The sequence below is a fragment of the Phytophthora ramorum genome (assembly GCF_020800215.1).
Source record: "Phytophthora ramorum isolate Pr-102 chromosome Unknown Phyram_PR-102_s0004, whole genome shotgun sequence".
In the NCBI taxonomy this organism is placed as follows: Eukaryota; Oomycota; class Peronosporomycetes; order Peronosporales; family Peronosporaceae; genus Phytophthora; species Phytophthora ramorum.
Genome location: NW_027150650.1, coordinates 2,718,681 through 2,840,576, shown reverse-complemented (window position 1 = coordinate 2,840,576; position 121,896 = coordinate 2,718,681). Strand labels below are relative to the sequence as shown.

Here is a 121,896-nt window from a genome sequence, read left to right as displayed (position 1 = left end):
GGGCAAGTGAGAGTCCGCGCATACCAACGCTGACGACGAGCACATCTGCAAACTGTGAATCTCGTCGTAATACAATGATGGATGCCATTTTGTAGCACGAGGAGACCACGACTTTGTTGTCGGCGCTTGAAGAACGCATGGAGACGAAAGAAGTGGGTGATTTACGGTAAAGATGGCGTCTTTTTATTCTTTTGCGTACAAATGGTAAAGAGTCTTCCTATGGCGCTCTTATAAATGGTATAGCGACAGTCGAACAACTCGGTAGGTTGCGGAGGTTCTCTTATGCCAGCAGAATAGTCTGCAGGAACTCGATGTCGTCGTCGCTCCATGTCTCCTTGTCGCCCGAACATGACACAATGGGCATGTAGCCAAAGTTGTCACCCATGCTGCTGTTCTCCTCAATCTCGTCATCCTTCAGCGCAGGCATGCTGTGGGCGCCCAGCGCAATCGGGATATTCAGGAAGGAGTCGGGCGTAAAGTCATCGATGCCCGTCGGGGTGGACTCGTCCTTGACGCCCGCAGTGGCGGTCGACGTCTTGGTGGCGACCTCAGTGCGAACGCTCTGGGGCTGGAACGACAGCACCAGAGGCGATGCAATGCCGTTCTGGCCGTCCATCATGTGTTGCGGGACCTGAATGGGCGGCGCGAGACCGACGATACGAGATGCACCCGAAGTCGGGGACTCGCCACCGTTGGCGTTGGTAGTGAGCAGGTGCAGCGGGTGGTGCTGCGGCAGCGGGATGCCGAGCGTCTTCTGCTGCTGGTGTTCGTAGAAAAGCTGCTGGGCCACCGCCATTGAGACCTGCTTCTTGAGCACCGCGCGACGCTGCGAGCGCTCACGACGACGGATAGCGTGCACCGTCTGATACTTACGGTCACTGCGACGCTGGATCAAGTTTTGCTTGATACGGTGCTCCTCGCACAGAGAGTGTGCGTCGCCATTGCGCTTGAGGGTGCGTTCATTGAAGCACTTGCCGGTCTTGTATTGGCACTTGCCGTAGTACGGGCGCTTGCCCGAAGGTTCACCGTTGGTGGACACGGGCTCAGCCTCGCGCTTCAAGCCGCTCATGCTTCGCGGTAGCTGGTTGTGCTGAGCCGAGGAAGTCGAGTTGGTGTTTGTCATCATTTTCGGAAGTGAGTCGAAGGGAGAGGAAGTAGAACTGAGCTCTGTTGAACGGGGCGAGGTGAAGGTACAGGCCTGCAGGCGGGTGGACTGAGGTGTGGTGTGGGTGAGTCTGCTGCCGTCGGCTTTTCGCTCGGCAGATGGTCGACGGGGAGAATTGCAAACTGACGTTCAGCTGTTTGCATGATTGCCGCACGCAATTGCAGCAAGGGGTGAACCACCTGGCGTTGGCAGAGACCAGCAGCGCCACGCGAGACTCTCGATAGAGAAGCAGCGAGCTATTGTGGTCCTGTATAATAATACCAGCGAGCCTCTCTGCGGTACATTTGAGAAGCATTAACGGTGAATACAAAAATATCGATGGAATGTCGGGGCTGTGAGCGCAGCGGCCCCGCCTCCACTTTACCAGTGCGCTGCACCACAGCGCCCATTTTCAAGTTGGAGATCGCGTAAATATCAGGGTTACCTGGAACTCTTCAAAAATAAGCTGTGAATACGACTTAAGATAGGGCAGTGCGAGCATGGACCCAGCCCTCGCTGGCAATATACGCGTTAATACGTTGGGGCAGCGCAACGTTTTTCAAAAAGACGCTGCAGAATGTTCCCGCGCATCCAACTGCAATTTGGTTTGAATGGTACCATTTGGCAGTGGAATGAAGTTATTATGGGCACTCGTCCTCAAGTTGGATCGAGGACGGGAACACCTGGTATAAACTCTACACACACACCTGTCTGCGGCAATTGCGGGGCCCACGAAGCAACGGATTGAACCGCTTAAGAGCATACAGCTTTCGGCGGCGGCCCCTTTCTGTGGTGTTTGGAGTCTAATAATATGTGGGTGCTAGTGAAATAGCGCCCGATCTTCCCCCTTGCGTGCCATTAAGCTGGATAGAGCAGACCCCGAGGATGAGAGCGCATCTCAGGACCATCATCTCGATGGGGATCTCGGAGCCACCTGACTCACTACTGTAGTTGAAGCGGATTACCGTGTTGATACCGTACATGTTCGACTAGAGTCGGTCAGATTGCGGCCAAAAGCTCGCGTGGGGTGCCTACCCAAATCGGTGCGTGCCGATCCGGCAGTCGTCTATCCATTGACGCCTCGTCGATCCTTTACGAGTTGCGCACCGCATTCTCGTCGACACGTGGCGCCGGGGCTCGTCTCGTTTCCAGTTGTTGGCCAGCTGCCATCGAGTGGATCCTTTGGCTCCACAAAGTCGCGTTACGTTGGGGCCTGCTGTGATCGCACCAAGCAACGACCGCCGCGCACTCCTTCAGACGAGATGCGCGTCTCCGGCTGCGCTAGGGAGCAGCTAGTAACGAATAAAATCCGGGAGGAATTTCGACAGTCACGCAACGACTTACCTCCTGGGGTCTAAGCAATCGCCTGTGTCGTGAGAGACTGTCTATTGTGGCCCTCAAATACCAACGCGTTAGTGCGGCGCTCTCTAGTGTAGTGTCGGTGTCGACAACTTGTAGCACATCCTTCATCTCGGTGTGCGCCAATGCTAGAGGGGATGCAACAAAGGAGACAATAGTATCACACCTCTGCAGTATCAGGACCCCTGCATCTCGAAAAGCCGGCAACTCGGAAACTCGCTCCCAGCTGGAGACTTTTTACGATCGGCGAGGTTTAAAGCCTGACGATATTCATCGCTTCCTGTCATCGAAATTGGTTTACCAGGCGAGGTGGAAAGTCGTGACTATCAAGTACAAGTCCCGGCCTTGGGCCCTGGCGTCACTTGGCCTCGGTTACCGCAACGACCGTCAATCAGTTGCGTCCGCTGACTAGAGAGACGTCGCGTCGTTCCATTCCTGCCGGCCGCACAGGCCTCTGACGCGAGTGGAAAAGCATTGGAAAGGCAACCTGACTCGGTATCACTTCAACAAAAAACTCGTAAAATAATCACACAAAAACAAATGGCTATAGTTCAGGATGCCATTCAGCTATTAAGTACAGTAGACGTCAAACAATACAGGGCACATAATAAATATAGTTTATATATAAGATTACAAAATATAGAGATGGATAACACTTGCAATTTGTAAGCCCTTTTATTACGTCGATATTAGTTATTGGAGGATATTATATACTGTCGCCTACAAAATGTAGACTGTTATTCGGTAGTAGACCCCTTGGGCGTTCTCCATGGCGTCCTCGGGGCTGCTGCGTCCGCAAGAGGTCTTCCTGGCGCCTCGCTTCGCCATATGGCTACTGGGCTCTCCTTCTCTCAGCTCCAGCCACAAAGTCTGCGATCTGCTGGCCGAGGATCGTCGGCTGTCGTGTCAACTTGGTGCTGCGTTACGACCAGCAGGACGCCTCCTGTTGCCACTTGCGGCTGCGCCCAGCCCTGACCAACTCGACACGTTGCGTCTCTGGGTCGATGACAGTGCTCACGTCGACGTTGAAGAGAGTTGGTCGAGTGTCCTGGGGCAGCAACAGCTTGGCGGCTTTGTGGCCCTCACGGTCTTCAAGCAGCCGCACGCGCCAACCCCGCGTGTGAGCAATGTTCCCGGGCGTGTTGGCTCGCGCCTGCTGCTCTCGAACCAGCACGTAAAGCTCTGGGACTTCCGTGTGCCGCCACGTGCGAGCTGTGAGTTGCACGAGCATTTGCACCCGTACGTATTCTTCAACCGCACGGCGTGTGAGACGCGAGGGCTGGATGCAACGTTGCAACCATCAGGACCCGTTACCTCCTTCGCGTCGTGCGAGTTTCGGTGCGTTGAAGTGACCGACGACGAGCGTCAAATTCACGCCTTTCAGAACCCGGGTGAGGTGGACGTGCAGCAGTATATCATCGAGTTTCTCGCGTGAATAGGAAGATGGAGCTGTGCAGATTCAGCACATGAAGTAAATGAAAACGAACAACTAAATAAAAGGGTGGACCTTGGCTGTTGAATTCATCAGCGTCGGTGGACGTTTGGTGGTGGCGTTTTGAGGTGTTGGTGACGTACCTTTGGTGCGGGCTCCGGCATCACGTCTTGCAGTTGATTTAGCATGTCCAGCTCGCCACGGAGTTGCCGCGTTCTTGCCTCCACATTTTTGTGTGGGCTGTGGAGTTGATCGTCGCGTTGGGGATTGATGCCACTTCGAATCCCTTCTTCTTCCCAAACTTCGCGTGCACGCGACCAAAAGAGGCTTTCGAGTCGCTGCAAGTCCTCACGCAGTAGAGCTTTCTGTCGTGCACAGTTTGCCAGGACGGTCTCAGGTGATACTTGCTGCTGATCGCCGGCTTTCTTGGATAAAGCATCCTCGTTTTGTTGGTGTGAGGCCGGAAAGGTCGGGCTTGAGCTGGTTGGGGGACCATTTGATGCGAAACAACTGCGTTGTCGATCAGAGGCTGGTAGCGCTAGCGGAAATGCTGATATTGCTGAGGCGGAGGTGTCGAATGCCGCGCCATAGATGAAATCCTGAAAGGCGTTGGACGCCAGGCTTGGCACTGAACAACCCAGTGACACGGGGATGATGCTGTCCTTCGAGAAGTCCACTGAGAGTGGGGCAGGTGGAGTAACAACGCGGAATTGAATAATGAACTCGGGCACAACAGCATCCGGGTATCGCACCAAATATTCTTCCTGTTCGTGAGCGCGTCAAAGAGTGAGCTCAGCTGAAGCAATGTAATAGTATGCGAGGCAACCACCATACCTCATCAGGATAAAGAAGCGTGCCGATACTCGGGTCTTCGGGAAACAACGCGCTGGTAGGATCCTTTGCTCGAAGAGTCTTGCCCATGGCGACTCGACACAGTCCAAGGTACTGGATCGGTGGTGACTCGTCTTCCAACAGAGTAGTGGGGGCTGTCATCGACGTAAACATTTCCTCCAGTGTGCTGTACCTGCTGAATCGTCTTGGAAAACGTAGTGGGGTAGCGTTCGTCGCTTTTGAACGCGCTCGAAATGCCATGTTCGTCCCGGGTGCATCTTCGTGACCCTGCAGCAGCCTGCGCATATTGTAAGTAAGACTGTCATACCTGAGTAAAACATCATGACGTACATGGAGCGATTGAAGATCTTCACTTCTCCACCGTGTAGGTCCGAGAAACGTGTCTCTCCACTCTCACCGTTTGGTACATGGTGCATCCCGTACACAACGCAGCGTTCGACGCTTTCGGCGGGGACGCTACAAAACAGGCCTTTGATTTTGATGTCTGCGGTGGTCTGAGCCAGCGAACTGGTAAATTTCTGGAAGTTATTCAATAGTACGCGGTTCTCAACCTTGTAGACTTCAAGAACCTCCAGAGAGCTCGATGGGGACGAGAAGAATCGCTTCTTGATGTTCTCCGTGGCCGCCTTGACGCAGCGCATGCGCTGTGCATCTGTGGGCGGAAGTCTCCACAGGCGCACTTGCCCTGAAGTCTCGCTCTCAAGCTGCAAAGCAAACGAACTGCCAACAAAGAACTCTTAAACCCACAAACCTCATCATTAGACGACAGTATCCGATACGTACTTGAATTGGTATAGCAATTTAGTGAGAGCACGCTGGTCTCGACACTTGGCTTCCTCGCGTTTGCCCCACGCCGTGATATAATGACTTTCCGCTTCAAGCAGCGCAGAGATATGCAGGATATTACTTGTCGCGTACTGCTTATAAGCCTGCTCCAGCCTCTGGATATGCTGCAAATATCGTTCTAGCGCCCGCGCAGCGGGGGGCGCCTCCGACGAGAAATGATTCGCCATCGCACCCAAACTCCCAGAGTCGTATACCTCCGCCGCCTGTCGTACAACATCCCAGCGCTTTTGTACTGAGCATCTTCGCTGCCGAAGCTGCCGTCGTAAGTTGCGACTGAAGGTTAGTTTGACTTCACTCGGCTGCACAAGTCGTTGTACAGCTGCAGCCTCGTCGTCCTGAAGATGCAGCAACTTCTGCAAAAAAGGTTTGGCCCCACGAAGAGTCCCTTGAGGCCCACAAAGCTCGGGCCCGTTGAGACGAACGAACAGCTCGCCACTCTGAATGCCTCGAACTCGCTCAGTCTTCCAATTATTTGCTTGCTGTTGCGTGTTAACGGCATCATCGCAGCTTACCTGCATTGCCACTGCCGGCCAATTGCCCACGAAGGGACACACTCGACCACCGAAAGATCGTTTTGGTAATCGGATTCAATGGTTAAAACGATGGTCGTCTACAGCTGCAATGTGATGTTTTGAGTGGAGCCTGCCTTCGAGGTTCCTGGCCTCGATGGCAGCAAAGGAGTCGACTGGCGAGAACGGCTCCGTTCTTCCTCTTCATGTGCGCGGTTGCGAGCTTGGTGTATCCATCGAAGCATGTTGGAACGGATGAAAAGCCCGCTCAGGTAGTGCTGCGTGAGTTTGGCGCGATGCAGCATCTTGACACAAGTGCGAACTTCGTGCCACACGCGATCCAGCTTCTCCTGCAAGGCGGCAGTGTGAGCTGAGCTTGTAGCTTGGCGCTTGGCGTACGGTTGCTGCACCTGGAGCTGTTGGTGCAGTGGAGGAGTATTGGCCACCAGCTTTTCAATCAACGCGCTCTGCTTCTTGAGGATAGACTTGGTGGTCTTCTTCTGGTGAGCGGCTCCCAGTTGATGCACCACGTCGGAACGCACACTACGCCAATAGCGCGCTAGGTCTTCTATCTCTCGCTGCGTGGACGCAACGCTCGCTCTTCCGACTGATAATCGCAGGTCTTGCAGGTCGCGCTCGTCCAGATTAACTTCAGGTAGATGCGTGTCAAAGGAGCGGAGCTGATACGCACGGGTCACCCGTAGCAACATCTCCAGGTTCATGAACTCCTGGCCAGCATCAGCAAACACCAGGCGGCACTCTCGCGACGAAATACGTCCTGCAGTGACCCCAGTCACAATCTTGGCGAACTCGTCCATTCCTATCCGGTCGCCACCCAAATCGTTCGCTGCAAAAGCCTGCCGATAGCGCTATGGACGACAATTGAGGAGGAAGGTTAGTAAGACGACTAAATCGAAGTCGTGCAACGAGTTTTGCTTCGCTCACCTCCTCAGTCTGGTGGGTCTTTAGTGTCCACTGCCTCAAAAAGATGCTCATGACGTCGTCAAGCTCAATGAAACGAGTGCTCTCGTCGTTGTCATTGATGAAGACGATGGTGTTTTCTCCGCTCGCTTCACCAGCAGTATCCGCGACGGGTGCCTCAGTCACTCCTACTGGGCTTGACGCTTTAATACGTGGCAAACCTTCAATCTCTGCTCGCAACGCTCGGATTGCAGATTCCGTCAGCGAAAAGGTAAACAGTGCGTCAGTGACCGCCACCGCGTGGAGGATATCGATGGGGCAACTTCCGCTCGGTGTTTCATCCAAGCGCTTGCCTGCCTGGAAGATCTTCATCTGCCCATAGAATAGGTGGGCGAGTGCATGTAGGTAGTACAGGAACACGTCGTAGCTCGGAGGGCCAGATTCATACGCGTCTGAAGTCTTCACGTCTCCCAACCCGCACACCGAGGCGAAGAAACCCACGCGCGAATCATCTTGAAACGTGACTAGCCCATTCAGTAGATTCTCAAGTCGAGCACCTACCGCTGCAGATGCGTTATAACGCGCAACCAAGTAGTCGCATACGAACGGTGCAACAGACCAGAGACTCGTAGTCTCCAACTGCAGGTGGTCTACCTTAAGGAACTCGAGCCAGATGTCTAAAATCAGTGCTTTCACTCGTGCCTTGGATAGAGCTGGCAGTGCTTCCTTAATCCCATCGGGGTCTTCTCTAGAAAGAAGAGTAGCGTGAGCGCGTAGATACATCTGCCACATCGTAGGCACTTCACCACCTCTGGCGAGCACAATCTTCTCGCTTGTGCTGCTATCTACGCCAGAAGTTGCTGCAACTTGATAGCCACCAGCGTCCCCGCTTCGAAGTTGGCGCTTCCTGCCTGTCGTTAGTGCAGATTTCTTCGCCGCCCGCGGACGCAGCAGTGTCCGACCTCCTTTATTGTCTTTGGCGACTCCGTCTTTAGCAGAACTAATAGCCACCATAGAACTGACGGTACTAGCCACAGCCAACGCTGTATTGCCCAACAAGAAACGCCGTGGATTGTACCCGACAACACCAATCTGTGGTGACACCACGGCCCGGAACACGGTGGAGCGACCTCGGAGGTAGATACATTGATGCTCTTTTCGGCGTGCACTGGCATCACGCTGTTTTGTCTGCTCCACGTCCGAGGCGCAAAGGGCTCTATCCAAAGCTGCAAGGTCCAGCACCGCAGTAGTGCCATCAATGACTGCTGTCAGCAGCCGTAACAGTGTGTCACCACCTTCAGCATGATTGGTCTGCGCACAAGAAAATAGTAAAACAATGGAAGCTGTCAGCTACCGACCACGTCACGAAGAGAGCTTGCCTACGTACCCGCTGCACGATACTTTGACGAAGTAGTGTGTCATTGGAAGCCACCATGTCCACGAAGAAAGGTGCCCACACGTCGATATTTCCCAAAAAGACTTCCTGCAGCACATTCGGGTCCATGGCACTTAGACATGCCACAAGATGTGGTGACGCCTGTAACTCGTGAAGTAAGTCACGGTTAGGATGAGGCTGAGTACTATCATCATTGTTCTCGTTGCGGTTCTCGCGATACTGGAAAATCTCACGGAGAACTGCCAAGACGGCAGCCTGGTCTTCTAGAGCGAGTCGCTCGAGAGTCGCCACGGATGCACGCGAAATGAAATTCTGCACGCCTGCAGTCTGCTGAAGGAGCAGCATTAATTGATAAAATGCGGATACGTCGCCACGCTGGTGCATCTTCGCAAATAACATTTGCAATGGCTTCGGGTATTCAAGCAAGAGATCAGTCAAATCGTTCAGGTGCGATGTAAACCACTCAAGCAGCAGCAAGGCTTCCCGGTCCATGGAATCTCCAGAGGGCAGTGCTAACGCCAACTCCTCTGCGGCTAGCGATAGCCGTCTCTGCTTTCCGATCGACAAAAAGCTATCGTGGGCACTAGTGCCGCCACCAGGAGGTCTCCACAGAAGCTGCACCCCCTTGTGTTTTTGTACGAGTGCATCCAAGTGATCACAAGCTTTAGGATCCAGCGAGAGGAACCGTTTCACAGGATCAGGAAACTTTGTGATGGAAAAGAGCAGCATTCCGGGATTCAGGGTGATTGCGCTCAGCAGCGTTTCAGGACTGCGGTTCACCGCATTTACGAGAAGTTCCGGGTTACGCCTCTGACCAGCGATAATGGCGCGCATCAATTCCGTGAGCTTTTGCTCGTCGTCTGAGCGACTACGTTCAAGTTCCAGCCGCCTCTCGCGTGCATCTTCACTCCGATTAAATCGCTCTTGGATCGGCTCGGATGGCTCCACATATGTACACAACAGATCTCGAAGTTTCGTGCGGGCTTGCATCAGTATACCTTCTTCAATCTCTTCGGAACGACTGCCGTGCTCACCATTATGGCGTTCAAGCTCAGCCACTTGCTGCTGCTCCACTTCACAGAGCAGATCAAAGACATCCTCGCATGTCCGCAGAACGTCACTGTGCGAAGCCAGCAACTGCTCTGGTAATATGCCGGAGCTCACCGGTCTCGAGCCTCCCTGATTCGGAGACAACTGGATCTGACGCCCATATCCTGGACTTGAAGAGACCAACGCACCGAGCAGAACCTGGGGAATGGATGTCTTGGGCTCCACGGGCGAGTCTTCAACATCACCGGTTAATAACAAGGTTCGCGATCGGCCGCGCGTGCCGTGCAACTTGCCTAACGCGCGTGGAGTAGTGGGTGCCAATGCAACGTGCTTTCCAGGAGCTGATGTCTTTCTTGAACCAGACTCGCTGATGATCCCGAGTTGCGATGCCAGATTCAGATTTCGTCGCGAAAGCTGGCGCTGGTGGTGTATCAGCTCGGAAACGTAGGTCTCCTCCAGCGCATGCAGGACACTCTTTAACGTTGCAGCCCCCTGGATGGCGGAGATGGAAGGATCAAGCGCCTTGTATGCTAGACGCTTTTCTTCTGTGCTCAGCCGTTGCCACACAAGAATCACGAGGCGGACTCGCTCTTGAAGTACAAGGCTTGCAAGAGCTGCTCCTCGCTTTCGCGTCTCGTCCCACGACATCATCCCCTGCGCCGGGTCATTCGCACTGCTGTCCGACGACTGAGCTCGCAGAAGCTGGTTGGCAGATGCTTGCGTCGTTGCAGTAGCGTTCCACATCACGAGTAGCAGCTCATCATCAAGCACAGGTGCCAACATCTCTGTCACAGCACTAACACGACGAGGCAGGTCCATTTGCTGAAGGAGTTGACCGACACCAGCCGCACTCAACTGATCGAACACGTGCTGCTCTGCAAGCTCGCGGAGTATTACCAGCTTCCTGATCTCTTCTTCTTGTGTAGCGATTTGCTTGCTCTGACGTCCAACGATGTCTGCATACTGTTGCTGTTTCTCAAACGCTTGATCGGGGTCATACTTGTTGTACACGGAATTTGCAAGACCGCCCACAAGGACATTCCGTAGCAGCGTCGATACACCACAAGTCTCTAGGATCCGGTCTGTGGCCTCGAGACAAAGAGCAGTGCAAATGGGATTCACGCTACCTGCTTCTGGGTTCCCAAAGCGGCCTTTTTCGGAGTGTCGGAGAAGGGCCTGCCAGACCCGGGCCATCTTGGTTTCCAAAGTCATCGACGGGTCCTCAAACTGTTCTGCCCGTCGCGAAACTATGGTGTAGAGCACTTCATCCAGGTCGGTTGTCGCTGGCTGTTGCACCGGGCGCTGTTCTGAAGCTCCGAGAGCTGGGAAATCTGTTACGGAGCGTGGGTCATCGCGACGATGTCGAGGAGGACGAACCTCGACGAAGTTGAAACTTGGTAGACTGACGCCGACGTTGGTGGCCCGGTCGAACGTGGGGTCTCTCCGCGGTAGAATTCGACGTGGCGGGGCCATCACTTCACGACCAGCATGTGAATTTGCAGGCACCCTGGGCGTGATGAAGGCCGGTAAATTTAGCGGAGCAACAAATGGGACCATGGCCTCCTGCTTCATCGACGATACATGAACGCAAATACAAGCATAATCGCGTGGGTGACGACAATACTTGTCGCGCGTCCGCAACGACAGGTTTCGTCGACAAACGCTTGAAATAAAAAGCAGGAGTAGACTCTTTAGGAGACAGTAGAAGCTACAGCAGCAGTTTGCACACTTGAAGCTGGATACAAAGCTTGGGTCGTCGCACTCGGGCCACATTAAAAAACACCAGCACTATAACATGGCTGCTTGCCGTGGCTTGATGCGTTTCTTGAGTTTTGCCAACTCGGACACCATGAGCTCCTGAGACCACGTCCGTAGCGCCTCGATCATCTTCTTCTTTAGGAACTCCTCGGCCATCACGCCCTCGTCTTCGCGTGGCATATCGTCATCCATGTCCGTATACGACGCTCCAGCGAGAACGGCGGCGGCATCTCGTGCACTGCCATTGCTGCTGCTGCTCGTGTTACCGCTCATGTCCGCGAACCTCCCCATGCCGCCTCCATCTCTCTCCAGATACACGGACAGGTCCTTGAAGAAGCCTGCCATGTCCTTGACGCCGTTCGGGAAGACGCCCCGCATGCGCTCGATGGCTTCGTCATCCTTCTTCCTCTGCTCTGCCTCGTGGTCCTCCATCGACACGCTGCTGCGTACCGTGTGCTCCTTTCGGTTGCGCAGACTGCGCACCCAGCCGTTGGATCCCCGGAAATCCTCAATGCCTAGCTCCTCTGCGTACTTCTTGCCCACATCTCGAATCAGCGTGTCTGTGACAGAGCCGTTTTTCTCTCGGTTCAAGTCGAACCAGTTCTCCACGAGGCGGTTGAGTCTGTCGAACTTGGACTTTTTGTTGATGTGCTTGGAGCAGCCCGAGATGTTGTCCTTGTAGTAGGCCTTCTTGAACTCCTCTTTGCGTTTTAGGATGCGGCTCACCGTGCTCTTGTTGAGGCCGAACTGCTCTGCCAGACGGATGCCATTGACGATCTCCTTGCCGTGTTGTCCAGCTACAGCTCCGCCGTCCGGTTTGCCGCGACTGGAGCTCTTTGGGTCGTACTGGTACTGCTCGGCCACTTCAATGATGCGGATCTTGGTCTGCAGGTCAATACTCACATTGGTGCCTTGTTTCCTCTTCTTGCCTTTCGTCGTACGCCGCGGGGGTGACGATGTAGCCATCTCGATCACCTGAGACGTGGCAGTTAGTCGCGTGGTACTCGTAGCGTTCTGTACGTTAAGGTTAATTGCGTCCGTTAAGCGTCGATATTCGTCGTTGGATTTCTGCATTTCGGCGTTAAAGTCCCCGGCACCACTGTTCTCGCTCTGGAAGTACTGCTGCACGTTCAGCTGCTGCTGGCGGTGGTGTGAGGATGGCGACGAGCTCAGCGGCAGCAGTGTGGGCGACGTGGGCATCGTCAGCGGCATCCCCAGCGGTCCGCTGGGCTCGGAGCTCTCGTGGGAGAAGGTCTCGAACGCCGCGGCGTCGGCTGCGCGCGGTTTAGGCGCTGGACGCCGCTCCTCGATGTCCGGCAGCGTCAGCGTCAACATCTCGTCGTCGTGGGCGGTGCGAGTAGCAGCGGCGGCGGTCTCCATAATTGCGGCGACTTGGCGGATGCGATTGTGTTAGTAACGTCAATTTGTTAAGATACATCGCCGTTACGAAATGCAATGTTATAACCGACAACTATCGTTGACTTGCAGTCGTCGGGCCACCTCTGCCGGTGCACATTGCAGCAGTCCGAGGTACTGGGTCAACAGTTTCTGGAACGCGGCGTCACGCTCCTGTTGGGTCATGCCAACGATTTCTTCACCAACAACTCGCTCTTCGTCGCCCCCTTCGTCATCATCATCACTGAGCATTTCGAACGGGTCGGCGATGGCTTCTCGAGTCTTGATGCGCAGCAGACGTCGTCGGAACTTTGCGACGTCCAAGTCCTCGTCACTGGATCTGCGGGTCGCCACAGTCGTTGCTTCCACTTCGTTCAAGCCCGTAACCTCGCTTGTTTCGCCTCCTGTGGCCACCTGACTGCGCCGTCGCCACGATCGCTTGCGACTCTGAGGGCTGCCATCTTTTGACTGTCTGCGGATGCCGCTCACTACCGCGTCTTCTTTGCTTTGCAGGTGAGACAGCAAGGAGCGCCGACGAGTGAGTTCACGCTCGAGACTCGCCAGGTGCAGTCGACGGAACTCATCGTTCAGCTCGTCGCTCTTCATACTGTTGTGTCGTTGCAGACCATTGGCGTCGCTGCTGCTGTTTTGATGATCCACGTCCCCATCAACTTCGGGGTTGTCTTCGTCGTTGTGGGTTTCCTCAGGATTGTAGTCGACTTCGTCCTCGCTCGTTGCATCCTCTTCATCGTCGCTCGTTGGATCCTCTTCGTCCTCTTCACCCAGTTCCTCCTCGTCAACTGGGAAAATCGTCTCCGGTTGATGGTCGAACAGACTGGCGGCGACTGAATTGTTGTCTTCACTCTGGCCACCACCAAAAGGAGGAGCACGGCCAGCGATGATCGACATGCGCTTTTGCGTTGATGACCTCTGCTTGTAGCCTACGCGGTCACGGATCTGCGCCAGTGCCAACTCTGGGAGATCCCCGCCACGCTTCCACATCTGCTTGTTCGCATCTGGGGCAGGAGTGTCGAGATGATCCCCTTCGTCATCGTCTGGCAGGACGTCCAATCTTGCTGCCTCTCGGCGACGAGCTGCAGCACGCGATCGGCGCAGCAAAAGCGGGAGCTCATTGTTCTTTTCCACTCGTTTACGTGTTATGCTCGTCGGAGGCTCGACTGCCATCGTTTGATCCATGATCTCCGTGCTGATGGTTTTACGCTGTGGGCCCTTTAGGCGTCTCTTGTGGCGTGGATGGAAGCGGTCGGTGGGCGGATGTGGCGCTGCGAGTGCTTGCGGTATCGCCGCGATAGTCGATCGGTGCCAAGATTTCATCTCCTTGACTCCTAGCGCAGTCGAGTTTGGTGGCTCTTCTTCAGGTGGCCCTGTTAGCGGTGAATAGACCATCGTTTCTTTGCGCTGGACTACCTCTCGTCGAATGTTCACATCTGATCAAGTTCGCACATCGTCAAGCAACCGAAACTAGGCTGAGATACTCACTGAAGCGAGTCTTACCTTGGGCCCCATAGATAAAGTAACCGGTGCTCGTGTTGTTTCCAGCCCTAGCGGACGTGTCCTGCTGATCTTTGCTGTCTCGATTTTCAGAATCGATCAACTCACGTATCCTCGTATATTGTTCGTGCTCGCCCGTGATGCTCCGAAGTTTCGCTACAGTTGTGCGCCTCGAACTCGCGCGTGGAGTATCAACTGCCGATCCAGGAGCCACTGCAAAAATTTCACGTGTCTTCGGTCGTGGCAATTGTGCCTGCACCTGAGGCTCAGTTGCTCCTGTTAAAGCAGTAGCGATATGAACAATCGAGGCATCGTTCCTCTGGGCACTGGTGAAGTCCAACTCATACAGGTGCTTTCGCTGAGGAACGACTACCGGCTGGGTTTTCTTGGACCTGTCGGCGTCAATGAAAGGGGCCATCATACTCAACTGACCGGCTCCAGTGTAGGGGCCTGTATGGTTCTGCAGTGTGGCATCAAACGGAAGTGAAGACGGTGGGCGTATTGCCGAGCTGCTCGAAGTTGTTGGTGCCCGCGTTTGATGGCGCCTTGGCGTCGAAGGCTCTCTATGTGAAGCATGACGGGCAACAGGATCGGACAAATTGCTCTTGTTGGCAGATACCACAACCTTCATTTGAGGCGTTGGTGCAGTAGACACCAACGGAGTCCCTGGTTTGGCAGCGGTAGGCGAATCACCAGCGTCGTTCTCCTGTTTTTCTTTGTTCCCGAGATCAGTTTCGTCATCCGACCACGATTCCCAAGTGTCATCCATCGCTGGCAGAGTGGCTGGGGGCATGGGAGAGCTAGGAAATCTCTCTTCTGTAGCTGCATTCACTTCAGTCTCACCGGTAGCTTCTTGTACGGCCATGTCGGTCGCCACCGTGTCCATAAACGACCTCCAAGCTGCTTCGACGTCCGTAGTATCGTCGTCGCTGTCATTATTGTTTGATGCAGGAACTCGAGACGCTCTCTGTCTGCTCCGTGGTGTTGATGTCAGAGGCTTCGATCTATCATCGATGCTGAAGATGTCTCCACGGGTACGATTTGATACATCAATCGGTGGCACCGGACGGGAAAGTGGCTTTCGTTTCTCGTTGGTGTCTCCAGTTGCCTCGCGATTTTCAGGTGGAGACAGTTCCTTTAGTGGTTCTTTTAACCCCTCATCAGTTGTGGAAAGGAGACTGGGAAGCGCTGAAGCAATCACCGATGATCGAGTTGTGCTGGACCGCTTGAGCGCTTTGGTAACCTTGCGTTTTCCAGCCTCGGAGGCCTTCCGCTTTTTGGCCTGTTTGGCAGCCTCACGTTTTGCTTGGGCTTCTTGTTCCCGTTGTAAGTGCAGCTCTTCCATCGCCCGACGCAGGCGACGAGCTCGCACAGTCTCGCGGACTTGACGCCACACAGCTTGGATTTTCATCGCACAGCGTGCGTCAAAGAGATATCGTCGTCGAGTCACATCTTCGACAGTGCGCAATGCCTGATCCACGGGGAAAAGCGCCAAGTGCTTCGAGAACTGGAGCAAGTCTTTGAAAGCAATGGTACCGTTGTATCTTGACTTGGGGTCGCAGCGTCCAGTTGCTAGCGCGAAGATGTCGGTGCTTCCATTCCCACCGGCCCCAATTAGCCCAGCGGACGTCAGACTCAGCTCCTTCAGCAGCGCCTCGGTGGTTCGACCGAAGATTTCAATTTCCGCAACACGATCGCAGAATGAAGCTTTCGATCGCACCCAGGTGAGCACGTTGCGCTTGATAATGCTCGCAGCAGCACGCTGTCGAATACTCTGATATGCATACGACTTTTCGATGTGCCGGGTGTTGTCTTTGGCGGTGCTCAGAGTGAGAAACCCAATACTACCACCAAGAAAGGAGTCATTTCCATCATCGTACTCATCATCTTCACTGGACGATTCCGAGTCAAAGACCCCAGAACGATCCCAGCGCTCAAGTAAAGCTCGAGCGTCCATTGCCACCTCTGCGAGACACACATGACCGTCTTGCAGGAACTGAAGATACTCGAGCGTTCTTAACAGCGGGTCGTTCGCGTGGTTTTCGCTTGGTTCAAACTCAATCAGCAATTTTTCAACGTCGGCGGCCCAAGACATGAATCGGTCGCGCTCCAAGGGACTCGGTCCGTTGTTTCGCTGCGAAGACGACTTACTCCCCCCCTCTTCGCCGTAGTTGGCCAGTTCTCGCACTGTGTCGATGATGCCCACAAGTGCTGCTTTGTTGTCGGAACGCAGCAGAAATGCGTGCCGTCGAGCTTGTGCAAGTTTCTCCTTGAGTCGGGACTTGTGACCGGACACGTGAAATTGTGAAGGGAGCGACGGCCGCCGTTTTAGACTCGCTTGGTTCCGCCGCCGAGCGCATTCGAGCTGGATGAACTCTTCCTGGATTGTACAGTAAAGACAGTGAAGCGATGTGAGTCTCTTTCTCTCGGATGGAGCAAAGACGAAGTATATATCGCACCGCAGTCTCGGCGAGCATGGAAAACGCGCCTGCCATCTCGACAAAGTTGAAATGTCTTTTAGCGTTCGTGGTGTTTCCAAGTCGGGTATTTTTGGCCACATTCTAAATTGCCACTTTTCCCTTTGTAACGAGTTCGTCAAAATCCCACATACATTCCCCAAGTCACTCATTATCAATGGCCGACACCTCCACGCCCCCCAAGCACGCGCTCACCGCAGCGGAGAAGCGCGCGGCACGTCGCGCCCGCGTGCTGCAAAGCAGCGAAGACCGCCTGAAGCTGCTCAAGGGCCAAATCTCGTCGCTCAAGGAGCCGCCGATCGACCGGCAGCTGGATGAGGGCGTCGATGAACTGCTGACGGAGGCCTCAGGACCCCCCGAGGTCTCTGTGGCACCGACCACAGAGCTCAAGATCCCACCACGCGTGGACCCGGCCCAGAGACGCAGAGACGCGGCCACCAGACGCCGCAGGAAGGAAAAAATGGTGCAGGAAATGCTGGGCAATAAGACGGAGGATACGGAGGGCAAGACAGTGTATAAAGTCCATGGTGAGACTACCGTCTCTGCTGTTGCAACTACCAGTGGGCCTTCATTTAGTCGCCACTCAACGGCGTTGAAGCTGCACTTGATGGAGGAGAAGCTGGTGCTACTGCTGATTGTGGCGGCGGCGGTGTATGCTGCTTTTTGTATGGACTTGAGGTCCATTTCGGCGAGTTTGGCGGCGAACGACCAACTTTTTGTGAGTTATCAGGACCTGATTGCCAAGGGCGTTCCCATGGACTCCATCAGGCAGCAATTTGAACGCGAGCAGATGGAGCCCGAGATGAGGGAGAAACTGGAGCATTTACTGACGCAGCAGCTGAAGATGGAGTCGATGGCGCAGATGATCACGAGTGGCTCGGGCTGGTTTCCGGATGTGGCGGATCTAGGCTTCTTCTTCTCATCGCTGCTGGCACACCCGCCCATTGTGCTGTGTGTCTTTCTGGTGCGGCTGTTGGTATCGACGGGTGCCAAGGCGCTGCATAAGGCACTGGATCTGCCGGATGTGAAGAGCCCGCAGGAAGGAGATTTGGGCTTCTTGGCGAACCTCGCGTTGTCGAGTCGACCGGTACTGAAGGGTGAGTTTGATTTGGTTGGTGGGTTATTGTGGAAAATGGAGAAAACTGATGGTGATTTTTGTTGTTTGGCGCGCAGAGTTCTTATTGAAGGGACGCAAGTCGCTGGACGACGTTTTCATCTTTATCTTCGCACTCGTGGTGTTTGTCGCCATCCGCGCCATTTGGCTCAGCTAGAAGGTCAGATAGCTACATGTGTCTGCAGTTAAGCTCCTGTTAGGCGACAGTTTAGGTCAATCGAGTATCTTCTCGCTCCGAATGTGTTGTCCTCATTTCTGGCGTGCTTTGGTAATTCAGGGCGTCGCTTCGGTTCACGTTTAGGCTCGATGGAGTCGCCCAAGCAGTCTGTTCTGGCGAAGAGGCGAACGATGGCCAAGCCAGAGACGTTCACGGTGTTCGTTGCCACCTGCCAAGTCGTTCCGGAAGAAAGCAACAACAGCGTTGGGACCAGTAGTGGGGTGCCTATCAACGTGAGTACGCCAGTGTTCAAGCAAGAAAAGTTCCCTGCTATTGTTTCATCCTCCGCCAAGATGGAAGATCTTCAGCACTTCATCGCAAGCCAGTGGGCCATCTCAAAGAGTCCTTTTGCAAAAATTCCTCTCGACGAGCACTTCTACACCTTTAAGGGCCGCATCCTTCGTCTCGATGGGACGCTGGATGGGTATTGTGAGTTAGTCAATGGCAGGACGCTGAGACTTCCAGCGACTAACTCTTGTTTTGATGCTACCTGTAGACATCCTCAACAATGACACCATTTACCTGCGTTTTGCCTCACTGGGCAAGATTTGTGACCCATGGGCCATGTCGACGAGCGAACTACGTGTTGAGCTCAAGGCACGCAACGCTTACGAGATCAACTTGCAGCCAGAACAATTGGTGAGCTGGTCATCTTCACAACCCTGATTATGAAGCGAAAACTTATCTACTCTACTCGTTTAGATGCAACGATTACAGAACTTGGTGATGAAAGAGAGTCGCATGCGGCGGCTACAACAGGCTACAAGGAAGGAAGAAGTCGAACAAGTGCAGCTGATCACGAATGAGCTCGCAATGCTGCACCAGCAACGCACAAAGAAACGAGATTATTTGGCGCCGACCGAGCACCCAGTGGAGCGTCCGCCGTCGCTTGCTAAATGGCCATTTGCTCCGTGTCCGAACCGTACGGTGTTCTTGTCAATTACCGAGTTGGAGCGCACGTATCAGCTCGTACCTCGAGATGTCCTGAAGCCAGCGCTTTTCATCTTTGACACCGAGAGGAATTGGTGCGGGTCGCCCTCGTCTGAAACGCGTATAAATGCTAACGCACCCCGTTTGTGCATTTGAATACGGCGATAGGATATTCAACAAACACAACGCTCTGCAGAAACAACACTTCGACTACAGGTACATGTGCTTTGAACAAGACTTCCTTGAAATGTTGACGCTGAAAGAAGAGGCTGGTATGGTCTTCTGGTTCCGGGTGCGTGCTTTATTACTTGAGCTGCATCAATCTGTATATGTCTGAGCGTGTAGTTTGCGTGTTATCTTTTCAGCCTCAAAAAAGCTTCGAGAAGATGTCCACATTTCTGGCATCCATCGAAGACCCCGCTGCTGAAGGCAAAGTCTACCAACCACTGATGCTCAAAGAGTCCAAGTGGCTCACGCTGTGTGGTGAGAATGGTTGGGAAGGCAAAGTTCGTCGCGATGGACGGAGACGCGACATAGACCGAGTGCCGAAGTTCACAACGAGCGTCTCTCGCGTGGTGTCAAATCTTCAATCTGGCAGCTTTGACTATATTGCTGTGAAGGAGCTCCTCTTTCAGTCCAATCCCACACTGATCTTTGCACCCCTGTAAACTATCACCACCTTGATAAACACGTTTCCATTCGTTTATGTTTTGTTCTAGCGAAGCTACCATGACAACCTCTGTCAGTAGCCGCAACACAGCAGGTTTTCATACTGGTGCACTCAAGTTTACAGCCTACGCCGCCTGAACAGCGCTTATCGTCGTACCCGAGCGACGCTCTCAAATGGCGTCGGTCGCAGGCAAACTACTGCAATAGGCAGTGAAGAAGCCGTGAAGGGGGCGCAGAGTCGAAGCGCCAGACGAAAAGCCACCGTATTGCAGCCAGCGTCATGATTTACTCGTAGTCCGAGAGAGGCGGGCAGCTGCACACCAGGTGTCGGTCGCCATGCACATTGTCAACGCGACCCACTGACGGCCAGTACGTCTTGTTCTTGCCGCCCTGGTGCCACGGGGCAGGGAACGCTCCTTGCTCACGCGAGTACTTGCGGTCCCACGCAGCGGCCGTGACCTGGTCCACCGTGTGCGGCGCGTGCTTGAGCGGAGAGTCCGCCGCGTCGATCACGCCAGTAGCGACGTCCTCGATCTCGCGGCGGATAATTCCCAGAGCTTCGCAGAAGCGGTCCATTTCAGCCTTGCTCTCACTCTCCGTAGGCTCGATCATGAGCGTGCCAGGCACGGGCCACGACATGGTAGGGCTGTGGAAGCCGAAGTCCTGCAGACGCTTGGCCACATCCTCCTCCACGATGCCAAAATCCTTGAACGGACGCATGTCAATGATGAACTCGTGCGCACAAGTACCGTTGGCACTGCGGAAGACAACCTCGTAGTACTTCTCCAGCTTCTTCGCCATGTAGTTGGCGTTCAAAATGGCGGTGGACGTGGCCTGCTTGAGGCCGTCCTCGCCCAGCATGTTAATGTACATCCATGGAATCGGCAGAATACCGGCGCTGCCGAAGGGCGACCCGCTGACAGCTGACTCCGTCTTCTTCACTGTGTGCTCACCCTCGCCACCCGTAGGCATTACCGTGTGTCCCGGCAGGAATGGGGCCAGATGGGCAGCCACACCAATGGAACCCACGCCAGGGCCACCGCCACCGTGCGGGATGCAGAACGTCTTGTGCAGGTTCAAGTGGCACACGTCAGCACCAATGCCGCCAGGGTTGCACAGAGCCACCTGGGCATTCATGTTAGCGCCATCCATGTAGACCTGAGCGCCGTGCGAGTGAATGAGCTCCACCATGTCCTTGATACCCGGCTCGAACACACCGAAGGTCGACGGGTACGTGATCATGAAAGCACTCAGGTTGTCCGCGTGTTCCGCGGCCTTGGCAGCGAGGTCCTCGCGGTCCACGTTGCCATTCTCGTCCGACTTCACAACCACGACCTTCATGCCGGCCATCACGGCACTGGCGGGGTTCGTGCCGTGCGCTGACACCGGGATGAGGCACACGTTGCGGTGGCCCTGGCCGATAGAACGCTGGTAGTTGCGGATCGTCAGCAGACCAGCGTACTCGCCCTGCGCGCCACTCTGCGGCTGTGTGGACACGGCGCTGAACCCCGTAATGACCGCAAGCGAGTGGTTCAGTGACTCGATGAGCTCGCGGTAACCAGCACTTTGGTCTTCAGGCACAAACGGGTGCACGTTGGTGAACTCGGGCCACGAAATAGGGGCCAGCTCCGAGACTGCGTTAAGCTTCATGGTGCAGCTACCCAGCGAGATCATGGAGCGGTTGAGCGCCAGATCCTTGTCCTCCAACTGCTTCAGGTAACGAGTGAGCTCCGTCTCCGAGCGGTACTTGTGGAAGATGCTGTGGTCCATGTATGGTGTTGTACGACGGAGACCCTCCGGGATACTTTTCTGCTGAATCTCCTGTGCGCGAGCCTCAAGGGCGTCACCCAGGTCCTTGGGTAGATCGCCTTCAGTAGCTCCAAAAGCCAGCAACAGCTTCTGCAGGTCCTCCAGGTTGACGCTCTCGCCCATGGACACACCAACGCGTTTGTCGTCAATGACACGGACGTTCACGCCGCGCTTCGTGGCTGCGGTCGCCACATCCGCCGCCGACTTGCCCGCCTGCGACACATCAATCTCCAGCGTGTCGAAGAAGGCCTCGTTCACCAGCTTGCACTCAGGTGCAAACTTCTCGAGTCCAGCAGCCAGCGTCGCGGCATACAGGTTCGCACGCGTAGCAATGGCGTGCAGGCCCTCGGGGCCGTGGTAGATGGCGTAGGCGGCGGCCATGTTGGCCAGCAGCGCCTGGGCCGTGCAAATGTTGCTCGTAGCCTTGTCGCGTCGAATGTGCTGCTCGCGGGTCTGCATGGCCATCCGCACCGCCGGTTCTCCGCGCGAGTCGAGCGACACGCCAATGATGCGGCCGGGCATCTTACGGTGGAACTTCTTGGTGGTGGCCAGGAAGGCAGCGTGCGGGCCGCCGAACATCATAGGCACGCCAAAGCGCTGGGCCGAGCCTAGTGCAATGTCTGCGCCCCACTCGCCGGGCGGCGTGAGCTGCGTCAGACTCAGCGGGTCGGTGGCCACTGCCACCACGAGCTTGGCCTTGTGCGCCTCGTCCACGAACGCGCGGTAGTCGTTGACGGCGCCAAACGTGGTCGGGTACTGCAGCAGCACGCCGCTGTAGCTCTGGTCCTGCAGGTCCAAGTCCGTGCTGGGGTCGCCCACCACGAGCTCAATACCACCATTCTCGGCGCGCGTCTGCATCATGCCGACGGTCTGCGGGTGGGCGTCTTGGGCCACGAAGAACTTGGGACGCTTGCCATTGAAGGTGCCGTGGGCCAGCGCCATGGCCTCGGCGGCGGCCGTGGCCTCGTCCAGCAGCGACGCGTTGGCGAACTCGAGCCCAGTCAGGTCCAGGATCATGGTCTGGAAGTTGAGCAGCATCTCGAGGCGGCCCTGGGACACCTCGGCCTGGTACGGCGTGTACGACGTGTACCAGCCCGGGTTCTCGAGCAGGTTGCGCGTGATGGGCGCGGGGGTGAGCGTGTCACTGAAGCCCATGCCGATGAACGACTTGAGCGTCTGGTTCTTGCGCGCCACAGCCTGCAGCTTGGCCAGCGCCTCGCTCTCGCTGAGCGGCGGCGGCAGCGCCAGCGGCTGCGTCAGGCGGATCTCGGCCGGCACCGTGGCGGCCACGAGCGCCTCGACGCTGTCGAAGCCCACGACGGCCAGCATAGCCTCGCGGTCCTTGGCGGCCGAGACGCCCAGGTGGCGGTGCAGGAAGGCGTCAGCCGGTGCGTAGGCCGCGCTGGACATGGTGCGCGCCAGCGTCAGGCGACGTGCGAGCAGAGCGCGCGGGAGCAGCATCGTGGGAAGCTGGAGGACGGGTCGGGCGCAAATACGCGAGTGCATTTGAGCCAGCCAACGGACGAGCGGATCTTATTGGTGTGACGCACTTGGATGCAAATCTATTTGGCAGGGCTCCGTGGCGTCCAATCCGGACTGGCGCGGTAAACACAGGCGACTTCAAGAGATGGAACCGTGGAGAAGAGGAATTGCAGTGAAGGAGAAGCATGTAGAATGAGGAGTAGGAGGGGAAGAGACTTGAAATTTGTTTTGGAGATTATGTGGGTGGCATGTGATTGGAGAGGGTATTAGATGTGTTTGTTGTAAAAGTGGTGGTCAGCACAATGCTCGATAGGCTGCACGAGCGTCGACGACCTCCTTCCTGGGAGTTCCTGTTAGTTCGGACAGCTGGCAGCAATGTTTGCCGGTTTGCGCAGTGTTCGTGTGGAGGTCGTCGACTCAGAGCTAACGGACGTCGCAGCGGCGCAGTGCATCAAATTGTATTCGAGCATATCCAGGATAGTGTTTTGCACGGTGCACAACGCTATCTGAGAATTGGTAGCCTTTAGTCGCGCGCTGAGCCATCGCGATAATATCAAGGATTCCTTGCTTCCAATAATGACCTGCGCAAGACAGACGAACGCTTGCATGAGCGTTGAAAAAGAGGAACTCGCTGCTCATACAGTAGTTGGTTTGACGCTATCCGGAGTCAACGTGCAGTTCGACAAAGTAGACGACATATTAGAGGCAACTTAGATGATGTTTGTGCTAATGATACAGAAACAAATAGTATGGCAGACGACCACGATCTCAAACTGCCGCAAACCCGAGCTCTTGATCTTGAGTCAGTCATACCGAATCGGAGGCATCCACCGCGTCACGACCAGCATTAGGACGAAGAAGTCGCCGATGAACTGGATGGCGAGCACGAGCAGGCGGAGAAATGCAAGGGATACGGTCGCGTAGAGAATGCCCAGAAGGAGCTTCTGCTTGAGTGTCTTCTTCTCGCAGAACTCGTCCTGTGTTCCCTCCTCCAAGGCTTTGTTCTGAAGCTGCGTGCGGTGGTCGTTCGTGGGGAGGATGATCGCCGCCAATTGGTTCATCGGAACTGGAGTCACCTGGACCACCATGGCGCGGACGCTGGACGAATCGCTCATGGACTGTGCAGCAGCTGGAAAAATCGGAAGTGGCTGGAGGACCACATCGGCGGAAGGACTGTCGTTGATACCAACGTGCTTGAGGTGTATCAATCGCATACGAGGGCAGCTCCAAATCGGCTGGTAGAGGCGCAGCGAATCTTCATGAATCTGAACACGCGATGGGCCACCCATCCAGGGTAAGATGATAACATGCATCAATCGGTCGCTTTCACAGCGCCAGGAATCCCATTCTCACCGAATCGTTGTTAGTCAACTCGGCATCTCACGGCTAAGCCCTACCGTTAGTGTTAGTCTGGTCCGGGTTGAGGCTGCTACCGTATGCCCCGAGGCCCGTGCATCCTCCCGTACACTTCTGACACGAGTATACTCGCTAGTCGCTTTACCGTGTTTGTGCATCGAAATGATAGCAGCAAAGGCAAGTTGATGTGACCTTCACTCCTCATTCCGCACTAAAGAATCGTCTGCTACGTCTTCGTCATGGTGGCGAAGCTTGGCTCGAAGGAAGGAGAAGCCCAAGACGAATCATTGAAATTCTGCGAAGGACGAGAGCTACCGCCACGCTACATGAAGTACGTGACCATGGCGAAGGGCATGACGCTACTGGTCATCTCCATGTTGCTGACGGAAAGAGGATGAGGAAGTGGAGGAAGATGTGGACTCGGAGTTCTCGCATGTTGTGTGGACCCACGTGTCGAATCTGAGGCAGTTGCTGGTGGAGGTACGCTTCCAGGAGTGGTCAAGTGGCATCGCTGAGCTTCGAGAGTATGTAGCTGCCAATGGACTCGTGGGGTCGCTGGTGGCTGTGCTGGTGAAGATGATCAAGAGGCAGGAGCAGGATGCAGTGTGCATTGTTCAAGGTGGAGATGATAAGAAACAGTAGCCTCCTTGAGCTTATTGGGGTGTGACTGACGGTGCTGTTGGGTATTCCAGTGATCGAACACCTGTGCTTCGAGGCCGGAGGAGAGCCATCTCAAGTGTTTGATGAGGTACCAAACAGCAACTCGTGTTGGGGTTCTCCTGACCAATTTTCATGGTGTCTGTGGTTCAGTTGACAGAGTTGCTGCTTGGGTACTGCTGCGAGAACAAGGATGCCTGTGTGGCGACCTGGCTGCTGCGAGCACTTAACGGCATCACTCGCGGACTACGTCAATACGAGCAACGATACGGAATGGCAAGCAGAAACCAGCACAAGCTGTGGGGTCTGATGGGAGTGTCTAGCGAGCTCAGTTCGACTGACGAAGGACTAGTATGTTTCAAAGATGGGAGTACGGCTCAAACACTTTGTATTTCGTTCTCCCTTTTCTTCAATCATCTACGTTGACGGTCCAGCTTGGCGCGCTTGCTTCCTCAAGCAGATACATCGAGCACTTGGCGTCTTGACTTCCTTTCCCTGCAGATATGGCGTTGATCCCCGCGCTCCTTCTACAACCGTCAAAGCGACCTGGGGTTACTATACAGAAGCCACCGTCTAGCTGTTCTTCATGGCGTCCTCCACGAAGTTGAACGAGTCGTCCTTCTTCTTCATGAATCCAAATCCTGAATCAGACGCAAGTCCGTCTGTGGGCTCCTGAATCGTCTTGGCAATGTAACCCGTCGGGGTCATGGCAGCTCCAATTACTTGAGAGCCCGGGTTGCCTCCCATGCCCTGCATTTGCTGCATCTGTTGCATCTGTTGCATCTGCTGCATTTGCTGCATGTACTGCATGTACTGCATTTGCTGCATCTGCTGCATCTGGGCCATTTGCTGCGGGGTGTTGAAGTTCATCATGTTCATGTTCATGGGGGTACCATAGCCCTGGTTCATGGCCGACGCCGCCGGCAGTGGCTCCAGAAGCGGGTCCAACACCATGGACTTGTTCGCCGACGGCGTTGGGGCAGGAGCCGCAGGAGCAACAGGGGTAGCAGCTTGCTGAGGCAGTTCAGGCGTTGACGAGACGCTTGCTGAGCTGCTCTGAAGCTGCAATCCACCGAACATATCCGTCATATCATTCGCCGTCGAAGGCACCGACTGTGAAGACTCCTGCGTCGGTTGCTGAGGAGGCGCGTTCGTTTGTAGGCCAGAGAACAGTGAGCTACTGTCGCCCGCGGAAGGTTCGTCGTCAAAAGCCCCAAGAAGATCAGCCTCTGCTGCAGCAGGCTGCTTCCTATGACTAGAAGGCTTGTTTTTTTGCTTGGAAGATTCACGGCTGGCTGTAGATGCACTCAATCCAGCGGAAATTCCCAGGTGACCCAAAACTTTGATGGCACGGTCTCTGACTGCAGCCTTGTCTGACTTGGCACACGCCTCGATCTCACTTGAGTTCTCCGTAAAGTACTCTTCAAACTCTTCGCATCCATCCTGTTTTAGCAGAGCATCGATCGTTGCCAGTGCTTTCGACACAACCGTCCACTGGTCGTCCGAGAGGCAATCCTCGAGAATGGGACCAACAATTTCCGCGTCCAGGGTAGTCGCGCTCTTCAAGAAAGCGTCCATTTTGTCCTTGGGGGGAATAGCACGCATGCCTCCAGGAGCGCAAAGGGCCGAGACCAGGTTCCGTTCGTAAGAGCCATCGGACTGGGCACCAGACGTCTGGCCAGTAAGTACCGGGGGCTGAGGGAAAGGCTTAGGAGCCTGCGGCTCGCGGAGTTTGTTGTCGTCGTAATCGTAATCTGAGTTGCGTGAGTACGAACGGTTGTCACGAGTGCTGCCGCCGAAGCTTTGAGTCCGACTCTCGTGCCCACTATTCTGCATCATTCCAGACGAGCTGTCGGCAGATGGAGGCACATCTGCATCGCTCCACGCACCACCAACACGACCCTTCTTGCGGTCACCATCTGGTAATTGACAATCATCGAGGGAGACAATTGAGCTTTCAGGGTCGGAGCGACGAAGTATCGTGGGGAGGGGATTACGTACCATACGACTTCTCACGGAGTTGAGAGCTGGCGGATTCGCGGGGGTCCTGTCCGTACGAACCGGGACGGTAGCCTCCTCCACTGAATCCAGTCGGTCGGTACGGCTCCTCGGGGTTGTACGGCGCAGGCGTCGGTCCGTAGTTGCCACTGGTAGGTCCGCGGTTTGTAGCAAAACTCCAGCCGTCAGGAGGGTTCGCGGATCCGGGCGGGCCACCACCGAAAGTCGGCTTATCCGACTTTTGGTACTTGGACGCCACCTTCTCCTTCAGTCCCTTGAAAAATCCTTTTTCGTCGGCTAACCCACCAAACAATGCCAAAATTCATCAGCAAATCTCCAGAACATCTCATAGCACCAACTACAACCTAATCCTCACCTCGCGGGTCCTGGTACATTGGGTTGCCAATGCCCGAGAACTTCTGGTCGTTGAATGGAGGCGGGGCACCACCGTACTGGTTCTGGGGCGGCGCGCCTCCGTACGGCGGGTTGGCCGCGCCGGCAGGGCCTCCGTACGAGCCCTGCGGGTACTCCGGCTGGTACGGCTGCTGTTGCTGCTGCTGCTGGCCGTAGGGCTGCGGGCCGCCGTAGCTGCCCTGATTCGGGTCGGTGGGGTATCCGTACGGAGCTCCTGGAGGCGGTGCGCCGTTGTATCCACCCATAGGCGGGCCGGCCATCGGCGGCGGTGGTAGCGAGCTGTCGTTCGAGTTCTTGCCGCCCCAGATCTTGGAGCTCCAGCCAGAGCCGCCGGCATTGTTCTCGTTGGGGTTGGCCCCCACGCCCTGGATACGAGCCGACATGCCCATGCCGCCGAGTCCGGGCGCGTTGTCCGTATCGTAGATGGCGTCCAGCACCTCCTTAGCTGCCTCACGTACACGGCGGTAGTACTCGTCGCCCTTGAGCGGGTCGGGTACGCCGCGGAATTCTGCAGAAAATAAGATACGTAAGAATTAAATGCCAAAAGTAATAATTTCGGTTCCGCCACCAACGTACGGAGACACTCCTTGATGGTGGGGATGTGCTTCTGCATCTCGCGCTTAAAGTCCACGCGGCCTTCGCGACACACGTGTTTGATGACCTGGAGCGCCTTGTACTTGATCGTGTGGTGCTTGTTCTTGACGCGTGAGATGAGGAAGTCCTGCACCTTGGAGCACGTTTCGTAGCTGTGCTGCGTCATGCGCGCGATCTCTCCGTACAGGTAGCCGGGCGTGGGCGTGTCATCTTTGCTCGTGGCGCGGGTCAGCAGCGCCTTGTCCATCGTTTAGTTTCGGATCCTGTGGTTAATTTCGGGTCGGGGTTGGCGAGATCTACGCGGGGCTGCAGATAGAGCGGAGTGAGGGAGCTGTCAGCTTAGTTGACTGCGGGGGGGAGGGATGACGTACTGGCTGCGATACGCTTTCCGCACTCGATCCGCTGTTGCCCTCTCGGTCGCTTTCGCCTCTGCCCTGACAACTCGACGCTGGAATTTGCCCCGTCGCTGCCTCTCCCTCTCAAAGCTGCTGCCGCTTTTTTCGTAGTTGACGTGGCAGCCGGCCACGCATGCGGCTACATTTGCAATAGCAGTACAGTGTGTGGCGTGTAGGGAGAGCCAGCTCGTACAAAGGAATTTGAAGGGGGGGTTGTTTTGATAGGCAATCACTGCATATTTCTCTATCTATTCGAATAATTGATAAACACTTTATATGGCAGGAAATTAGTTGTTATGAGGTTGATACTAATATGCCACGCACTTTGATAGGGTGCACTCAGTACTACTGCACGACGCAAGACACGGCAACAAATAGTAAGCTGCTTCATGCTAGACGGCGAACCACAGCACATATCTACAATTCAACCGACCGATGCAAGTGTAAGTACAACTCGAAGCGCATGCTGCTGCATAACTTGCTAAGTATGGCGCCTTTGAAATCGTTGCTGATGACCAAAACGCAAGAGCGGTAATGAGTTATGCCAAGGACCTTCTCAGTTTGTAGTAACCCACACCTTTTGAAGCAGTAGATCACCTCGTCCACGCCGCCAACAACTACCGGCACGAATCTGTTCGCGTACTTTGTCAAATGCGTGTTGTTTCTCATGTATTTAATAAGCGATTCTACGTACAGATTTGCGGTTCTGTCTTGGGCGGCACAGTTGCTTCATCCAACTGCTGCTCCCGTAGCTGTTGGTTTAGGTCCTGGATCTCGTGACGTTATCGGGTCCATATCGCGATTCTTGTTGCCCGCCATGATCCTGCCTCGTGTAGGTCTCTTTCAATATATGTAACTGAGAAGCCGATGTTGACTATGACAAAGGAGACTGGCGACGTTACGTCCAAGATAGTTAATGGAGCGTGCGGAGAATGAAACACAAACTGAGGTGTGGTTAAAAGATTTGTCAGCTGGCTTATTCCACTCGCCTACCATCAATTGACAACATTGGCTAAGCTCTCTTGGACGAGCTCGAATAATGCTTTCTGAGGTCCAGATCCCCCAACACGTGCTGGTTTCCGCTTGCCATTCCGTATCGTTGCTCGTATTGACGTAGTCCGCGAGTGATGCCGTTAAGTGCTCGCAGCAGCCAGGTCGCCACACAGGCATCCTTGTTCTCGCAGCAGTACCCAAGCAGCAACTCTGTCAACTGAACCACAGACACCATGAAAATTGGTCAGAGAACCCCAACACGAGTTGCTGTTTGGTACCTCATCAAACACTTGAGATGGCTCTCCTCCGGCCTCGAAGCACAGGTGTTCGATCACTGGAATACCCAACAGCACCGTCAGTCACACCCCAATAAGCTCAAGGAGGCTACTGTTTCTTATCATCTCCACCTTGAACAATGCACACTGCATCCTGCTCCTGCCTCTTGATCATCCTCACCAGCACAGCCACCAGCGACCCCGAGTCCATTGGCAGCTACATACTCTCGAAGCTCAGCGATGCCACTTGACCACTCCTGGAAGCGTACCTCCACCAGCAACTGCCTCAGATTCGACACGTGGGTCCACACAACATGCGAGAACTCCGAGTCCACATCTTCCTCCACTTCCTCATCCTCTTCCCGTTCTGTTACGTCTTCGTCACTGAGATAACTGGTGGCGAAGCTTGGCTCGGAGGAAGGAGAAGCCAAAGACGAATCATTGAACTTCTGCGAAGGACGAGAACTACCACCACGCTTCATGAAGTACGTGGCCATGGCGAAGCGCATGACGCTACTGGTCATCTCCATGCTGCTGCGCTTCTTCAGTGCGGAATGAGGAGTGAAGGTCACTTCAACTTGCCTTTGTTGGTATAACTTCAATACATTGCGGGAGAAAAAAAAACTATAGTCATTTACACTTCGTGATTTCTTGTCGCCATAGTGAGTATGATGGAGCCCACGTTTCATAATCTCCCCGGTATACTCTCTAGCTCGTGTTCTTGCCTCATAGAGTCAAGGCTTGGTCGTAGCGTCCGCCGCAATTTTTGAGAGGATTGTTCATGCGTGTGCGTTCGCTCAATCAACTGTAGGATTCCTTTTGTAATGGAAGACATACCATCATATTTCGCTGGAATTTTCGTCGTGTTCGAGACACCAGTGCATAAACAATTGCTCCATTTCGAGTTCACATTCACGAACCACGAGTCACGATATAGCTTTAAAAGCTATTGTGATGGCATGCCATGAAATTAAAGTGTCTGCTGAAGATTCCGAAATGAGCGTCCACACGTGATGATGGACCTGTAGATGAAAGGTGAGGTGCATTATGTTTTTGGTCTCTTGTGAGACCAAACTCTATATTCACGGGGAGAAGTAGGCCGCGCACTTGGACGATACAGTCACCTTTTCACGGCGCATCGACTTCGACGTGTCAAGTCGATTCCCTTTGGATATTGCATTCTGCCCCTGCTCGAATATCTTCAACTAGGCAAGTCGAGTTAAGTACAAGATAGAGTTTGAACAAGAGAGAAAAACTTACGCGATAGGTTTTGGTCCTGATGATGCTCAACTCTTTCCACAAAAATATCGTCGTCGGGCAGCCAACAAGAGTTCGTGGTTCTTTCACGATACTTGTCGGTTGTGAACTTCATAGTGCTCCGAAGGATGATTGGTGCTTTGGAAAGACCGGCATGGTCTTGCTACTTGATGTGAAATCTGATCGTAAAGCGCATTGCAGGCGACAAATTCCTAAATATGACCACCACCACTTCCGCTTAGTGTAGGTTCAAAACAGAATCTCAACATTCCCCTGTTGATTTTCTTTGATCGTGTGCTCGAATTGTCGATGCAGCACTCCCTGCAACTAATCTGGTGATGCACCACCTTGAGCACCGGCCTGTCAGTTTCAAGATCCTTACTGAACGTCATGGAGGCCTCCATCAGTAGTTCAATGTGCACGGGAAATTGTAAAATGCTTTCACGGTCCATAGCCATAAAAGAAGAATTTTCAAATGAGGAGGCCTGGGTCTCTATCAATAATGCAATTGGTAAGCCTACAGATAGGTATATCCATAGCTGCACGATATACAGTTTCTCGGTGTACTTCTAGGCTCACCAGTTGAACTATTGAATGAGGACCCTCATTAGAAAATTTGGGATATCTTGGACTGCCGTGAATTGTGGCGTCAACGGATACGGGCAATTTTACGTGAGCCGAAGATAGAGGAAGGTTGTTTTGAGGATACAAGTTTAATAAACATTTTGTACGTAGCCGTTCACTTTCATAGCTGAAGAATGCATTTCCGTTGACTTGCTTAACGACTTTCGACTTCGGTGGTAATCTGGGCTTGCTGTCGCTTTTTAATCTGTCATCGCGTTGTCTGTCGGCAAAGTTTAGCATTACGCGTCCACTCCCACGCCGGATTGAGTCCTTGTAACGGAAGAGCCAGCGATCAACAGCTCACTGTGAACTGCAACGAAGCTGGGTGTTTCGCGCTTTCGATGGAAGCACGGCCGTTCATTTTCGACATTGACGGCTCTTGGCCCCGATCACTTCAATCTCATCCACCAGTGCCAACAGCTCTTGGCCGGAACGGAGACAAGTGCCATGCAAGCTTCCACCCAGGCAAATGCTTTAGTGCAAGACGATGAGTTCATTGAGGAGCCGAGAGAGGACTCCGACATGGAAGTGGAGCTGGGCGTGAATCTCTTCGATGCCTTCACCAAGAACACGTTTTAAACTTCAACGGACAAGCCACTGATACAATCCCCAGTCTCCTGGGCTGGTGTTTTGTGTCCACCTGCCATCGACACCTACACTGGTGGGCTGCTACCGGCGGGTTGTGTAGAGATGGCGACCGATCTAGTTCAATGGAGCTCGACGACGTTACGCAAGAGATATGAGCAGGCACTGCTTGAAGACCAGGACGCCACGTCTATGGAAGTCGACAGCCCGGCGATGCCTTTCCTGAACTCCGAAGACTCGAGCACAAGCCACAAACTGGAGATGGTTTGTTTCTCTCGCTTTGAGAAGTTCCGTATCGTGTATGCTGAGCCCCACCCAGCCTGCTTGATGTAGAAGGAGCAGACACTATCCATATAACTTGCTGTTTCGTGTTTGTTGTGTACTGGTTCCGTATAAGAAGTCTGCACTCGCTCGTTAACTTCTTCAAATCCGCCAACAAAGACAGTTTTGCCGTAATATTTCTTTTTACAACGGAGTTGATCAAAAACATCTCCCAGAGATTAGACTCTTTTGAAGTTGTATTTGGGCTGCCACGGTTAGCTCAAGGGAGCACTGAGTTTGGCATCGGGAGTCCCACGTTAACGTTTCGTGGCACTTCCGATTATCGGTCGACTTTCCGTCTCGCTGCGCACAACTTTCTTCTTGACACGGCAATTCGAAGTGTATAATGGATACTATCGCGCATGACACAGCAAGATGTCATGGAGTGAGGAACGCACAGACAGCTGATGCACACACATTAAACAGCGCAATGTCTCCTCCAGAGGAGTAAATAAATTCTATAACGAATGGTTTACGCTACTTACACGATATGAACTGCCCGGCTTGATGCTGCAGATGCTGTGGTAGATTGCTGGCCCTTAGGCACAATCAGCACGTCTGATGGACGCTTGCGGTGCCGAAGTGCGAGTCCGCTGATCTCGAACTGGTCTAGTAGTTCGGAGCTGTTGAGGTATTTGTTGCCGACATTGAGCAGATCACACTTAAGTAGTCTATGCGAGAACGCGTCGTCATCCAAAAGCACGCGTGCGAGGTGATGCGGCTTAAAATGCCGCTCAACAGCAGCCTCACGGCTTTTACCTCCGAAAAATACCATCACAGCCATGATAACAAGCATCGCAGAGCCTACAAATGTAAGCGTAGCCGAAAGCTTCGGAACCGACAGCTTCACATCCACGTATTTGACACTGGCATTGAACGCCAGTGTCGACTGGCTAAGCTTTTGCTTCACTACGCCATGTTGGAACAGCCAAAAGAGTGCAGACTGGTACGCAGGTTGAAGAGACTGCTCTGAGTACAGGTGTGAGCTCTGTACGCGATCCATAAAAGCCCCGCGTTCGCGTTCACATCGAGATCCATCGACTGGAGTCCAGCCGCTGGTGTCGTCAAAATTTTTAGGAAATACAAAATCACTCTTGAGAATGTCACTCATATCCACCTCCTGCACGTTCGAGGTTACCAGAGGCGTCCATGACAGCAGAGATGGGGTATAGGCTGTCAAATTGCTTAATGGTACGTGCTCGCTTCCGACGATGACCTGTCGTTCATCATCAAATAGCGGAAATGCGAGACCATTGCAGTCACTAGCTTCGCAAGAGGCATCGTACCGAGAGGCCAGGTCTGTTGTCTCCCACGTCATTCTACCCGCAGTGACCTGGTAGATTTTTCGCGCGTTTGTCAGCATCACCACAAGCGCTTCACCATTCGTATCATTAATGAGGGATGAGCTAATGGCGTCACCGACTATTCGCTTGGCAAAGCTGAGGACCAGCATAGAGTTAGTGGAGCGATGCTCGCACTCGCTACCATTGACGTTCATCGTGGCCACGTAGTCTTCATCGCCGTTGGTATCCAAGCAAACAGGCAGTGCACGTACTTGGCTCCCTTCATCAGCAGGGGCTGTCGTCAGCGCAGCGCCCACAGGGCTTACCACACATCCATAGCGACCACACTCTTCCTTGGCGTTGATCTGAAACAGTCCGCTTAGTACCTTGGACCCGTAAATCACAGACTGTGTAGTGTCATTGAGGAGTTCAATGTCCCGACGCAGGAAATCCTCGTCCATTGGGATTTCCAGTGTTACCCCCTCGAATGTCAAGTCACCACTGTCAGTCGCCCAGGGAAACTGCACAAATTCCACACTGCTCTCAGCGACACTGAAGTTTCGCAGGTGGGTTCGTGTCTCGACAGCGAGGTTCATCATTGTGTTGGTAGCTTTAACAAGTGCATGTGTCATGCTCGAATCATCTGGAGACGCCAAGTCAAAATCGTCAGGCAGATCCAAGAGTTTAAACACGCTGGCGTTCGCTTGAACGTCTTGTTCTCGGTAAAAGTCGTCGGTGGCTCGAAGCGCGTATAACACCAGGTTGCGAGCCGCAGTTAACTCCATAGGCATTGTCACGCCTGCGGCTGGGTCAACATCACTGCTCAGCGACATAGTTAACGTGTTAGTGTCCGAGATTTCAGGCGCGTACGGGAGCATTTCGCTGAGCCATTGGCGGGACGGGAATCCGTAGCTCATCTGTGCTGGCAATCTTCGCGGCGATGCTCGGCTGCATTGTCCTACAGCATTTTCCGCCGTTGCATCGGCCATCTGCATTACACTGCGAAGAATTGTGTTCGCACTTGAGGCACGATCCGAATTAGTAGACGAAGTGCCCTCATACTCCACAAGGTCGCTGTCTCCAATAACAGCGTCCACTTTTGCAGTCTCCTCGCTCACGTGCAACGCCATGAATCCATTAAGCAACAACCACAACACCAAATTCCCCAACAACGCCAGCGCAAAGCGTGTCCACCTCGAACTCGTCTCCTGCATGGTCAACTGCGTCAAAAAGCACAGCAACACTGCAGGCACCACCGCCGATACCAATCCCAGCAACGGCTTCACGACCACCGAAGTGCACAATCCAACGTAGAAGTTGTAAGCGTCAATATCTGAGCCAGAACTTGAAACCGGATACGACTTGAGCACAATTCCTTCTTGCAGAAAATACATGACCACCACGACCACCGCGACGCCCAGCACCGCCGTCCAGAGTATTCGATGTCGCTGCATCCTTACGAGCAATGGCACGGCGTTCGTCGCGAGTTGTCTCTGGTACAAAAAGTCTTTGGCCGCGGACGTGGCGGACGGGGACTCGACGTCGAACATCCTGCTGCCATTGCTGCGACTGGCCTGGCTGTGGCTCTGGTACCCGGAGCTGTTGGACTGCGAGAGCGAGATCTGGGAGATTGCCAGCGGCGAGTGCATGGTGGTGGACCACGGAGACTCCCAAACGGCGCTGCGCAGCACTCGATGGAGGTCCTGGGTGGTGGAGCGGGGATAAGACTCCAAGTTGGTAGTGAACAGACTGAAGATCCGCTCTCTGCCCGGATGGCACCAGCTGAAGCTCACAGGACAGGCTGGTGTGTGCAATAGCCCCCGTGACGCTTGCGACCACAGACAATGGAGCTCGTGCAGATGGTCGACAGAAGACCAAGTGGCTAGAGCACCGAACAGGAAAGTGCAGGTTGGGCTCGTCTTATTCGGGGGTAGCTAGCTAGCTCTATCTTGAAATGTTCTAATTTTTGTGCTGCGGCTTGTCATTGGTCGAGACCCGGAAATAGAAGTTTTGGCCAGTAACGGTCGGTAGCCAGCTCGCGATAACGGCCATTTGCTTGCTGAAGGGCGCCACGCTCGCCCACTGCTGCCTGCCTGTCTTGGCCCTGCATCTGGATAGCGGTGTCGTGGCCTACCTCGCGTTGTATTGCCGACGGCGTGCTTTCCCGATGCGATGCAACTTGAATTGTGGGTGAAGGCTTCAGGTTCACTTCAACTCGTGGCTGATATGCCCGTCTTCCTTCGCGCTTGGCACATGTAGGATACAGTGTAACTGATTGCTGAAAAAATCATGATCATAAGGTGGATAATTAGCCCATGCGATACCAAGGGCCCAGCCGCGCCGAGATGGTCATAGCGCACACCTGTTGACAAGAGTTGGAGTGGAAGTTGCTAATATAACGATGTGTTACTGCGTTCATAATGGCCAGACTCCGCTGACGTCAAATCACACCAGGCCGCCGACCGAGTCGTGGCGACCAGGTCGATTCCTGCTCTCCATGCGCTGGTAAGGCGCGGAGTCACTTCCTTGAACGTTATTCTGTAGCCAGGCAAGTGCAGGCAGAAGTAAGTATTCGGCCATCGAAATACTGTATTACTAGCACCCAGCGACGAGCGCTCAACGAAAGTAAATGCATATCTATACCGGTGAGAAGGCTTGCTTGTCTTGGGACCGGAACGAGTCCTTCTGCATACACAACAATAAAAACGGTCAGTTCCTAGCCACGCACTTCAAATGAGCCCACGCAATACAATGACTCACCTCGACAGGCGGTGGGGACGCGAGCTGGTTCTCCGAGTTCGGGTCGCTCGTCAGCCCTTGGTAGTCAGGCTCCAGCGGGCCGCGCTCCAGCACCGCCGGTTGCATGTACACATTCTCGAGCACGCGCTCCAGATCCTCCATTTGGCGAGAGCGACGCGAGTCCACGATCACGGCTTGATCCAGAGGCAGGTTGAGAGCGATCTTCGGGTAGCGAGTGCTCACGAACAGGTGGAACGCGACCGTGATGAACGGCAGAATGATAGCGAACGTCGCCGGCAGCGCCACTTGCTTGGTGGCCAACACGGACGCCAAGATGATCTGTGCGAACAGGAGGGCGCCAACGATAAAGCGGTACAGCGACGGGAAGTACGTGCCAGACGTCTGCGTTGATGGATCATGCACACACAGCACCGCCCAGCGATACACAAAGTCCGATAGCATCAGGTATAGGAGCGCGAAGTAGCTGAGAATCGGAGCGATACCACAGAACACCAGTACAAGCATCAGCACCAGGAAATACTCGGAGACTAGGTCCGAAGCGCTAAAGTCGCCAGGGTGAGCCAGTGAGTTAAGGCCGAACCACGCCGATGCGCGCTCACGAGGTGTCAGCTTGGGCGCGAACACTTGGTAGATAGCAGCCTTGACGATTGGCGTAACGCGCAGCAGGATCAACGTCAAATTGAGTCCCGTTCTGACTAGCAGATAAGTGATAAAGAAGGCCGACTGCACCGCCACTGCATCACTGATAATGGTAAGGACGGCGCTCACATCCGTCAGATCCGTGTTACCCGAGCCCATGACTGCATCGATGACGGTACCACCGATAATAGGCAGCAAGAACGTCACGTAGATCTGGTAGATCACCAGCTTTTCAACAACGACGCGTTCACCTGCGAATCAAATGCATGACCCTCACGCTTGGACAGGATGCCGAAGATGATCGGAGCCAAAGCCGTCATGACAGACAGCATCAACGGTGACACCTGCTCCAGCACCGATTTCACCCACGGGTAATCCCGGATGACCTGGGCAAGCCACGCCCAATTCTGCTCCAGCGATGAAACCTTGGCAAAAGACACAACGATACCCGTAGGCACCGTCCAGAGCAAGATAATCGCAGTGCTGAGCCCCATAGAGATCAGGAACCACGTGTCCTTGATGTTCTTGGACAGTCCGATGTTCGCCCACACCACATCCTCAGAGTAAGCTGCAGGCTCCACGTGCATTTGCGTGGGGTTGGCGCTCTGCAAGATCTGAGTGCAGGACTGTGCCACCTTCAGGCTGCGGAAGGTCACAAATCCAGCTCCACGCATGATTCCGACCGCCTTCTTGTCCTGTCGCTTCAAGCTCTTGATGTACCTCGATTCTATCGCACCGCTGTCCAATTCCTCCTCCTTGTACGCAAAGTTGATGCTCCTGGCCGAGTCCATGTTGTTCTGGTTAAATCCGTAGGTCTCGTCATCTCCGCTGGACTCCACCAACTGACGCGCAACCGCAGCCTGGTTGCGCATAATGGATCGGAGCTCCTTCTCCACCGCCATGTTGAGCTCTTTGAGCTGGTCTTGGTACAGTTCCGCGGCATCCACCTTCTCTCCTCCCAGCAGCTTATTTCGCGTCATGACTCGCTCTCCGGTCAACGCACTTTGTGCCAGAACGTGCTCAGTTTGTTGCGCACTTTGACGCGTTCTGCCACGAGTTTCTCCAGGTCCCGACACTCTAGTGCAACATACACGTGCAGCACGGACTTGGGGAAGAGCAGCTCAAGGTAGTTGCGCAGCGTCTGTTGCGTGCAGAGGTTCGGCGGCAGACCGTTGAGCACCACCGTGTACTGCTGCGAGTGTTTCCTGGACATGAACTCGTGGCGGCGACGGATGTACTCCTGGTACTCCTGCCAGAGCAAGTAGCAGGTCGTGAGCGACACCAGGTACATAGTGACGACCGTGAACCAGAACCGCCACATCTCGTCCGTGTCCAAGTGGGACAGCGTCATGCGGTACAGAGCGTCCAGCGTGTCCCGCTTGGCGTAGTAGTAGATGGGGAAGGTCGCTGCCGAGCACAGGACGCCCACGGCCGTGACCTTTTCGCAGAGTCTCAGGAAGCGAAAGAAGAATAGCGTGTCCATTCCGCATTGGTCCATTAGCTCATCGTCGCTGGTGACGAACAGCAGCTTGAGCCACCCGAAGACCTTCGAGTCGTGGCATCTCGTGACGATTCTGTTTGTGGTCTCCGCTTTGCCCTCACGGCAGTAGTAGGCGCGCTGCAGCTTGACGCGCCCGAGCTCGAAGGCCAACCATCCGATGGCGCCGATCACGAAGTACACGCGCATCCCGTCGAGGATCGTGGAGGACGGCGTGAGGTCCTCCGTGGCCGCGTCGTCGATGACGCTCTCTGCTGCGCTGGCTGCGTCCGCCATGACTTTTGTTGATTTGGGCGATTAGCAACTTCCGTACGAAGCCGGAGAGGAGAATTGCGAAGTGGCTGGCGCTGAGGCTTACCGCGGACAGGCGGAATACTGTTTTGGTGGCTGCGTGGGGATAGACAACCGTTGGGAGAATACAAAGAGCAAATGAAAAAATGGCTGACATCTATTCCTAGAAAAAGAGCCAGCCACAGGCTCGCCGACACTATCGGCTGTAATGGCGACACATGGGCGACGATCTACATGTACATGCAGGTGGAGGGTCAGGGTGGAGGCGTTGGTGGTGGCGGAGGCGGTTGAGAGCTTCGTTGAGCCCCGAAACCATCGGATCTTTTGGGGGTCAGGCTGACTCAGCAGAAAAATCGCCCATGCTCGTGCACAGGTACCGAAATTTGGAAAAGGATTTTGGATCTGGTGCGCACAATGTTCACGCCGCTAGATTCTAGCCTAGATTGAGAGCACCCACTATTGGCCCACCAGCGGCGGGTCCTGCCAGCTCCACATGTGCTGCACGTCAAGGCATTTGCTTCAAAGTGATCCCTGCTGTTGCTACCGTACTGAGTGATACGTTGGAGAGCTTTTCTATCTGCCTCCAGGAGAACGCGACAGGCTTTCCGTATCGCTCCAAGTATCGCCAGAAAAACTCTCGACTGCAGATCCAATACTCTGGTTGGAGAAGTGCAAACACTGATTGGACGCTGCACGGAGCATTTCGGGGCCTCGCTTCGAGCGCGAGTATGAGTAACGTTACCAGCACCTTCTTGAAGACCAACACGGCGCACCGCGTTAGCTCGCTCGCTAATTGTATAGAGCTTGCCGGCGCTGATGCCAGCAGTAGCAACTCCGACGGACAAGCCCCGAATCGTTCATATTGTCGAGCAACACAAGTAGAATTCTACTCAGCGTCAAGTCCTGAGTCATACCGGTACGTATGCCGCTGCGATGGAGTGTAGCCGCCCCATCTTCCATCATATCCAAACTCCCCTTGCGGCATAATCAGATCTTCCACGACCACGATTATAGATGGACGACCTCAAGGTGACGCTCCTGTCCTCCCCTGCGCCAGACGCCTCCACTCTCCCCGATGCGTCTCCGTCCTCTTCTCTCGCCTCGTCGGTCGCCCCGCATCCGCGACTTCAAACTGCGCAGCCGTCACTCGCTGCCCACTTGGATGTTCCCGCCAGAGGGTGAGACTCGGCGACTCCTGGTGCCTGCCCACTCGCTCCAAGCCACTCGCGAGCGGCTGGAGGCCCCGCACCAACAGTTGGGCGAATGGCCGTCCACCGCCATCTGCGGCAACGATATCCTGGCCAGCGTCCTGTACTCGTCGGGCATCGTGGCTGCAAAAGCCGGCAAACTCACGCCATTGGCGCAGGCGTTCGTGGCCTTCGTGCTCTACCTCTTCCGCTCCATATACGAGGAGGCCGTGACCGCTATCCCCCTCAACGGAGGTTCCTACAATGTGCTACTTAACACTACTTCAAAGAGAACCGCAGCCGTTGCGGCCACGCTCGGCATCATCTCGTACTTGGCCACGGGGGTCGTCTCCGGCACCTCGGCCTTGAGGTACCTCGACACTCAGGTGGACGTGAGTGTCGTGCCCGGGACAGTGGCGCTGCTCTTCGTGTTTGCAATGCTGTCAATTGTTGGCATCGCCGAAAGCGCGACCGTGGCGTTGGGCATTTTCATTGCCCACGTCGCGACGTTGACGCTGCTGAGCGGGTTTTCGCTGTATTTCGCAGTGCAGCATCCGGATATTTTTCTGGCCAATATGAAGACGGATTTCCCCAGTGTGAACGTAGCGGGAGACTTGGTGAAGGGGAATTTGCTGACAGGGATTTTCTTTGGATATTCATCGGCGATGCTGGGTATACTGGCTTCGAGACGTCGGCGCAGTTTGTGAGGAACAAGCGCCTGGCGNGTGGAGGAACAAGCGCCTGGCGTTTTTCGTAAAACGCTGAGGAATATGTGGTTTTTCGCCACGTTTTACAATTTGTTGCTGTCGTTCTTGTCGCTGGCGGTGCTACCGCTGGAAGGGCCTGGTGGAATTTATAATGACAAGGACGTGGTGCTGGCGACCATGGGTCGGGTGGCTGCGGGCAAGTGGTTGGAGAGTTGGGTGTCTATTGACGCCTTCATTGTGTTGGCTGGCGGAGTGCTGACGTCGTACGTGGGCATTACGGGTCTCGTACGTCGTCTGGCGTTTGATCGGGTATTGCCGGCGTTCCTCACACACACTAACAAGTGGCGGGGAACGAACCACCATATCATCCTGTTGTTCTTCGCGCTGCAGGCCAGTCTAGTGGTTCTGCTCCACGCTGACGCCTCGGTGCTCGCTGGTGTGTTTACGTTTGCGTTCCTGGGTGTCATGGCTCTTTTCGCCTTTGGTTGTATGCTGCTCAAGTTGAAGCGAGAAGATATCCCGCGTGACGTGCACGCTCCGTGGTGGAGCTGCATTTTTGGTCTGGTTATGGTGCTTCTTGGACTGCTGGGCAATCTGCTGGGTGACCCGGCCATCTTTACGTATTTTGCGCTGTACTTCGTGGTCTTTGCATCGACGATGTTCATCATGCTGGAGCGCGTCTTCATTTTGCGCATCCTGCTCTACATCATGCAGCAGCTTTTCCCGTCTCGAGGTGCTCTCGATGGTGCTGTGGAAGACGTCGAAGCGGCAAAGTCTCAAGGCAAAGTGAAGGATGGATCACGGACCGGAGCCAAGGGAGGCCGCACTATCACAGCAGTGCTTCAAGAAATCCATCTCCCGCCGATCGTGTTCTTCATCAAAACACCCGATCTACCAGTGCTCAACAAGGCCATCCTGTACGTACGCAAGAACGAGCACACACACAATTTGCACGTGGTGCACGTCAGCGAGGACACTGATTTGGAAGAAGACAGCAGTGCAGAGGTCACTGAGGCTGATGTTCAACGACGGCAGCTCGAGAGGGAGAACGTAGAGGACATGCGCGAGATGACCCGCGTGTTTGACCTGACGTACCCGAAGCTCAAGATCGACTTCGTGCACGTTTGCGGTTCAAGCTTTGATACCGCGCTCGTTCACTGGCTTTCGGGAGAGCTGCGTGTGCAACCCAACATGATGTTCATTCGGCAGCCTGGTACGAAGCACATCCACCAGGTCGCAGCGCTGGGCGTGCGTGTTATCACCGGCTAGAGGGATCTGCGTAAAGGAGTAAAAATAATTTGTATCGATGATGGAGGCACTTTAGTTATTCCGTGGCTGCACCTCGTCGCAGCGTCTCCGCCAAAGCCATCAAATCAACACGAAGTCATCAAATCGGACATGGCAGTCGCTCGCATCAACCGGGAAATTGCCGCGCTCTATTTGGACTGTGAGCTGCGACTGCCGCATGGCTCAGCCATTTCCGTCGGTGACGCGTCAATCGCAAGCTGGGATGCATTTGTGGAGAGCGAAGACCAGGAGCTCAAGTCGAAATGCATGCAGTGGATTAACGGCAATATATATATTGTGGAGATCCCGTTGAACACTATTGTCGAACTTTTGAGCACTTTTCCAGCCCCAGTCCGCAGCTAAGAGATGCTTAGTACTTGCTAAACTATGGCACAGCGGGTCTACCAACGCATTCCTAACCGATGCAAATATTACTTTACTACGAGGAGTGCCAAGTTTTGAAGACTGGCGTACGCTTGTGGTCGAGATCCGATATTTGGGCTCCCTGGTCAGCTGGACTGGAGTGCGCTACATTTTGTGCGACGGGAAAATGTGCGACAGCAGAGTTCAAATTGTACACGGTACAGGGCCGTACCCCCTCCCCCCGCGCTCTGCCTTGTCTGGATGCTCTGCCCGTGGTCGCTACTTAAATATGGATTGAGCTCGATCCCCGCTTGTTGATGGGCTTGGAGCCAGGTCTGTACTCCAGTGAAGAACTGCCTGCGGCGTTCCGGATCCATTAGCAATCGATCTGTATCACGTGTTCCTGATGTGCTTCAAAGTATTATACTTGTAGTGTCTGAAGTATTATAGTACTCAGGGATCGAAAAATAATTATAATAAAATAATTATTGTATTATATTGACGGAATTACTGATTATTGGTAAAACAAGGCTCTCGTAAAATATGAAATTGGTCCCGTAAAAGTATACTATTTGTATACTACAGAAATTGGGTCCTTCCAGCCCAGATCGAATTTCTGGTTCCGGTGTACGCTACCATCTCTTCCCATGTTCATGCTCATATTCATACTTAACGAATACAATGTCCAGCTCGCGCAGATTTTCCGTGCGTAATGAATTGAACTTCCCGCCTAAAAAAATGATATAATAATTGCAATACTTATTATTGGCACCACCAGTATTGCAGTAGCGTATTATGTTTTTCTGAAAAGCCATTACAATATTACTTTCCGAGTACTATTAGCACCTTAATACGATGAACGACTTCATTATGCTCCATTATCCAGGTCAATGCAAACGATCCGTCTTTCAAACGCAATCTCGTTGATGAGATCATTTTATTGAGCATGAAGCACTTTCCTGTCCACACCACATATATTACCTTCATACATGTACACGTATTATTTCACCTCCACGGGAACTCTTTGCTTCCTCATGCTGATTCGCTCCATGCACGTGAACCTCACTAAACCACGCCCAAATCCTTTTCCTTCTTGAGTAGCGAGGAACCGTGAGATTCTTTGCGCCATCAATTGCGACGGATACTCGATGAGATGGTAACTCGCCGTCGCTAACAGTAAAATCAAACTGAACCGAGCAAAAAATCGGTTGAAATACTTCTTCTGGTGGCTGATCGGAGGGTAGTCCACAATGAAAGAGTGCAGCAGGTAGACCGAGAAACCGATCTTGCCCCAGTATCGCAGTACGCTCCACTCGAACATCGTGGAGATGCAGCACGGACGGATCATCTCAATCACGAATACCGTTGTAAGCTGCGCGCTAACAAATGAGAAGCCTGGGGCAGCAGCGATGGGATCTTCATGCACCCAGTCGAAGAACAGACCATGGAAGGACACGCTCAGCATCGAAGCAATGGCCAATCCCTCAACTACTCGAAGCAGCAGCGTATGCCACCAGCGGAATTGGAACCCCGTCTCCTTAATCCACAAGTCCAGCTTCACGAACACCACGGCTCCCAGTGAACCAGCCACAAACGTATGAAGGTGGGGCTCAAGAGGCATATGGTTGTCACGGTGCACGTACAAGCCTTCGTGCACAATCCACACAGACAAAGTTCCTGCGCCAATCCACCAAAAGCGGCGCATCGCCAGCGCGACCATGACAAACACTGGAATCACGAAGTAGTACCCGATCTCCAGTGGCAGTGTCCAAAACACATGAGGTCGGTAGCCAGTGTAAAACGCAAGTACCTTGGGAAGGTCATAGTCCTCGGGCTTCCTCAAGCGAAAGTAGCGGTGCTTGTTTTCAAATGACATGGACCAAAGCACGATGGCTGTCACCGCGAACAGCGGGTACACTCTGAAGAACCGCTTCTGGAAGTAGTCTACCAACGCGAACATCCACGAACGGGAGCTTGCTCGTTGCGCCAAGAACTTCATGCTCTTCTTCATGAAAAGCCACGTCAGCAGGAAAGACGACAGCACAAAGAACACATCAACGGCGACTGAGCCGAGGTGCAGGCCTAGCGTGGGGGCTTCGTGGGAGTGCTGGAGCACAACGAGAATGGCTGCGAGGCCGCGAATACCATCGAGGAACAGAACCTTGGTCGGCGCAGCTTTCGTAAGCGCTGGCTTGGTCTCCTGAATGTTTTCAACCAAAGACTTGGTGCTTGCATCCGCGTCCTCCGAGTCCGACGTAGCTGTCGATGCCTCACCATCCGAAATCTCGATGACGCTCAGCCCGGCTTCACCCGTTGAAGTGGCTGTAGTGTCGGGTTTCATACCGTTTCCTGGGCTTCTCAACATCACTATGGCGGCCTGCCCTTCGAACGTCGTGCTATGAGCTCAGGATAAATTGAGAAGTGAGCTGGTGACTGCCAATCGCCGTTCCCTGTAGCTCAGAACTGACCAGCCAGAGGATGACTACGACAGCACGAATTTGTGGCTGCAGCCCACGGCGCCGGCAATTATTACACAGCGTATGCTCAATACGGCAAGGCTGTGGATATGCGGGCCTTGATCACGAACACATGGGATCGATTAATACGATGTGGAAGATGATGAAGTCTTTCGCACAGCAAAATTCGCTGGTAAAAGATGCGACGGGATGCAACCTTGCGCTGGACACGCGTGGCGGCAGCGAGGGCCTTGACACTCTTAATGCCGTCTAGGCAATATCGGCACTCGCTCTCACAGTCTGCAGACGTTAGCATCAAGTCCCAGGCCGCATCAGTCCCTGTTGTACACTGTGGGGCGGCGTTAAACGAGGGCTGTCGTTTCCTGCTGATTTTTCTCCACTGCAGCTTGGCGTAACGTGATTTCGGCCACCTTTGGCATCGATTTTCTCGCCACTTGAAGGCGCCAGTAAGCTGAGCGAACGAGTGCGCAAATTACTTCTAGGGTCCACCTTCCTCGGGCTGCGCTGACGAGTTCCACCACGAGCTATCTGACCTCCTATCAATTTGTTCTAGACTAACACATGCTACGGCTAGATCGGGCTCCGTCGCAGCAACAATATACTCACAGTTACGCCTCACAGACCATGACGGTTGCCAAAACCAACCAGGAAATTGTCAGCCTCAACTGGGAGCAAGTGCTGCAGACTCCACGAGGTTTGATCGTCCCTGTGTGCGGCGCGTCTGTCGAGGAGTGAAATGAATTCGTGGAGAGTGACATTCAGGGGCTGATGTCTGTGGATCGAAGGCAGAGTTTATATTGTGGAGCTGCCGTTAACCCAGCACGATTGATGTGTTGATGAGTTTAACTGCTTCATTGTCCGCGAACCTGCAGTGCGGTCATACCTGAAAATGCATGGAATAACGTATCAATCAAATCGCTGCCTCACGGTGCCAAGATATCAAGCTGATGCAAATTTTGGTCCAAGCCTGGCAGTAGGAGCACTTGCCTCGCAGGGATCCGAACTACGTGAGTTAGCGCACTCTCGTAGTGGCAATCGGGTATTTACGTCAGTGGGGGCACCAGCGCGGACAATTGGACTGGAAGGCCCAACAATGGGCTCAAATTGCGGGTGCGCGCTTCATTCTCTGCGTCATGCTGTCTCTGTAGCTGAGTTCAAATTGTACACAGTGACGCGGCAGGTCCACCAACTGCCCCACCAAGATTCTGTGCCTGTGATCGCTCCTCAAACGTTGGTTAAGTTTGACTCTCGCGTGCTTTTAGGCTTACAGCAAGGTGACCCACAACCACATGACCACCTAGGAACTCTACAAGCGGCAGGAACAAGCCTCCCCATCCGCCGCAAACATAACTGTGAGAAGTTTTACAGTCAAGCTGTGCGAGCGGAGGCCGCACGCATAATGTCGTGATAAATGCTTCTAAACAACACTGAGAGTCACAGAAATATCTCACTAAATATTCCATACGTCGTGTGCTGTAAGTTCTCGTTCATTTTGCACTTTTGCACCTGTGCACCAACCCGTCATGCCGATCATCAAAATAGATACATTTGTGTGTAGTACACTATCTTCCCGATTTCATTTTGCGACCCAAGATGGAGTATGCCAAGAGCGTGCGCAGCGCTCTGCGGCCCCGGACGCTCTTCGCCTCTGCGTTTCCCGTGCTCATGGCCGTGAGTCTGCTGCACAACTCCCACGGGGTCTCCTTCCTGCAGCTGGACGTGCTCACTGTCCTCAGCTGCGCTGTATTAACGCAGCTGCTAGGGAACCTCAGCGCAGTCTACAGCAACTTCCAGCGCACTCTCCAACCCAAGGAACCAGGAGCCAACAACGACAAGATCATCCTCAAGTACTCATTTTACGGTCTATTATTATATTTATCTTATATTCCGTAAAAACTTACACCATGTGCAATTTTCTGTTGTGCGAACTGTAGTTTGTTGTCGATGACGCAAGTGCAACGTTGGTCCTCTCTGTTTTACGCCCTTCAGCTGACTCTGCTGGGTTTGACGCATGCAATTTGTGACAAGAGTGTTGAAGTTACGGGAGGGATGGCGCTGCTTGCTTCTTTGGCGTTGATTTACTGTCGACGTGAAGAACCGCTGCCAATGGTTGCGTTGCGGGAAGCTGTGGTGGCGTGGGCTGTTGGGCCTGTAGCTATGATGAGCACGGCGCTGTACCTGGTTGGAGAGGTGCCGTGGACTGTCGTGTTGTACGCATACGCCGTGATGGTCTTCGCGTGGGCATTTCTGCTCCTGGATAGTGCACGGGATGCACCTTTTGCTCGACGAATGGGACGCTCCAACACGTCGTTGGCGCTGAGATTGGGATTCCAGTGGAGCTTTCAAGGGTTCCTGCTGCTAATGGTGTTTTTCTATGGTGTTGTACTCGTGTTGGGCATTGGGATGGGCCATCTGGGTAACTTTCTGCTGCTGGTTACTATCGCCAAACTCAAGGATATCAGCGAGGACTTCAGATTGGAGAGACTCAACCATTTGCCTGATCGACTCGCTAGACTTGCAGCTTTCTTCGGCGTCGGTCTAATTTGCTCGATTCTTGCGGGGTTGTCGTAAACTTGAGAACTCAGTTAGCTCTTTCTCAGTCGTAAGTCTCAAATTTACCATGATATTCATGAAGTCTCTAAAGAGGTCATAACAGCAATGTTTGTCGCTCTTGACAATCGATCAGAAACTGAATGGGACCAAAATTACAAGACCTATATTTGTAGCACGTCTTGCATTCTGCACAAAGTTGTTGAGTAATACCGTTGTTGATAATATCAACGTGGTCGATTCTGTGCGGTCTCCACAACCATCCGTCTGCAGAACACAAGCTCCACAAGGTGGAGCACAATAGGCGTCCGAACGTCGATCATGCTCTATGAGAAAGATTTTAATTGAGCCAGCAGCCATACGCTCTTCTTCACGAAAAGACACGTCACCCTGCTGCAAGTTGAGGAAGTCACCTCCCTGCAACTGGGAGCTATCTGTTGACCACCAATTTGCTGAGGTACTTCGAAGTAATCTACGAGATTGTGGATAGCGCTGCGGATAGCAGATTAGCAGGAACGGATTCCGGGACCCATATGAACACCTTGATTTTAACCCGCTTTTCAAATGAATTGTCTCGGGATTAAGCTACATTCGTGTTCTCACTAAAGCAACCACAGGCTAGTGGTTTCGTACATACAGTGCTTAGGAGCCACTCCACTCTAGCCAACCGGCGATCCACCAACCGGAGATCTGCTAACTGGAGAGTGATCAACGGGTGAAGAATCTGTTCCTGCGTGTGTATTTTTTCGCAGCAAGCGAAAGAATGCTCGTGCGACTGTGAACGGCACGCGGGCCACTGGTGATGACGCTGGCGACGACGAGACTGGTGGGGAAGGAAGTGAGTTCTGCGTCGAAGCTGTCTCACCACCACTAAATTTCCGCAGCGAAAACCCATGAAAGGTGTTGCCCCGACTTGAACTCTTGGAGGAAGATTTGGGCGGTGGAGGCACGTCCTCGCTATCCTGCACAGATGCCGCTTCCTCGCTGATGCGGTTGATAAGCCACGAATGCCACGATAAGAATGGAACATCTTTTGCAATGATTTCACGGTACCACATGTCGATCGTGAGACGGCTGGACGAGTTAAAGCACCGCTCGAGCAAATTGTTCTCGTGAATGATACTCAGTGCGGTCAAGTGGAAATAGTGGTGCAGTTTTTTGTGAGTTTCCATCTCCGACTCCGACACCTGCACGCGCGTGCCATCTTCCGTCACAGTGGTGGTGGGAAACGGCGAGTACGGAGTAGCGGTGGCCACGAGGAATGATCGTCTGCGCTTGATTCGTAATGGGGACGGCATTGACGGTTTTTCTATGGCGCTCGTTCCGCTGTCTTTGTTCTTTGACATTCCGGATACAATAACAGTTTGGATGTCTCTTTCTTCGATGATCTCGTCGTCTTCGTCACTTTCTTCATCATCACAGTCCACAATCGCCTGTGAGAAGTAGGATACGTGTTCAAGCAGCTCAAGCTCGCGCTGAAGTCGCTTGCACCGTGACTCTGACGAGAGAAGCCCCTCACTCAGTTCATTGCTGCGCACCTGAACATCATCGTTCGCCTCCTCAGCCATCCGAAGCTGTTTCTTTAGCGATCGCATGTCCTCCTCATGCTTTTGCGCTGTGTTGCGTAATTGGTCCTTCTCGCTCTTAAGCTCGTTAATCACACGCTGAGTTGCAGCACGCTCCTCCTCCATCTTCTTCCCGAGCGAAACTTCACTCCGTGCAGCCAGCTCCTCACACTCAAGTGCTTGCTGCTGCTGCTGCTCCGCCACCTCTTTCCACCGTCTCAAAGACGCCAGCTCCGCCTCATTCGAACGCTCAGCAGCTTGCAACACCTGCAACTCTGTCTGTAGCTGTGCAATCGTGTCCAAATGATGAGAATACCTCCGTCCAGTACTTGTAGCAGCATCAGTAGTAATAGCACCAGTATCTGGCCCTTGACACTCGCAGCGGTCCACGAACTGCTCGAACTCATCTGCCAGGTCCGTCTTCTCCTCCTCCACACGCGCAAACTTGCGCTTCCACTGCGCCGTTTCCTGCTGCGCGTGCTCAGTGCGACGCTGCCACATGTCTCTCTCCACCGAGAGCTCCTCCGTCTCAGTCTCCAACTGGATTTTCAGCGTGACCACCTGCATCTGTAGTTCCTCGTTGGCTTCCAGTAGCCCCAGCCCATACTCCGCTGCCTGGCGAAGTTCCTAATAGATTATAACACACATATTGAAGAAAAAAATAGTCAGCAACGGCCAGTACAAGGTTCCTCCTCTTCCTTCGTACTCGCTCCCGGCGCTCCAGCAGCAGCTTCGCTTTGTCCAGTCTGCTCTTGTCATCCATGAGCGAAACGGAGATCAGTCCGTCCTCCCTAAATAAAAGAATAACATAAAAAAAACAAGCAATTAGAGAATAGAATAAAATATAGTCAGCGGACTGACTGATAACGGCACGTGGGACGCCGTAAAACTGCTATATCTCGTACCCGACGTAGAGCTCTTCCTCCGTCACTTCGGGGTTAGTCGTGTGGTGCTTCTCCTGGTTGGGGTGCGCCTCCATATCCCGTGCGGCGTCGCCTGGGAGACGCATCGTGCGCGCAGAGCAGGCGTCGGGAGTCGGATCAGCGAGTGTGCGGAAACTGATACGACGGACTTTTTTTTCTGAAACCCCGTCTAATCTGATACCACGAGAACCGCAGTTTGAATAGCTTAGGCAAGATGCAGCGAGTCCACACGACAGGAAAGCACCAACTGTTTGGTCTGGTGGTGGCAGCATGGCGTGAAGCTCTGCCATCGAAAGGAGTTGTCCTGTACACGTGTTTTAGGAGTAATCTGCTGGCGAAAAACGGATGCTCGTTGTGGGCAGCGATGTATGGATGGATGAATGAAAGCACTGACGTATCTTGCAAAGTTGACTTTTACCGGTGCTTTGAGCTGGTGTATGCTTTCTGTATTTTGTTCGTAGGTTGGACGGTACGATATACGAAACGAGGTAAAGTCTCTTTGCCTTTTCACGACAACGATTGGGCTTCGCCATGCATGACATCGTGCAGTTTGTTTGTTTGGCTCTGAGAAGATGCATCCCCAACTTCAACTTTGCGATTGAAAGAAGGCGGCCATGCCATCGTCTTGCAAAAACGAGCAATGCCAGAATGTATACAACCTCGGAGCCAACTTCAACACTGATGCGAACTCCATTAAATCTTGCGCTGTTCGTATACAATGACCAAACTGGGCGGACATCGACACCAAACGCGCTTTTGACCGAGCAGAAGTTGCAATCGCGACACCTCGCCAAGCTCATCGACACCTCCAACAACATGTTGAAGTTTGTATGCAACGACTGAAGAACAATGATCCCCATACAAACTCCTATATGTGGACCCCCCGCGCCACTCATTCTCGCGTCGACGTCGCCTCTGTCAGAGATTTCCCCCTAAAAACGCTAAATATGGAAACTCAACCCTAAATATCCGAAAAACAAGCCTCTCTACAAATTTCTGCCAATCACATCACCGTATCAACCCGTCGCATTCACTCTGACACCTGCAATTCGCCTAAAGCGGGAAGTGAGTCGAGTGTACAGAAGTGCTCGATCATGGTGCGTTCCTCGCGCTGTATGCCTCTCCACATGCGTTTAACAACACCAACTGGAGACGCAGACGTTGATATTGTACCCGTTTTAATGTATTTAGTCCACGTCAGGGGCGACCACGGGGGCCATCGACCTGGCGAGCTCCGACTCCGACAGCGAGGTTACTCTGGGCGGCACCACCGTGCGGCCGCGGCCCAAGCTGCGCACCAGACGCAGCCCCGTGTTGGTGGGGAGAGACGAGCAGTCGCAAGACTCGCAGGAGGCTGCACGCCCACCCAAGAGGCGACGTGAAACGAGCAAGCAGATCCAGGTATTATATATTCTTGTTTTTTACTAAATTGCGGAGAGGTTTTTTAATCATGTTTCTATATTTTCTGTGACTGCAGTATCGTGATAACGAGGAAGAAGAAGACGAAGAGGTGGATGAGGATGAGACTGAGAATTATGAGGACCAGCCGGAGACCCCGTCCGAGGATGAGCGACTGCCTGAGGAAGACGCCAACAGACGGCGCAGTGGACGCGTGCGCAAAACTGTGCAGACGGTAATTGATCTGTCAGACGACGACTTTGCCATGAGCAGCGACGAGGAGGAGGAGAAGCCCAAACCCAAAAAAAAGGCGACAAGCAAAGCGAAAGGCAAAGGCAAACGGAAACGTTCTTCATCGAGTGAAGAATCGGAAAATGATAATGACGTGGAAATTGTGGAGACGAGGGTGAAACCAGAGATGGACGGGTTTGTCATTGACAAAGTGCTGGGACGCGAGGTGCATACACTCAAGGAGTGGAAGAAGATCTGCTGGAACAAGAACAGCCGATTCTTGACTCATTGCTCTATTTTCCTGCCAAACGAGGAAGCGGAAGAAAAGCAGGAGGAGAAGAAGGAGCAGGTGCAGGAGGAGCAGCAGGATGGTGAAAAACCTGCAACGGCCGACACAGAGACGCCGTCGATGCCAAAGGCGAGCACTTACGACGATGATGTTGATGATGCTGGTGAGGAGCGATTCTTGATCAAGTGGAAGACGTTGTCGTATCTTCACACCAGCTGGCAAACGGAAGATGAATTACTGGATACGGACAAGAACGCAAAGGGCAAGATCCAGCGATTTCGCGAGAAGGAACACCGTGCTCTCTACACGCAGGATGTGCAGGGAGACGAGTATTTCAACCCGGAATTCAGAAGTGTGGATCGAATTCTTGAAATTAGGGATCGACCTCTTGATGACTTTGCTCCTGATGATGGTGCGAACGGTGAAAGTACGTTCCAGTACTTCTTGATAAAATGGAAGGCTCTTCCTTACGACGAAATCACGTGGGAGCGAGAGGATGATGTGGGCGATGACGCGGCTGTGGAGCAATATAATGACCGTATTGTGAGAGCTGCAAAGCGTTTTAGAAAGGTTGCTCTCGCGAAACACACGCCTCACAACAAGCGCAAAAACTTTCGAGGCTATACTGCCGAGGCTCCGCCTCCACGCAGAAATGAGCAAACGTTTCAGCTACGTGACTATCAGCTTACAGGTGTGAACTGGATGTTGTTTAACTGGTACCAGAAACGTAACTCCATGCTTGCAGACGAAATGGGTCTCGGTAAGACGGTGCAGACCGTAATGTACATCAATCATCTCGCTGTAGTGGAGCGTACACCGCAGCCATTCATCATTGTGGCACCGCTCTCAACCCTTGGCCACTGGCAGCGTGAGTTTGACAGCTGGACCAACCTCAATGCTGTCGTCTATCATGGATCGGCTGCTGCGCGAGATGTTTTACAAAACTATGAGTTTTTCATGTCAGAAGATGAGCTACTACGTGCTGATGAACTTTCCGGGAAGAAACCCAATAACAGCACTGACAAGCGCTCGTACCCGCGACCTAAGCGCAACTGCTATCGCTTTGACGTGTTGATCACCACGTATGAGATGGCCTCTGCTACAGACCTGTACAAGCTGGCTCAAATTAATTGGCAACTGATGGTCGTGGATGAAGCTCATCGCTTGAAGAACCGGAATTCCAAACTATCAAATATCCTGCACACAAGGTTTAAGTTTGAAAACATGCTGTTGCTGACGGGCACACCGCTTCAAAATAACGTAGAAGAATTGTGGGTGCTCCTCAACTTTCTCGACCAGAAGAAGTTTGAGTCGAAGGAGAATTTTCTTGAAAGCTTTGGCGAACTGACAGATTCAGCGCAGGTTGAGAAGTTGCATTCAGAGTTAAAACCGTACCTGCTTCGACGAATGAAGGAGGATGTGGAGAAGTCACTTGCCCCGAAGGAAGAGACTATTGTCGAGGTGGAGCTTACTGTACTGCAAAAACAGTACTACCGCGCTATTTACGAGAAGAACACAGAATTCCTTTCAAGGGGTGGAAGGAAGGGCGAGACCCCAAGCCTGATGAATGTTCTCATGGAGCTTCGCAAATGCTGCAACCACCCTTTCCTCGTCAAAGGTGTGGAGGAGCGCGAGGTGAAACGGCTGCTCAAGCAGACTTCTGTACCGAAAGAAGAGATTCAACGTCAAGTCAGCGATAGCCTTGTGAACACATCGGGCAAGCTAGTTTTGCTGGACAAACTGCTCCCTCGCTTGAAGGAAACAGGTCACCGTGTGCTGATTTTCTCGCAGTTCAAGATTATGCTGGACATCCTTCAGGATTATTTGGCATTACGACGATACATTTGCGAGCGTATCGACGGAAACATTACTGGCAATGAGAGGCAATCGGCGATCGATCGTTTTTGCCGAAAGGACAGTAATTCGTTCATCATGCTGCTGAGTACCCGTGCTGGTGGTGTGGGTATCAATCTGACTGCGGCCGACACTGTGATTATTTATGACAGCGACTGGAACCCGCAAAATGATCTTCAGGCGCAGGCGCGCTGTCATCGTATTGGCCAAAAGAAAAGCGTGAAGATTTATCGTCTGCTCACGTCAAAGACGTACGAGCTGCACATGTTTCACAAGGCTTCATTGAAACTGGGACTTGATCAAGCAGTGTTGGGTGGCATTAAAAATGACGACCCTGTTGCGAAACTTAAAGGAGCTACGAAAAAGAGCAACACTAATGATCGAATGTCCAAGGAGGAAATCGAGAATCTACTCAAGCATGGTGCCTACGAAATGTTCAAAGAGCAGGAAAGCGAAGCCGAGGCAGCTAGTAAAAAATTTGGAGAGGAAAGTATTGATCAAATTCTTAGCCGAAGCACCACGATCGTGCACGATCCAACCCGAGATGTGGAAGGAAACGAGAAGAAGAACGTGATGTCGTCGTTCTCTAAGGCGACTTTCGTGAGCTCGGCCAACCCAGATGAGGAGGTGGACATCGACGATCCAAACTTTTGGACAAAGGTAATCGGGCTAAATGGAGTTGAGGAGCAGAAGAAGGAAGAGCCATCGCCTCTTCAAAAGAGGCGTTGCCGTCGCAAGGTCAAATCCTACTTAATCGATGAGGATAAATCCTTCTTGATGGATGACAGCGGAGATGAAACAGCCTCGTCTCGGAAGAAACCATCACGAGAGCTCGGGGTTCTGAAGGATGAAGAGTTTGTTATCTCGGATGACGACGATGAAGACGATGATGAAGACTCGAGTGATTTTCCTATGGCAAAGGATGAATTGTTGGAAGCCAGTGGCAATGGAAAACGGAAGCGCTCGAAAACACCTGTGCTACCGATCCACTTACACACAGAACGAATTGCAGAACTTCTCATGAACTTTGGATACGGACGCTGGGATGAAATGAAGCGACATGCGCCTATATTACAGGGGTATTCGGACAAGGAACTGAGCAAATTTGTCCAAGACTACATCACCAGCTTAGTGCGGGTATCGACAGCTATGGTGGCCTTCCAACGCGTTGGTCTCGATCTAGAGCCAGGCCGAGTTTACATCGTTTCGACCGCGATTCCTCCGACGCAAATGGGAAATGCGTCTCCTATTGAGAGATACGCGCATGAGTTGAACAACGTATGCCGCCGATATCGCTTCCTTTCCGCTGTGTTAAAAGATATGAGAGTCATGAACATGCTTGCTGTCGCAGTTCCACCTCGTATGTGGATTACGGATTTCCGAAGCCGAGCGGCTCGTGGGTGCCGTTCGAAGCTGCAACAGATTGAATCGGTGTTTAAGCTGAGTCAGTTTGTGCTACATAAATTTGTGCCGACAGCGCCGCTCGTCCAGTTGCTCCAGAACCTGCAGCGAGTTGGAGACGAAGTTGAAGTCCATCGAATGATAGAATCCGGCACGCTTCCAACATTACAAGATGCAGATACTACTGGTGGAGTTCTGGCAAACGATAAACCAACCGAGGTGGAAACTACGAAAATTCCTTTGAAACGTTTATCGCTGGATGCTGTCGCTGTGAATAGAGGTGACGGCGAAGACGCAGCCAAGAAAAGAGATGGCCATAATGGTCATAATCTAGAATTGGTGGATAAGGAGCAGCAAGTGGAGTCCGCTATTTCGAGCGAAGCAAATGCTGGGCCCACGGCCAAAGAACTTTCTCCAGCGAAGCTCTCAGTACCAGATTCTTCGGATAGTATTGTTGACAAGGATACAGCAACAGAGACTTTGTCTGGGGGTAAATCTGCCACCGAAGCATCTACCCCAGAGGCTCAGTTAGACAGCTCTTCGTCCACCGTAACGGATTCTACTCGTAACGAAGGAAAGCCGAACAATCAGACAGATACCAACAAGAGTGTGAGTATCAATGCTGAGGAAAGTGGCCACACTGGCGTAACCGAGAAGTCCAAAGCCGAGGAGGAAAAGAAGCCTTCCATCGTGTCAAATATTTCAAGCAAAACAGCGCAGCCCTCGACATCAGTCGAAAAGGCAAAAGTATCCGCTATAATGAACGCTGAACTGAAGCAGGCGATGCGAATCCTCCAAGCTCTACCGCCTGTCAACTCCCCAGAGCCGGTGGCTCCGTGGTGGATCTCTCGTGTAGACGATGTGGTCCTTATGATGTACGTATATCGCGACGGATGGATCAAGGGACGAACCCTCCCTATCCGATTGGTAGACACATCGACGCTTTTTGGAGATCGTGCAAAGCGATACCCAACGTTGGAGTGGCCCACCATAGCTGGGCTTAATCGACGCCTGAAGGTGCTGATTCACTTGTGGACAGCTATCAAGAAGACAAAACCTGCTGCTCCTGCGTCGACATCGATTGCTGCAGCGTTAGGTGTAACTTCTGCTTCAGAGTACCGACAACAACAGCGCCTGAAAGAGAAATTGCAGCAGCAACAACTGCAACGCCAGCAGGAACAACAGCGTGCCCAACAAGCCCGCCATTATTCTAGCGCGTCGTTTCATGGCTCGCGCCATAACCAGTTTGCTAAACTGATATTTTCCTACGGCATCCCGGATGTGAGCACGTGCCGAGACGAGCGTGAGCGCAACGAGAAGTGGCGTTACTTTTTGCAAGACAGCCAACTAGGCATTGGGCACTATCCGTTGGAAGAGCTGCTAGCAGAAGCGCTGGATCTTGAACGTGTGTGCCGTCAGCGCTTGCGAAGTGATGCAGACGGAATGATGAGTGAACCCAGAGAAGAGAACTCAATTCTGGGTGGTAAGCGAGGGTTTTGGCTGCTCACAACGACGCAGTGTCGGCGATTGCTACACCGCGTGGATCTTTTCCGGTTGCTTCGCACTCAAATTCTTGTGTTGCCACCTGCCCAGCTCGTGGACTTAGTGACTCGCGTGGTGCGAGCCCAGGCGGCGTCTACAGATTACCCTGTTTGGTGGAGCTGCCCACGGCATGATATTCTGCTCCTGCAAGGTGTGGAATGCTATGGACTTGACGAGCACTTGACATCAGTGTGGAAGCTGCCGCTATTCAACTCCGCGAACAAAAAAAGCGCTTTCCCTAGCTCAAGCTGGGTTGAAAACTACGTCACTGCGCTTGCTTTCGCTTGCCGCAACTTGGTTGTCAAGGCACGCGTCTATCGTAGTCCCGACGATGAGTATGTAGACCTAAGCAATGGCGACGCGGAGAGTGCCCCGACAAGGGAAACGACTGACAGATATCCCCCGCGGCCAGAGCCAACCCAAGAAGCGGAAACTCGGCGTCGCATTCGAGACATTCGTGGAATGAGAGAGGAGGACCCGTACTTTGTCCCGACGGTGCGTTTGCGGCAGCTAATCGAAAGCAACGGAGCTCGGGAGCAGGCGTCCGTTCCCCAGTCGCGGTCTGAAGAACCCCAGCCTGACAAATCAGACAAAAAGGCGAAGGATGGATCACTGCCAATAGCTACAGAGGAGACAGCAATGATGGCGCAGGAAGACCTGTGCGAGTCTACGCATATACAAAAACTTGAGGACGAACAGATTAAGCGCGACCAGATTGAGCATGAACAAAAGCGATCAGCGTCGGCAACTGAAGAAGAGAAGCCAATGTCACAGTCTGCTTCCGATGTGATTGACCTCGAGAATGACGAGGACGGCGACGACGGTGGAGGTAATATCTCCACGCCTTCCCGTGTTAACGACCCGGAACAACGTCCTACCGCTGCTGCGGTTGCCAAATCCGCGAGACGACACCCAGCCTCGCAAGATGATGATGCAGGACTTGCTGCTGCCGCTGTAGAAGCCGAGCGACAGCAGTCTGCTGAGCGCCCATGGGACGTTATTGTGATTGATGACTCCGACTCCGAGTAGACTTAGCTAGCGAATTCAGTGTGAAGGAGGGCAGTCATACCACCCGAGAAGCCTAACGAACCAACTAATCTGCAAAAGTGTACACAAGGCAGTCCTTTGATCGAGAGCTCAGCCACGAGGTTGTTACCCTGACTTGCCCATGGCGGCAATCTTCGTTGTACCTGATTGAGAACCCAGTCACTTTTAACTTTGATTGCTGGTAGCGTGACCTGCAAATGTTGGTCGTCTGTGTTTACAGGTCGATTGGTGCAACGTCTCAATAGTGATGACTCGCAAGGGTCCTGTCACAAGACGGACCCGGATTTCTGAAGGCGCCTCTGTAGCTGCATATCATTCCCGCTTCTTGCCAGCCCAAGACTATCTGCGAGGGCGCGTCGATATTCGTAATACCTCGTGAATGCACTTCTCAAACTAGAGACACCAGAGCTTGATAGCGTCACCGGTTGCCACTCGACCTCAGGTCTAAGATGACGATCATGCTCATTCTTCGATTTCTTGGCTCAAGAGCTCGTCAATCATTCTGCAATAATGGAACTCCCAGCCTTTAGCATCGTTGACGATGATGAATTGATGGAAGAAGCTCTCGCGATCCTTGACAGCGTCGACATCGAGCGTCTTGGGGCCTCTGATTCATCGGCGACGCTATTCTTGCAAGAGGTGCCAAGTGAAAGCGCTGTTGCAGACCACCTGCTCGAAACTGCAGTCCAAGCTGTACAAGAAGTGTTCTCACAGAATGGCTGCTCGGATAGCACCAAGGCCTCGACGGCCGACAAGTCTGGGCAACTCCACGGCAATCAAGAAAATGGTGTTGTCTCCAGTGATCATGATGCACTTCGCGTGTTACCAGTTGCAAGCACCACTGGGAATGCAACACCAAGAAGTCGACGCCGAGGTGGAGGTCGAATGCGTATGCGTGAGCAATTGATACAATTGCGCTCGGTCGTACAGAAGATGGAGAGTCATCTCGAAACATTGAAAAGCCCTCGCTCGCCTCGCCTCAGCATTCGAGCTGAGAGTTTTGAAGACGTGGAGACGGCGACAAATCTGCCTGCTGAGAACGACGATGCAAATGTATCTGGACCTGCTAGCGAGGTGACGGACGAGGCAACGGTGTGGCGCAATATCGCAATGCAGCAATTTCGTGCGCGCCGTTTGGCAGAGCAGCAGAACGCAGAGCTTCGCGAAAATCTTGGAGCTCAGTTGCAGCTCTCCAAGCAAGTGGAGAATCTGCTTCAGGCGCAGCAGCCGCGCTCTGTAAGTGTCCATTTTTTCGTACACGAAGCAATCTCGTTGAAGCTCATTTGGTTGTTTGTGTGCGTACTGTTCCAGAATTCTCTCGTCGTGGAGGATCCGTCGTCGAGCTCGAAACCCGAAGGCGATACGAAAGCAGAAGCCGCAAGCAATAAAGGCAACAAGGACTATACCTTTTGATAGAATGCCTCACGTAGACTAAGTACAGACATTCCTCTCAATAAGAGCAGTTGGTCATACAATCGATTTAAGAGGTATCAAAATGGTGCAAGTTCATGGGCTGCTTGCACTGACATTTATTTTTCCCATGATGATCAGATATGTCGGGGTATTGGATATGTACGTATGTTAAAACCGCGGGGTCGAACAATCTGGATCCCACGTCACATCCCGATCCGCCCGCATCATGGCCGCCGAGCAAGCCAAAGACCGCGGCAACCGTGCGTTCTCCGCGGGGCTGTACGCCGACGCCGTCGCCTGCTTCTCCGAGGCGCTGGCCGTCGCCCCCAACGCGCCCAATGCCCACGTCTTCTACAGCAACCGCTCAGCTGCTCAGCTCAAGCTCCGCAAGGCCGACGAGGCTCTCAAGGACGCGGACCAGTGCGTGGCGCGCCAGCCGAGCTGGCCCAAGGGATACTCGCGTCGCGGCTCCGCTCTCTACGCTCTGGGGCGCTATGCGGATGCCTACAGGGCCTACCAAGACGGTCTGAAGCTCGAGGCGTCGAACGCGGGACTCCTCGAGGGCCTCCGAGCTGTGGAAGCCAAGCTATCGACCCAGAGAGCCGGCACCTCGCACGGCGCGGCCTCCGCGTCCCATGCGCCTCCCCCAGCCACCACTTTGAGAACTTTCCTGCTCGGCAGCAAGCGCAGCATGTTCCAGCTGTACCAGTTCGTGCTGCGCAGTCTGATGCTGCTATGCTTCGTGAACTTTTGGGTCCCCGTGCTGCTCTCGGGCTACTCGGCCTACGCCAACTTCTTCAAACTGGCGCTGGTGAACCACGCCAGCTACTTGGCCTTCACCCACGGCGTCCCCAAGTGGAACGCGGCTTACGCGCAGCGACTGTTGCTGGACCCGGCCGCGCAAGCCTTCTTCTTCTGTCTGGTCTTTTGGGTCTCGGCTCCGCACGGTATGGCCCTCATGCCCGTGTTCTTGCTGGAAATGGTGCACTACTTCAGCTTCTTGCAGTCGCTGCTCCAGGTGCTGGGGCTGGCGGACTCATCCGTGGTGATGTTGGTGACGAGCAAAGCACTGGTGCCACTCACGGCGCTGATCATCAGCGACCCGAGCTTCCCAGCGCTGGCCACGCGCGCCAAGTGGGCGAAGCTGTACACCCGCATGCCGCAAGTGGCGGCGAATTTTGACGTGGCCATTGGCGTCGCGCTCGTCCTGGAGATGGTCACGCCCTCGCGCAACTTCCTGCTGCTCGTGTTGTACTGGCAGGTGCTGCGCGTGCGCTACATGATCTCGCCGCAGCTGCAGGAGGCCTTCCGCTCGCTGCACGCGACGATCCTCACGCTCGTCAACCATCCGCGCTGTCCTGCTGTGATCGCTACCGTGTATGGAAAGATTCACGCGTTCGCCGTCAAGATGGGTGACACGGCGCAGCAGCAGCAACAAGCTGCGTCTGGCGCTGGAGGCCTCGCCTCGCGCTGCAACATCATGTAGACGACGAAGCCGATCGACTTGTTATGAGATCGCGCACGAGAGTGCCGTACAGATAGACAGGTGCTGAAAGGGGATTGCGACTAGCGAGATTGACTTGGCCTATTGTGGTGAATTGATTGTCCTTGGCAGCTTTCTCGGTGGGCTTGTTTGAGCGTTGGTCATTTTGGCGGTGCTTGTGTGCGTGTTGATTGTCTACGGTTGGTCAGGACTTCGTGTGTTCGGAACACATTGCAATCGGTTTTGTCTGAAGAGAAAGCCTCATGAGTCATGGGTCACTAAGCTGTGTGACTCGACTCGTACAGCTTGAAGTACGAGCAGAGTAACGGAGACCTGTGTCGATTGATTGCCTAACGGTACATGTATATTAGTTCTCTGGCACGGTGAAAAATCGGTGGTTCCGACAGGAACCATTTGGGACTTAATTCATTTCGCCATCATCTCAGCGTGGACGGCATGTGGCTTGCGACTTTGATGACAGCGCCTAACAGCCATTTTGTGTTTGGATGTGCCGCAGCAAGCACCATGTGAATCTCCGTGCAAAATGTGACGGAGCGAGCCGGTTAGCATACGATTCTGGGGGCAAGGGTGCAGGATTTGTGTAAGGGAATAACTTCACACATCCTGGTTGCAGTGCACTTCAACGAGCACTTCCCGCTGATCGACACCTTCAACGTGGAAACGACACAGCAAGAAAATATCATCTTCGCAGCAGCTGCGGAGCTCCATGGAGGTGCTGCGGATCCGCAAGATGACGGTCGTGGCCTTGTACTTGAAGGAATGAGACGCTGCCATGCTGGACGTGTCGCTAGTGCTGACTCCCTTGCTCAGGAACGCTCGACGCAAATGAGCGCACGAGAACAAAGTGTCAGGTTCATAAGTGTCGGGTTTTCATATACGTGTCGACATGCAGGGCCAGCTATTAGCAGACAAAATGGCCACTGTTCCTACCGTCTAAAGACTATCCTACTCGTAGGCTGCGCGGCAGCTTATGCAGCAGCGACTGTGGAGAACGAGCCCACGCGGGAGCGCTTGGCCGCCGCGGAGTCTACGTAGCCACTGACGGACAATGCACGCATGCGTTTGGTCGGCGAGTTGATCGACGCGTCGTTCTCGCTGTTGGTCGGCGTCATACTGGGAGACGACGGAGCACTCGTCTCGACAGGTTGCTGCTTGATCTGATCCTGGATCTGATCTTCTTCCTCCTCCTTCTTATCGTCTTTGCTGTCCATGATCGAGCTGTTATCCTTACTTGAGTTGCTGGCCTTGCTAGCTGCCTTCTTGCCGCCCTTCTTCTCGTTGCGGTTGGCCTTGTAGAAGAAGTCCAGCAGCAGGCCCACGGCGTTGGCGTCGTCCACATCGCCCTCTTTGTTCGAGTCTTCGTACATGCGGGGCTTGAGCGGCACGGGTCGTGACCTGTGCCCAGATGAGGGGCGCGCGTCGAACTCGTCCGTTGCGACCGGAGGGTCTTCTCGGTTCTCCTTGAGCCTCTTGATGAAGGCCGCCTCCAGCGCGACGAGCTCGAGCTGGGCCTGCATGATCCTCACACGAGACTCTGGCGTAGGGCTGCAAGGCCGAAAGACCTGCTTGCCGATGCACTCGCCGCCCGTGAACTTCTTGGTGATGCGCATGGGCTCGCAGTTGAGCTTCTGCGAGAGGTAGAGACGCAGCATAGTGCCTCTCTCGAGTGGCAGCAGCCCCTCCTTGAAGTAGTTGGTCAGCTGGGCGGCGTAGCGGCTTTCTTCCTCGGTCCACTTACCCTTGCGGAGCCCCGGCCGGGCCTTGCTCTTGGTGGATCGACTCGAGAGCTTGGGCGTGCGCGCGCGTTTGGGTGGCATCTTCTTGGGCTGCTCCAGCAGGTCGTCGGTCGGGTCCAGCTGCTGCTGCTCCGTCTTGATGGTGTACCGGTCCTGCGGGTACAGCATCGAGTGCTGCGGCTGCGGCTCCCGATCGGGCTCGCTGCTGAGTGGCGTGAACATGGGCTGGCTGGTGGGTGGCAGCGAGGTGAAGCTGCCGCCGCTGGGGCGTGAATTGGGGATGATGAAGCGCAGCGGCGCGAGCGTGGGCGCCGCTGCCGAGCGCTGGAAGATGGTCGGCTGCGGCCGCATCGTGGCGAAGGACGGCACGGCAGAGACGTTGGTCGAGGGGAAGCCGATGCTGCTACTGGTGCTAGAGGTGGGTGCAGTGGTGGTGGGGCCGCTGCTGCTGCTTGGGGACGGGCCCTGGTGGATGAGCGACCGCATGTCCATTTTTGTATCGTCTTGGCTTGAGTGATCTGTATTGCGAAGTGAGTTCAATCGCCCCACCACCGGCTGGAAACGCGCTTACGTATTTCTTTCCCCCGAGCCGGCAATGAGACGATTTTCATCCAATCGTGGGCGCCGAAGCGCAATTGACGATTCCCGATTAACGAATGTCGCGCGAAGGTGACGTTGAAGTGAAAGATCGGCGCCAGTGATTGGACCACGGGAAACAGAAGCGACCCGGCTCTGACTCCTTGCAACTTCAACAAAAAAGAAGCGTTCGCCGTCCGTCAGCCGCCGAGATTGCGTCGAGTGGCCAAGCCGTTCAAGGTGAAGGCGTCGATCCTGTCTATCTGCTTGGTCATCCGCAGCAGCAGCGCAAGCGAATCTCATGGGCGAGCTTGGCAGCGGCCGACTGGCACCACACCGAGCCCTCTCACTGGATTGTTGAAGAACGACGCGAGAGGACGAGCCGAAATGGCCCGGCGCTGCGTCAGGTTGAAGCGGACCGCGCTTGAGACAGATCTTCGCGGCCAATTGCGCTGGTCTCCACTCGTTTTTATACTGGCGCTTGTATCGGGCCCCCCTCCTAGAAACGGGTCGCGATCAGCGCGACGATGGGGATCGGGTGCCCGCCACGTGGTGGTGCTGCTTTCGAGTGCCGTTATTGACGTCGTGGTGGCGCAGGCGAGGGAGCAGTGCGGGCAGGCCACCGTTTGAAGCAGGCCGCGGTCCACAGGCTCGCGCCGCCGCCGCGCGCGGAAGACTTCAGTGAAGCTGGCAGAGAGCGATGACGGCAACGGCGACCTCAACAGCCTGCTCTTGCACGAATCACCATTCACGAAAAAAGCGCGGCCACCATGTTCAGCTGGCGAGTGCAGCGGATCCCCGAGCGGTGGCATGCCGACGGCGAGCGGAGACCATTGCCACTTCAACTTCTGATCCATGCGATATATCGCTGGCGTACCGTAGATTCGAGGCGAACTGTGCCTCTCACCGAGCGCTGCCCGCCAGTCAAATCCAACTTCGACGTCCACATCGAAGCTCGCTTCAAGGTCCCGTTTCTGACTCGATTCCCTCGCCTACCCCGCTCGTCACGTCACCGTTTGCAGTCGCATTGCGCAATGTGCAGTGTTGAAGCCGCTCCAGACTTCGGAAGCTAAAGGGAAGCAGGTCTTGCCTGCAGATTAGCAAGCAGTGGCGGCAGCGGGGAAGACCCAGTCCACAGGTACAACAAGCCAAGCATGACGGATTTGCACTAAGACGCAGCAACTTGCAAACCGAAGGCGACGATGGCAGCATTGAAAGCTTCGGCTCGTCATTCAAAAACCGCGATGCTGGCGGGACTTAAGTTATACTGGACGGACTACTGTAGATGAGTGGCAACTAATACGGCGCCGTTTTTAGTTGACGCCCTCGATGCGCGGCAGGTTGATCACTGGCACTCGGGACGACACTCGCCGCCTTTGCTGGTTCTGCTGCTGCTGATGATGATAGGGCGAGTAGCGGTGCTGCCGCATGAGGCCTGCGTTGCAGACCCGCATGGCGTGGCGACTGCACTGTGCGCACGAGCATGACACTTCGCCAGTCGACACGTTGCCCAGCCAGAAGACCAGGTCCGGCCACGGAATCTCGTCCGTGCACGGCTCGCGCGACGGCTCCAGCTTGGCCCAGCAGTTGATGGGCGTCGTCTGCTGTGTCGATCCCGCTCGGCCGAGAGCGGAAGCGCAACTTCCCTTGGTTGCGACGCCGCTGCTGCTGTGCGTGAAGAATCCGGCGGGGTCCAGCTCCAGGAACGTCTCGGGCGTCGTGGGCTCCAGGAAGTTGGCGGGGAAGAAGAGCGTCGCCACGTCATTGGCGTCGTTCTTCCACAGCGCCGTGTTGTCCGAGCTCAGGCTGGTGTTCCCGCTCGAGACCGACTTTGGCTGCTTGTGGCCAGGGTCCATGAGCATGCTGAATTGGTAGTGAGGATGTACGCACGCGTTCGGTGACGTCGGCGTAGGTCGCTCCCTGCGAGAGACGAACGGGGACTCGGCTTCCGCGTGCGCGAGAGAGAAATCGGAAGTGATGGAAGGAGACCGGCCCACCAGCGCCGCACCCAAGCGTCGCGCGCTGCGGCTTTCCACGCCATCATGTCGTGTTGAACACTGCACTTGGCTCCGGCTGGACGTAACGTTCGTGGGTGTTACCTGCGGCATCCCATAGAGAAACTCCCTAATCAGAGAGTATTCGTGCGAACCCGCGTGTGAAGCGGAGAAAAGAGGGCTCTCGCGGTTCGGCTGTCAGCTTCGAGCGACTAAATTTGTGGGCCTTCCGATATATCACTCGGCGCTACGTTGCCCGAGGTGAAACGTGCAGCTAGGGGCCAGATAACTTGTTCACGCCCGTGAGATGTGTGATAACTTTGACGCAAGTCGCTGCTTCGTGTCGCTAGCCGACTTACACCGCAGCGTTTTCTCTATAGGACATCCAAAGACTTTCTGGCCCTAGAAAACGGATGCAGCTTGCAATATGCGCTCTTCACCGGGTTCACTATCCACTTCAACATGAGCAACTTCAACGTTGTGCGAGTTCATTAGGTTGCATATCAATAATATCAATCATGTCATGCTTCGTGTACACATGGCAAGCTAACTGGATCTCGACTCACCAGGACGGTCCAGCGAAGCGAGATGTAGCTATGGGTGGCGAGCGCTACACACGTGTGAAAAGCCCACCTGGTGTTCGTCAGAAAAGTAAGACTGCCGAGAGAGACCCATCTGCTGGCTTCTTGCAAGGTAAATGCATCATACAAGCTAGCCCATGCCATCACAGTGGGGATACTTCACCGGTTTCCAATTTGGAAGGTGTAAGCCTCCATCTGATGATTGCCCAAGCGGCTCATAGTACTCACTCCTTCGTCTCAACCGTACAGGAACTGCGCCTCGCCCTTGAGCAAGCTGTCGCCAGAGCTACCTCGAGTACGGCACGAAGCTGAGTCCAGCTCAGGCTCGCTGGTCTCTTCCGGGTCGTGCGGATGTGTGAGCACGGCATCATGCTTGGAGACTCCAGCAGAATACGACTGCACCGTGATGCTGGGATGATTGGTTTGTAGCACCAAGTCCGAGAGCACGTGCACGCTATCTCGACGGTAGATGCTGACGGAAACGCCGTGTCGCTCACGCATGATCGGGACCAGGAGCTGCGTGAACCCTGCTGCAACCTCACTCTTCAAGTTAAGTAGTCGCAGAGGTGTGGCGCGGCCAGTGCCTCGAATCGAATTGTGCAGCCAGTCCGTGAGCAACATGACCTTGGACTTCTCAGTGGTCCAATTATCGAGTAAGCACTTGATCAACGGTGAATTCAGGTCACCTGGAGGGGCTGGGAAGGGCGCTGTCTCCTCCGCCCACTTACCGCTCTCGCCACCGTCCACCAGGGCTTTAATCTGTTTTTCCTTTTCATCAACGTCCACGTCAGCGAGTGCTGCGATATGGTAGTCCAGCTGCTGTGTAAGTCGAGAAATCTCCTCCTGAGCAGACTTGTTGCACTCTTCTAATGCCTTTTGTGAGGCCACTGCAGCGCACCACTGCACCTTCGTGTGACGCAGCATCTCCTTCGACAGATTATACTTCTCGGTGATAATCTGCAGCTTGCGGGTTAGACGTTCATTCACTGTCTCCATCGACTGCCCACTGCTAGATGTTGTGTCCGACGCTGCTGATCCATTGCTGCTGTTACTTCCCACTCGCTTGAGTGCCTGCTCCAGCACTTCTTCTTCAGCATTGCCCGATCCAAGGTGCGGCAGGTCCATGGCTGCTCGGAGTTCGCGCAGCTCAGCTTCTAGCTTCATGTTGGTCTCGATAAGCACATCACGCACTGTCACGCCCAGCGTCTGTGGGTCTGCCTCCTCCGGTTGTTGGGAGCACGTGCAGTCATTCGCAAATGGGCGAGACTCGGCGATCTTCTTGTAGACGAGGTTCATCGAGCGCAAACTATCCAGCACGGCACGCTCCTCCATGCGCTCTTCACGCAGCGTTTCGTTAGCGCTCTGCAATTTCTCATTGCGCTTCTCCACCCGTTCAATGTGGGCAACGCACTCCGGTAGCTTGGCCGCCTTGCGTCGCAGCGCATCCGCCTCTTTCCGCAGACTTTTAATCTCCAGAACGCGTGCTTCGTTCTCCTCCGACGTGGTCTGCAGGCATTGCTGCAGCTCTTCATAGTCCGCGTACGTAAACACGCTGGCCTGATTCGAGTCGTACGTGGATGCAGGGTTCATCACTGCAAAGTTCTGCTGCTCTGCTGTGTCGATCTTTGCAGCTTCCGCTCTCTGTTGGCCCAGCTCCGCCACCAACGCCGCGATCTGATTTTCTGCCAGAACTTTGGCCTCCTCCGCCTCCTCCACGCGCAGCTTCAGAGCGTCCTCCTTCTCTAGCAGATCCGTGACCAGCGCCGACTTGGCCTTGAGCTCGTTGTGCAGTGTGCTGGCCTCCTTCAGCAGGTCCTTGCGGTTCTCCGTGACACTGCCCAGCTCGTGCTCGCGCGCTTCCAGTTCGGCCCGGAGCTTCGGCCGCTCGCACTCCAACGCCGCCACGTGCTCTCGCAGAGCTGCTACCTCCTCGTTCAGCGCCTGATTCGTCTCCAGCAGCTGGATCCCAGCGCGTGCAGCCTTGCGGAGCGCCTCCTCCTCATCCAGATCCATGTCGAAGCATTCAGACCCGCGGGCTACGTACGTCAGTGTCCGATGAGACAAAGTGTGTCGGTGTATAGGTATACAATGACCAGGTGGAATTTGTTATTAGTGACACTTCGGAAGCGTATGTTTTATAATACAATAGAGGTGCATGTAGGCAGCGTACATGTAGCGGAATACGGCGCGTCGTCGTCTAGCGCCGAGCTCGAGGACAAGGCTCTCTCCAGGCGGTTCATGCTGCTTGTCTGCTCTGCGTCGGGCTCTGGCGAAAAACGTTATGAGGTTCAGCTTATACCGGCGTTTTTCTTGATGTTGCACCTTCCCGTTCGATGGAAGCTTTTTTGGTCTTTAGTCCGCGGCAGAGGCACAAATCAGAATCATACAAATACCAAGTGCATTCTAGGTGCTTTTTGGTCTCCATTTTTGGTGCCGCTAATGCCGTCGAGCAGTAGTGCACCACCCGCGAGCAGTAGCGAGGACATGGCCGCGTCGCTCAAGAAGGAGCTGCGGCGTCGCATCGGCGCGATGCTCAAGGCGCTGCCCGACGCGGAGGTGGCGGAGCAGAGCCGCCGTTTGGCTGAGCAGGTGTGCGCGCTGCCCGAGTTCTCGCAGGCCCGTGCGGTCAGCGTGTACCTGGAGATGCCCAAGGAGGTGGCCACGTTGGCGCTGCTGGAGGCCGCTTTCGCCGCGAACAAGAAGGTTTTCGTGCCTAAGATCACGGGCCGCTCGGCGGAGGACCTCAAGATGCTGCAGGCGCAGTCGATGCAGGACATCCGCAGCTTCCCCAAGGTTAGTAGGATACAGTAGAGGTCGAAGACTATTCAACGGTCTAATCGACTGCTGGGAACTGTATTAGGACAAATGGCAGATTCCGGACCCGCCTCTGCTCTCGGACAGCGGGGCCCCGCGTGACGACGCCGTGCAAGGAAGCGAGCTGGAGCTCGTTTTGCTGCCGGGAGTAGCTTTTGATCGTCGAGGAGGACGCCTCGGCCACGGCAAGGGATACTACGGTATTTTGCTGCAATTGGCTCTTGGTGTTTGATGCTGGGTAAACTTATTAGTGGTGCTGTAGACTGTTTCCTGCGTCGCCTGGCGGAGCACTATGCTGAAATTGGGCACCCGCCACCCACCACCATCGTATGTGCTTGCAATGAAATTCCAGCAGCAAATTTTGCTTACTGACGTGTTGGTACCGCAGGGTCTCTGCCTTACGCCGCAGCTCCTGGAGCAAGTGCCGTTGGCAGCGCACGATCGCATGCTGGACATGGTGGCGACACCTACCGAGGTGATCCGCGTCAGTTCGGAATAATGGCAAATAGTATCCAACCCACGATTGGCTGAAAATATCCGAAATATCACGCTGAAAATATTCTAGACGATTGCATACAGTGCAGGAGCTTGCATTTGGGAACGAGCATCATGATTGGGAAGCGCGTGCTGTTCGGTGCGCTATGCCTGCTGCTGTGCGCCACGGCGGTGTTTGGCCAGGACTTGTACGAGCTGCTGGGGGTGTCCTCGTCCGCCACCTCGTCCCAGATGAAGCGCGCGTGCGTAGCAGTCGAGACAAATGCCTTTTATGACGTGGAATTCTAAATTGATTCCTGCAATTATTGAAATTTTGGCTGGCTATAGCTACCGCAAGATGTCGCTCAAGTATCACCCGGACAAGCAGACGGAGGAGACCCGCGAGGTGATGAAAGAAGAGTTCGTCAAGATCTCGAACGGTACGGGCAGCACTAGACCTATGTCACAGTTGTTTAGCTACTATTATGCTGATTATTTGGGGTGCTACATGTACTGGTATCTCTTAGCGTACCGTGTGCTATCGGACCCGGAGCGTCGTGAGAAGTACGACGTCTACGGCATTGCGGACGATGAGGGATTCGCGTACGTTGCTTTGCCTTGCTTTGGGGGGCTTAAATGGTGATATCATTGACACTTGTTGGTGTTATTTTGTGTGTAGGAACTTTGACGAGGCAGCTCGTTTCGCGAGCGACGGTGTGGAGGACTCATTGATGAACTGGGTCGGCCTCGTGGCGGTGCTGGCGGTGGGCATCATCCCTATCGTCATTATGCAACGCAACCGCACCAAGCCTCTAAAAAAGAGACGTGAGGTAGATGGTTGCAGCAGTCTGGGAAGAACATGCAGTTGATAAAGCTGACGTGGTTCTTTTCATATTGTTGTTCCAGGCCCTACGAAGCCTGGCAAAAAATAGACTCACCAAGGCGGGGGACAAATCGTTCACCACGACTTTCGCCAAGACGCGCAAGCAGTACGTTGATGACCCGATGCGTGCGCGTGAGTAGGCTCGTGTACTCGTTGTTTGGGTGTGTAGCCGAATGCTGATTTGGTGATTGTGTTGGCGTTGATTGCGTGCTTCATCAGACCAAGATTAGAGGCTACTGCTGTAGATATCCAAACATTGTTGCAATGAATTCGCCCAATTTGAAACGTGCTTGTCGTGTTGCTAGTTGTCTGTCTTGTCACTACTGAGAAGTTGTCAGCCCTCATGTAATGAATCTTGCAAGAACAGCAATGCCGCACGAGACTACGATGCTCTTCACGACTGTAAAACGTGGTGGCTGAATTGAGACCCGCCATTGGCGGTAATGAAGCGGGTTGATTATCCTCTAGATTGGATAGGATGACTTTTCCGTTGTACATCACATCGAATGCAACCCTTAGTGCCAATGCTAGCTCCAGGAGATGCTGTTACCTGTGTGTAGTGGAGTCGGCGGATGGCACGTCAGACGCTTGAGTACAAATTGTCATTTTCGAATTCGCATCGCGTCTCACAAGTCCAAGAAGCGGTTACGATCAAGAACCAAATGCTGCCAAACCTGTCTGACCGATGGGGTGCGAAGCTCCAAGTTCTGGTACCTGCCGCATCCGAGTCTGCAAGTATATCGGCTGGACGAAACGCACTGCTCGAACTCAAGAAAATCGACTCAATCCGCGTATTTGCCTCGGGCAAAGCACACTTCATCGTTGAAGTGTTCATGGCTTCAGCTACCACCAGATACTTGGGTCTGTCAACAGCACCAACCGGACCGACAGTCCGGTTCGAGAGAGAATTGTCGGAGTTTAAAGGCGTCAACAACGAATTGCACGGCATCGTCAGCTCAGCGCACGCAGGTGAGCGCTGCAAACTTTGCTCCGCCATCCTCCATTGGTTCGTGTTTGGAGAAAACCCTGACGGGATTCTGCTGGTATTCGCCAGCAAGGAACGAGTCGCGCGCAAGCTCCAGAAGTTCCTGGACGACTTGTTGGCAGTGATAATCGAATGTGCCTCTATTGACACGCAAGGCTGCTGCTCCGGACAGACTCTTATCCCACAAGCAGTGCACAAGTTCCTGTTCAGCTCGCCAGCAGCATAAACGCAGCCGTTCCATCGGTACTTGGGCTCCGCTGGCATCTCTGTAGATCCCCTCTTCGAGTCCGTTCACCAGCGTGCACGGGCGTTGGTGTGATTGGACTAAATAACTATAAGAACGCGGTTAATAAACGTATTTCGTGTCACCACTACGGAACTGTCTGTGGCTTAGTCTTGATCTGGATATGGGTATCCTCTTCATATTCAAGAATAATAGACCCAGTCAATAAAGGTGTCCGTGTCGACGGCGCGGGGGCGGGGGCTGGCTCCGGTTCTGGCGCAGCAGCTGACATGGGCATCTCTACTTGGTTTCGCTGAAAAAACTCGGCAAAGAGAGGGTTGGAATCTTCGGACAGTCGGAACTCTTGAACGTATGGTCTCATCCATTTTGAAAGCGAATTCCCGTGCATGTTGCCGCGATGTCTCGAGTCGATCAAGATAACAGCCCCATAGTCGCGACGGTGTCGAATGCACCGCCCCAGTGCTTGGTTGAGCGCCCGGAATGCTTGGAGTTTGTACCACCAGGAGCCATTCATCAATTTTCTGTCAAAACGAGACTTGTTGTCTTGGTACTCGCGTTTCAAAGATACTTGCAAGTCCTTGAAATTGGGAAACGGAATTCCGACTGCAAGTACCGCTCGTGCGTTGTCATCGGAAAAATCGATACCCTCACTGACTTTTCCACGGTAGACAGCAAGGAAAATTGCACCAGTCTGGCATGGACCTTCAGCGTCGGTCCTGCTATGGACCCACCCGCTCGGTATGCTGTGCGCAGCTGAATGCTCGGCAATCTTAGCTTTGTATCGATCGAGCAGCGCATCAAAATCCTTTCCACCAAGACGCGGCTCACTAAACACTTGCTTATGTTTCTCGAGTTCGGCCCATACTCCTGTGCGTTGCCAGCGCGCCTTCAAGGTGCCCATTAGTGCATAGGACGGAAAGAACATGAGGATGCCACCAGGGATGACTTGTGCGTATTGCAGCAACAAGAAGCCCATTGAATCCTGATACTGGAAGTTCTGCTGGTTCTTGTACGTTGATATCAAGTCGACATTCCCCGGTCCGTTCATGATTGCGCCGATGAAAACTTGCTTACGCATGTTCACCACATGGTTAGCTTCGAGGCGAATCGGGAAGTCTACCCCAAGTTCCCCGGCAAACGAGTCCATCGGGCTCAGTGTGCCGGACGCGAGGATTACGCTGTGGGACTCAAGTGCAACGCTGGAGAATACAACCGCCGCGCTCAGACACCAAATGCAAAGCGTCGTGTCAATATCTTCTTCACCCTTGTCATTCATCCTCATTTTCTTGGTAATCAGTAACTTGAAATCGTCTGCATTCCTGCCCTTGTCAAACGCCATATAGGTTGCAACAGAAACCAGTCTCGAGGCAGTATTCAGGGCGCGAGTACTCAGCATAACCTTCGCGCCTGGAGATGCTCGTTTCATTTGCTCATATTGGAAGATTTCTTCAAGGTCAACGTCGCTCACGTCCATAAGCTTACAGCTGCGCAGCATTTCCAAGGCGTCCTCTGTGCTCCACAGCACATGGCAATCGTCATCATCGACGTCTTCCGGATCTCTCACGAGCTCTGCATTGGTTTCAAACCAAGTTTCAACGTGGCTCAACATGTTGCGGACCGCATCATACGCGTCTGTTGGTGGGGTATCGGCCTCCTGCCAGATCACATCGTCAAAAGACTTAATGGCACTAGCCAGCATGTTATCAGTAATCTCAAGGCTAGCACCGTTGCGGCACGTGTCCTCGACGTTATGAGCCTCGTCCAACACCACGATAGCATTCTGAAGCTTGATACCAACTGCCTTGCGAATAGATGGGTCCAACACGTAGTTGTACGGACAAAACACAATGTGTGCGGTTTCCAGCTCACTCTTGGAAAAGAAGTACGCGCATTCAGCGCACGTCGACGACAATCTGGTAATATCTTCAATGTCCCAAACCTGCGGTGCCTGAGATCGCAGACGACTGAAACTAGTCTGGTTGTACGGACATCCCCCCTCTCCATCCTCCTCGCCCGCCGTTCGGCGTTTTTCCTTCTCCATCCGCAGTTCCTGGCACCTTTCGTTCACCAAAGAAGGTTCATCGTTCACCTCCTCATTAACACACAACATGCGTTTTGATGCGAGCACGCACGAATGCAGCACCGTCGATCCTGGCAATGATCTCATATAGGACTCGGGGCAACTTTTCAGCTCTTTTACCGCTTGTGCCAACTGCGAGTGTGTCCGTGAGCAAAAGAAAATTTTGGGAACACTTGGCGGTTGCTCTTCCTGCAAATCGTTTGTCCCGAACACCGCCTCTTTGTTCTGCATCGCCATCCCTAGCTCCTGCTTGACGTTTTCTTCTAATGGTAGCCGTTGCGTCTCAATTCCCTGTTCCCGCTTCACCTCTTCGTCTGGTGGTACCAATTGTGCCTCCGTCCCCTGCTCCTGCTTCACTTCTTCATCTGGTGATAAAAATGTCTCCATTCCCTGCTCTTGCTCTTCTTGCGTTACGAGTTGCGTCTCCATGTCTAATACTCCAACCTGTAGAGAACTTGAATAAGTTACGTCTGGAGCAGTGTCGTCTTCCCTTTTAAACCTCTTGATGCTGCGTTGCAGCAGTCCAAAGGCGTCGTCATCCCAACCTGATGTGGTACTGAATTGGCTGAATTGGCTCTGGATCTCCTGTTCTTGCTGCTGCTGCTGAGCCCTTACTTGGTCCCTCAATTGTTGCATTTGCTGCCGTCGTCGCAGCTTCTTTTGGTGATATTCTGCCATGGCGTCCCGCATGAAATCTCGCTGGAATGTGAGGCACGAGCTCAGCAACGCCAGAGTTTTACCGGAACCTGTGGGCGACTCCACCAGCGCGTGTTGCTTGCGTTTCAGCGCAGCCAACGTGTTACTCATGACAGCCAGCTGGGCTGGGAACGGGGTCTTGCCGGCGGGGAAGGCCACGCGGTGCCCCATGATGAGCACCGACGGCTCGTCCGCCGTCGCTGGTGGCGTGGGCTCCATCAGCGAACAATGTGACAATAGACGCAGGCGAAGGTGATTCGAAATGTTGCAATAGATTTTGGCGTGAAAGCCTGAAACATCAAAATATGTTGAAGTTGATCCTACTACAGCTCACCGGGACTCATTGATGGCTGGAACTTAGTTGCTGGAATAATTGGCTGCGTCGTCGAGGATAGAGAAGTAGACTTGCGGCTTTTTCTGTGTCTTGGCGTACAGATCTTCCGTGGCGTGGGCGAGACGCAGCATCGTGTCCTCCTGCCAGTGGCCGGTCTGGAACTGGATGGACATGGGCAGTCCGCGCGAGTCGTAGCCGATCGGCACTGCCACGCCAGGCACACCGATGAGGTTGCCGTAGACGCTGAAGCGGAAGATGGCTCCAAGCTGCTGCGCGTTGAGCTCGCCCACTGCGAACGCCTCGGGAGGGATCTCGGGGGCGGTGATACCCGTCGAGGGCGTCACGAACGCGTCCACTTTGCTCAGCACATTTTCCTGGAACTGACGCAACGCAAATGCGCGAACACGCTGGGCTGCGAGGAAATCCATGGCCGTGAAGCTGCGGCCAAATGTCAGAATGAGCTGCACCTCCGGGGACATCTCGCCAACGCGCTCATAGTACTTGTCCAGGTTTTGCGCGAATTCAGATGAAATAGTAATGCTGTGCGCGACGTGGATGGGTGTCAGGTGGCGCAGTGGCGTCTCCACAAGCTCCGCTCCACGCGCTTCCAGAGCCTTAAGTGCCTTGTTAACCGCTTCAGCAATCTCTGGTGACGAATGATTCGTGTAATCGCTGAAGTAGCCGATGCGAACGCCTTTGAGCGAGGCAGTGTCCTCAAACGAATGCAGATCCACGGAGGGTTGTGTCATGCCACGAGGGAAACTGAGTTCATCTCCGCCGCTCATGATAGCGTAGCCTATAGACGCGTCACGAACGGAGGCTGCGATCGGACCAACGTGAGCAACGGAAGGGCAGTCGGCTGCCGCGGGAGGGACGCGCTGAAACGTGGGCTTGATACCGACAACACCACACATCGAGGACGGGATGCGAATTGAACCACCGCCATCCAAGCCTAGAGCTAGTGGCACAAGGCCTGATGCCACCGCAGCAGCCGACCCACTCGAAGATCCGCCAGTGTAGCATTTTGGATTGTACGGGTTACGCACCGTGCCATAGTGCATGTTGTAACCTGTGACACCTGAGCCAATCTCGTGCATATTGGTAGTTCCAAGAATGACAGCTCCGGCCGAACGAAGTCGAGCAACAGGAGGGTCGTCTTCAGTCGCCGGATCCTCTTCGTAGCCAAGAAACGAAGTACCCGTGAACATGCGATGGCCCTTAATGTGCACTTCATCTTTGATAGCCACGGGGACACCATCCAGCACGCCCAGCGGCTCTCCACGCGCATAGCGCTCCGCAGACGCCTTCGCCTGAGCCAAAATCTCGTCATCGTGTTTCTCCACGAACAAGTTCAGCGGGTACCCACTCTTCTGGTTCTGCTCTACGGCAACTAGTAGCGCTTTTGCCACCTGCACGGGAGTCACCTCACCGGATGCGTAGCGAGACGTGTAGTCCGCGATACTCCAGTGCTTGAACGAGACGTCAGCATTCTCGGCCCTTGATCCCTTCTTGCTAAATTCCTCGAGTGATAGTGGCCCCCCTTGTGTTTTGTCGCTCTCCTTGGGGTCCAGGTACGGATAATACAGTGGCAGGTCCGGGATGGACGCCGCAAACCTGGCAGCAGCATTGACAACTCAGTGCTCAGTGCACGAGAAGGAATTTCACGGGCAAATATAAATTTCCTACTTGCGGACTTCCAGGATCTTGTTGTCCTTGGCCAATTGGTTGCACAGGATGCGGCCGAGCACTGGCAGGCGGGCCACGTAGGCCAGGGCCAGCAGCGGCTTCCCATAAAGCACGGGCGCCGCCAGATCCGCGAGGTCGTAGCCGCTGCTAGCCGCCCACTGGCGCTGCAGCAGCTCTAGAGGCGGCAAGTCCACGCGGTCGCCCAGCATCAGCAGCGCGCTCGACAGCAGCACCACAACAGCCACCCCAGCCGACGTCGACACCATCGGAGATTCTCTACACCGAAAAGATTGCAGAATGACGTGCACAAATCACAAAAATACTCACAAAAACAGTGTCCTTCCCGTTGACGTCAACTTTTTTCCCACGTCGGACTGGCCAAAAGTTTAAGATGCCGTCGTTAGCGCCGCCGTCCTCGCTCTTCAGCTCCGTCGTCTCACAGGCCTCGGGCGTGCAGTCCGTGCGCGCGCGGCTGTTGTCTACTGCTCCGTCGCTGGAGGACGCGGACGACGTGGAGGCCTCGGACTTGCGCTCCCTATCGTCGTCCGCCGCGTCCTCCACGGCGGCCCACTCGCACGCGACCTGCGAGTCTTGCGTGCAGCTGGAGACGGACTTTGCCGGAGCGGTGATGTTCGTGGAGAGCTACCAGGGCCCGCACCGCGTCCTGACGCAGGAGAACTCGTCGCCCAAGAAGGATTTTTACGCCTACTACCAACAGGCGACGGTGGGGCCGTGTCCGACTGCAGCGCCGCTCTCAGGGCTCAGTAAACTCGAGCTTTCCAAGTGGTGCGTGCGGTGACGACTTCACGACTGTTTGGCGTTGGCTGCTAACTAGCGTTTGCTGTGACTGCAGGGAGAAGTGGCGCAATCTGGGCGCCATGACGCGGCAGGAGGCCATGAAACGCTACACGACGTCGCTGGACAACTTAGTAGATGACTGGCGTTTCAGTGCAAATCTCCGCAGCGCTGCAGACCCAAGAAGTAGTTCCTTGGGGGCGAGTGACGCCTCGGAAGCGGGCTCGGCGACGACCAACAACCGAGTGAGAAGGTCGACCAGCATGTTTGAGAGGCTGCCACGCATCTACGACGAATTGGGCGAGCTGCAGGACCGAGCTGAGGACGAGTCCAAGAAAAGGGAGGAACTGGAGGCCCACTTACTCCACTTCACGCGCGACAACCGCTCCATGTTCAACCAGCAGATCGAGCAGGTGGAGCAGATCCGCGACAGTCTGGTGTCGCTCGTCAAGAACCTGGAGGACGATGTGATGCAGCACGCGACGGAGCTACAGCGGTTAGCGCGGCGCCAGCAGGAGCTGGCTGCACGTACCGAGAACTCGATACTGCTGGCGGTGGAGACGCGCGTGCGCCAAGTGGCCCTCATCGTACGCGGCTGGGTGCGAAATCGCACGTTCCGCGCCGCGCTCATCATGCTGATCGGGCTGCGCGTGTGGCACTTCCTACGTCGCCACCACCTGCCGCAGTTCCTAGCGCAGATCCTCATCCGCTGGCTGACCAGGGTGTCGTCGCTGGATGGTGTAAACGCTGTTCCACCGCAGCTGGCCAACGCCGCTGTTCCTCGACACTGAACCAGTGTCGCTTCCCTTCTCATGCCCTGTACAGAGCATATCGATTGCATGTTCCCGTGCGTTTAATGTATTCATTCCTATGGTATGCCGAGATTATCTGGCCATGGGCAAGTTCCGGGCCAAGTTGAAGCCAGCGTTGTCGTCAATTGAGCTCGGCATAATCCTAAATTTCTCAAAATCGCCACTTACAAAGACCAAGATCAACATGCCGATCTTGACTTTTCCCTCCTCACACGTCTCATTTCGACTTCCAGTGCCTACGACGCGCATCATGTTCTGCGGCGAGTGCGGCCACCGCTGGGAGCCCGACGAGATCGCGAGCGCGCGTTTCTGCGCCGAGTGTGGCGCCCCTCGAGAAGATGTTCCCCCTGCAGCTCCCCCCGCGTCTGCTGCGGCACCCGTGCCGTCATTCTCCGCGTCCTTAAGCTCCAGTTTCAGCTCCTCGGCTCCGTATTCCGCGCCCACGTCGACTGCATCCACTTCCTTCAGTGCGGCGCCAAGTTACAGCTCTATAGCACCTTCATCAACGTCATACGCGCCTCCTGTGGCAGCTGTGACGGCTCCGACGCCCAGCTACAGCGCGCCGACGTCTGCTACTCCGACTGCTGCTGGCACCAAGTGCACGCAGTGTGGAGAGCCGTTCGGAGACTCGACGGCCTTGTTCTGTGGAGAATGCGGCGCCCATCGCCCTGCTGAGGCGCCTACAGCTGCTGTGGATGACGGGGGGGACCTGTTCGGTGTGTCGTCCACGTCGTCCACTGCTACTGCAACTGCATCGCCACAGCCAACGGCCTATGGAGGGGGCTCCACCTTTGCTGCTTCTGCCAGTGTGGACTACAACCCGACGCCAGTAGCTCCTGCTCCGACCCCTGCGTACAACCCGTACGCTCCACCTGCTGCTTCCCCTACGTATGATCCGTACGCCCCACCGCAGACGCCCGCAGCTCCTGTTGAGCCGCCGGCTTCAGTGAATGTGGAGGCCGCGGCTCCGTCCGGCAGCGGTATCAGCTCATTGCTGGCCAATTTGTCGGTGAGTGCCACGCCGGAGGGCGAGAGGGAGGAACCTGATGGCAAGGGCGTGGGTGTGAGCATCCGCCAGATTGTGCGCGCGCGCAACATGGACTCGCTGAGCACGAGGTTGGAGATCTCGAACGCTGTGGAGCGGAATAGAACCGACCCCCAGGAGCACAGTGAAGGCTACAACGTGACCAAGGTGAACAGCACGGTCACGGTTGTCCAGAATGAGCGTGCAGACCCAGCGGAGGAACGCTACTACAACCAACGCACGCTGCCGGACAATGGCGAGTGGCTGCAGATTCTGCGTAAGAACCGACAAGCTGGTACCAAGTTCACCGACCCGCAGTTCTCGCCCGACGCATCCTCGATCTTCCGTGACGCCACTAACCCCAAGTATCCGCATCTACAGGAGTACATCTGGAAGTGGAAGCGCGTGACGGACTTCTTTAACGAAACGGCGTATGTGGAGATCACTATGCTGGACGACGGCAAGAAGCTCGTGTGCAGTATGTCCATTAAGAACCCTGCTGAGGCTGAAAGCATCCTAGAGGTGATTCGCCAGAACCCGACGCCTATCGACTCGCAATTCCTGAAGATTGCCAAGGATGCGGTGACTACGGGTGTCACGAAGCGCAAGCGTGACCACCTGCTGCTGCTCACGAAGAACATGATTGTGCACATGAGCGAGTTCGTGCAGGACGGACTGCAGCGCTTTGAGTTGATGTGGGAAAAGAGTTTGCTGGATCACTACAAGCCCCTCGCTTTTGCGAGCGTTGGAGAAGGATCTGGCTACCGTGTGGATGGCTCCGAGGCTGGAGTTGTGTCCCGCGTCTCGGTTCTTGTGCCAGTGTACTTCCACGCGCAAGGCACATGCCTCTTCGACCGCTCGCGTGAGTCCAAGGCTGCTAGTCGCATCTCGGGCGTGGGGATTGGACCTGGCGATATGCGCGTAGGTAGACTTGCGGATGCGTACGTGTTTGGTGCGCTATCGATTTTGTCTACATCGCAGCTCGCGCTGTCACAGGTGTTCCCCGAGTTGAGTGACGACTTGATACGCCCAGACCGGGTTGAGGTCGGCACAGCATTCCCGAAGGAACAACAGTACAATGAAGAGGGTGTGTACGCTGTGCGATTCTGGCGCAACAACCGCAGCCGTGTCGTTATTGTTGACGACTACATTCCGTGTAGTCAGTATGGCAAGCCTGTGTTCGGATCTTTTACGGGTAGCAACGGCAAGTTTGAGATTTGGTCACTGCTGGTTGAGAAGGCATATGCGAAGCTCCACGGCGGATACGAGGCTATTGTGGGTGGACAGGAGGGCTACTGCCTACAGGATCTTTATGGTGGTGTGCCTGCGCGGTACAAGCTGCAGGAAAAGTGCCCAAACGAGGAGGCCGCATGGCAAACGATTAGCAGCACGCTTCAGGCGGGTTCGCTAGTGGGCTGCAGCAACGAAGATATGGCAGCTGAATTGCCCACGGGACTCCGGAAGACGGATGCTTACGGCATCATGAAGTTGGTGGAGCTTGACTACCAGGGCGAACACACTCGCCTGGTGCAGCTTCGCAACAGTTGGGGTATTGGAATACACCAGCAACCAGAGAAGTGGAAGGGCTCCTGGTCTAACGGAGACCCGAAGTGGCATACCTTCTCACGCATGCAGAAGGTGGAGTGTGGATTCCAATTCCGCGAAGATCACACTTACTGGATGGACTTCAGCGCGTTTTACTGCTTCTTCACGACTGTCATGGAGTCGCGTAACCTGTACAACTTCCGCTCCCTTCCTGACGGCATTGGCAACCCAGTCAGTCCGAGTCTAAGCATTCACATCGTGTCAGGCGAGTGGAACGGCATCACTAGTGGCGGTCGTGACGCCATGCACTTGAACCCGCAGGTTCAATTGTACTCTCCAGCTGCAAGTGACTGCAACCTCATCGTTCACCTGGAGCAGCCTTCCCGCCGAATGAAGATGGAGACTGAGTATGCATCATACATTGCGCCTGTCATAGTGAAGAACGGGGAGCGCCAGCAGCGCAAGATTGATCTCTCGCAGGACGTGGTAGCCACGGGCACCTTCATCTCGAACCGCAGCTGCGTTCTAGAAATGCCGTTGATGCCAGTGGAGGGCGGTAAGCCTTTTGTAATCATCCCTGCGACGTACGACGGCCACCTACCGTATCAACTGGGCTTCTCCATGACGCTTTTCACGTCAAAGCCGACGGCTGTAGTGCCCGTCTCGGACACGAGTTCGCTGCCCGTATGCTGCATCTGCCAAAAGGCACTGTCGGGCACGTTCCGCACCTTCACGCACGAGCAGGATGGGCAGACGAAAGTGGACCGTGTGTGCCAGGGTGCTTGTGTGGATGCCTACCGCGAACGCAACACTCCCGTGTGCGTAGACTGCCGCCAGCGCATTGAAGTCGTGGAAGGTCGCTTCTCCGGCCGCATGTTCACCCTTCCTGACGGTTCCAGCGTGCATGCTGAGTGCATTGACGCGTACCAGATCCGCACATCGGAGAAGTGCGTCCACTGCGGTCATGCTATCGCTGCAATCCCTGGACGGTTCGACGGCAAATACTACCAGGTCAGCGGAGGCAAGTGCCACGGTGAGTGCATGGAGGCATTCCAGATGGCCACTGCTCAGCGCTGCGTGCACTGCAGTGAACCAGTAATCAAGATCGCCGGCAAATTTGATGGCCGCTTCTACAAAATCGAGGATGAACGTCTCGTGCACTTCGAGTGCTGGGAGCAGTACCAGCAGTCCGTGGCGCCAAAGTGCGTGCACTGTGCGCAGCCAATTTTGCAGATCCCGGGGCGGTTCGACGGCCGCTTTTACGAACTCGCTAGTGGCATTGGAAAGGTGCACTTTGAGTGCTGGAACGCCTACCAGACGCTTACGAACGCGCCCAAATAAGGTTCTCGATACGGTGGCTTGAAGTGAAAAGCCTAGATGATACTAATACCGATAGCTGTCGAGCGTAGGTAGGTAGCAGCTAACTGTTTTGAATTGAGCGGGTTTGATCTCTTGTCAGTTGATGCAAAGCAATGTATGACCACTCACTAGCGAAGATAACCAAAGCTGTAAAGTTTTATTAGTATGCTGTCCCCACATACGCACTGCACGACATCTTCCCGTACACACTCCGAGGGGGGCGAGTCTCGATCTAGCATCCGCTGCCGCCCGCAATGCGCAAGCAGCTCGTCGAGTCGAACAGGCTCAGGATGTTGGTCATCAAAGACCAGGCCAGAGCGAAGATAAGAATGCCAATCGTCACGATACCCGCGATCTTATTCTTCGCGCCATCGCGCTGCAAGCGATGGAGTTCATCTTTCTGACGCGGGAGCAACGTCACAAACACGATTGCAAGCAAATTGACGGCGTAGGCGATCACATAGGCATACGTGACTTGCGAGCGCACGTGGTGGTCATCCTGCTGGATGTACTCGCGCTCAATGTCGAAGTAGCCATCGACCGTTTTTGTGACCACCGTACCGAACGGGATACTAATGCGCTGCGAAGTCACAGCAAGTCCGAATAGAGTGGCCTCGAAGTCCTCGCTGTCAATCTCAAGCATGAACAGCGCGCCGACAAAATCGGTAGCGGCGTACGGGATCTTCTCAAGAAGAGGAACACCCAGCCAGAACCACTGGCTGCGAACCACATCCCAAATAGTGAACATCGTGGGAATGATGTCGAGACACACGACGAGAATCTGCGCGAAGATGATGATGTGCCGCCAGTTCCATGCAAGACCGTACTTCTTGATCAGGTACGTTCCGAGCATTGTCAGAAAACCAGCGAGCATCGTCGCGATACCATTGTTAATCGGCTCCACGCCAGCCCAGGTGCTTTGAATCGCACTCGACGATGTCACGGAAATCATAGCAAACACGTTGTAGAAGAAACGGAAGGCGATGTACCGGTAGATGGTTCTTCGCTGAAGCAGCTCGTACAGGAAAGTGTACACCGACTTGGACGGTCCCGACGCGACCTTCTTCTCTTGGATGCAGAACCAGCAGAAGGGAAGCACAATGAGCGACATACCAGCGCAAACGCCCATGATCGCGTTGAATCCAATCGACCAGGAAAAGGTGCCACCGTAATCCTCGCTGTTAAGACCCAGTCCCGTAAAGAAGGCCGAGACAATCGAGAACCAGTAGAAGACAACATCGCAGTCACCCATGGCCGTGCCTCGGATGTGAGAAGGCTCCTGCTGCGAGATCTCGATCATGGTGCCATTGAAGCCACTGTAAGCGAGCACAGTGCCAAAGTTGGCAATCATCATGAGGATAATCATCTTGATGCCACGGTTGGGGGCGTCCGAGTCGATCGTCGCTAGCTGTTCGGGCGTCAACTCACTCGTGTCCAAGTCAGCGATCGACTGGTCGCTGTAGTACGGGTCACCAAGAGGCAGAACAGCCATGAGGAAGCACGACAGGAATGTCATTCCCCATCCGATCACGATGTACGGACGGCGACGGTAGCCGAAGATCGGAACGGTGTCTGTCAGCATGCCGGTGAAGACACGGAGACTGCGCGGAAACTGGATGAGGGCAACGGCCGTCGCGACGAGCGTCGCAGACATGTGAAGGTAGTTGTTAAGCACCGCGTAGACGACACCACTGATGGTGCTGTTCACGATTCCAACGCCGGCCGAGTGCGCCGCCATGCCGAAGTTCTCCCACGCGTACACGGACACGGAACCCCGAGGGGCACGCAGAGCGCCGTTTTCATGCTGACCGAGCACGTCGTTCTCGACATAGGGAGACTTGACCTCTGCGTAGGAGTCTTGCTTGACTTGCTCTGGAGCCTGCATGGCGACTTGGAGGATTGAGAAATGAGCTCAGAGACGGCGGAAAGCTCTGCAGCGCCAGCCCAAGGCTACGGTGGTGATGCATCTTTGACTGGACCCGCTCGCTCTCCACTGCAACCGACAACCAAGAGCACAAACGAGATGGTGCGCTAAGCTGCTCTACATTCGGAATCGAGCTCGAGTCGACGAGTCTAATCTCCGCAGAGAGGGACCCGCTACCAAAACTGTGACAGACCAAGTTGTAGTTTTCGGCTTTACAAGATGAAAGGCGAGGGGGTACAGTGTATCTTTAGATTTGTCTGTGCCAAGCGCGACAAAAGAATCTCCTAAAACCCATAACTTGCAGTATTATCCCACATCGAGCAGACAATGCAATTTTGTTAATCTCATATGTTTGATGGAGCCTTTGGTGCTAAGTTCATGAGTTTAGCTCACTCTGGTGTCGGTGGTGCAACCTGGACCACCAGCAATGTCCTGGTCACGTGTCACGTGGTTGTATTGTATTAGTACTGGTTTTGCTGTGTACTACTGCTGATTAAAAACTGTACTAGAGTGCGGTTGGGAACGTGAAGGATTATGATTGGATCGAAGCACGCGCTCTCCGTCTCTCTCCAGTACGGCTGGTGCAGGCGATGAGTCGCCCGAAAACAATCGTGTTGCTGTCCGGATACCCATTCGCGTCAAGTTGGGTCCTGCTCGTCACGCTGGGCAACCGTATCCAGCTTACCAACTGACCGTGCTTAAAAAAATCAATGAAAAGACCAAGCCCCGGTCCCAAGATTTGAAAGCAGGATCCAAAGGTGAGCGATGGATCAGAGGCACGCGCCATCGTCACCAGATGCCAATGCAGGTGAGCCGTACGGATTGGACCGAGACTCTCGCTTGGTTTCATAAAGCTAGGTGAACTGTACATGTATATTGACGCTTTAGACACCGCCCGATTGACAACGAAAGGATACACGTAGCTGTATCTATCGTAGCTCTTGCGAGAGCTTCTAACGTTAGGCGAAGCCTGTGGTTGCTGGCTTTCTGAAACCTGATGGGGCTGACAGGACATCGAAATATCTGCGCTGTGCTGAGAGATCTGGACAAGCCATTGCCGTAGAGTCTACTCATGTACAATATGTAGATACGGTATGCATCTACGTGTGTACATGTATTAATTCATCATCGACCCTGGCAGGAATTCGAGAGTTTGGTGACAACAACACCCGCGACTATTAAAACAGTGCATGGCACGGGGTGTTCGTTATGCTGGGGCAGGGCATCGTTTTGACGACAGACATCCCCATTGACCTGCTCCGACGGCGGTGCGGGACGCCCCACCGCGTGTACATTTAGCAGATCACTCGATGTCATTTCACTAGCTTGTATTTCGCAAAATCTGATCGCAGGTTACTGCCAGAAAGTATAATAAAAAGTTTCGACGAGAGCTCCGTTTCCCGCGCACCATAAGTAACCTAAACAGCTCGATGGCTCCAGGATACGGGTACAGTACCCTACTTTCTAGGATAGAGGTATCCTACTGCTTGTCATTTTAAAAGTACCGTGTGCAACATAATTACATGTACATATTATAGAACCAAAGGAAAACGAACACTTTTGAGGTGCTAACTTTCCAGCGCCTCATCCCAATCTTTTGTTCTCATTCCCCAAAGCCATTCCTGCATCTTTCTGTTAAACGGGAGGGCCTCGACAATGACAACGCAGCAAGATGCGGCTGCTGCGAACGCCAACCCGAGCGGCACCATCAAGACCAGTGTGTCCATTTACTTTTCGCTACTGGGTGTGGCTCTGCTGCTCTTTGAGTGTCTTCGTAGACGCTTTCGTCGCGCGTACGCCAGTCGCCGACAAGAGGAAGACGTTTTTAGCGTGTCCTCTTTACGTCGAGATGGACTTTTTCGATGGATTCCAGCGGGGTTCCGGGTGTCCGACGACGAGATTTTGGACAGATGCGGACTGGATACTCTGACTTTCCTTCGGTTCTTGAGACTCGGCCACAAGTTGGCTCTGCTGGCGGTGGGCTGCTCGGCCGTGCTGTTTCCGTTGTTTGCAACGGCAGAGCTCCCACAGACCAAACACACGTCCATTGACCCGTTGGAATATATTTCAATGAGTAATTTACCAGAACGTAGTGACAGACTGTGGGCCCCCACAGTCGTCGCTTTCGTCATGGCGACATACGCGATGAGGTTGTTGGTTAACGAGTACAAATTGTACGTGCATTGTCGTCACGAGGTGCTGGGCAAGATGGAGGCGCCGCAGTATTCGGTTCTTGTAAATGACCTGCCACTGCATTTGCGGACGCGTCAAACGCTGGAACAGTACATGAGCAAGATTTTCCCGTCGTCGATCCGAAACGTGTATGTGGCTCTGGAATGCGCCACGCTGGAGGTACTAGTGGATCGACGCGAACAAGTGCGAGGATTGCTGGAGCACGCATTGGCACAATGCGAGCGCTCGCGTCAAAGGCCACGCCATCGAGAGGGGCGGTCGTGGGTGGGGATGTTGATATGTAAAAGTGGAAGTCGAGGGTACGAGGTGGATAGCATTGATTATTATCAAGAACAACTAGCGATACTGAATGAGGAAGTTGCGAGAGAGCTACAGAGTATTGACGATGCACAGACGCAACTTGCCATTAAAGTGGAGGAGAACGAACGAAAAATGGGCAATGACGTTGGTGAACTGCAATTGCCAGAATCGGAAAGAGGCTGGAAGCAGATGATGAAAACAAAGCGGGACGAAGATCCGAAGCGAGCCCCGCTGCTGGACCGTCGAGGACAAACAGAGCAATTGCTTAGAAGTTTTGGAGTAGACGATGAGGATGACGTTGACGAGAAAAAATCCCGCCGACACGAGCGAGAAATGAGCCAGGACGAGCGAGAGCAAGTCCGCAAGCAGCGACCAATTCGAGTAATGCGTCGAGCCGCTTTTATTTCGTTCACTTCGCTGATGTCGGCGCAGGTAGCGCAGCAGACGCTGCAGTCTAAAGATCCTGCTTGCTTGGCTGTTACACCAGCACCGCACGTAGACGACATCAATTGGGGTAATATTGGGCTACACTATCGTACTCGTGCCCTCGGCATGTTCGCGTCATCCCTGATTTCCGCAACTATCGTCTTGTTTTGGACTATTCCGACTGCCTTCGTTGCTTCGCTTGCCACAGTGGAGTCTCTGCGGCGCGCGCTACCATTCTTAAACAAAGCGTTTGACGAGTACCCAATACTTCAAGACATATTTAAGCAGGTCGCACCGCTTGCACTTGTGGCACTGAGCGCGTTAGCACCGATCGTGTTCAATTTCCTTTCGGGACGAGAAGGACATCCGTCTAAAACTGAAGTCCGGGCGGCGTTATTCACGAAGTTGGCATACTTCCAGCTTGTTCAGATTTTCTTCGTGACCGTGATCGTCGGTACTATATTGGATAGTTTGAAGGAGATCCTGGACCAACCTAAAAAGTTGGTGTCGATGCTTGGACGTAGCATGCCGCAACAGTCCACATTCTTCATCTCGTACGTGATCGTACAGACTGGCCTAGGGCTGGTACTGGAGTTGTTACGTGTGGTTCCTCTGGTTCTATCGGCTCTCTTTGCACTTTTAGCGCCTAAGTACACACGACGCGAGCGTAACTCACCATGGCTCGGACTGCGTGATATTGCGCAAACAGACCCGTTTGACCCGACCAACCCTCTCGCCGACTGCTTTCTCGTTTTATTGGTCACACTGACGTTCGCTCCCATCGCGCCTTTGGTGTGCTACTTCACCTGGTTCTTCTTCTTCGTGGCCGAAATCGTGTATCGTCGGCAGGTGCTCTGCATATATCAGCCAATGTGTTTTGCGCTCGGAGCTTACTGGCCGCGCATGTTCAAGTTTTGCATCATTGCACTCGTCGTGGCGCAGCTCACGCTCATAGGAATTCTGTCGCTCAAGAAGGCAGCCACGCCGGTGATTCTAGTGGCCATTCTGATTGTCATTGTGTTGCTGTTCAATTACCACGTGCTCACACTCTACCCACCTGTGGCCAAGTATTTGCCGTTGACAGATTGTGTACGCCTGGATAGTGCTCGTGGGCATCGCGATCCGACAGCACCTACATTTTTCTTCCTTGACAACGTCTATCGACAACCGGCTATGAGCCAGCGAGTTCCGATTCGAGCTGACTATCGCATGCTGGTTAACGACTACAGCGAGGAAACGGCAGTGTCGTCACCAGATACGCATTCGACTGCAGACCAACGCTTGTTTACAAGTCTAGTCTGAAATACGGCAATCTGCAGCGATACGGCAGTTTTCATCGGGAAGGAATGAGTTTTCTAAGTAACGCTATAAGCCTTTATTTTGCTATAAGAATTTTGCGTGTTCACTGCCTAAATGTTAGCACACATTTTGGCAGCTTTCCTGCGTGCAAAGTCGCCTACCCACTCTTGATCCTCGATAAGTGCCGATTCCACGTCGACGAGCCATAGCAACGAGCGACTAATGCGCTGCAAGCAAGCTTTGGCCTTGGCTGCATCAGCCCCCGTGATTTGCATCTTGAGGTCTGTCACGATCACGTTCCGTAGTCGTTTCTCCACCTGTACCTGCACCCCGAATTGTTCTCGCAGAATGGGCACTAGCAAAATCTGAAAGCCCGAAGCAATCTCACCTGAAAGCTCGTAAAGGTAAAGTGGTCGGCGTTTCCCAGTCCCGCGGATGGCATTCGTGAGCCAGTCATGTAAACGCATCCTTTTTGCTTTGTCAGTGGTCCAGCTGTCTACTAGACGGCGCAAAATGGAGAAGCAGATATGTTCAGCCTCAGCCTGTTCTTCCTTGGTTTGGCACTCTGCAGTATAGTCCAGTAGGGTCTCGTACACGGCAGCTGAGTTTTCCCACGAGGTATCGTCACCTTCGGACAGTAAGTCCTCACGTTCTTTTTCGCAAGAAGAACACTGGCGTCTCAAAAGCGTCTGCATCTTCTCCATTCGCTGGAGCAGGTCAGCCTTGTCACTCTCAGCGGCCCGACGTGTAGCACACTCATACTTCCACTGTACTCGAAAGCGCCGAAGCAAATCTTGCAACACCGATGTCTGTTGCTCCAGAAATCGCATTCGCGAGCTAGTTCCGTAGCCAACTGGGCCCACAGCGCCTGCTGGGGAGTCATTTTGGTGTTGGTTTTCCACCGGAACAGCTATCGTAAAACCTGCAAAACTCGCGCCACCTTGCGGTGGCTTCTTCGGGGATCTTACTGTCCGTGAGATTCCTTCGAGGAGCTTCAGATTAAGCACTTGTTGGCCAAGGTGATCCAACTCGGCGAGCAGGCGATCGTTTTCATCACGGAGACTAAAACGTTCTTCCAGTGCAGGGTATGACAAGTCAGTAGCCTGTAAATGCGAAGATGGTGTGGGTGCGACATCGACTCGTCTCCGATGTCGGTCTGCAGTTCGACGAGGTGAACTTCGTGGTGAGACTGGTACATCGTCATCTCCTCGAGTGGTCACAGATCGCATCTCAGCGAGCTTTGTCGCGAATGGATCATCGAGAGTTTGGTAAATCTCGATGGTGTGGCGCAAGCTTTCGATCAGCTCGCGCTCTTCTTCTCGCTCTTCCGAGGAGGACTGAAGCTCGCGGGCCTGATCCTGAACCTTTACACGCAGCAACTGGGCTTCTAACTCGGCTTCGCGTAGCTGAAGCTGAAGTGGCTTGAGCTCTCCAATTTGTTTCTGAGCACTTGCAAGTTCCCTTCCAAGTACACTATTACGGCGGTGTGCCTCCTCGAATTTCTCCTCCACGTCAGAGGCACCTTCAAGCACCGGAGGCATCGAATTCCTTCTGACGACTGGTAGAAATACCTGTTTGTCTGGACTATCGCCACTATGCGTCGGCGAGGGCTCTCCTGATGATGGATTCTCCTCGGCCGCTGTAGCTGGAGGTATCGATCCTACTGATGGGTCCAATTGTAGCTGTAGTTTGAGACGTGGAGATGAGCGTTTGCCTCGCCGTTTTCCTGGAGAACGTCGATTAGCCTGAGTTTGAGCCTGCAATTGGTCCTTCAAGTCGTCTATCTGGTCTTTGGCCTTGCTAAGCTCCGATAAGACGCTCTGATTCTCTCGGATACTTTTGCGCAAATGCTCCGACAGCTGCGCCTGTTGCGTCTCTTTCTCAGTCACAAGTCTGAGAAGTTCCTCCTTTTCGCACTCAACTTGTGCACACTGCTCCTGGAATTGACGCAGCTCGTCCTGTAGCTGCGCGTTCTCCTCCAGCAGTCTAATTCCAGCTCTAGCGGCATGCTCAAGCTCTGATTCTTCGTCTTCTTCGCCTTCTTCGCCTTCTTCTTCACTGTCTGGAAACGCTTTCGGGGCATCTTCGAGCTGGGAATCCTCAGCATCCATGATGTCTTCAGCTTCGAAAGATGCACGGCCAGCCTCGTCGCCGCCGGATCGAGACATCGTGGCGTCCGGGCCTGGCAGGTAGCCGCGTGCTAGCAAGAGATCTTCGGGAGCAGGCGAAACCACGCAGTGACGCATGAACTTGAATCCTATTATAGCTGTGAACCACTGCAGAGACTTTTCAAGATCTTGAAGGGACGCTAAAAACGGATGTTGAAGTTAGTAGTACCGTCACTGGCCAATTTAGGGGCTCCCTTTTGGCAGCAAATCTTTAAACTTTCAATTTTGTCTTATTAATGTGGCTGCTGCCATTAGCAAAATGGCGTGAGCTACCTTCGGGGATGTCAACTGGATCGTCCAAGAACACACGAAGGAAGCGGCGTTCTGTCAGCTTTTTGAGTGCATCAAAAATAATCACTCGAGTGGTCTGCTTGCAAACGAGCTCTTCACTTCGTCGAGCCTGCGCGCGACGGCTGACGGGCTCTATTAGCAATGTTGGTCCTCTCTCAGTACTGGCCCAGATGCTACCTTCATGCTTTGAATATTTCCGGTACGTTATTCTTCATCCCAGTAGCCGCAGGATAGTTCAGGGTACCTGGTGGTTGCTTGCTGGAAGATTTGTGTGTCATGCTTTCGAACAAGCCTTTCTCAAATTCGTCGAAAAGAAAAGCAAAGATGGAGGCGGAAACAGATGCACGAGCATTTCCAACGAAGGAAACAAGGATGGTTGTGGTTTGTTCCGCCTTCGTGAAGCAGGATCACCTTGTGTCGATCAAGACCGTGGAGATCTCCATTGGAAAGCCTACCATTGAAGACTGCAGCGCCCTGCTGACCCTCGTATCCCGAAATTTGTTGAGACCTGCGCTCCAGCTGGCCACATTTGATGGCCGAACACATAGGGGAAGGTGGTTTCCATACAAACGCTGAATGCTTGTAGGTTTTCAGTCTGCGGAGCGCCGTCTGGATGGCGGTGAAGGTGTCGCACTCGACGGCTTCCCGCCCTAACGTGACTCCACTCCAAAAAATACGACAAAGCAGCCGCAACACCGACTGAAAGAAGGACGGAAATCATGGGCAATAAGAGCAGTCGTGTGCGTTCGCCTCCGTACGCTAACCCGTCTCCGACGTATGCGCGCCCGTCGCCCTACGGTCGGCCGTCGGGATCGCTCTACTCGGCCTCGACCGTGTCGCGAGCGAGTAACCAAAACTACGGAGCACCGACCCCCGCCGAGCGCGGCATGTTGTACTGCAAGACCAAGAAAACGACTCCAGCGCCGACGCCATCCGCGCTGTACGGCAAGAAGTCCAAGTCGAAAGCGAAGGCAGCACCAACGCCCACTTCTCTGTACTCGAAGCCGTCGACAGCCTCAACTCCTAAACCGACACCGACGTCACTCTACTCGAAGAAAGCCAAGGGAGGGCTGACCCGAGGCTTCTCCCGCTCGTCAATTTCGCGATCGGGACTTTCGTCGGTCGGACAACCGTCGCCTTTCGCGATGTCGGGAGCGTCACCGGGCTCCGCGTACTCACGGCCGATCAACAGTACGCTGACTCAGGCGGCCATGACGTCGTGCGTCAAGTGTCGGATGCCGTTCGGAGACTCCACCACTGCCTTCTGCCGGGACTGCGGCCACCCGCGACCGGCAGGCACCGTTCCTGCCGTAGCCACGGCCCAGCGGATGAGCGAGGAAAGCAACTTGTTTGGCAAACACGCAGTGGCGTTTTAGACCGTTGCAAGCTGGAGATAGTGTATAACCTACTTATGAGGATTGGATTAGAATCGCATATCGTATCCATATTGGCGCATTGACATCCAAGTCCTCCATGCTTTGTGTGGAAAAGCTCCGCAACAAAGCTAGTACCGTTATCCAAAATAAATGATACCATGAATTGTTTAAAAGCACGTGTACGTAAACTTCTGCTGTTCACAGTATTAGCAACTCAGCTTCCATACATTTCCCCCAAAACTTCCTTCCATCATGGACGAGTTCCTGGCCGATTTACGCGAGCTGGACGAGACGCAGGAGCGCGTCGAGGCCGTGAGCGATGGCATGCTGCGCGTGCAGCGCTCGGGTGACGCGGCTCAGGCGCGGGAGATGGTGGAGAGCTGGATCCAGGCGCTGCGAGCCAGCGACTTTCAGTCCGAGCGCGTGGCGTTCCTCTACGTGGCCAACCACGTTCTTCAGAAGGCACTTTTCGGCGAGTCGGAGGCCTCCAAGACGCCACTATTTGTGAGGCTGTTCGGACAGCACCTAGAGGAGGCGGTGGCTCTCGTGTGCAACTCGCCGATGGACCGCCAGAACGTCACAAGGCTCTTGGAGCTGTGGCACGAGAAGGAGGTTTTCAGTGGTGATCAAGTGCTCAAGATGTGGCGCTGTACAGGAGAAGAGCTGCCGAGTTTCTTGGAAGATGTGGTTGCTAAGGAGGAAGATGCAGCAACCAAGGACGGGGAGAAGAATGGCAACAGCGCGGGTGTGGAGGAGTTACAGGACAACCAGAGCCCAGGTGTGGAGCTGCACCACGTGTTGCCGATGAAGCTCAACGCACACTCAGCCAATCCAGTGTTGGATGTGCTGAAGAAAATTGATCACCACAAGACGGCGGTGAAGTTCCTGGACCAGCAGATTCGAGAGAGACACCAGATCTTGATGCAGGACAGTGTCATGAGGTATCAGGCTGCAGCGGACCTTGTCGCCGACAGAGCTACAGCGTCTTCGCAGATCAAACAGAGAGCGGAGGATTGTCTGCGGCTAGTCAAAGTGCGCAATGTAAGTGGCGACCGCTGTGGGAGTGAGCTGGTGGAGAGTGTATGATGAATGACGGTGTGTTGGTGATGCTGACAGAAATTCATTCGTGAAGTGGCGAGCTTGAAGGTGCAACTGACGGAGGCTATTACCAACATGATCGACTACGAGGTAATATTTTAATGGCTGTACACAAGTGTTGCGTGATGAATTAATGTGAACAATTTGATGTGTTGCTTGAACGACAATTACAGGAAGAGGCCGCCGCCAAGATTGAGCAGAAACTCGAGGTATGGACTACGGGAAATATTGCCCGTGCCGTTGTATTCTACTGAAATGATTGCTTTTTTTTTTTTGTCGTCACTCTAGCAATGCGACGAGATTGATCTGGGGCTAATGGATTTGACGGATCACCATAATAAGTTCCCTGAAGAGGTACGTTTGCGTTGCGACGAATTCCTCAGCTTCTTGAGCTCTGACGATAACTGATTGTTGAACAGTGGTCACAAGCACGAATAGCAAGTATGCAGCGCCGAAAGCAACGCGAGGAAATTCAGCGCCAGAAGGACGAGGAGATCGCCCGGCTGCACCAGGAGGCTATTGCTGAGAGTGCAATGCATGCAATGAATTTGGAGGCTGACATGAACTCCAACTCAACGTTGGAGCTACAGTCACTTTCAAAGGAATTCAAGGATCGTCCACAAGAGAAGGATACCAAGTTTGACGAGAACGAGTTGGTGTGGAACCCGTACGTGGTGCCTATCTCTTAGAAGCTTCAAACAGGGAGTATTATTGGTCACCTAATTCGTACTGCTAATATTTGTCGTCAAAGGATTCGAAAGGAGTTGGTGCCGCTGCGAAGCTTGAACGTGGATTGGGAAGATTGGCGAGACCATTGATTGACTGTACCACAGTAGTTATCTTTCCAGCGTGCTGTCTACCATTCTACAGTAGCTGCAGTTAAAGCAATATTCACAACGGCGCAAGGTTGTCACTGGCAACTTGACGACACTGTACACACCATGAGTGGAACAAATTTTGGGTTAAAGTGCTGCTATACTATCCTACTGTGCTAATGTCGTTCCACTTTAGTCCACGAGGCACTGCTTCTGTCGCTCTCCTCCTGCCAGCTCCGTCGCCAATACAAACAGCTTCAGCATGAAGGACACGACGACTCGGCTGAAGACTTCCGTGGATGCCCACGAGTGCCATTTCGGTGGTCTGGCCTTCTCCACCACAACACAGCAAAAAAACACGGGCGCGAGCAGCCACGCGACCGCCTTGTCAGCTAGCCCGGCGGCCCCCACAGTGTGCCGGATGTCGACCTCGAGCTGTCGTTGGAGAGTCGGCGGCATGAGATCTGAGTGATTATTTTGCATCTGAATGAGTGCCCACAGGTCATCGGCGAGCTTCGCAACGGGTGTCTGCATTGCGGAGAGTAAGGGGATCTGTTGATCAAGTGTCATCACCATTGCAGAACGCTGAACGAGGGTCGAGAGCCACTTGGGAAAGCGTCTGAGGTGCAGCAGTCGAGAGAGAAGATTCGAGCGTGGAGCCTTGGATTTGCGTCGGCGCCGCACAGGTTGCTGGGCGATTCTGCGCCATGGAGGTGGCACTTGTGCTGGACGCATCGCCAGAGGTGACAGTCGGAGGTGGTCGGAATGAAAAATGGCCAAGGCGGGCGATGCAGCGGAGCGAGAAGCTGAGAATTCCGTTATTATTTTCGGTGAATCTTGGTTAGTGTCAAGACAGGCCTATGTCGTCTGCGAGCTCGTGACGAAGATAGCACTGGAGGTCGGCCAGAACGTTCTGGGCCTCTCCATAGTGAGAATATCGTTGCCCCCATTGCCCCCACTCCACTACAGCACTACAGCACTACAGCAGCAACTTGCGGTAGTCGACATGATCAGCTCGTCATGGAAGGCTAGAGAGATTTCTTCTCAGGCCCACTATCTACCACAGCGGACGACTGCACCGCAGACCCCAGCGCTGTGTTATTCAGCGTCTACTACATGTAGCCTGCGTATCGTGGATATGACTTAACCAGTTTTAGCCCACTTCGCCATGTGATGTATATGTACACCAAACGATTCGAAATGATTGCATCACGTTTGGACGCCCTGCCAGCCACTCGACCTCAGTCAGTAAAAGGAGCTCCGCTCAATCTTCCGAGTACGTCGCCCCCTTCCTCCTCTTCCGGCCCTCTGTCACCTCTAACCGCTTCCTCTTCTCCGTAGCTCGCTACACACACAAGACACTGACCATGTCGCACTTCTTCCACAAGCCGGAGAACGCCCTGAAGCGCGCGCGTGAGCTGTTGGCCATCCCCAACGCGGACGCCGGCGTACTCAAGCGCACCAAGCACTCGGCACTCGAGATCCTGCACGATGCGCTCATCGCCAAGAAGAACCGCACGTGGCAGCCCACGCATGAGGATCTCATGATCCTGTACCTGGACATTTGCATGGAGCTGCAGATGGGTCGCGTGGCCAAGGACGGGCTGCACCAGTACCGCAACCTGAGCATCCAGCATAACCCGGCCTCGCTCGAGACCATCATCAAGCACTTTGTGACTCAGGCTGAACGCAAGCTCGCGGCCGCCAAGAAGGAGAGCAACGAGCTCAACCTGCTGGCCGCCGCCAAGGTGGATCTGGACGCCGCGCAGACGCCGGAGGACGTGATGCTGTCCACTACGACGTTCGAGGGATCGAACGACCGCACTGACCGTGAGGTGGTTGTCCCGTGGCTGCGCTTCATGTGGGAAACGTACCGCACGGTGCTGGACATCCTCAAGAGCAACTCGAAGCTTGAGCCGCTCTACAAGGCCACGGCCATGCAGGCCTTTGACTTCTGCGTCGAGTACCAGCGCAAGATCGAGTTCCGTCGCGTGTGCGAGATCATGCGCAACCACCTTAGCGCGCTGCAGAAGCACACGGCCGCGCCCACGAGTCAGTCGACACGTCAGATGCGCAGCTGGGAAGGATTCACGCTCGACAGCGTGGAGCGTCTGCTGGAGGTTCGCTACCGTCAGCTGCAGGTCGCCACGGACCTGGAGCTCTTCTCGGAGGCCTTCCGTACGATCGATGACATCAACAACATCATGAACCTCGTGGAACAGACCCCGCGTGTGGACCTGCTGGTCACGTACTACGAGAAGCTGGCACAGATCTTCCAGGTGTCCAAGAACCACCTTTTCCACGCCTACGCGCTGTACAAGTGGTACTCACTGCGTGTGGCCGGCCTGCAGGGACTTGCTGGCGCGCAGGCGCTGCAGGAGCTGCCCGTGCAGGTGTCGGTGGATGAGCAGAAGGAGATGGCTACTCGTGTCGTGCTCGCCGCTCTCTCCATCCCATTGCTGGACTTCGAAGCGTCCTCGTCCGTTCTAGGCGACGACTCGGCAGCTCAGGTCGCTGAGAGCTCGCTCTCGGCTGCGGCTCGCGACAAGAACTCGCGCATGGCTGCCCTTCTGGGCTTTGCCACGACTCCTACGCGCGCTAACCTGCTCGAGGACATTGAGGCTGCTGGTTTGCTTCCTAAAGCTTCCACTGCGGCCACTGAGATCTTCCAACGCGTGGAGCTCCAGGAGGTGGACCCGCTGCAGATTGTGAAGCTGTTGCAGCCGTTCTTGACGACGATTCGCGCTGACCCCCTGGCCAAGGCCTATGTCGATGGCGTCGAGCGCCTTGTGGTGCGTCGAGTTCTGTTCCAGCTCACCCGCGTGTACGCCAGTGTGACGATCGCTCACCTGCGTTCGATCTTTGTTGGCCTCGACGTGTCTTACGAGGAGATTGAGGCACTGATCGCGCGCTCGCGTAGTCTGAGCACTGTCGCTCATGCCAGTGCCCCCAGCCTTTCGAGCATGTACCGCCGCAATGTGACGCAGCACGGCAGCAACAACGCTGAGACCTCATCGAATGACGCTGTGTCTTCTGCCCAGACGCGTACCAAGATTCGTATCGATCACGTGGAGCAGTGCATTCGTTTTACTGATGCTGTGGACCTCGAGGCGAACGCTACCCAGCTTACCCTCCTGGGTGAGCGTCTCGCTCGTGCCATGAGCAAGGTTCCCGCCGCCGCATCGGCCTCTATTGCTGCTCGCGACGAGCAGAAGAAGAAGCTGTTCACGGCTACTCGTGCCCGGCTCCAGGAGCAGCGCTCTGACATGCTGATCCGCCGCGAAGTGATTGAGCGCAAGAAGGAAGAGCTCGAGAAGCTGCAGCAGGAAAAGCTGCATTCTCTGGAGAAGAAGCGCCACGAGTTTGCGCAGCGTCGTGCGGAGCTCGAGAGGGAGCGTCTGACCCAGGAAGCTCGTCGTCGTGAGGCCGAGAAGAAGCAGAAGATTCAGGATGAGATCAAGCTCAAGGAGACCCGCCAGATGCTGGACAAGCTGGGCCACACGGATGTTAGCGACCTGGACCTTGCCACCATCGACAAGGAGAAGGTGCTGAACGAGGCCAAGGAGAAGGCCCGCAAGGCCAAGGAGCTTGCTCAGCAGAAGCTGCGTGAGAACGCCCGTCGCTTGGACTACATTGTGCGTGCTACTCGTGAGGAGGAGCAGCCTATTCTGCAGCGCCAGGTTTCCGATGCGAAGGCAGAGGCTCTCAAGCGTTACGAGCAGGAATCGGCCGCTAAGCTTAAGCGCGCCAAGGAGGAGCACGAGCACGGTCTGAAGGAGAAAGCTCGTCTTGCCCCGGCGATTCAGGTGAGCGCCGAGTTTATTGAGGCTCACAAGGCTCGCCGCATTGAGCAGTACAAGAAGGCTTCCGAGGAGCAGAAAAAGAAGGCTATGCTGGAGCGTCTGAGTGCCCGCGTGGCGCATGCAAAGGAACGTTATGAGGAAGAGCAGCGTCATCTGCGTGAGGAGGAGGAGGAGAAGGAGCGTGTCCGCCGCGAGGAAGAGGCGGAGCGCGAGCGCGAGCGCCAGCTTGAGGTGGAGGAGGAGCTCCGTCGCCAGGAAGAGGAGGAGGCCGAAGAGCTTCGCATTGCTGAGGAGAAGGAGCATGAAGAGAAGGCTCAGCGCGAGCGCGATGAGGAAGAGAAGCACTTCGAGCAGCGCAGCCAGGGCCGCTTCGGCAGCGCTGGTGCCCGCGGTGTCACTGGCGGCCCCCGTGACTCGTTCCGCAGTCGTGACGATGACCGTCGCGGCGACGACAAGGACGATGGTGAGTGGACCCACGTTAACCGTGGTGGTTTGTCCAGCCGCGCACAGACCGTGGCGCCTGAAGGCCGCTGGGAGCGTCGTGGACCTCCGGCTCGTGAGAGCTCCAGTGATCGCGATGGCCGCGAAGGTGGCGGCCTGCGCCGTGCTTTTGGCGGTGAACGTGGTGAGCGTGAGGGTGGTTTGCGCCGTGGTTTCGGTGGTGAGGAGCGTGAGGGTGGCCTGCGCCGTGGTTTCGGTGGAGATCGCGAGGAACGTGAGGGTGGCCTTCGCCGTGGTTTCGGTGGCGATCGCGAGGAGCGTGAGGGTGGCCTGCGCCGTGGTTTCGGTGGTGATCGTGAGGAGCGTGAGGGTGGCCTGCGCCGTGGTTTCGGTGGTGATCGCGAGGAGAGCGGCTCGCGCTGGGGCAACCGCGATTCTGTCCGTCGTAGCGGCGACCGTGATGGCGACCGTGATTCTTTCCGTCGTGGTGGTGAGCGTGATGGCGAGCGCGACTCCGTACGTCGTGGCGGCGACCGCGATGGCGACGACCGCTTTTTCGGCAACTCGCAGCGTGAAGGCTCGTACCGCCCGCCGCGCGCTGGTGACCGTGAAGGCTCGTCTCGTGAGAATGCTCGTGCTCCTGAGTCTGGCCGCTGGAGATAGGCACTGAATCAGTCGGCATTAGTGCTTCTGTAGGAATACAATCCAAGGTTGCAAGTGGTTGAAGCGTGTTAGCGTGCTGAGTGCGAATGGCCTCGTTGCAACTTGCTCGATAACGGAGAACGGTCCACCACGCACAATAAGTTAACGCATAAAAGTATCTTTTGCAGCAGCAAAGTCGATTGCTGATTTTACACTACGGGCCCCGTTGCTTTACCATCCGCTTAGTTAGCCAGAGCATCATCACGGATCTTGCACGTCAGCGCGTACGTGTTGACGGCGTCCACGTACTGGCAGCGAATGTCCTCGCCCTCCCCATGAATAGCCTTCAGGAACTCGTGGTCCTCCGTCAGGTACATGTCGTCGCCGGGGAACTCAAACGTCAGCTCCTCATCGCTGTCGCCCTTCAGTACCTTAAGCGTCGGTGTCTCCGAGTACGGCTTCACCACGCCGATGCGAAGGCCGTCCGCCATGATCTCCAGCGACGCGTCGTACGCCTCACCTTGCAGCAGAGCGCCGTGCACCAGGTTGCCGAGCGCGCCGCTCTTGAAGTACCAGTTGGCTACGTGCGCACGTGGTACACGGTTCTCCGCTGGGATGACCGTCTCGTCAACGGGCACCTTCTCCAGATAGCCGATGTCGCCCGGCGTGAGGCTAGCCTTCACACTGCGGCTGTAGACCGTGTCCATATCCACCTCTCCCACGAGGTAGCGAGCAATGTCAGCGAAGTGCGTGGCCTGCTCCACGATGGGGCCACCACAGTGCGCAGAGTTCCACCAGAACGGGCTCGGGATCGCCGCATACGCGCAGTTGTAGCGCGCCATGAGGCACACCGGCTTCTTGCCCTGCAGCAGCTCCTTGATCTTCTCTCCGAACAGCGAGTAGCGGAACATGTAGCCGACGGACACCACAAGTTTCTTCTCCTTGCGCAGGGCCTCCACCTCCGCCGCATACTTGGTCACCTCGTCCACTGGTGCATTCGACAGTGGTTTCTCCAGGAACAGGTGCGCACCAGCACGAAGCACCTGAAGCTCCAGCGGGTACTTGTAGCAGCCGTGGAACGATGGCGGCACTCCGATGAACACGGCCGTAGGCTTGACGGTGTCCAGCATGTCCTGCAGGTCGGCGTATACCTCCGTGTTGGCCCACACGTGAGCGAACTTCTTGTTGGCGCGGCGCGTGTCGACTCTCTCCTGGGCCCTAGCGACGAGCGGGTCCACGACGGCCACAATGACAGCACCGAGCTTCTCGAGGCGCGAAGCGTGGTCCCATGGGCCTTCGGGGCCACCGAAGTTGACAGCGCCAGCGCCGACGAGGGCAACACGAGTTCCGGCAATAGTAGACATTGTAGTGTGGCGACGAGCTTGATGGCGCGGAGAGCACTAGACGTTTGTAGTAGTTGTTGGTTGATGGTAAAACCAAGAATGACAAAGAGGCTGATGGCTATAATGGGATATTGTCGAGCGATATCCGCATGGAGTGGGGATACATCGATTTGCGCGTGGTTGAAGATGAATGCCGGCATTGAGGTCATCGCTTGAACAGGATGACGTGTTGCGCAGCGCGCACAGGCAATCCGGCGTGTGGTCCCGATTCGGGATTCGGCACTCCCGAAGGTATAATACAGCGGTGCCAGAATCGTCAGGTTTCACTGGCAAATGGCAATAGTTTACTTGAGGGAGCTACAGTAAATTTGCTAGTTGGTAGTAAAAAAAAAGGAGTACATTTGAATTTTGGCAAACCGAAACATTACTTTACGGAATTTTACACTATTATATCTTTCCCTCACATTTCATGATACGACTATCTAAGTGAAAAAAGTTGAAGTCGCCGTGCACCCGTGCAAGGCGTGATGAAGGGCGTGCGGCACGCGCCTTTCATCTTCAAGCCACCACCATACTATGACTCCGCGAAACTGGTCATGCTCGACAGAGCCGGCTTGAACGGATAGTCGCATTCCTCCATTTACCACCGTGCGTGCACCACTCAATCCGTTCGATTCCTGGAATTCAAGATGACCTCCAATGCTGCTGATACGACAATCAACGTCCTAGCGACCATCGCCACGGCCTGCATTTTCCTCAGCATGATCCCCGGAATGTACAACGTACACAAGAAACGGAGCACAGACGGCGTGAATTTCTACCCGCTCGCAATGATGTTCGGACAATCCATGGGCTGGGTGATCTACTCGCTGGCAGACGGCTCTTTTTTCCCGGTCGGCGCCGTCAACTGCCTGGGTGCCGTGCTGGGTATTATCTTCTCGGGAGTGTTCTTCCTCCACGAGAAGGAGCGTCGAACACGTTACTCGATTTTCTTCAGCGGTGTATTCGCACTCATCATCGCCCTGCTACTTTACCGCTTCCTCGGCACGCAAGATGACGATACGATCGCCAAGGTACTGGGGTATTTTGCTGACGTCATGGCGATCATCATGTTCGGCTCGCCGCTGGTGCTCATGGGCGACGTGGTCAAGACGAGGAGCTCGGAAATCATCGCTGCACCCATGGCTGTCTCTGGCTTTGTCAACGGAGTCCTCTGGAGTGCCTATGGCATCATGCAAACGGACTACTACGTGCTAGTGCCAAACGCTATTAGTGGCCTCTTGTGTCTCGTGCAAGTGGTTCTGGTCGTTGTTTTCCCACGAGGTCGGTCCGGGGGGAAGAAAGGAGAGCTCTCCGAGAAGCTGTCCGTGGACAACGAGATTTAGGTCAGGACTTCTGTTTATCGCTTTCCGTCGTAGAGTGTAGGAGGGTAACAGACGTGGTACCTTCTTCGAGACGGCCGCCTCGTTGCTGCATTCGTGTTTTGCGAGGCGAACATCTCCGGAGGGACTTAAGGGCTGCGAGCTCTTTGACTCCAGAGTGCAGCTACTCCTGTTCATGGAAATGGTGGACCAGACCGTCATTTTCGACACGATGTTAATATACATAATGTACCAAGTCCAATGTTGCCTGAGGCAACGTGTTGCGTGCAATACCGTGCGTATGCACTTAACAGGACCCAGGTAAGCCACACTGACGGTGTACATTGCTAGATGTCCGTATCCTGCCAGAGAGGGGGGTCGGATCGTGTTGGCAGCAGCGCATCGGCGTATCCAAATAAATAATAAGGTGCGGTGTATTGTGTTACCAGCCCGCTGGGCTTGAACTCAAATAACTATTCCGATTAGGCTTGACTATCCTAACCAGTTGCGGTCCTGTGGCGTCCGATGCATCGGCGTGTCCTATCCTGGTCTGATATTAATACGTCTCGGATAGAAGGTGAATAATGACAAATACAGGTCAAACATCATATATTCCATTGTGATGCTTCAGCACTTCTACGCCTAGGCTAGACTGGAGTTGTCCAGGAGGTCAGCCTTCTTGTCGTCCACCTGGCGCGGGAAAACGAGCACAAGCACGACCTGAACGAAACACAACAAACCACCGATGGCGTTCGGCACTAGTACGTAGTAATCGTCCTGCATGATGCCGTACGCAGTCCAGAGTGCGCCGTTGACGAGACCGGAGAACGCCATAGGTGCCGCGATGATTTCCGAGTTCTTCGACTTGATCACATCACCCATGAGCATGAGCGGCGACCCAAACATGATGACCGCCATGATGTCAGCGAAAATGCCAAGCACCTTGGCGATGTCGTCGTCGTCCTGGTTGCTCAGGAAACGGTAGAGGATGAGGGCAATAATGAGAATCACGGTCGCCGCGAATGAGGCGGTGTAGCGCGCGCGGAACTCCTTCTCGTGCAGAATGTAGACGCCCGAAAAGATGGCGCCGAGCACGGCTCCTAGACAGTTGACCGCGCCCACGGGGAAGAAGGACCCGTCCGCCCAGGAGTAGACCACCCAGCCCATAGACTGCCCGAACATGGCTGCAAGCGGGTAGAAATTGACGCCGAACGTATTCCGTTTCTTGTGCACGGCATGCATGCCGGGGATCATGCTGAGGAAGATGCAGGCCGTGGCGATGGTGGCGAGGACATTGACGGTGTTTTCTGCGGCGTCGGATGCCATGTCGGTTTGCTTGAAGCTGGTACGTTCGGAGGTGTTGGTGGTGTACTTGCTTCCCAGGAGGTAAAAGGGAGAGTGTGTTGAGCAGTTCAGCAGACGCGTCGTGAGCCACGACACGGCTGCAGAGTGTGGGGCACACTGCACGGTCGAAAAATACGGTTCAATGGAGTTGGAAGGAGCACATACATAGTGCACACAAGTTGAAGATTTAGATGCAAAAGTGATGGGCCGGTAGTGCTGTCGACTTGTTTGTGGGCTAGGTGCGGCTTCGCCTGGGGTAGCACTGTTATGGTCTACCTACCGGTACGTAACCCTCCTACACGTAGCTGTCCCAACGGGAACCCAAACAACAGGACCGACACGATTCGGACAGCTATTACGAGCTCGCTAGCAAACAGTCTTTAAAAGGGCATACCTAGAAGTAGATCACGCACTTTATTTATTGCAGCGCGGAAGCACATGTAGTACATGTAGTGTACTCACTTCTAGGGTTCGCATCACGGCACTCGCTGGACCTCTCAACGAGAGGAGAAGATTGGGCTGGATTGGCAATGTTCTCTCGCCACTTCAACGACTGTGCTCGGTAATCCCCCTTGATTACGCTGCCGCTAGGGATTAATCTGTTAACTGCAAAGGGAGACTTGGCTTGAGCCGAGTGGCACGCGATTTGTGGTGCACGCAGCGGCGGCCGCATGCACCACAAATCGTTGCACAGCATCAGCGAGAAGCAGTCAGTCGACTGTTACCCCCTTGCCGCGCAGAAAATAGAATCAGCTTCGCGAATTGCAGATGCCAAAAGCAGCATTTTGAAAATACTCGACTGCCATTCTGACTGAGAGGTCTGGCGCTATGTTCTTATGAATATATACCACAACAAACAATTACAGGTATGTTACCCACAAATTGTTGAGCAACACTACATGTATTGCAAGTCACGCACAACTAGTAATTTCCCGAGCGTGTATTTATTGATATCAGATACTTCAGATTCGGTCAACTGCTCTAGTGTTTGTCTCGGTAATCTGTGTTGATTATGCGGCATACTGGAGGAATTAACAGCAATGCATTCCATCTTTTCACCGGAAAACTTCAACGATTGGTACAGTCTAAGCTCCGTAGAGTTCACACGATAGGCTAGCTACACGTGAGCTTCTTCAACCACGACTGATATGAGCCGCCATATTTCTAACGTCGATCGCTACCTGTACTCCACCACGACAGGATGGTGACCCACCCACCTCAGACACAGGAATAGGGGACCTTACGTGTGGGAGCAGCAGCGATCTTCTTCTTCATTCTTGGTTTTGCCATCAACCAACAACTACTACAAACGTCTAGTGCTCTCCGCGCCATCAAGCTCGTCGCCACACTACAATGTCTACTATTGCCGGAACTCGTGTTGCCCTCGTCGGCGCTGGCGCTGTCAACTTTGGTGGCGCCGAAGGCCCATGGGACCACGCTTCGCGCCTCGAGAAGCTCGGTGCTGTCATTGTGGCCGTCGTGGACCCGCTCGTCGCTAGGGCCCAGGAGAGAGTCGACACGCGCCGCGCCAACAAGAAGTTCGCTCACGTGTGGGCCAACACGGAGGTATACGCCGACCTGCAGGACATGCTGGACACCGTCAAGCCTACGGCCGTGTTCATCGGAGTGCCGCCATCGTTCCACGGCTGCTACAAGTACCCGCTGGAGCTTCAGGTGCTTCGTGCTGGTGCGCACCTGTTCCTGGAGAAACCACTGTCGAATGCACCAGTGGACGAGGTGACCAAGTATGCGGCGGAGGTGGAGGCCCTGCGCAAGGAGAAGAAACTTGTGGTGTCCGTCGGCTACATGTTCCGCTACTCGCTGTTCGGAGAGAAGATCAAGGAGCTGCTGCAGGGCAAGAAGCCGGTGTGCCTCATGGCGCGCTACAACTGCACGTATGCGGCGATCCCGAGCCCGTTCTGGTGGAACTCTGCGCACTGTGGTGGCCCCATCGTGGAGCAGGCCACGCACTTCGCTGACATTGCTCGCTACCTCGTGGGAGAGGTGGATATGGACACGGTCTACAGCCGCAGTGTGAAGGCTAGCCTCACGCCGGGCGACATCGGCTATCTGGAGAAGGTGCCCGTTGACGAGACGGTCATCCCAGCGGAGAACCGTGTACCACGTGCGCACGTAGCCAACTGGTACTTCAAGAGCGGCGCGCTCGGCAACCTGGTGCACGGCGCTCTGCTGCAAGGTGAGGCGTACGACGCGTCGCTGGAGATCATGGCGGACGGCCTTCGCATCGGCGTGGTGAAGCCGTACTCGGAGACACCGACGCTTAAGGTACTGAAGGGCGACAGCGATGAGGAGCTGACGTTTGAGTTCCCCGGCGACGACATGTACCTGACGGAGGACCACGAGTTCCTGAAGGCTATTCATGGGGAGGGCGAGGACATTCGCTGCCAGTACGTGGACGCCGTCAACACGTACGCGCTGACGTGCAAGATCCGCGACGTGGCTCTTGAGAACTGAGTGGAAGTGACGTGAGGCGAAACTTCTCCTGTTAGATAGTGGTGCTTGGCCATATTCTTCTTTCATTTAGATAAGAGTTAGTACGATCGTCACTTAAAACGAGTCTTTGTTCTCTGTACTTTATTTCAGATTTTGAGAAGCGATCCGATTCGGTTAATCGAATACGATGGAGAAAATCCTGGCCAACTTGACTACTACTGTAGTCTAGCATCACTAATAATACGATATCCATTTTTTTTGGGTCGAAGTACGTCAAGGTCAAATTGGGCCAACTATTTTAAGCCTAAATCGTAGTCTTATTTAGTAAAAGTGGACCCTAAATTTGACCCACACAAAGACTCTAAAAATAGTTCCTCATATAACTGCAATGATATAAAACACTCAATTTAGACAATAAAGAGCAATCAAAGTGGACTAATCCTCATTAAGAGTGGCAACACCAACGTAATTACTGGCCATATTCCATACCATAAAATCTCCGACTGGAGGACTTTTCGGACCTGTGTACGGTACACAGATTTTCAAGAAATGTGCCAATACTTTTGGCTGCTAATAACTTTCTGGGTGTTTAGGGGAGGCTAAACATGATGTGAAAGGTTAAAGAGTCTATTTCCATCTAGTTTATAGGCGGCAGGATGTGGCCTGAAATGCCCTCTGGGCTGAGAAAATAGGTCTTTTGTATTTGTGTGCAATTTTGGCTCGAGAGCCATGTGCCCACGAGCAGGTGAATTCAACAATGAGACCCGATCTTCGCGATCGTTCGGATAATTAAGCCTCTGTCCCGATATGAAGAGGATTGCGATAGCCAGTCATCGTTACTATGCGCGCCTATTGGTTGATTATCTGCCAATTCGAACTTCTACTCGGGAGTCAAAAGACACGCGGCAAGCTTGTGGCTACCATCCTCTCAGATTTAGCAGGTGTATGCGCAAGATGTGAAGACCACGCGAGAAGATCAGCCAGTTGACTGCCATTGTGGACGACCGCGCTTTCAACACGCTTGACGACAAGACCCTCAGGATTCAGAGCTCTCAGAAGCGGGAAGTTGCGGATTATTGCGGCCGCGAGTACATCCAGCACTTCTTGGTTGATGCTGAAGCTGGTTGTATCGAGTTTCATACAGGCTGTGAACAAGACCCATAATCAGCCCAAGCGTCTGCGAATCGAAGCTGCTCAGGTTCTGCAGAGTCACTTCAACCTTCGGCTTGTATCCTGCGAGGACTTTGGCAACGTTGTGGTCTTCCTTGCTCGTGTTGAATATGTAATTAAATCCCTTGTTTGTCGTACTCATATTCCAGAACCCCCTGTCGAAGACCCAGCGCTCAGCCAGCTTGTCGTAGCCGTTGGCATGTTGGGCCCTGCCGCGCCTGAAAGAATGGGAGCTCACTCCTCCCGTCACACCTGCTGCTGAAGCCACACGGCTTAGAATTCGATCGACATGAGCGTAGATTGTCGATGCCGTCTCAGCTCCTTTTGTGGCAAGGCCTGCGAGTGTTGTGGCGAAGTGCCTTCCAGAAAGTGCGATCGGAAATGAAATGCAGAGGTCACAGTCCCGAGACAATGACAGTTGGACGGATCCGGACTAAGATAGCGATGCCGCCAAGAAAAGGACCAGAAAGGACGAGGCGAGTGATGGGTCCCGCCATAGGTGCCAGATCCGGCGGATGACTCAGGCGCGCAGCTGTACCAAGGTCGGGATCAAGATTTAAGTATACTCGAGGTACACCGCGGTTCGTGGGAGAATCGTTAAGGAAAGCGATGCCAAGTCAAAGAGGGCGATGTGCAGATTGAGGAAGTGACGGCGCACCCAGATCAAGCATCGCCGAGATGGGGAAGCCTTGGGGACCGAGGCCGGCCAGATCGGGATCTGGCCCCACAGTAAAGTTCGCCCGGATCACGATCTGGCTCGACACTAAGGCAGGGGCGGATCCCGGATCTTGATCTCAGGTTCCATCTAGATCACGATCTGGCCCGGTACTAAGGCCGAGGTGGATCCCGGATCTTGATCCCGGATCCCGCCCAATAGTGGAGCATGGGATGGTTAGGTATCGCAATCAGGTGATTACATCAAGGTACCCCGTACAGAGGACGACGGAAAGGATGGGGAGATGGTAGAAAGGACGCATAGTCGGTCGTACACCGTGGATGAGTGGATGCAGGATAGGATCAAGGATGTGATAGGACTAAACCATAAATCAGAATCGAATTTGCCCTGAACTACAAGAGTGCTTCGCCTCCGCCAAGAAACGGGAACTACATTGGCCCTACAAGGTGTTGGCAAGTCAAGGAGTAGCTGATCTAGTGGTTGTGTAAGTCTGGATAATATATTGGCCAGATCTTACCTACTCTAGTGATCCATAACCGGCAGCAGAGCGAAGACTTCCGCGCTGCCCCACCCCATCCCCGCGTCCCGCCAGGACGGTCAAGAAACACATAACCACATCTCTTCGGAGCGCCGAGAGAGCAGATCCAGCCCACCAACGGGTACACAAGGTGAGAAGTTCAGCAGATCACGGATCATCGGGGGACCCCGTCCGTTAGTTGGTGTCTGGGCGCAGTTGGGAAGCCGGATCCAGTCTTAACCAGATTTTGACGGATCCCGCTACACCACAATGGTGCGCGTGGTCGGATCTCTTGGCGACTCAGGATTTCACCGTGAGTTCGCAGAAGAAGATGCGCAAGTGAAGAAAGAACCAGGGGACCAATCGTCATCGGAGATCGGATCGACGACGACGCTGCTGAATGAAGCAAGATCCGCTGATCGACAGAGCCCTGGGAGGAGCTCTGACGACAGACAAGAAGAGGGAGATCCGGATACGGATCTAGAAGAAAAACCTCGATTTCCTCGCCAGGTCCCTTCGGGGACCCCCGCAGATCGAGATTTGCCGAACGATGAGGTGAAGGCAAAGCCTGAACCATATTCGTTCACAAACCCGCCAGCGCCAAGATCCAACACGAAGAAGAAAAAGAGCAAGGCTGCGAGGAAGAAACTGAAAGCTCCAGAGTCGGATGCCGAAGATCGTGGTGCATCTGCGCTACTATGGAACGAAGACTCACTGGAATATGCATACCACCGCAAGAACCTAGGTGAGTTCTTACGCCGGGATCCGATGATGAAGATCCTGATCCCGAAGCAGATCGGAGTTCTGAAAGGACCGGTGTCAGTACCACGAGTCCGCTCCAACAAGCTGGACGCTGTGAAGGAGCAGTTTCGGTTACTGGACGACTCAGGCTTGGTGGCAGGAGCGTTCGAAGCGAACGAGCTGTTCGATCTGGATCTAGACACGATTCACTATGCGAACCGAGGCCTCTTTGATTGCCTGAAGCTTCTGGTAGGCGAAAGCCCTCAGATCCAAGATCCCGAGCCATCGCCTCAGGTCAGCACTGCACAGTGCCAGACTGGGTCTTCGCACTACGCATCAGCTACTTCGGAGCCAGACTCGGACAGCTCTGCATATCCACGACGTATGCCTCTTGGCTCATCCGGAATGGCCCTGATCGGATCCCGCGCGAAGATGGCGGATATAAAACCACTAGATCCGCGGGACCAGCCGGCCACGTCGGCTATCCCGATCTCAAAGCCACGTTCGCGAAACGAGCCAAGGATGCCCGTGGCTACGATCACAGCGCAAAGCCCATGGACAAAACCAACGATGCCCACAGCTACGATCCCGATCACCTCTACGACAGATCCAACGACAAGCAGTTTGGAATCCTACTCCCAAGCTGCGATGAGTCGCTTCCTCAAAGAACAACAGGTGATCAATACACCTCGAGTGCCCGCGGAACCTAAGTACGAAGATGTGGACATGGAGTCAGTCGGATCCCACCATCCCTCACCATGGGATTATGATCCCGACGATCTCGAAGCTCCACGCTCAGGACGGGTCACCGTGGCCACCGCAGCCGCCGGATCCAATGGAACTTCCATGATTCAGAGGGTTCGGATCTCGGCGATCTCGGATCTGAAGGAATTCTTGGGTAAAGATCAGGATGAAGATCGCGCTCGATCTTGGATCAGCAAGGTCAAGTCAGCATTTCTCCGAGACCAAGCTTCGGATGAAGAGAAGTGTCTGACCTTTGCGGATCTACTTGCTGGCCCAGCCAAGAATTGGTACCGCCAGCTAAGCCGAACCACTCGAAGCAAGTGGAGTGATCTGCTGCGCTGTTTCCAGGTGCAATACTGTGGATTAGGTGTTTCGGTTGCCTGGCAGTATTATCACGCACGTAAGCGGTCGGATGAATCACCACTAGAGTATCTCCACCGTCTGAACGTTGCTGCTCTACGTACCCGCCTCAAGATCAAGGACGGGGAACCGAAAGATCGCCGGGAACATGTGGATCACTTTATCGAGACCCTCGGAGATCATGATCTGGCTGATCAATTGACGCTACTACGGCTCCCAGATGCCGATGCACTAGAAGAAGTCCTCCGAGCGAGGGAACGCGCGAAAAGCCGGCAGAAGCGGTCAGCATTTGGGTCGAAATACCGACAGAAGGCGGCAGCGACAGCTCCGGCAGCTCCAGCTAAGCGAGCGGTACATGCGATCCAGATCCAGGGCTCAGATCCGGAATCCGACCTCGGATCGGATGGATCGGATGCAGAAGGCGATCTGCGCCGGATCTACTTGGCCTCGGGCGAGGAGAAGTCACGCGAGGTGACGAATGCCCCGCCCCCGACAGATCCACTACGGACGAACTCGAATTCGCCGGAGAAATCACCACGTGATCCAAGATCTCAAGGTAGATTCGACGGATCGGATCACAACCGGTGTTCGCATTGTGGATCCCGTAAGCATACGGATCTCGGCTGTTGGAGACGCCTTACGTGCCAGAAGTGTGGCAAGCGAGGGTACCCTGCGGATCATTGCCTGTTTGTCTGCCGTGGATGTGGCGAGCTTCATGATATGGGCAAATGTCCGATGGAGGAGTTCTACAACCAGATCCGCCAGTGGTACAACCCGACCAAGCATGCTCGGATGTTACCAGCGATGGCAAAGAAGATGTTAAACTAGGACGCTCGTCGGTTTGGAAACCGATACGAGCCGAGCGTTCTAGGTATTGCATTTATGCATTTGTGAACAAGCTATCGCTAGATCAAGGTAGTCAACGACCAGATCTATGCGGTAATACATGTGATCTGCACGAGGAACAAGTTGCCAAGATCTCCAGCCTGCGATCAGATGAATTTGACCGATCGGAGGTTGAAGTGTCGCTAGATCTACAGTCTGGAGAATTTCGCGGATATTGGGGCCAGCGTGACCAAGAGGAATGGTTTCGACCAACCGATGGAGAAGCCGTCACTGCGACCTCAGATCTGGATCTACCCCACGTCAGTGAATTCCGCAGATCTGGCGCCAGACCCTCTATGGACCTCCTACCCGGGGAGTCGAGGGGGTATTGGAAACACCATGCGCCGGGGAAATGGTTTCGCCAAGCGAAGCTGGCTAGCAAGATCAACAATGAAAAGGCGATCTTACTCCTAGATACAGGTGCTGAGGTGTCCATTGTGGACACCACCTTTGCTCGTAAGGTTGGGTGCTATATCGACACGAGTCAGAGCCAAGAATGCGTTGGAATTGGCGAGAACGTATACACTACGGAGGGGAGAACTCGGAACAAGATCACGTTAGCCGGAGTGTTCGTGTACTTTTTCGACATCTGGGTTGGAGATTTGTCCGGACAGGAAGCCATTCTAGGCATGGATTTCATGGTCCCAGTCGGGATCAGACTGGACCTGGCCGACGGATCCATTTGTCTGCCAGATGAGGTCCAGATCCAGCTTAGCGGACGACGCCAGCTCTATAATGACAAAGTGAAGATGCTACGGCTGGATCAGCACATGCAGATCGGAGTGGGAGAAACAGTGGAGCTGCCTATAGGACTGCGACTGTCCGATCGAGAGAAGCTATGAATCACTCGCGGAGATCGCTGGGTTCCAACCGTGGTCAAAGGACCAGGAAGGACACGGTACTTGCAGATCACCAACATCAGTGAAAAGGTCCTAATTCTACAAGGCGATGAGAAGGTCGGCATGTGGCTGGCTGGAGACCGCGTTCCCCGCCTGCCAGGTTTCGTTTCGGTCGGATCTCGTCGCTACATGGAGTGGCAGAATCTAGTACTCGAATCTACCGTGGAGTCGAAACCGACGCAAGCAAATTCACCGGAACTCGATCAGGGGCCCGCCGTGGAGCGTCCAACATATGTGACCCCACGAGCGATACTTCGCAGGAACCCGATCGCCCAGATCACTCTTGATCTGAGCAAGCCCGCCACTGGAGACTCGGATCCGGATGTTGTAAGATCGCAGGAAGGAGTGGAGATTGCCCAGGATATAGCGGCAGGACATGATCAAGAAGGCCCAGGTGCAGAGCATGCAACGGAGTCATCATCGGAAAGGCCAGATCAAGACCAAAGTAGGCTCTAACCGCTAACCCATCTCAAGAGGAGAAGGGCAGGATAATTGGTGTGGACGCAGAACTAGGCGTTGATGGCCAAGATCAAGGTAGACGCAATCCCGCCGATCAACCGGATCCTGAGTGCCGAACCGACCGACATGGTTTACCTGCCCCACCAAAACTGCCGGAGCAACAGGACGTCGAGATCCCAGCCGGAACCGATCAGATGCGGAATGTCCCGTCAGGTTGCGTTTCCAGCGATTGTGCCGATCCGACGGCGCCCATCCCGACAGATCAGCTGGACACATCAAGTGTCGGCCAGAGACGACACGAAGATCCAGACCCAGATCGACTGGACACATCAAGTATCGGCCAAAACCGGTACGAAGATCCAGATCCAGATCGGCCGATTCCGGTGGTGGAGTCGGAACTGAACCAAAAACAAGTCGCGGAGCCGCCGGAAGATGGACATATTTATCACCACGAAGCTGGTGATCTGCTAGCTGAAGATGTGGAAGGCGAAATGGCAGTGCTGCCAGAGATCACGGCTATGATGAGCGAAGTGACTATTGACGACATCCAGGTGGGTGATCCAGATCGCAGCACTCCAGATGAGATCGATCGTCTGCGGCAGATCATCTGGCGGAAACAACACTTGCTGATAGGCAAAGATAATGCCTTACCGCCAGCTGCCCGAGGAGTCGTATGTGATATCGATGTAAGAGGCACGAAGCCGATCGTGCAACGGGTGCGGAAGATAGCACCGCAGTTCCGGGAGAAGGTGTCAGATCTGATCAAGGGGTTGCTGTCAGCAAAGATGATTCGACATTCGACATCGCCGTGGGCATCACCGATCGTGGTGATCATCAAAAGGACGGGATCGACATCAGGCTATGTATAGACTACCGACTGGTGAATGGTCTCACTCGACTAATGATCTACCCCATGCCTCTGATCAATGATCTATTAGAGGATCTGAACAAGGTGTTCGCTGGACATGGCAAGCGGATTTTGGGTCGTGTCGATGACGGACCGAGCTCGCACGATCTCGGCTTTTATAACTCCATTCGGCTTGTTCGAGTGGAACCGGATGCCTTTCGGACTCAAGAACGCGCGTCAGATCTATCAGCGGCTTCTGGATAATGCGTTATATGGGTTTACACGGATCCCACCCCCTGAGGAGCCAGGACTTGCTCCAGATCTTTTTGAGGCTGGAGAACCAGAAGATCCAGGTCGTCCGTCAGTGTTAGGACGCAGATCCTACATCGATGACATCTTGGTAACAGCTGGATCTTGGGATCAACTGTGCCACCGAGTGGAGAATCTGCTCGAAGCGTGTGATACAGTACGCGCCGAAATTATAGCCGCACCGGACAAGCGGAGCTCTTGCGCCGGGAACTGAGAACTTCCTGCAAACTGAGGGCTCCGAGGCCGTCGTAAAGGAATAGAAAACTTATACAGCAAGCGAAGTTGAAAAAGACCAAGATGGCTTGGAGCCAGGAGGCAAAATCTGGTTTCAGGTCGGGTCAGAACTATAGCCGCACTTGGTATTATAAAGTTCAGTGGAGTAATAAACAAAATTGAAGGGCTATTAAACGTAATAAATGAGACCGGTGGACAGCTTTGTGAAAGACCTTTTAGAATCTGTTCTTGGATTCGCGAGGAAGCTGGAAACGATGCCACGAGGCAAGCAGCTAACCGAGGAGGAGTGCATGAAGATAAACGCACACTTGAGAGGCGGCAAAAGCAACCGAGAGATCGGGAGGCTCATCGGGCGCGACGAGAAGGCTATAAGGAACTACTTGAAGCGCGGGAAGGCGTCGTCGGTGACGAAGAGGACAGGAAGAAGGCCGAAAATAGTTGGCCGGGAGGCCAGGCGCGTCATTCGACTTGCAATTGTCCAAAACCTGTCCGCCCAAGAGATCGCAGGACTGCTACCATCGAAACCAAGCAAGTCTACGGTACTCCGCGTACTGCGTAGCAACCGCTACGTCACGTACGCGAAGAGAAAACTCACCCCTGCCATCAAGCCGCATCATAAGAAGGCTAGGGTCGCTTTTGCGGAGCGTTACGCCGGTAAAAGGGTCTTTTGGAGACGCGTGCTGTTCACGGATGAGAAGAAGTTCAACTTAGATGGCCCGGATGGGTTTAGATTCTACTGGCACGACTTGCGAGCAGCACCCAAACTCATGTCGAAGCGGGTCAACGGTGGCGGAAGCGTCATGATTTGGGCGGGGGTGAGCTGGCATGGCAACACCGAGCTGGTCTTCCTGAAGGGGAAGCAGAACTCTGTCAAGTACACCGAGACGCTGACCTCCAGCATGCTTCCTTGCCTTCGAGAACTGGGGTCAAAATTGGGCAATTTGACCCCAATTTTCCAGCAGGATAACGCGTCCATACATGCCTCGAGGCTCACCAAGGGCTTCCTAGCCACCCATAACATCGAAATGCTGCCGTGGCCTGCCAAGAGCCCCGATCTGAACATCATAGAGAACGTGTGGGGGCTCCTGGCTGGCCGGGTGCACGCCAACGGGCGCCAATTTGACAAGCCTGCCGACTTGATCAGACAGATCAAGTTGGAATGGTCTCGCATTGATCCTGCGTATGTTAAGAAGTTAGTGCGAAGCATCCCGAAGCGTCTGGAAGCGACGCGGCTGTTAAAAGGAGCCAAGACAGGTTACTAGAGCCGTTAGCATGTAGAGCCTCCAAGTGCGGCTATACTTCTGACCCGACCTGAAACCAGATTTTGCCTCCTGGCTCCAAGCCATCTTGATCTTTTTCAACTTCGCTTGCTGTATAAGTTTTCTATTCCTTTACGACGGCCTCGGGGCCCTCAGTTTGCAGGAAGTTCTCAGTTCCCGGCGCAAGAGCTCCGCTTGTCCGGTGCGGCTATAATTTCGGCGCGTACTGTAAATGGAACCTGTCTATAAGTGTGGTGAAGAGTTTCTGGGGTCTTCCCCGGGTGGAATATTTGGGACACCGAGTGTCCGACGATGGTATCGAAGCTAATCCGAAGGACTTGAAGACTTTGACGGATCTACCTTTTCCGGGATCACTCAGATCCATGCAGTCGTTTTTGGGCAGCCTGAACTATTACAGCCGATTTATCGAGGACTATGCGATCTATGCTGCCGTTCTATATGAATTACGCGAAGTGGAGTTCGCTGAGTTGAAGAAGCGCCCAGATCTTCGTCGGATCCTGGATCACAGTTCGTCTGAACCCGATCCCGAGATCTCCCACTCAACTACTGCAACCCCGGTAATGTCAGGTGTAGATGCAGCGGACGAGAGATGGGTCAGAGCCTATAGGTCGTTTGCAGCGTTGAAGGACAAGATCGCCACCGCTCCAATTCTGCGCCACTTCGATCCCGATTTACTCCCAGTAGTAGTTGTCTTCGCTAGCGAATGGGCTATTTCCGCCGCCTTGATGCAAAGTCACGAGCAGATCTACTATCCGGTCACTTTCGCCAGTCGGACACTGAAATCGAACGAGCTGAATTACAATGTGGTCGAGAAGGAAGTGCTGGCGTTGCTACGGATCTTGGATCTGAATTACAACCTTCTGGTAGGACGTGAGATCCGGATCCTGACTCGACATTCGACGTTAGCATGGTTGTTCCGATCGCTGGGGCTACAGGGACGTCTGGGTCAATGGGCAGCTCTTCTGTCGCCATGGACACTTGAAATTATGAAGTGCACCAAAGGTGAAGACGAAATCCTAGGGGCGATGGCTGCCAGTATTACATCTAGGTCCGATGTGGAAGAGGCGTTGATCGCGATCGCGCCTAAGAAAGAGCCCCGACGGCAGATCCAAGCTCCTGTACCCAAGGTGAAGGCTGATGAAGAATTGTACGTGGTAAGCTTTGACGGATCGGTCCGAGTAAAACGAGGAGGAGGCGCGTACAGCGCGATCCTGTGGAAACTACCAGAATGGACCGTGCTGAAAGCCCGATCGGGTTATGCAGAAGGGATGACGGTGAATGAAGCGGAGTATAATGGTCTCTTGTTGTGTTTCGACCTCCTGGCTGAAGTGGAGCGTGGACGTCTAGTGATCTGCGGGATTCCAACCTGGTGATCCGGCAAGTAAGAGGGGAAATTGATTGTAAGGCCCCAGGTTTGGTTCTGTTGAAAGAGAAAGCTCTAGATCGAGTGCGAGAGTGGCCATACCACGAGCTGCTACATGTTAAGCGAGATTGGAACGGTTCCGCTGACAGCCTCGCCGGAGCTGCCCTTCAGCGACAGTCGGGGATCCTAGTGGACGAGGAAAACTATCCGGATTTGGTGACCCTAAACCGGTTGGACGAGATTCTAACCGTGCAGTCCGAGGAAGCCGTGGTCCGGATCTCGCCAGTGACCACCCGATCTGGAGTCAGATCCGGATCTAGTCCGAAGGTAATACAGGAAGAATTGGTGAGGGAACTCAGGATAGAGCGAATTCGTCGGGCCCAAGATGAAGAGTCTTGGATCGCCGGAATGAAGAAGTATCTGGCTGGCGATGTAGCTACTTTGACCCAGGAAGAAGCTCGATCCTACAGCAATCTGGCAATGGATTACGAGATGGATCTGGACGGATTACTCTTCTACTGTCCACCAAACCGGAAGTCTGACGAAGATCGAGATCGCGCGATGCGGTTGATTGCACCCGAAACTCTCCATCAGGATATCCTGCACCACTACCATGCTAGTGTAGAGGGAGGCCACCAAGGGATCGGCCGCACTTACCAGCGGATCCGAGATCACTTCCACTGGAGAGGCCTGTACCGGAGTGTCCAACGGTATGTTGGGGAATGTGTAGACTGCGAGACCGGAAAAGGTCGGCCAACTATCCGAGGCGAGTCGCCAGGGAATATCCAGGCGACCTATCCGTTCCAGATCATAGCCATGGATCACATACCTTCGCTGCCGAAATCGCATAGAGGCAACACGGAGTTGCTGATCTGGGTTGATCTGTTCACTGGCTATGTGATGGCCAAGGCCAGCTCATCCAGGACGGCTCAAATGATAGCAGAATCCTACGAAGAATGTGTGTTCCGCCGATTTGGCGCAAGTGAGGTAATTCGGCACGATCGGGAACCAGGATTTATGTCCGACTTCTTCCGAGCGTTCAACAAGATCCTAGGACAGCGTCAGAGGGCCACTATGGCTTACCGACCGCAAGCGAATGGGACGGCGGAGTGCATGGTTCAAACGATCACACGCGCACTCAAGATGCATGTCCAGGATCTGGATCAACAGGATTGGGACGAGTACGCCGAGCGGCTTACGTTTGCCCTTAACACAGCCCAAGATCGGATCCGAGGTGATACGCCTTTCTATTTGGTACATGGGTGGGATCCTAGGTCTACATTAGAGGCCACGATCCCGGTGGGTAGTACTCGACGTCAAGATCGTGATCCACGCCGATGGCGCTACCGGATCCAGCGTTATTATACGCGGGTCCGAGAACAAGTCAACGAAAAGCTCCGTGAGGCGATTGCAGATCGAGCAGATTCGCACAATGACGGTGTCCGACCCCACCCGATAGAAGCTGGATCTCGTGTCTGGCTATACCTGGATCGCGTGAAAGAAGGTTACGCCCGTAAGTTGGCGCACTTGTGGCACGGGCCATTTCGAGTGGCAGAGAAAATCCATGAGTACGCGGTCAAGCTCGAAACTGCCGGAACGGATTACCGTTTGTTCCCGGTGGTACATGTATCGAAATTGAAGTTGGTGAAGGAATTCCCAGATCGCCCGCTCGTTCAGCTGGTTGTGGACAATGTAGATCGGCTAGATTTCGATGAAGCGCTATTACCGGAAGATAGTTGGATCTCGGATCTCGGATCCGATGAATACGAAGTCGAGAAGATCACGGATCTGAGATCCGGCAAACGTACGAGATATGGACGGATCTATCGTAAATTCCTAGTACACTGGCGTGGATATGAGGAGCCCAGCTGGATCGACGAAGCGGATCTCAACTGTGGTGCGTTGTTGCATGAGTTCCTACGGGATCGCGCGAATCACAACCGATTTGGTGTGATGCAGTCTCACGAAGAATAGTGAGGCGGGACCCGTTGGTGTGGGTTGGCCACACCGGCGGGGAATTGAAGAAGGAACTGCAGGAAGGTTGCAGTTTTGGGGGAGTGGGATGTATGTAAACATATGAGTATGCAATTGACGAAGAATAAGTGGTGACAGCCCCGGATCGGGATCTGAAATCGGTGAATTGGGAAAGCAATATGAAGGAGCGGCTAATCAAGAGACGGAAGATCTACCTGAGCTGGCGCGTCACGCTTCCGCAGGAATCACGGAGTAGCTGGTGTAGCAGGATGCACACCGAGGAATTTGCCCGCGATGCGGGTAAGGCGGTACGCCGGGTGATCTTGAGGGGAATTACGAAAATGGTTGCGCCAAGGATCGGCCTCGTTGCATTCATCGAGGGCTTCTAGGAGTGTTGTCGGCTCGTCCTGTGATACCAGAGGATTAGCCAGCCTCGCGAGGCGTGAAACGACCCCAGGGTACCACGTGACCTTCTCAGATCTGGTGGGGAAGTGAAGGAAGTAAATGTCCAGTAGCACATCTAGATCACACCAACCATCCCGCATAGCCAAGATCAGGAGCCAGAGTACATGCTTCCAGCGAGTTCCCGCGTGACCGCGCCGATTACTACGACTCTTGCGATAGCGAGCTAACCATGGGTTGGCCGAGCACTTAGCCTTCGACATCGGGAAAGAGTGTGTGCTCTCCCAGTAAGTCTGCAGATCGCGAGTCTCGTGGACTAAATACTCTCGGGCGAACTGTCCCAAGCGGCCGGCAGCAGCTGGATCAAAGGTGATAGCCTGGCCAGCGTTTTCTAAGACCTCCCAGGGACGAGTCGCCAACAGATCCCGCACGTTCTGCTCGGTGATCAGCTCTTCGCAGTATTGGTCTTCTCGCAGCGGCGGCATCGCCGTCTCGTCCGTAGGGAACATCCACCCAGGTCGGATCGGGAGAGTGGGGAACAGTACAGCAATCGTGATGTCCATGATCGTGCTCTGGTTAAGAATGCGGACGATCCAAGGCTCCACATCCTGCATGTACATCACTCGACGCTGCGAACGTCCCGGGATGCAGATCGCATCCGGTCCGAACGGAGCCGCAGGTAGCGTGGTGTTGGCTGGAAGCTGGGGATCAGAAGCTGGGGAAGTAGCGTCGTGACGTGGGGATCCACCTCCATGGTCGGATCCAGGCGCAGGGGATCCACTTCCGTGATCCGATCCGGCAGGAGATCCAGACGGATCTCCCGATCCGCCAGCACCTTGTTGGAGCGACGATCGGCGAGGGGGCGTCGCGTGTTTATGACGGCGATCTTCAGATCGGGACTGGGCCAGAGCGCGCAAGGTGTCCTGATCGAAAGCCTCGTCAGCATCCTCGGCCTCAGCTGAGTCTTCCTCATCACCGTCCTCTTCAACATCACCCGACATTTCGGACGAAGAGGACCGGGAACGATGCTGGTCGGACCCGCTGCTACGCTCCGATCCATCTTCGGGAGGATGTTCGGGATCTTCAGAACCCTGGTCCGAAAATGTTTGATCTTGGCCCCCATCGTCGTCAATGTCGAGGGGGTCCTCCTGGCCGTCTTCATCTTCAATCGCGACGGGACGAGCCCTCTTATGAGGACGACGAGGTGAAGATCCAGACGACGGTGAGCGGCTACGCGGATGCTTAGGCGAGGCCGGATCGGCCGACCCTGGGTGGTCATTTGACTGATCACCGAAGCTGCCGTCTGGATCCAGTATGCCTGACATCTCAGACGGGTCATGAGGCGGGGATCCACTCCCACTGTGTTCCGGATCGGGTTGTCCACCCTGAGGAACTGAATCCGGCTCGTCCAGATCAGGACCCCGATCCGCCGGAGGGACACCTTGATCAGGGACGTCGTCTTCAGCCGAAGGGCGGTGTTCCGGGGAATGGGGAGCCAGATCCCCCTGCACGCTTGCAAGACGTGGGGGCGACGCCCCGACTGCAGTGGCTACGATCGCCAAGCGCTGAAGGGCGACGTCCCTCTCGATCGTCACGGCGTTATGATCACGAGCCATGGCCGACCTTCGGTCGCTGAGGTCAGCCAGATCATGCTGCAGACGCGATATGGTGCGGCGAGCTGCATCGAGCTCCCCTCCTGTGGAAGCAAGCTGGGTGAGTTCCAGATCGACCAAACGGAGGCTTAAGCAGCTGAACGTACCCAGATCGGTTACGTGACCGTTCAAACCGACGATCTCGCCATGTAGACGGGCAAGATCCTGCGTTTTCTGACCCAGATCAGCGTCCAGTTTCGCGCGGTCGGCTAGAGCAACAGCGAGTTCGGATCGGGCGAGATCTCGGTCCGAATCGGTGCGCGCCAACGCGTCCCGGAGGCGCTGGAGCTCCCCGTGGGTGGAATCACCTGCCGCAGCCGCAGCCCGTGCTTGATCTAATTGAGCGCTCCGGATCGCCGCCTCGTTCTCGATAGCATGAAGATCATCGCGTAGGCGTTCCAGAAGATCCCCGGATACTCGCAACTCGTGGCTGGCGTGCTCCAGAGCGAGTTCGGCCTCGAGACGTTCCTCCTGAGCAGTCTCAGCCTCGTCGCCAGCCAGCCCCATCTCGCGAGTCAGACGATCGCAATCTCCGCGATACCCATCTCGCTGACGGGAAACGTGGCGAAGCTCACGCTCGAGATCAGACACTATGGCGGTATGCCGATCCGCTCTCTGACGAAATTGCAGGATCGGATCTGGCTGGTCACCACCCGGATCGGATCGGGACTGCAGGTGAACGACCTCGTCTTGGAGGCGAGCAATCTCCTCTTGCTGGCGATCGCACACTCGCTCACACGCCCGCAGATCCTGAGTGGAACGTACGAGGGTTCGCTGTGCATGCTCCTCCCCACGGAGGGCGGTGTCTCGAGCTTCCCTTGTGATGCGAAGCTGAGATGACAGTAACACCGCCCGCTCGGAGAGATCGTGTACCTGGCGGCGCAGCTGATCCGGGGTGGCGGCGACAGGCGATGTTGGCGATGATTGATCTGACGAGGGCGATGGCGCTCGATGACCGCCGTGATCCTGGCCACCCATGGAGCGGCCTGAGGCTGATCCAGAAGCAGACATGTGGCGGAAGCGTAGAGGATGACGGGAGTACACGAAGGCGTGCCGGCAGTGATGCCGTTGTGCGGCAACAACTACGCGCAGGAGGCGGTTGTGGTGAACTGCCTTCCAGAAAGTGCGATCGGAAATGAAATGCAGAGGTCACAGTCCCGAGACAATGGCAGTTGGACGGATCCGGACTAAGATAGCGATGCCGCCAAGAAAAGGACCAGAAAGGACGAGGCGAGTGATGGGTCCCGCCATAGGTGCCAGATCCGGCGGATGACTCAGGCGCGCAGCTGTACCAAGGTCGGGATCAAGATTTAAGTATACTCGAGGTACACCGCGGTTCGTGGGAGAATCGTTAAGGAAAGCGATGCCAAGTCAAAGAGGGCGATGTGCAGATTGAGGAAGTGACGGCGCACCCAGATCAAGCATCGCCGAGATGGGGAAGCCTTGGGGACCGAGGCCGGCCAGATCGAGATCTGGCCCCACAGTAAAGTTCGCCCGGATCACGATCTGGCTCGACACTAAGGCAGGGGCGGATCCCGGATCTTGATCTCAGGTTCCATCTAGATCACGATCTGGCCCGGTACTAAGGCCGAGGTGGATCCCGGATCTTGATCCCGGATCCCGCCCAATAGTGGAGCATGGGATGGTTAGGTATCGCAATCAGGTGATTACATCAAGGTACCCCGTACAGAGGACGACGGAAAGGATGGGGAGATGGTAGAAAGGACGCATAGTCGGTCGTACACCGTGGATGAGTGGATGCAGGATAGGATCAAGGATGTGATAGGACTAAACCATAAATCAGAATCGAATTTGCCCTGAACTACAAGAGTGCTTCGCCTCCGCCAAGAAACAGGAACTACATTGGCCCTACAAGGTGTTGGCAAGTCAAGGAGTAGCTGATCTAGTGGTTGTGTAAGTCTGGATAATATATTGGCCAGATCTTACCTACTCTAGTGATCCATAACCGGCAGCAGAGCGAAGACTTCCGCGCTGCCCCACCCCATCCCCGCGTCCCGCCAGGACGGTCAAGAAACACATAACCACATCTCTTCGGAGCGCCGAGAGAGCAGATCCAGCCCACCAACGGGTACACAAGGTGAGAAGTTCAGCAGATCACGGATCATCGGGGGACCCCGTCCGTTAGTTGGTGTCTGGGCGCAGTTGGGAAGCCGGATCCAGTCTTAACCAGATTTTGACGGATCCCGCTACACCACAGTGTTGTGGAGATTGTGGGTGCGTTAAGCAGTGCAATCAGCGGTACGTCAGCAGTCAGCGTGGTTATCGTCTGGGCTGCTTGTTGTGGCAGGTTCCCGATCAAGTCGACGCACGGAGCAGCCTGGACGACCAAGGCGATCGCGATGGCCAGCATTGGGCAGGTATTGAAGTCGGTGTCTGGGAAGAGCGACAGCCCCAGTTTTTCGGAAGTCTGTAGTCGGATCAAGCGCAAGAAGAGTATGCCACCTGCGTCAATACTGATATTGCGCTTGTGGAGCATTGAGAGGTCCGAGGCACGCCCAAACAGGTACCACGGGAGGCAAAGGAGTGCTACATCTTGGTAGTCAGTCTCACAACATGCATTGCTATACAAATATAAAACTATTTTTTTCAAGTCGGCCTTTGTACAAGGAGGCGCTTTGTTAACAAATCCGCTACCATCTCGCTTCAATCAGAAGTTGTCGAGTGTATTCCTCATTTTTAGCGAACAAGCTTCTAAAGAAGATCGATGCTGGGGACATTTGTCTAACAGCCAAAGCTTGGCTTGGCGATAGTACTGCATTACAGTGTTTCTAGCTAACGCCTTACCTTTTTTACCTTCATTAAACGCAAGGTACATACCAAACTTATCCATCACAGACACAAAACTCTTTCCACTCTCATCACTCTCAATGCATTTCGTTACATACTCCTCTGCAACTTCCTCTACCTTCAGGAATTT

General features: G+C 54.3%; 39 protein-coding genes across 39 annotated transcripts; 17 read left to right on the top strand and 22 right to left on the bottom strand.

Annotated features, from left to right (window-relative positions):
- Positions 1 to 280: 280 nt before the first annotated feature.
- Positions 281 to 1,069, bottom strand: KRP23_5347 (uncharacterized protein; the record flags this gene model as incomplete). The annotated part of the gene is made up of 1 exon (XM_067890402.1): positions 281 to 1,069. The coding sequence occupies one exon, from the start codon at positions 1,067 to 1,069 to the stop codon at positions 281 to 283; it is 789 nt and encodes a 262-aa protein (XP_067746953.1).
- A 2,203-nt stretch (positions 1,070 to 3,272) lies between these two features.
- KRP23_5346 (uncharacterized protein) lies at positions 3,273 to 3,938 on the top strand (the record flags this gene model as incomplete). The annotated part of the gene is made up of 1 exon (XM_067890400.1): positions 3,273 to 3,938. The coding sequence occupies one exon, from the start codon at positions 3,273 to 3,275 to the stop codon at positions 3,936 to 3,938; it is 666 nt and encodes a 221-aa protein (XP_067746952.1).
- An 89-nt stretch (positions 3,939 to 4,027) lies between these two features.
- Positions 4,028 to 6,151, bottom strand: KRP23_5345 (uncharacterized protein; the record flags this gene model as incomplete). Its single annotated transcript, XM_067890399.1, has 4 exons — positions 4,028 to 4,699; positions 4,770 to 5,064; positions 5,118 to 5,507; positions 5,571 to 6,151. 4 exons carry the CDS (start codon positions 6,149 to 6,151, stop codon positions 4,028 to 4,030), a joined length of 1,938 nt encoding a protein of 645 aa, XP_067746951.1.
- A 92-nt stretch (positions 6,152 to 6,243) lies between these two features.
- On the bottom strand, positions 6,244 to 11,081 carry KRP23_5344 (uncharacterized protein; the record flags this gene model as incomplete). The annotated part of the gene is made up of 3 exons (XM_067890398.1): positions 6,244 to 7,011; positions 7,088 to 8,374; positions 8,451 to 11,081. 3 exons carry the CDS (start codon positions 11,079 to 11,081, stop codon positions 6,244 to 6,246), a joined length of 4,686 nt encoding a protein of 1,561 aa, XP_067746950.1.
- A 216-nt stretch (positions 11,082 to 11,297) lies between these two features.
- KRP23_5343 (Major centromere autoantigen B) lies at positions 11,298 to 12,647 on the bottom strand (the record flags this gene model as incomplete). The annotated part of the gene is made up of 1 exon (XM_067890397.1): positions 11,298 to 12,647. One exon carries the CDS (start codon positions 12,645 to 12,647, stop codon positions 11,298 to 11,300), a length of 1,350 nt encoding a protein of 449 aa, XP_067746949.1.
- A 78-nt stretch (positions 12,648 to 12,725) lies between these two features.
- KRP23_5342 (uncharacterized protein) lies at positions 12,726 to 16,669 on the bottom strand (the record flags this gene model as incomplete). The annotated part of the gene is made up of 3 exons (XM_067890396.1): positions 12,726 to 14,110; positions 14,178 to 16,554; positions 16,634 to 16,669. 3 exons carry the CDS (start codon positions 16,667 to 16,669, stop codon positions 12,726 to 12,728), a joined length of 3,798 nt encoding a protein of 1,265 aa, XP_067746948.1.
- A 139-nt stretch (positions 16,670 to 16,808) lies between these two features.
- KRP23_5341 (uncharacterized protein) lies at positions 16,809 to 19,580 on the top strand (the record flags this gene model as incomplete). The annotated part of the gene is made up of 8 exons (XM_067890395.1): positions 16,809 to 17,748; positions 17,825 to 17,859; positions 17,919 to 17,925; positions 18,043 to 18,411; positions 18,479 to 18,621; positions 18,685 to 19,007; positions 19,081 to 19,204; positions 19,278 to 19,580. 8 exons carry the CDS (start codon positions 16,809 to 16,811, stop codon positions 19,578 to 19,580), a joined length of 2,244 nt encoding a protein of 747 aa, XP_067746947.1.
- Positions 19,581 to 19,866: 286 nt separating this feature from the next.
- Positions 19,867 to 22,851, bottom strand: KRP23_5340 (Glycine dehydrogenase (decarboxylating); the record flags this gene model as incomplete). Its single annotated transcript, XM_067890394.1, has 1 exon — positions 19,867 to 22,851. The coding sequence occupies one exon, from the start codon at positions 22,849 to 22,851 to the stop codon at positions 19,867 to 19,869; it is 2,985 nt and encodes a 994-aa protein (XP_067746946.1).
- Positions 22,852 to 23,675: 824 nt separating this feature from the next.
- On the bottom strand, positions 23,676 to 23,987 carry KRP23_5339 (uncharacterized protein; the record flags this gene model as incomplete). The annotated part of the gene is made up of 1 exon (XM_067890393.1): positions 23,676 to 23,987. The coding sequence occupies one exon, from the start codon at positions 23,985 to 23,987 to the stop codon at positions 23,676 to 23,678; it is 312 nt and encodes a 103-aa protein (XP_067746945.1).
- A 480-nt stretch (positions 23,988 to 24,467) lies between these two features.
- KRP23_5338 (uncharacterized protein) lies at positions 24,468 to 25,311 on the top strand (the record flags this gene model as incomplete). The annotated part of the gene is made up of 4 exons (XM_067890392.1): positions 24,468 to 24,593; positions 24,697 to 24,847; positions 24,921 to 24,976; positions 25,039 to 25,311. The coding sequence occupies 4 exons, from the start codon at positions 24,468 to 24,470 to the stop codon at positions 25,309 to 25,311; spliced, it is 606 nt and encodes a 201-aa protein (XP_067746944.1).
- Positions 25,312 to 25,458: 147 nt separating this feature from the next.
- KRP23_5337 (AP-4 complex accessory subunit Tepsin) lies at positions 25,459 to 28,138 on the bottom strand (the record flags this gene model as incomplete). The annotated part of the gene is made up of 4 exons (XM_067890391.1): positions 25,459 to 26,804; positions 26,887 to 27,180; positions 27,260 to 27,805; positions 27,874 to 28,138. The coding sequence occupies 4 exons, from the start codon at positions 28,136 to 28,138 to the stop codon at positions 25,459 to 25,461; spliced, it is 2,451 nt and encodes an 816-aa protein (XP_067746943.1).
- Positions 28,139 to 28,187: 49 nt separating this feature from the next.
- Positions 28,188 to 30,084, bottom strand: KRP23_5336 (uncharacterized protein; the record flags this gene model as incomplete). The annotated part of the gene is made up of 5 exons (XM_067890389.1): positions 28,188 to 28,197; positions 28,263 to 28,425; positions 29,400 to 29,496; positions 29,558 to 29,613; positions 29,736 to 30,084. The coding sequence occupies 5 exons, from the start codon at positions 30,082 to 30,084 to the stop codon at positions 28,188 to 28,190; spliced, it is 675 nt and encodes a 224-aa protein (XP_067746942.1).
- A 2,738-nt stretch (positions 30,085 to 32,822) lies between these two features.
- On the bottom strand, positions 32,823 to 35,273 carry KRP23_5335 (uncharacterized protein; the record flags this gene model as incomplete). The annotated part of the gene is made up of 1 exon (XM_067890388.1): positions 32,823 to 35,273. The coding sequence occupies one exon, from the start codon at positions 35,271 to 35,273 to the stop codon at positions 32,823 to 32,825; it is 2,451 nt and encodes an 816-aa protein (XP_067746941.1).
- Positions 35,274 to 36,069: 796 nt separating this feature from the next.
- On the bottom strand, positions 36,070 to 38,797 carry KRP23_5334 (CSC1-like protein; the record flags this gene model as incomplete). Its single annotated transcript, XM_067890387.1, has 5 exons — positions 36,070 to 36,162; positions 36,268 to 36,309; positions 36,385 to 36,702; positions 37,659 to 37,665; positions 38,115 to 38,797. 5 exons carry the CDS (start codon positions 38,795 to 38,797, stop codon positions 36,070 to 36,072), a joined length of 1,143 nt encoding a protein of 380 aa, XP_067746940.1.
- Positions 38,798 to 43,356: 4,559 nt separating this feature from the next.
- Positions 43,357 to 44,697, bottom strand: KRP23_5333 (uncharacterized protein; the record flags this gene model as incomplete). The annotated part of the gene is made up of 1 exon (XM_067890386.1): positions 43,357 to 44,697. One exon carries the CDS (start codon positions 44,695 to 44,697, stop codon positions 43,357 to 43,359), a length of 1,341 nt encoding a protein of 446 aa, XP_067746939.1.
- Positions 44,698 to 46,426: 1,729 nt separating this feature from the next.
- KRP23_5332 (UbiA prenyltransferase domain-containing protein 1-like protein) lies at positions 46,427 to 47,404 on the top strand (the record flags this gene model as incomplete). The annotated part of the gene is made up of 2 exons (XM_067890385.1): positions 46,427 to 46,680; positions 46,768 to 47,404. 2 exons carry the CDS (start codon positions 46,427 to 46,429, stop codon positions 47,402 to 47,404), a joined length of 891 nt encoding a protein of 296 aa, XP_067746938.1.
- A 638-nt stretch (positions 47,405 to 48,042) lies between these two features.
- KRP23_5331 (uncharacterized protein) lies at positions 48,043 to 49,957 on the bottom strand (the record flags this gene model as incomplete). Its single annotated transcript, XM_067890384.1, has 3 exons — positions 48,043 to 49,575; positions 49,655 to 49,739; positions 49,854 to 49,957. 3 exons carry the CDS (start codon positions 49,955 to 49,957, stop codon positions 48,043 to 48,045), a joined length of 1,722 nt encoding a protein of 573 aa, XP_067746937.1.
- Positions 49,958 to 50,965: 1,008 nt separating this feature from the next.
- On the top strand, positions 50,966 to 57,615 carry KRP23_5330 (Chromodomain-helicase-DNA-binding protein 8; the record flags this gene model as incomplete). The annotated part of the gene is made up of 3 exons (XM_067890383.1): positions 50,966 to 50,968; positions 51,063 to 51,272; positions 51,349 to 57,615. The coding sequence occupies 3 exons, from the start codon at positions 50,966 to 50,968 to the stop codon at positions 57,613 to 57,615; spliced, it is 6,480 nt and encodes a 2,159-aa protein (XP_067746936.1).
- Positions 57,616 to 58,143: 528 nt separating this feature from the next.
- On the top strand, positions 58,144 to 59,046 carry KRP23_5329 (uncharacterized protein; the record flags this gene model as incomplete). Its single annotated transcript, XM_067890382.1, has 2 exons — positions 58,144 to 58,869; positions 58,945 to 59,046. The coding sequence occupies 2 exons, from the start codon at positions 58,144 to 58,146 to the stop codon at positions 59,044 to 59,046; spliced, it is 828 nt and encodes a 275-aa protein (XP_067746935.1).
- Positions 59,047 to 59,272: 226 nt separating this feature from the next.
- Positions 59,273 to 60,532, top strand: KRP23_5328 (Stress-induced-phosphoprotein 1; the record flags this gene model as incomplete). The annotated part of the gene is made up of 1 exon (XM_067890381.1): positions 59,273 to 60,532. The coding sequence occupies one exon, from the start codon at positions 59,273 to 59,275 to the stop codon at positions 60,530 to 60,532; it is 1,260 nt and encodes a 419-aa protein (XP_067746934.1).
- Positions 60,533 to 61,518: 986 nt separating this feature from the next.
- KRP23_5327 (uncharacterized protein) lies at positions 61,519 to 62,778 on the bottom strand (the record flags this gene model as incomplete). Its single annotated transcript, XM_067890380.1, has 1 exon — positions 61,519 to 62,778. The coding sequence occupies one exon, from the start codon at positions 62,776 to 62,778 to the stop codon at positions 61,519 to 61,521; it is 1,260 nt and encodes a 419-aa protein (XP_067746933.1).
- A 1,397-nt stretch (positions 62,779 to 64,175) lies between these two features.
- On the bottom strand, positions 64,176 to 64,724 carry KRP23_5326 (uncharacterized protein; the record flags this gene model as incomplete). The annotated part of the gene is made up of 1 exon (XM_067890378.1): positions 64,176 to 64,724. The coding sequence occupies one exon, from the start codon at positions 64,722 to 64,724 to the stop codon at positions 64,176 to 64,178; it is 549 nt and encodes a 182-aa protein (XP_067746932.1).
- A 950-nt stretch (positions 64,725 to 65,674) lies between these two features.
- Positions 65,675 to 67,677, bottom strand: KRP23_5325 (uncharacterized protein; the record flags this gene model as incomplete). The annotated part of the gene is made up of 2 exons (XM_067890377.1): positions 65,675 to 67,473; positions 67,608 to 67,677. The coding sequence occupies 2 exons, from the start codon at positions 67,675 to 67,677 to the stop codon at positions 65,675 to 65,677; spliced, it is 1,869 nt and encodes a 622-aa protein (XP_067746931.1).
- A 199-nt stretch (positions 67,678 to 67,876) lies between these two features.
- On the top strand, positions 67,877 to 68,750 carry KRP23_5324 (putative 5-formyltetrahydrofolate cyclo-ligase; the record flags this gene model as incomplete). The annotated part of the gene is made up of 4 exons (XM_067890376.1): positions 67,877 to 68,230; positions 68,298 to 68,451; positions 68,514 to 68,578; positions 68,640 to 68,750. 4 exons carry the CDS (start codon positions 67,877 to 67,879, stop codon positions 68,748 to 68,750), a joined length of 684 nt encoding a protein of 227 aa, XP_067746930.1.
- Positions 68,751 to 68,860: 110 nt separating this feature from the next.
- Positions 68,861 to 69,838, top strand: KRP23_5323 (DnaJ-like protein subfamily B member 11; the record flags this gene model as incomplete). Its single annotated transcript, XM_067890375.1, has 6 exons — positions 68,861 to 68,988; positions 69,074 to 69,165; positions 69,253 to 69,328; positions 69,405 to 69,555; positions 69,632 to 69,740; positions 69,828 to 69,838. The coding sequence occupies 6 exons, from the start codon at positions 68,861 to 68,863 to the stop codon at positions 69,836 to 69,838; spliced, it is 567 nt and encodes a 188-aa protein (XP_067746929.1).
- A 1,126-nt stretch (positions 69,839 to 70,964) lies between these two features.
- On the bottom strand, positions 70,965 to 73,832 carry KRP23_5322 (Fanconi anemia group J protein-like protein; the record flags this gene model as incomplete). Its single annotated transcript, XM_067890374.1, has 1 exon — positions 70,965 to 73,832. The coding sequence occupies one exon, from the start codon at positions 73,830 to 73,832 to the stop codon at positions 70,965 to 70,967; it is 2,868 nt and encodes a 955-aa protein (XP_067746928.1).
- A 138-nt stretch (positions 73,833 to 73,970) lies between these two features.
- On the bottom strand, positions 73,971 to 75,899 carry KRP23_5321 (Fatty acid amide hydrolase; the record flags this gene model as incomplete). The annotated part of the gene is made up of 2 exons (XM_067890373.1): positions 73,971 to 75,561; positions 75,634 to 75,899. The coding sequence occupies 2 exons, from the start codon at positions 75,897 to 75,899 to the stop codon at positions 73,971 to 73,973; spliced, it is 1,857 nt and encodes a 618-aa protein (XP_067746927.1).
- A 125-nt stretch (positions 75,900 to 76,024) lies between these two features.
- On the top strand, positions 76,025 to 77,219 carry KRP23_5320 (Acyl-CoA-binding domain-containing protein 5-B; the record flags this gene model as incomplete). Its single annotated transcript, XM_067890372.1, has 2 exons — positions 76,025 to 76,419; positions 76,487 to 77,219. 2 exons carry the CDS (start codon positions 76,025 to 76,027, stop codon positions 77,217 to 77,219), a joined length of 1,128 nt encoding a protein of 375 aa, XP_067746926.1.
- Positions 77,220 to 77,424: 205 nt separating this feature from the next.
- Positions 77,425 to 81,150, top strand: KRP23_5319 (Calpain-9; the record flags this gene model as incomplete). The annotated part of the gene is made up of 1 exon (XM_067890371.1): positions 77,425 to 81,150. The coding sequence occupies one exon, from the start codon at positions 77,425 to 77,427 to the stop codon at positions 81,148 to 81,150; it is 3,726 nt and encodes a 1,241-aa protein (XP_067746925.1).
- Positions 81,151 to 84,748: 3,598 nt separating this feature from the next.
- KRP23_5318 (CSC1-like protein) lies at positions 84,749 to 87,313 on the top strand (the record flags this gene model as incomplete). The annotated part of the gene is made up of 1 exon (XM_067890370.1): positions 84,749 to 87,313. One exon carries the CDS (start codon positions 84,749 to 84,751, stop codon positions 87,311 to 87,313), a length of 2,565 nt encoding a protein of 854 aa, XP_067746924.1.
- A 107-nt stretch (positions 87,314 to 87,420) lies between these two features.
- Positions 87,421 to 89,478, bottom strand: KRP23_5317 (uncharacterized protein; the record flags this gene model as incomplete). Its single annotated transcript, XM_067890369.1, has 1 exon — positions 87,421 to 89,478. The coding sequence occupies one exon, from the start codon at positions 89,476 to 89,478 to the stop codon at positions 87,421 to 87,423; it is 2,058 nt and encodes a 685-aa protein (XP_067746923.1).
- Positions 89,479 to 90,488: 1,010 nt separating this feature from the next.
- On the top strand, positions 90,489 to 91,145 carry KRP23_5316 (uncharacterized protein; the record flags this gene model as incomplete). Its single annotated transcript, XM_067890367.1, has 1 exon — positions 90,489 to 91,145. One exon carries the CDS (start codon positions 90,489 to 90,491, stop codon positions 91,143 to 91,145), a length of 657 nt encoding a protein of 218 aa, XP_067746922.1.
- Positions 91,146 to 91,397: 252 nt separating this feature from the next.
- On the top strand, positions 91,398 to 93,061 carry KRP23_5315 (uncharacterized protein; the record flags this gene model as incomplete). Its single annotated transcript, XM_067890366.1, has 6 exons — positions 91,398 to 92,186; positions 92,262 to 92,333; positions 92,417 to 92,452; positions 92,532 to 92,597; positions 92,663 to 92,910; positions 92,995 to 93,061. The coding sequence occupies 6 exons, from the start codon at positions 91,398 to 91,400 to the stop codon at positions 93,059 to 93,061; spliced, it is 1,278 nt and encodes a 425-aa protein (XP_067746921.1).
- Positions 93,062 to 93,250: 189 nt separating this feature from the next.
- Positions 93,251 to 93,592, bottom strand: KRP23_5314 (uncharacterized protein; the record flags this gene model as incomplete). Its single annotated transcript, XM_067890365.1, has 1 exon — positions 93,251 to 93,592. The coding sequence occupies one exon, from the start codon at positions 93,590 to 93,592 to the stop codon at positions 93,251 to 93,253; it is 342 nt and encodes a 113-aa protein (XP_067746920.1).
- Positions 93,593 to 94,425: 833 nt separating this feature from the next.
- On the top strand, positions 94,426 to 97,965 carry KRP23_5313 (Eukaryotic translation initiation factor 3 subunit A; the record flags this gene model as incomplete). The annotated part of the gene is made up of 1 exon (XM_067890364.1): positions 94,426 to 97,965. One exon carries the CDS (start codon positions 94,426 to 94,428, stop codon positions 97,963 to 97,965), a length of 3,540 nt encoding a protein of 1,179 aa, XP_067746919.1.
- A 221-nt stretch (positions 97,966 to 98,186) lies between these two features.
- Positions 98,187 to 99,308, bottom strand: KRP23_5312 (uncharacterized protein; the record flags this gene model as incomplete). The annotated part of the gene is made up of 1 exon (XM_067890363.1): positions 98,187 to 99,308. The coding sequence occupies one exon, from the start codon at positions 99,306 to 99,308 to the stop codon at positions 98,187 to 98,189; it is 1,122 nt and encodes a 373-aa protein (XP_067746918.1).
- A 668-nt stretch (positions 99,309 to 99,976) lies between these two features.
- KRP23_5311 (Bidirectional sugar transporter SWEET7b) lies at positions 99,977 to 100,672 on the top strand (the record flags this gene model as incomplete). Its single annotated transcript, XM_067890362.1, has 1 exon — positions 99,977 to 100,672. One exon carries the CDS (start codon positions 99,977 to 99,979, stop codon positions 100,670 to 100,672), a length of 696 nt encoding a protein of 231 aa, XP_067746917.1.
- Positions 100,673 to 101,290: 618 nt separating this feature from the next.
- KRP23_5310 (Bidirectional sugar transporter SWEET6b) lies at positions 101,291 to 101,974 on the bottom strand (the record flags this gene model as incomplete). The annotated part of the gene is made up of 1 exon (XM_067890361.1): positions 101,291 to 101,974. The coding sequence occupies one exon, from the start codon at positions 101,972 to 101,974 to the stop codon at positions 101,291 to 101,293; it is 684 nt and encodes a 227-aa protein (XP_067746916.1).
- Positions 101,975 to 103,345: 1,371 nt separating this feature from the next.
- On the top strand, positions 103,346 to 104,467 carry KRP23_5309 (uncharacterized protein; the record flags this gene model as incomplete). Its single annotated transcript, XM_067890360.1, has 1 exon — positions 103,346 to 104,467. One exon carries the CDS (start codon positions 103,346 to 103,348, stop codon positions 104,465 to 104,467), a length of 1,122 nt encoding a protein of 373 aa, XP_067746915.1.
- Between the last annotated feature and the right edge of the window lie 17,429 nt (positions 104,468 to 121,896).